Source organism: Gobio gobio (genome assembly GCF_949357685.1).
Source record: "Gobio gobio genome assembly, chromosome: 3".
NCBI classification, from domain to species: domain Eukaryota; kingdom Metazoa; phylum Chordata; class Actinopteri; order Cypriniformes; family Gobionidae; genus Gobio; species Gobio gobio.
The window spans coordinates 53,703,850-53,823,896 of NC_137099.1; the positions used below are offsets into that span (position 1 = coordinate 53,703,850).

General features: G+C 38.1%; 5 protein-coding genes across 10 annotated transcripts; 2 read left to right on the top strand and 3 right to left on the bottom strand.

Annotated features, from left to right (window-relative positions):
* Positions 1-3,523: 3,523 nt before the first annotated feature.
* etaa1a (ETAA1 activator of ATR kinase a) lies at positions 3,524-12,854 on the top strand. The gene is made up of 6 exons (XM_079812714.1): positions 3,524-3,810; positions 4,748-4,882; positions 4,958-5,031; positions 5,117-5,226; positions 10,011-11,593; positions 12,105-12,854. The coding sequence occupies exons 1-6, from the start codon at positions 3,675-3,677 to the stop codon at positions 12,224-12,226; spliced, it is 2,160 nt and encodes a 719-aa protein (XP_079668840.1). The 5' UTR covers positions 3,524-3,674; the 3' UTR covers positions 12,227-12,854.
* Positions 12,855-28,536: 15,682 nt separating this feature from the next.
* ppp3r1b (protein phosphatase 3 (formerly 2B), regulatory s1ubunit B, alpha isoform, b) lies at positions 28,537-66,413 on the bottom strand. Of its 2 annotated transcripts, XM_079812736.1 has the most exons (6): positions 66,117-66,413; positions 47,787-47,826; positions 37,553-37,729; positions 37,178-37,237; positions 33,324-33,508; positions 28,537-30,743 (listed from the first exon to the last, which is right to left on the bottom strand). In XM_079812736.1, the coding sequence occupies exons 1-6, from the start codon at positions 66,117-66,119 to the stop codon at positions 30,696-30,698; spliced, it is 513 nt and encodes a 170-aa protein (XP_079668862.1). In that variant the 5' UTR covers positions 66,120-66,413; the 3' UTR covers positions 28,537-30,695. The 2 variants fall into 2 exon arrangements, with proteins under 2 accessions (XP_079668862.1, XP_079668863.1); XM_079812737.1 differs by lacking the exons at positions 47,787-47,826; positions 66,117-66,413 and adding an exon at positions 38,039-38,144 and having other exon boundaries at positions 28,543-30,743.
* A 624-nt stretch (positions 66,414-67,037) lies between these two features.
* On the bottom strand, positions 67,038-73,898 carry cnrip1a (cannabinoid receptor interacting protein 1a). Its single transcript, XM_079812045.1, has 3 exons — positions 73,118-73,898; positions 72,617-72,761; positions 67,038-68,845 (listed from the first exon to the last, which is right to left on the bottom strand). Exons 1-3 carry the CDS (start codon positions 73,435-73,437, stop codon positions 68,681-68,683), a joined length of 630 nt encoding a protein of 209 aa, XP_079668171.1. The 5' UTR covers positions 73,438-73,898; the 3' UTR covers positions 67,038-68,680.
* A 1,744-nt stretch (positions 73,899-75,642) lies between these two features.
* On the bottom strand, positions 75,643-78,180 carry fbxo48 (F-box protein 48). 2 transcript variants are annotated; one of them, XM_079812082.1, is made up of 3 exons: positions 78,112-78,180; positions 77,479-77,792; positions 75,643-76,639 (listed from the first exon to the last, which is right to left on the bottom strand). In XM_079812082.1, exons 2-3 carry the CDS (start codon positions 77,779-77,781, stop codon positions 76,478-76,480), a joined length of 465 nt encoding a protein of 154 aa, XP_079668208.1. In that variant the 5' UTR covers positions 77,782-77,792; positions 78,112-78,180; the 3' UTR covers positions 75,643-76,477. The 2 variants fall into 2 exon arrangements, with proteins under 2 accessions (XP_079668208.1, XP_079668209.1); XM_079812083.1 differs by having other exon boundaries at positions 75,725-76,639; positions 77,996-78,180.
* Positions 78,181-78,205: 25 nt separating this feature from the next.
* On the top strand, positions 78,206-104,876 carry aplf (aprataxin and PNKP like factor). 4 transcript variants are annotated; one of them, XM_079812068.1, is made up of 11 exons: positions 78,206-78,614; positions 78,744-78,836; positions 81,001-81,072; positions 83,211-83,371; positions 87,388-87,556; positions 88,519-88,624; positions 91,750-91,934; positions 93,288-93,571; positions 94,282-94,413; positions 97,594-97,640; positions 104,188-104,876. In XM_079812068.1, the coding sequence occupies exons 2-11, from the start codon at positions 78,744-78,746 to the stop codon at positions 104,370-104,372; spliced, it is 1,434 nt and encodes a 477-aa protein (XP_079668194.1). In that variant the 5' UTR covers positions 78,206-78,614; the 3' UTR covers positions 104,373-104,876. The 4 variants fall into 4 exon arrangements, with proteins under 4 accessions (XP_079668194.1, XP_079668195.1, XP_079668196.1 ...); XM_079812069.1 differs by having other exon boundaries at positions 78,206-78,417; XM_079812070.1 differs by having other exon boundaries at positions 78,209-78,614; positions 78,720-78,836.
* Positions 104,877-120,047: the final 15,171 nt, after the last annotated feature.

A 120,047-nucleotide genomic window follows, 5' to 3' on the forward strand; every position in this document is an offset into this window, starting at 1 on the left:
ATTTTTTTATAACTCATTCGTTTACATTATATAAAGCCTTAAAGTTCTGCATAATTAAGGGCGTGGCCACTTTGAGTGACAGGTGGATAGCCATTTATCTGCTGTCTGTTAGTCATCGCATCACCTCAGCTCCGCCCACGTCCCGCCTCTTTGCCCATTTTCTGTTACCCGGGAGTAACGCGCTGCCAAGATGGCAACGGCCAGCTCGACCCTACTTTACGCTTCAAAACTGCTCTTCAGAATCCTATGGGTGAAGTCACGGACACTACGTCCATATTTTTTTACCGTCTATGTTTGAAACCCCCCTTTAGGAACCCGAGTGTAGTTATGAAAATCAGAGTTTCCTCCCATTTATACTCGCACAGCAGTGGTGTATCCGAAGATAAGGAATGATGGGTAATCAATACAATGATGTTCCCAGGAAGACTCACATTGGTTGGTGAATGTGAATAACAATAAAGCCGCCAATCAGAATGTCAAACAACAAGAAACGGTCCTCCAAAAAATCACACAGACTGAGAACAGTTTGATGGGTCAGTGTACATACAGTAACCCATCCAACCCCTGTGCGACCCTCACCCAAACCACACCAAACACAGGCCTGTGAGCGATTATGCACTTTCACACACACATTCAATCAGCTCCTCTAATCAGGATCTAACCACAAAAAGGCCAACCAGGGGTCGTTAGGTACCTTTTCTGATGACATCACCATCAGACTGCCGCGGGTAACCAGAGCTGGACCCGCACTGGCGGCGATACAGGGCCGTATATCACAGAGTTTCCCAATAACCGACTGTTCGTGGAACAGCCATTTATCAAATGAAAGGCCTAGTAGAGAGAGAGAGAGAGAGCGAGTGAATGTGTGTGTGTGTAGACCCTGATATAAACATAAGTAATCTGTTGAGGTAGCTTTAGCAGCGACAGGGCAGTCAATCAGGCCTCCGTCTACATGTCAGCCTGACAGTTTAACAGTTCACGGGAGATTTATTAGCCACGGGTCAGATCAAATAATATATCCCCAGTCTGCTCTTGTTTAGAATGACTTAGCTCTATTGATTAGACTCACCCGCGAGGCCCGGGCTGACACGGGCAGAGCTCACAGGAAACCCGGCTAAATTGCCAAACCACAACATATCATGCTTTGATAATTCAATGAGATGTTCGTCATCTATCATGCCGTGAACGGATACAGTCATTCTGGAAAGCTGGATCTTAAAGATGTATTAAAGGGATAGTTTAACAAAAAAAAAAGAAGTTTACTCTCATGACGTTTCAAACAGCTAATTTTCATAGAAAAATGTCAGTCGGGCTCCAGAAAGGACCAAAAACACTGTAATAGAACTAAAAGTGTTTACAACAATTGTACCAAAATTTCACAGTTCAAAAATGAAAATAAACATGAAAAAAAAAGAGAACGACATGAGGGTGAGTAAATGCTGACAGAAGTTTTTTTTGGGGTGAATCCTGTAAAAAAGTTAATAAAAATAAGACAAAGAAAATTAGTTAAAATAGTTAATAAATACATCAAATGAGATATAAATACATAAATTAAAATAAATAAGATTTGAAAAAGTAGCCTAAGTAAATTAATTAACAATAATAAATCTAACATACCATAGTGAGTAGAAAAAAAACGACATATTACTTAACTGAAATTAAATATTTTCCAAATAATGATATTTTAAATTGGTATAGTGTATCAGATACCAGTTTAAAATGCATGAAAATATATAGAGGCTATATTGCCTTTTAATTTTGGGGATTGCGGTCCCTCGCATGAGGATGGTCATATTTGGGATCCGTAGGATCTAAAAGATTGAAAATCCCTTTAAGGTGCAAGGCAAATCATTTTGCCTACCAGTTTGAATGGTAATTTATTTAACGTTATGAATCGTCCAACTTTCTGTTAACAAAATAGCTTTGGTATGACATCAAACGGATGTACATTTCCACTTAACCTCCGCGAGGTCGATCACGTGAGCCTTTAAATTTATGTCGAGCTCCTGCAGCTATTTCCTGTGTTACATTACCCTGAAATAACACTGAAGCTTTGCAGTGGTGCCGTCTACAAGCAAAAGCATTGCAAGAAACCAAAACATGAAACATTTAAATTCATTACTGAGTTGACACATTCGGTATTATGACATTTGGACAATGTAATCACTCAGTACACGGAAAACGGACCTGACAAGCTAAGATCACTATCAACCATTATTTGGACACAGTTAATTTCAGAAACACACACGCACACACGCACACACACACACACACACACACACACACACACACACACACACACACACACACACACACACACACACACACACACACACACACACACACATACAAACAAGTTGTGTTTCCATGATTTAAATGGACTCTCCATAGACGTAATGTTTTTTTATACTGTACACACACACACACACACACACACACACACTGTATTACCCCTAAACCTACCGATTTATTTTACATTAGCAAAAAACATAATTTAGTCTGATTTATCAGCGGTTTTCCTCACAAGGACCAAAAATGTCCCCACAAGGACAAGGATTTTGGATATTGCCATCTTTGTGGGGACATGTTGTCCCCATAATGTAGGGTTTACCTGAACCACACACATCACACACACACACACACACACACACACACACACACACACACACACACACAATGAGTTATGACTGTTGAGTACAGTCTACAGTTACTGACCTTCACTGACACAAACGGACACTGAAAGCCATGCAGTCTCTAGATTTTGTCAGTATGGTGATGAATAGCCTATACTCACAACACAAGGTCATAAAATTGAGTAGTTAAGTTGTCACTGGTGTAAAATCATATCAATAATAAATGAGTAGATCTCCCTCAAGCAACGTAAGAAGTTTTTTGTCATATTTTTGATGGCAGTGGTTTTCAGCACATTGTTAATGCAGCTTTATTGTAGTAAAACTAAGTGGAAGTGTAATAATATTTTGAAATAAGCTATAGGCTAGTTGCCATAATGTAGGCATAATATAGAAACAAGGCTTTTGCAAATTCTGCATGGGGAAGATCCCATGAATTCCTATTAAAAAGACTGGATTGCGCTCGCAAAATAAAATCGCAGAACTAGGGTAGCCTATGTGTATTATTTACAGAACCATATTATTTGAAGGAAGATTTAATTTGTATTATTATTAGCCTATTATTGGTGTTGTTGCGTCGTCATGATCATGAAAACCACTGTAAAACACTGACGTCTTGGCTCATTACCTGAATAACTAATTTTATTAGACCTTGTTTAATGTTAAGAAAACGAAATGTAGCCTACATTTTAAAACTGCATTTCACGTGAAACAGCCGCTCTGCACTCATAAGCACCATATACTAAACTATTAGTGTTTATAGATTTTTCAGCTATTTAATTATTGCATTATACAGCTATGTTGTCAATATTTGTTTTTGTTAAAGCGCAGATTGTATGCGCCGATGTTGCGTAGCAGCTACGCACATCTGATGTCCTCGAGCACATTTCCGCAATGAATCCTGGGAGGAACTGCGTCTTTGGCGGAACTTTTGAACAGTTTATACAAATCAATCCAGGCTCACGATGGCAACGAAAAGCAGAATTAAAATAACGCCAACTCGGTGAAATATTGCGCTGTAGACACACTGAATAATCCAACAGCATGGAGGGCAGAGGCAGTCAGGAACAGCGCGAGCGAGCTGAAATCTCCAAACTGACGCAGATGAAGTCGAAAGTAAACAGATTGAAACGGAGCCCGAAAGCAGCGACACTGAACCCCGGGCAGATCCGCAACACAGGTACCAAATCACCCGAAAAACTGACATTATGTTACAATAATGGCCTTTATGTCGCATCTAACTCATTCGTGGAAGCACCAGCCTTTTCTATGAATGTTATATTGTTTATTCACGTCGGAAAGGATCTGCTTAACGTTCGTCATTCCTGTTGTGTAACTTAACGTTACTTGCTACGTTTTGTAACTTAACATTTTGAATTTGTGTTGTAATTTAATAAACATTTGAATAAAATAGTAGACCAAACTTTTAAGAAAAATGCTTCTGGTCAGGCGGAGACCTCAACTTGATGATTTACATTATGTTTACATTTTATTTTTATTGACATTTTATCGAGTAACGTTAGGTCCATCACCCTTGAAAAAAGTAATCTAAGGGATTACTCTTAATTTTTCTGTAATTTAATTACAGTTACTTCTGATATAATTGCATTAAATGCTGTATATACTATATAACTATTCTATATAAAAACAATAGTGGATTTAACATCAAACTGTAATGTTAAAATGTATGTTTTTAATGTAACCTTCTCCCTTTACACACTTGGTCAGTTCAAGAATAATTTATGTAATTGTATATTGTTTATTTGATATAATTTAAAAGAGGAGGCTCATGTCTATATCCTTGTATTGTTCAACTGGTCGAGGTTGATATGGGATTTAGAAAGTAATAAGTAATCCAATGCTTTTTAGAGAGAGTAACGTTAATTAGTATAGTAATCTAGTTACACTTTTGAAGATGTACGTTAACTAGTAGCTAGTAATTAATAACTTTTTTTAGAGTAACACTGGTCTATATGATGGGGGCATGAAAAAGGTAAGTTAGCATAGTAAGAAAGTCCCACATATAAAAGCGCAGTAAAGTTTTTAGTTTCTGCATTAGGTGATTTAATATTGCATTCCATGTTTCTTTACTAAAGTTGAATGTCTGTGTTTTATAGCAGAGTTTAAAACACCTACACGTCCAGCAAGAGGCCAGTTCAGAAGACTGATAGCTGACGACTCTCCCAGCAACGATCCTGACTCCCATCAAGATATTATATGGGATACGACATCTCCGTCACCCGTTCGACATGGTAATAATAATGTCTATTGAAATTCTTCTTTAAACATGGAGTATCAAAGCATGACAGAAGTGTATTTATTTTCAGGTCGTGGACAAAGGAGAGCTACAAATGTCCGAGTGGTGGATATATCGGACATTGCCAATCGGATCGCTCCAAAGGTTTGCTGGAGGAGCATGAACTACCACAGTGCTTGTGCTTTCAGTTCAGGATGTCTCTAGTGTGTTGTCATTTCTTTGTTTATAGAATGGAAGACTAGAAGAAGCGGACTCATCTTTACAGCAGTGGATTGGAGATAGTGCCATTCCCTGCACGCCAGAAGTACGACAACCCAAAGCCAAGCACGTGTCGACAAAGTAAGCCACTGTTCTGTAGGAGATTCTCTAGGCATGTCACAATTCGGTCCGGTTCCCAAACCATTTCACTTTTCTGTTTTTTTCTAACTTCTAACTTCTCCAAAACAAGCAAATAGTCAAAGCAACACATGACAAGCAATAAACTAAATATGTGACCCATGCTGGCAAAATGATCCACATTCTCTATTAAATAAACCTTCAAAATGATGTATGATTTGTTGGAATCAGATGAAAAATTACTGAGCTTCACATGTTTGAAGTCAATAGTCAATAAAGTTAATTTTGAGAAAAATCGAGGTTCACCTAGCAACCATACCTTAAAATCTCTGTTAATACCACCACATTTTACAAACACCAAGTCAAAACCAAATATCTATAGGAAAACTATATATTCAACTTTTTTCCCATGATACCACAATTGTTTGATTAACATTAATGAACATTTATTCATTAAGACCTACTGTACCACACCGATCTTATAAAATGTTACACACAATTTTTCCCCCACAGTTAACCAAACATTCACATAAGGCATAACCAATAATGTGAATATTCGCCTAGACAGATATTTTGAAATATGTAATTCTGTGTATATCGGGATTGTGAGCTGAAGCGTCTTTTTGCGCACATGTGTCAGATCTCTGTCAGCGCGAGTAAGATCAGCATGAGTTTGAAAATCACATTTCATCAGTTCCGAATTCGCTATGAATATTCACAAAGTTGGAAAGCTGCGCTTTAAAACGATACCAAATGTGTGCTGATGAGACGCGCCAGATGTCGAGAAGTGAGTAGAAAAAAACTGCACATTTCATGGACAAATGAAAGGTACTCCTCTGAAAACGCACAAATAAAGATACTTTTAGATGTTTAATTGCTATTTTGGGATCGCTAGATGAGGGCTTAATGAACTTATTTTAACTCATTTTCATCATTAACATTTTTCACTTGTTTTGGCTGTAGTTCGTAATTATCCTGTGCGCATTCCGGCTCCTTTAGCAAGCACACATATGTTTTCAGTATCTAAAGCCGTGTTCCCAATGTACGATTTTGGCGGTCTGAGACAAATGTTGAGAATCCTGTGTTTGCCGAGCGCCGATTAATGACCTTTGCGATCCAATTTGACCTCAGATTAAATTCTGGCAGTGTCAGAAGATCTGACGCACAGTCCTGCGGTGTGACTTCTCATATGACAACCGTCAAATCAACAACCAATAGGAGCGCCAAACCTGATGACACATCCACACACATCGTCGTGAATTCCATTCAAAAAGTGAAACTTGTATATTATATTCATTCATTACGCACAGACTGATATATTTCAAATGTTTATTTCTTTTCATTTTGATGATTATAACTGACAACTAAGGAAAATCCCAAATTCAGTATCTCAGAAAATTGGAATATTGCTTAAGACCAATGCAAAGAAAGTATTTTTAGAAATCTTGGCCTGAAAAACTGAAAAGTATGAGCATGTACAGCACTCAATACTTAGTTGGGGCTCCTTTTGCCTGAATTACTGCAGCAATGCGGCGTGGCATGGAGTCGATCCGTTTGGCACTGCTCAGGTGTTATGAGAGCCCAGGTTGCTCTGATAGTGGCCTTCAGCTCTTCTACATTGTTGGGTCTGGCATATCGCATCTTCCTCTTCACAATACCCATAGATTTTCTATGTGGTTAAGGTCAGGCGAGTTTGCTGGCCAATTAAGAACAGGGATACCATGGTCCTTAAACCAGATACTGGTTGCTTTGGCACTGTGTGCAGGTGCCAAGTCCTGTTGGAAAATGAAATCTGCATCTCCATAAAGTTGGTCTGCAGCAGAAAGCATGAAGTGCTCTAAAACTTTCTGGTATACGGCTGCGTTGACCTTGGACCTCAGAAAACACAGTGGACCAACACCAGCAGATGACATGGCACCCCAAACCATCACTGACTGTGGAAACTTTACACTGGACCTCAAGCAACGTGGACTGTGTGCCTCTCCTCTCTTCCTCCAGTCTCTGGGACCCAAAGGAAATGCAAAATTTACTTTCATCAGAGAACATAACTATGGATCACCACTCAGCAGCAGTCCAGTCCTTTTTATGTCTTTAGCCCAGGCGAGACACTTCTGACGCTGTCTGTTGTTCAAGAGTGGCTTGAAACCCATGTCTTGCATACGTCTGTGTGTAGTGGTTCTTGAAGCACTGACTCCAGCTGCAGTCCACTCTTTGTGAATCTCCCCCACATTTTTGAATGGGTTTTGTTTCACAATCCTCTCCAGGGTGCGGTTATCCCTATTGCTTGTACACTTTTTTTCTACCACATCTTTTCCTTCCCTTCGCCCCTCTATTAATGTGCTTGGACACAGAGCTCTGTGAACAGCCAGCCTCTTTTGCAATGACCTTTTGTGTCTTGCCCTCCTCGTGCAAGGTGTCAATGGTCGTCTTTTGGACAACTGTCAAGTCAGCAGTTTTCCCCATGATTGTGTAGCCTACAGAAATAGACTGAGAGACCATTTAAAGGCCTTTGCAGGGGGTTTGAGTTAATTATCTGATTAGAGTGTGGCACCAGATGTCTTCAATATTGAACCTTTTCACAATATTCCAATTTTCTGAGATACTGAATTTGGGATTTTCCTTAGTTGTCAGTTATAATCATCAAAATTAAAAGAAATAAACATTTGAAATATATCAGTCTGTGTGTAATGAATGAATATAATATACAAGTTTCACTTTTTGAATGGAATTAGTGAAATAAATCAACTTTTTGATGATATTCTAATTATATGACCAGCACGTGTGTGTGTATATGTGTATATATATATATATATATTAGGGGTGTAACGATTCGTTTTAACAACGATTCGATTCGTATCACGATTTGAGGTTGTCGATACGATTCAAGGACGATTTTGGTTCATTTAGAACGATACGATCCGAAACGATTCAGTGACTTGAAATCGATTCAGTAACTTTTTAGCCAAAAATTGTGTGACTGAAATAAATATCTGGATACTGGTCAGTGCAGGTGAAGTTTCCTAGATTCCTGTTGTTTCTTGTAAGGGAATCAGGTATCAATTAATTATGGATATAAACAAACAAGTAAACAACAATTAATGGCAAATTCAAATTTTATTTGAATAAAGTGCAACCAACAGTTTAGGTTGAATTAACAGGAAGATAACCTTTTCTGCTCTCATTTTCAATATTCAATACATTTTCAATAAAAGCACAGTAAGTGCAGCCAACATTTCAACAGTAGGTTAACCTGCTACTTCTGCTTTTGTTATCCAACATAATAATATTACAATATTAATATCAAAAATAAAGTGCAACTAACTTCTCTTCAGGTTTAATTAATAGTAGGTTTACCTGCTACTTTTGCTGTTGTTTTTCAACATTAAAATAATACAAATACAATATTAATATCAAAAATAAAGTGCAACCAACATTTCTTCAGTTTGAATAAACTGGCTGAACCTGCTACTACTCTCAGTTTAATAAACAAACAATATTTAACAAAAGATAAAATGTAACCAACTACTCTTCAATGACTCTACATATTTCTTTTTCAAAAATATCAACATGATCTGACCGCAGAACACTTCTCTGTGCGTTCACTATGTCTCCAGCAGTACTAAAAACTCTCTCTGCTGGCACACTGGTGCTGGAATGCACAGGTAACATTTAGCAAGGGTTGAAAGTACAGGTAACACGTTACTAACTTAGCTCTTTCTCCTGGTGACTTGATAATTTCTCGCTGGTTGGCTTCTCCTCTGCCATACGCCATGCTGTTTTGTTTTCTTAGCGCTGCTGCTGGTGCGTGCGTTGCGATGATGTCACAGATAGGCAGACTGAATCGAGTAACGTTTAACGCCTTTATCATTAAAAGTGCTAAGAAAAAACATCCATTTAAAGTCTGACGTGCTTAAATCCAATGCGTTATTTCCTATGATCGATACAATCGATTGATTACCTTTTAAAACGATGTTAGATCGATATATGTCGTCCGGAAGGCCAACTTGCCGAGCACAGATCGATGTAGTTAGATCGTAGGAAAATAAATCGATACATCGATGTAGTAGATGAATCGTTACACCCCTAATATATATATATATATATGACATACGTTGCCCTAATAAAATTTTTTAATTCCGTCACATTTCTTAAGTGCGAAACATAAAACACACGAGCCAACTCAATGAATATGACACGTGATAGAAGATTTGATTAGACAAACCGTTTTCTTGTATGTCAGCATAAACAGACATCGCTATATCCGGGTTCTAGAGCAGCATAAACAGACATAAAAGACACAGCAGAATCGCGTTAATTTAGGAATAAGATCGCGCGGGTGTTTGAACCGAGATTGCGATCTTTTATTGATTAATCGTGCAGCTCTACTTTATATGTGTGATATATCACAGCAACTATGTATAATGTAGCTAATCTTGCTGTCAATTCAATGGAAAAATTGTTTATATATTAAATAACTATGTGGTAATGCATATCTTTTGAATTATATAGTGATTAAATACTTTATAAATTAAATGTACCTTGTTAAATTGTTTTTGTTTTTGTTTTATGTTTTATAATATTATAAAAAAAATTGTAATTGTAATAATTTTATTATAGTATTTTCTCTTTTTATTTGGAACTTGATAGACAATCCAGAAGATCTAATTATTTGTGATTTATATTGTGCTTCGCAATACTATAATGCAGCAAGGTGTGATGTATTATCATATGAATGCATTTAGTCATTGTCCATATTCACCTAAATTCTGCTGTTTTGTTTGTCGCAGGCAGAGCACTGTAGAAGATCTAATGCGGCTGGCGAAGCGCTTCGACTTCAACATGAGGCAAGATGAAGCTCAAGAACAGAGCTCGGATGCACCCGGTTCAAATAATTCTGTGAAGCAAGAGCCGCAACATGGGGACCGATTCACAACAGCTCACAACGGTTCTGCCATCAAGAGTGCTGCTCTAGAACCCAATGGCAGGAAACCCGTTGATGAAAGGGGGGATAATCAGGAGATGGACGATGATCTTGATTTCCTTTTTGATGGGCCGACTCAGCAGCTCAGCGGCCGTCTCAGTCAGGCATCGAATTTTCATACTCAGGGTATCCGTGAGAGAAATTTTGTGAAAGCCTGTGATTCACAAAAAGGTTCTTCGTTCTGTACGGCAGCAAACAGTGACAGTAAACAAGTTATCAATGCTGATGATTTTGATGACGACTGGAACAGCGACGGTTTACTTGATGACTCGCTGCTATTGGAGATGACGCAAAACCCAGATCTGTTTGCTGCACCACAGTATAGTTCAACACAAAAACAAACTCACAAGAACCAAAGTGGAATGGCAAACAAACCACAAGAAGCTAAAAATGATGTTAAATGTGGCACATTTCAAGGGCAGAAGGCGAAAAGCGAACAAACTTTTCAGCTGGACTGTCGGATAGAGGCGAAGCCTTGTGGAGGGTTGCCTAGAGTTGGAAACCACAAGGAGAATAATTGCACAAATCAGGTTAAAGCTTTGCCAGTTGCTCCAAGTTGCTTTAAAGCCAATCAGATCCAGCAATATCAGCACAAAACACAAGTACAACAGCATCAGGTTATTCAAAATTCATCTAAACTCAACATTGTTTCCTCAACGCGGCATTTCCATTCAAACGCCAAAGAGATGCTGCCGTCCACCGGCCTCAGTACTATAAAACCCCTTCATTCAAAGCCGCCCAGCACGCACCACAATCCAAACTCTGGAGGTATTCAACCAAGAGAAGAGGATGCCGTCACAGGCCAAGATGGCTTCAGTGATGTTTTAGATGAAGACTTGGACTCCTTTTTTGCGTCTGATGACATCTGGGATGACGGAGTCGAGGACGATGATCTGTTTTGTGAGGCGTGTGATAATCTTGAGGTATCTGGCAAGTCTGAAACCCCAGTCACAAACGGCCAACACAACACCACAAAAGCACCACAAGACAAACTGAATGAAGCAGCTAGTCAGCAAACTGTATTTGCTCATCCTTATCCACCCAAAAGGCCGGCCGTTAATGTTTCCATGTCCAGTGCAAACACATCAGCGTCTCTGTACGGGCAGAAAGCTCATGCTGTGAATTCTGGGCCTACTGGACTCGGCTCTAATGTGTCATGTGACGCAACGAGGCCATCTGGCCCCTCAAGTAATGGAGCGTATAAATTCAAACAGGTGAGCAGCTCCTCTGTGGTGGGACATGGGACCTGTGCTGCTGCTGCCCCCACACGGCAGGGTCACGAGAGGGGCGTGCTGGCCGTCCTCCAATCAGATGTGAGAATATCAGACAGTCATCAGTTCAAAAAGCCATACAGCGACTCGTTCAGATCTACGCCTGGCCTCACCAAGGGTACATGCTCTTTGTTTCATTGTGGTTTCTAAGTAAAATACTAGGTAGAAAAAATCTAGGTAGATGTAATCGAGAATATTTTCCACACTATTTTTCACTAAATGAGCAAAAGGGCTTATATTTAGTCTTTTTTAAATATATAATCAATAGTAATAATAAACAATATTTACTGTCACTAGGTCGCTAATTTTTACAGAATAATCATATATTAGTTGACCATTGTGACCAGCTGTTCGTGTTCGTTCACAGTGAGTTAATTATTGTTAACAAATACAACTTTTGATTTGAATAATGTATTAGTAAATGTTGAAATTAACATGAACAAATATTAATAAATGCGAGGCAGTTAATTATAAGTTCATGTTAAGTAATGTTAACCAATTACACCTATTGTAAAAGGTTACCAAAAATATTTTAATTGAATGTTTATTTAATCAAAAACCCTTAATATCTGGCTTGTCTGTTTAATTCCAAACTGAAGTGTTGCTTTAATCGGTGTGTTTTTCTGTAGATGTGTGTAAGTCTGGAGCTGGGATGTGCAGTGATGCCGAGATCGAGAGGAAGAAGCAGCAGGCTATGGAGAGGCGGAGACTCAAGATGCTGGCCAATCACAGCCTCCGAGCTCCTGTCTGATTACTATGGAGATGTACAACAAAACAGGCCTGCAGAGTTCTATGTCTATATACAGAGTTGCACTGTGTCTACATAACAACTAAAGCTGTTCCCATTGTAAGCAAGACATCTTTGCAGTTTCATGGATCTAATTTTCCTGCATCATGCCGCTGTCGGAACCATGGCTTCTGTTGCTTTAAAGGCCATTCTTACGTGTAGAACATTTAAATACCGATCTATGGTCAGATGTTTTGCCATCTAACGTTTCCGTTTGGGCATCAGAGTTCCTAGATCAACATTTTTTTGCTAAACATGTATGATGACGTTCTCAATAGATCCCCATTGGTTACTAGAAAATCAGGAGTAGCTGCCTTTCGTTCACTTCAGTCACTTTTATGCAATTTGTTTGTTTCTAAGTAAATTGTATAATAAATATTTTCCTTCAATCTTTATTTTAAATTCTTAAAGTAACTCTTGTTCAGTTTATAATGAAGAAGACATTTTAAAAATGTTGGTTGATTTTACTGTCTCTGAGTCCTTGTGTTAAAATAAGAAGCCCAGAATAATAAAGTGACTTTAAGTAAGTGATGTACAGTATTTATTGAGTTGGAACTGTCAATGTAATTAAGGCAATATTAAATAATTTACTAATATCCTGTATTTTTTATCTACTGTATATGTTTAGTTTGAGGTGTCGAGTCGCATCAAGAGCAGCAGATTGATTTGGCCACACTGACACTTCATCATAATGCATTTATTTCAGGCTCCCAGTCGAGGAACAGTCATTTTGGAAATTTGATACTGGAATTTCCTGGGGCCTATACCATGAAGCCGGTTTAGCTGGCTAGCCAGATATGTTTAAGCTTAGTTTGTGCCAATCCTGGGTTTTAGGTACCATTAAAGTGGTTTGGCTTTTAGCTGTGTTCATCTCCATAGTAACTTACGCTCCATGGCTAACCAGCTCCAGGGCAGGTTATGTTCTGGATAAGAGATCTCAAACTGAAATTGGACCAATCAGCTGTGAGCAAAGTGACACGCCTCTGATGCAATAAAGTCACTCCCCCTGTTTCTACTCCAATTTAAAGGTCACGACAGAGCAAATGGTTTTTAAAGACTAAAGCGTCTGGCTTTTAACAATGCTTATTTATAATAATAATACTTTTGAATGATTTAGATATCATTTATGTGATTATTATACCCTTAATCAATTACACATCATTTTAGTTAATCATTAAATAGGCATTTTGTTAAAATTAATATAAATAGCCTATATAAAGGTCATACAAATAAGCTTTAAAATCAATAAATAAAGCTATAAAAATGTAGCCTGACGTAGTCATACTCAATTCTAGTCAGAATATGAGTCTGATGCTGCTCCGCTGGGCTGTGATTATGGGGCGTGTTTCAACCAAACCAGGAAAGACCTCAATTGGATAGACCTACAACCAATCAGAGCAACGGAGCGACGCATAACGTTAGTCAAATGTCAACAGAACTCAACTGCACTGTGTTGCCAAGTCCACGGGATGAAGCGACCCCAATTATGTGATATACAGACCCAGGCATGCGATTTTTAGCTGCCAGCCCTCCTAAATAATACATATTTTACCCCTCAAATGACTTTTTTCCCGGAGAACCCCCCCTGGAGAGCTATTGGGCTTGTTTTTGGCTAGTTTTGAGGAACGTTAGCAATTGACCTATCGGTAAGCCCCTCCCCTCGAACGCAGATGAGCCAATGGCAGTTGAGTATCAGTTGCGCTGGGACCGGAACTCGGACGTCTTTAGGTGTCAGCGCCATAGAGATGCATTGGAAAATCCGAAGCTCTCATCGGTTTGATGGTGTTTATGCTACAAAAATGCTAAATGTCGTGCCTGAGGAACTGCAACACTGAGTTTCTGTTTGTCAAACTCTCGTTAAGTTACGATTAAAGTCCCTGCTAACATACAACTGTAATAACTACACGAAGGTCTACATTTCAATGCATCTCCATATTAAACTGGTTATATGTAAATTAATTTAATTTTAGATATGTTTAAAGGTCCCATGGCATGAAATTTTCATTTTATGAGGTATTTCAACATTAATATGAGTTCCCCTAGCCTGAATATTGTCCCCAAGTGGATAGAAATGTTGATCGGTGTAAAACCGAGTTCTGGCTGTCTTTCTCTGCCTTTGAGAAAATGACAGGCCAGACGAGCCAATGCTGAAGTCTCCTGGTTTGACGTCCAAGCAGGAGCGGTTTCCTCCCTTTCCTCCGCCCAGAGAATCTGGCACGCCCATGCAAACGCTATATTATTGTCCTCGGCTTGTGAACGAGTGAACACTGGCAGTTTCTCAGTGTTTGGATGTACAAATGAAAACAGACGTCTTTTTTCAGTTCCTTCTGATCTGTGATCAGTGATTTCTTATGTGTAGCTAATTGTTTATTATTCGTGCACACACTGCGGCTTCTCTCTCTCCAGACAGAACGGTGTTTTCGTGTTTTCTATCTTGTGAGTCAGTGTTTTTGTACGTCCTCGTCGCATCTATCTGTTCTTAAATGTGCATACAGTCGGGAGTTTCTGCTCAACATCGGCAGAGCCACATCTTTAGAGATAAACCTCATGCACGCCAAAGCTCGGCCTTCAACATCCCCGACCCCCAGTACTGCATCTGGCCCACAGCGGAGGCACCAAACGCGGCGTGAGATTAAGCAGAAGGAGGGTAAGCGTGAGGGTATCCGGCTAGGCTAGCCAGCTTTCCCCACAATAAACTGGATTACATTCGATTACTGCTGTTGTGTCTTTGTTTGCGCTGTGTAAGTTACTCAATGCGCGTCACTGGCGCTTTTCATATGATTGGAAATTATCTAGAAATAATGCTTTAATCAAACTTACTAACTTGTTCATCTCGCTGTAATGGTACATTACTACCCCTTACCAACTACTTACCAACACGATCATCATTTCTGAGAGAAATAGTAAAGGTGAATGCATATATGAACAAGTTCTCCATTTAGGATTAGAACAAACTCAACCCAAGCGCCTTTGATGACGTGGATGATTACGTTACTGTTTATCATCTGTCCATCATCGTCTAAAGCCCGCCCTGATGATTTCATTGGTCCGAACAGTTTCTGTTCGGGCATAATTACTTCTCTACTGATCAAGTCCAGACCGAACTGTAAAAATGTTGTGGGCGGGGCTAAGTTCGGCTGGCATCCAGGCTAATAAAAATTACTATGTGAGCTTAAATGTTAAATTCTCTCTATATATCAACTAAACTAACTTTTACTTGCATTGACGTAGTAAGATTTTTCTTTCTTTCATAGACAGCTCTTTTCTTCTTACTGTATACATTTGTTTAAATTCTTAATTTTTTTCTGTCATGTAATATTCTGCAGAAGAGAGAAATTAAATCTCACTGCTTCTCTCACTAAAAGTAGCTCTGTTTCACTGATCCACAGCCTGTGATTGGCCGTTCACTGCTGATGTCACAGCTAAACTCCTAAACTCAGGATCAAAGCCTGAGTTGACAGAGAAAGCCGATGATCAGCGTCATGGGACCAACAAAGCCTGAATAGATTGATTTGGTTTTGTCAACTCAAAACTAATCCTTTAACCCTGAGTTTGTTAAACTACCATCATGGTATAGGCCCCTGGCGATTTCTGGTTGCATAAACTGCTAAGACTAGTCTTACAAGTTAGTCATCCAACTTTTTTTTCTTTAAAATTGTTCGTACATTGGTCTAATTTGATGCCGAAAAGTAAGACTGATAACCCCTAACTAACTGCTAATTGGTCATAGACCCCCTGTGGTGAAAATCAAGGTTTTGATGTTGTTTATATGTCTATGTGGTGTTTAATATGCTTTAAGACAAACCATGTGCAAATTCATAAGTTAACAGCATTTTTGTGTATTTTCTATTAAAACTGCAGTGAACCAAAGACAGTCTCAAAAACACGGTTTGAAATCCCAGGTGTTTCTGACGTCACAAACTACCATGTAACCAATCAGGTCAATGTTTGGGCGGGGCTTTAGCATATCATTAACTATGATCTGACGCAGGGGAGTCTCAAGGGAAGCCAGGTTATCTCCGTATTTTTCTGTTATGAAAAATTGGATACATTTAGCAATAGCAGGGGCCTGTACCATGATGGTAGTTTAACAAACTCAGGGTTACAGGATTAGTTTCAAGTTGACAAAACCAAATCAATCTATTCAGGCTTTGTTGGTCCCATGACGCTGATCATCGGCTTTCTTTGTCAACTCAGGCTTTGATCCTGAGTTTAGGAGTTTAGCTGTGACATCAGCAGTGAACAGCCAATCACAGGCTGTGGATCAGTAAAACTGAGAATCACTTCTCGCGAGAGAAGCAGCGAGATTCATTTCTCTCTTCTGCAGAATATTACATGACTGAAAAATATTAAGAGTTTAAATAAATTTACACAGTAAGAAGAAAAGAGCTGTCTATGAAAAATGACAACTTAAATAAAAATCTTATACGTCAATGCAAGTTAAAGTTATGAAATTAGTTTAGTTGAAATATAGAGAGAATTGAACATTTAAGCTCACGTGTTAATTTTTATAGCTTTATTTATTGATTTTAAAGCTTATTTGTATGACCTTTATATAGGCTAATTTAATGATTGATTAACTAAAATGATGTGTAATTGATTAAGGGTATAATAATTACATAAATGATATCTAAAACATTCAAAAGTATTATTATTATAAATAAGCATTGTTAAAAGCCAGACGCTTTAGTCTTTAAAAACCATTTGCTCTGTCGTGACCTTTAAATTGGAGTAGAAACAGGGGGAGTGACTTTATTGCATCAGAGGCGTGTCACTTTGCTCACAGCTGATTGGTCCAATTTCAGTTTGAGATCTCTAATCCAGAACATAACCTGCCCTGGAGCTGGTTAGCCATGGAGTGTAAGTTACTATGGAGATGAACACAGCTAAAAGCCAAACCACTTTAATGGTACCTAAAACCCAGGATTGGCACAAACTAAGCTTAAAGGGTTAGTTCACCCAAAAATGAAAATTCTGTCATTAATTACTTACCTTCATGTCGTTCGACACCCGTAAGACCTCCGTTCATCTTCGGAACACAAATGAAGATATTTTAGTTGAAATCTGATGGCTCTGAAAGTCCTCCATTGGCTCAATGGCACTTTACACTCTCAAGACCCTTAAAAGGTACCAAAGACGTCGTTACAAAGTCCATCTCACTACAGTGGTTCTACAATAACTATGAATCGGCGAGAATAGTTTTTGTGCGCAAAAAAACCCTAAATAACGACTTACATAGTTATGATGATTTCAAAACACGGCCTCATGAAGCTTCGAAGCGTTATGAATCAGAGAGTCAATTCAGCGGTTTGAATCACCAAATTTCAGCAGTTTGGCGGTTTGACACGCGATCCGAATCATGATTCAACTCACTGATTCATAACGCTTCGAAGCTTCATGATGCCGTGTTTTGACATCGTCATCACTATATTAGTCTTTATTTAGGGTTTTTTTGCGCACAAAAACTATTCTCGCCGATTCATAAAGTTATTTTAGAACCACTGTAGTGAGATGGACTTTGTAACGACGTCTTTAGTACCTTTTAAGGGTCTTGAGAGTGTAAAGTGCCATTGTGTCAATGGAGGCCTTTCAGAGCCATCAGATTTCAACTAAAATATCTTCATTTGTGTTCCGAAGATGAACGGAGGTCTTACGGGTGTCCAACGACATGAGGGTAAGTAATTAATGACAGAATTTTCTTTTTTGGGTGAACTAACCCTTTAAAGGTAGGGTAGGCAATTTCAGAATGGCTAGCAATAGCAAGCTAGCTTTGAGAGCATGAGATCCCACCCTCCCTTCAGAGCGTCTCCAAAGCCACGCCTAAAACACATGAACGCACATAGAAGGGATTCACTAACAAAGCTTCACGAGAGACGCGTTAAATTACCTCATGTCTCAGAGCTCATAACATTACAATAATAACGAACGTAAACAACTTACAGACTTTTACCACTTGACTGCTGCGGATTCATTTAGCCGTAGATAGTGTTGACATAGAAATGCAGAAATCTGAGGACGTGAACAGCTCTGGGTAGAACGGGTGAAACTGCGCCTGAAAATAGTCCCCAGCACGCTCTCTGTGCAAGCAGGTTGACACGTTAGTTATGTTGATGGAAGTTAGCCTATTTTCAGGTGCTGTGTAATATCACTGCGCAGCTGCACTCATGGTACGGCTCAAAGTTCCTTGATTATTACGCTGGAATGAGAGAATAGTTCCTAGCAATATCGGCCTAGAAAATCACAACTTTTCATTTTCCGCTGGTCTTAGTACACGATGTAACTATACACATCACAACATGTAAATAGGAAAATGTTGGCGTTATTTTGTCTCTTATTGAGCAGTAGGCTAGCTGGAGCCATTTACCTCCAGTGTTTGTGCTAAGCTAGGCTAGCGGTGGGTGCGTCAGACAGAGTTATGGCACGCACGGAGATGAGAATGGCATGTATGGACTTATCTAACTCTGGTGGATACGGGGAATAAGATAAAGTCGGTGTGTTCCTTTAAGTACAAACTTGCAGGTGAACAGGTTTAAGAGTGTGTTAGGCCTCTCAGTTGGGCTGTTCCTCATCATTAGCTCTCTGACACCTGTCTGACGCCGCTGTCCTCGGACACCTGCGGCACACATGAGTGCTCCTGAAAGTCGAGTCTTGTTATCAGCCTGCCGGTGTGTAACTGTAGCTAGCACACAGAACTATGAAAAGCCCCCGCGGCCCGGGGATGCGGTTTCACCTGACCAGCCGAGCGTCCAGGCACTTACCTGGACCGTGTGTTGTCTGAACTCTGATGAGGACAGCATGAATGGAGCGTTCTGGCGAGCTTCATGTCGTACATGCAGAGATTAGTGTGTGTTTTGATATGGGGCTGACCTGAGGATTACATAGCTGAAGTCAAAGGTCTACATCTATGCTTCATTAACCACTAGTTCCCTAACAAGTACACACATTAGGTGGATGTGACTGCTGTTAAAGCTGAAAAATGTCTCCTTTTACACCAGTTCGGTGGCTTGTCACAGTGTTGAGGGATTTTGAATGACATCATCGTCATGGAAAACCTGGACATTTTACAGTTGTGATTCCCAAGCCTGAAAACGTAACAACGATTTACAACCTTTTTTTTAAAGTCTATTTTCTGACTGGACTGACTGTGATTTGTGAGTGTAATCTTTAATCAATAATACATTATTGGTAAAAGTCATGGAAATTCATTGGTCAGAACAGCTTTATATGTTTTGACTATATTTTTTGATATATTAAAATAATATTACTAATATAACTTGTTTTATGGTAAACATTACGTAAATTAATTATATTTATTCCCATTTTTTAATTTATCATATATGTTAATTATAAAATAGGATATTAGAATAAACATAAATTCCTTCAAATACGAACAAGTTTTTACAACAATCAGGCATAACATTATGACCTACTAATATTGTGTTGGTCCCCCTTTTGCTGCCAAAACAGCCCTGACCCGTCGAGGCATGGACTCCACTAGACCCCTGAAGGTGTGCTGTGGTATCTGGCACCAAGATGTTAGCAGCAGATCCTTTAAGTCCTGTAAGTTGTGAGGTGGGGCCTCCATGGATCGGACTTGTTTGTTCAGCACATCCCACAGCTGCTCGATTGGATTGAGATCTGGGGAATTTGGAGGCCAAGTCAACACCTCAAACTCGTTGTGCTCCTCAAACCATTCCTGGACAATTTTTGCTTCATGTCAGGAGCATTATCTGCTGAAAGAGCCACAGCCACCAGGGAATACCGTTTCCATGAAAGGGTGTACCTGGTCTGCAACAATTCTTAGGTAGGTGGTACGTGTTAAAGTAACATCCACCGCCGGCTTGCCTTCTACCCATAGTGCACCTGGTGCCATGTGTTCTCCAGGTAAGCGATGCACACACACCCGGCCATCCACGTGATGTAGAAGAAAACGTGATTCATTAGACCAGGCCGCCTTCTTCCATTGCTCCGTGGTCCAGTTCTGATGCTCACGTGCCACTGACGCTTTCCTAGACTGGTCTGTGGCTATGCCGCCCCATACACATCAAACTGTGATGCTCTGTGTATTCTGACACCTTTCTATCAGAACCAGCATTAACTTCTTGAGCAATTTGAGCTCCAGTAGCTCGTCTGTTTGATCGGACCACACGGGCCAGCCTTCGCTCCCCACGTGCATCAATGAGCCTTGGCCGCCCATGAGCCTGTCTCCGGTTCTCCACTGTTCCTTCCTTGGAGCACTTTTGATAGAGACTGACCACTGCAGACCGGGAACATCCCATAAGAGCTGCAGTTTTGGAGATGCTCTGACCCAGTCGTCTAGCCGTCACAATTTGGCCCTTGTCAAACTCACTCAAATCCTTACGCTTGCCCATTTTTCCTGCTTCTAACACATCAAACTCTGAGAACAAAATGTTCACTTGCTGCCTAATATATCCCACCCACTAACAGGTGCCGTGATGAAGAGAGAATCAGTGTTATTCACTTCACATAATGAAGTATGCCTGATCGGTGTAAATGGGTCATTCCTGGGATTCAGTAATATTTCAACTTGGATTTTTTAAAACTACATATAATTAATTTTCTAAATACCCCACATCATTAGGCACATATCAAACCTCCAACAAATTATATTTTCCCACTTCAGGCATTAAAGACCTTTTATTATTTTTATTTATTTTATTCTCAACCCCGTAACGGACTAAACGGAATTGGTTTAAAAAAGATTTTACACAAAACTTGCTGCAAAACAAACATTTACCTACTGCTCATGTGTTTCTCAGAACAATTAACAAATGTAACATTTATGATAATTTTCACATTTTAATGGGACTGAAGTTGTTGTGAAATTGTATCTGTGGTCTCTTTATTTTTGTTAAAAAAAAAATCTCAATTTAGATGTTTAACTAAAACCACAATTTTTATTGTGTTAGTCCTTAACATTTCAGGTGGTAATCAGCAAGAAATGCCTTAAGTTTTATTGGTCCCTATTTTTTCACCCAAAAGAATAGTTGAGAATAGTGTGACAGGGGTTGAAGACTGTATAACAAGTTTGAAGGGAGACATTGCCTTCAATTTTATCTTTTTAGTATCTCTATTGTGCCATTCTTTCTGGGTCAACATATCTGCATAGACAACAGTCTTTCTGCTGCTGATGTTGCTGCCATTTCTGACATAGGACGCTTGACAATATTTAAGTGGACACATTAACATCAAATATTCTATTTTTGATTATATTGACTATAATGACTATACATTTTTTTAATTAAAATGATTAATGAATGAAGTGAAAAACTCAACCCTGAAACAATGAGAAATATATACCTATGTGTGACGGGGTTGAGTGTGTAGTGTAGGCGAGTAGAATATACACTCACCTAAAGGATTATTAGGAACACCTGTTCAATTTCTCATTAATGCAATTATCTAATCAACCAATCACATGGCAGTTGCTTCAATGCATTTAGGGGTGTGGTCCTGGTCAAGACAATCTCCTGAACTCCAAACTGAATGTCAGAATGGGAAAGAAAGGGGATTTAAGCAATTTTGAGCGTGGCATGGTTGTTGGTGCCAGACGGGCCGGTCTGAGTATTTCACAATCTGCTCAGTTACTGGGATTTTCACGCACAACCATTTCTAGGGTTTACAAAGAATGGTGTGAAAAGGGAAAATCATCCAGTATGCGGCAGTCCTGTGGGCGAAAATGCCTTGTTGATGCTAGAGGTCAGAGGAGAATGGGCCGACTGATTCAAGCTGATAGAAGAGCAACTTTGACTGAAATAACCACTTGTTACAACCGAGGTATGCAGCAAAGCATTTGTGAAGCCACAACACACACAACCTTGAGGCGGATGGGCTACAACAGCAGAAGACCCCACCGGGTACCACTCATCTCCACTACAAATAGGAAAAAGAGGCTACAATTTGCACGAGCTCACCAAACTTGGACAGTTGAAGACTGGAAAAATGTTCCCTGGTCTGATGAGTCTCGATTTCTGTTGAGACATTCAGATGGTAGAGTCAGAATTTGGCATAAACAGAATGAGAACATGGATCCATCATGCCTTGTTACCACTGTGCAGGCTGGTGGTGGTGGTGTAATGGTGTGGGGGATGTTTTCTTGGCACACTTTAGGCCCCTTAGTGCCAATTGGGCATCGTTTAAATGCCACGGCCTACCTGAGCATTGTTTCTGACCATGTCCATCCCTTTATGACCACCATGTGCCCATCCTCTGATGGCTACTTCCAGCAGGATAATGCACCATGTCACAAAGCTCCAATCATTTCAAATTGGTTTCGTGAACATGACAATGAGTTCACTGAACTAAAATGGCCCCCACAGTCACCAGATCTCAACCCAATAGAGCATCTTTGGGATGTGGTGGAACGGGAGCTTCGTGCCCTGGATGTGCATCCCACAAATCTCCATCAACTGCAAGATGCTATCCTATCAATATGGGCCAAGATTTCTAAAGAATGCTTTCAGCACCTTGTTGAATCAATGCCACGTAGAATTAAGGCAGTTCTGAAGGTGAAAGGGGGTCAAACACAGTATTAGTATGTGTTCCTAATAATCCTTTAGGTGAGTGTATATGGCAGCAATGAAATACACTTATGGATTAAAATACAATTTTGAAATTTTCTTAATTTTATGTGATGGGGTTAAGTTGTTAAGCTTGACAGTACACTCCCTGACTATAATACACCTCAAAAATATAAATAAAAATTAGGACACTACTTTCCTTCTTCTGCAGCAAGAGACCTGAATGATGTCATTTCTGGTAAATATGGGTGGAGTCTAAATTATTATAGGCAGAGAATGGTGGGCGTGACAGGGTTGAGTTCAGACTGAGGGACATAACTTTATAGTCTGTATTTTGAATTTTTTTTAAATCAAATATCTTGCTTTTTTGTTTAATTTTTTTTTTAAGTACAACTTACAATATAGTATAGTACACATTTTGTTAAATATTTTCTAAGTACAAATTCAGTGAAGTGCCTCTGGGACATGACAAAATGCTTAGTGTACGATAGAAATAAGACATTATTTTATGATACTTTTTAAAAAAAAATGTTTTATTCATTATACCACATGTATTGTGCAAAGCTTTTAACATTTGGTGAACCACCACTTTAAAAAAAGTCTTGGGGACTGAAATATTACCGAATCCCAGGAATGACCCATATAGGCCTATATGAATATTTATGTCATATATCTTTCCAGCACAAGCATAAACATAAAGTGTGAATATAAATTAAGTCAATAAATTCAAGTCAATTATAAAGTGACATTTTTATAATGATTATGCATATGTCATACTCTCAAATATCTGATTGGCTAAATATTGCTCTTCTTGATTTGCTTGAATGCCATTGTAATGTCTGGTCTGTTAGTGAGTCAGTCTTGTGAGTCGGTTCATTTCAAAGCATCTATGAACGGTTAATAGTGAATCGGTCTGAATTTGAGTTGTTTTTAAAAAACCTCATCATAAACGTCTTTAAAAAACATGGAAATTCACTGGTCAAATGTGTGGGAACCCATAGGAACACCTGCAAATGCTGTGTAAGAGACTGCACCACTTATCCCCGTATTGCATTTTGTCTGGCCTTCCTTCGCCAGCACATGGAGACGCAGAACAGGTTTAAACTGAAGCAACAGTATCCTCACTGTCCTTTTGTCTGCTCGATAAACATGCTTATCAGCAGCCTGTGTGCAGGAATAAAGTCACCCGAGAATACACCTGAACTCCAGCTGAACCCGCTCTCCTCTCTGCTTTACTCCGATTCTCTCACTTTCATCAATTATTCTCCTTCCCAATCAGTACGGACACCGATACAAAAATATCACTCGCTGTCCCAGACGCCGAGCCTGAGAAATGCCAACCTGTAAGACTATTGTCCTACTGGGGCACAGATTCTGGAAGTGGATCAGTGTCTCCTGGTGTGGGTGTGTGTGTGTATGCATGTGTGTGGGAAATAGCAGTGTGTGTGTGTGTGTGTGTGTGTGTGTGTGTGTGTGTGTGTGTGTGTGTGTGTGTGTGTGTGTGTGTGTGTGTGTGTGTGTGTGTGTGTGTGTGTGTGTGTGTGTGTGTGTGTGTGTGTGTGTGTGTGTGTGTGTGTAATTGATAGATGTTCTAATTTGTCTGTTGTGCTTCACCTGATGCTGACTGATAGGGCTGGTCTTGAATCTCTCCAGCAGAAAGATCCAGTACGGGACTCGGTTTCTGCAAGGAAAAAAATGACGTGTTGGAAAATGTCCGTTGTAAGTTTAGCCTATGGTTTAAATAAAGTGAATATTAGAAGCAGTTCAGGGTAGGAAAAAAATAATCTCTGTGAAAAAGTATGTGTAATACTCAAAATAATTTGTGTGTATTAACGTATGTATGTGTGTGTGTGTGTGTGTGTGTTTGGGTAGTGTGTGTATGCATGTATCCACGCATGCACAGGTCCAAGGGCTCTGTTTGCAAGCACACATACACATTTGCGAACACGAACACAATGAACATGCTCCTGAAAACTACATTTTTCTCTTATTTACAGTCTCTCCCATTCACTTTCAATGACCGGTTTGACCGGGAACATTACAAGTGTCTGTGCCATTTTGTACAAAATTAAAGCATTTCAAAATAAACGTCCTGGTTAAACATTAAAGTAGACTAGTGTGATCAACAGTGCACATTTTCTTCATATGTTATTGAATATTGTGAAAATGATTCATAAATAATGCTTGTTTTCACTCAAATAGATGAGGTGCCTACTCTCAGATAAATGAGGCCTACAATTAATCGTATGCAAAAAGAAACACAAAACCAGTCCTAAATGAAAGAAAACAAGCTGACAAAAAGATTGAGTCTAATATTTGGTGACAATGTAGCATAATGTGATATTTATAATACTTTTTTTTTTGAAGGCCGGTGTGATTTTGTGCTATTTTGTACAAAATAAAATAGCAAAGCAATTTCAAAGCAAATTTCCTGCTTAAACATTAACACATATTAGTGTGACTGCACAATAGTCATTAGGGTTTTGCATATCATATTTGTGGATATTTTTTAGTCAGTAATTTATATACTACAAAATGTGGTATCAGCATGTCCATTTATGATTTATGTAAAATGTAAGCTGGTCCTCTAAAGATTTAATTATAAAATAACAATTTTCTTAAAGACTGATCCTAACTTTTAAAGTCAGAAATATAAAAGGTAGATTGGTCTAATTTGAATCAGAAAAGTAATGTCTAACTACTAATTGGCCAAAGGCAGTTAACACTAGCAAACCAGTTTAGGCTGCATTAACTTGACGTCTTTACCAGGGAAATGTGTTGTAAAGCAACAGACTACCGAGATAACCTTCTTTTCTTCCAAAAGACACAACATTTTAGTACCTTTTCGATGTGGTAAACGTTTCTTTAGGCCATATTTCTTCACATGTGTAATTTCTGCCCGCTAGCGTCTCATAACGGAATTGTGGGTTCTTTTTTGTAAACAAACTTTCCCAAAACGTTACAGGGAGTTTTTTTCTTGTAATAACCTAATGAGAACCTATACAAAACGTTCTCTAATGGTTTAAATGTTATTCTTATAACCATAGACAAGCCACAAATTGTTAGCTGGGTTTCCTCCCTTTGACTGCATCTTTGACTCAACAACCCTTTGAGTTCGTTTTTTGGTGTATTACGGACACCTAGCGGCAAACAACTAATATTACAGCTTTAAGACTTTTAAAGTCCCCATGAAATCTGACGTTTTTTCGCTTTTAGTATGAATATGTTAGCCTTAGCCTACTGTTGTATATTAGCTAGTGCTCCAAAACAATGACAAAATTCGCATTTAGAAGATATAAGCCTTCAAAACGTATCTAGGCTGAATCCGAAATCACCCCGGCATGGAAAACATATGAATGGACGTCAATAATCAGTAGCCTACTACAAACCGTCTTGTTTTTAACTTATTTAATCAATGGAAATAATTAAAATACATAAACCTTCATATGGAGGATTAAATTATGTATTAATATGTAGGCTTTATTTCGTAACTTGTATCACTGACACTGTACCACAAGCAGGTTTTACGTTTAAGTGCCAAATAACAATGACTTCTACACAATACGGGGTTTTAAAATATGAATTTTATTCACAGACATTACAAAATGAATAAAGATTACATTAACTGGGATTACTTTGTATTATTTTCTTACCACTGAATTAACAGAACATAGCTTCTCTCTTTTGGTCAGTAAACAAAAACTTCTCTGTTAACATCATGTTGTCTTCAATTATGTGTCAAATCTCTCTGAAATTACACTATTTACACTGGTATTTTTATTAATTATAACTTATTCAACAAAGATTGATAAACTAATGTTAGTCAGTCGGTAAAAACGAAATGACGCAAGTACGCGTCTTTCTGTGGAAGACAGTAGAAAGATCAGAGGCGCGCAGTAACCAAATATACAAATAAACCTGAGTATGTATTATAACAAATAAAACCTAAAATAACCTTCAGGGAATGTTATGGGAAGGTTCTCTTTAGGTTATAAAATAAAAAAAATAACATGATTAAGGACAGCACAACTGTGACATCAATCTTTCAAATTCTAAGCATGGTTGTGCTCATCTGCAAAAATGATTTAAACTAAATAAGAGAGATCATACAAAATGCATGTTATATTTGGTACGGTCCTTAATAAGATATTTCACATAGATGTTTAATCCTACAGTCACTGCTAGAGAGACACAAAAACAGCCGTGGATCATCCAGGTAATGACAGTATTAAGAATCAAGGGTGTTTTAACTTTTGAACGTGGTCGTTTTTATAAATTCAGCTATTTTTTTTTGGTCTTGTGGACTACAAGACAAAAAAAAAGAAAAAAAAGCTGAATTTATACTAACTTGATTCTTTGGCTTGATTCTTGATACTGTCATTACCTGGATGATCCACAGCTGTTTTTTTGTTTTGTGATGGTTGTTCATGAGTCTCTTGTTTGTCCTGAGCAGTTAAACTGAGCACTGTCCTTCAGAAAAATCCTCCAGGTCCTGCACACTCTTCAGTTTTCCAGCATCTTTTGCACATTTGAACCCTCTCCAGCAGTGACTGTATGATTTTGAGATCCATCTTTTCACACTGAGGACAGTTGAGGGACTCAAACACAACTATTGAAAAGGTCCAATCATTCACTGATGCTCCGGAAGGAATGGTAAATGGACTGCATTTATATAGCACTTTCAACAGACCTATGGCCATCCAAGTGCTTTACATATTGGGTAGGGTCAGCCATCCAGCACGTCGGGAGCAGCTGGGGTTAGGGGTCTTGCTCATGGACACCTCGACACTTGGTCAGGTGGAACCAGGGATTGAACAACCAACCTTCCGGTTTATAGACAACCTACATGAGCCACTGCCACCTCATGCTCCAGAAGGAAACAAAATGCATTCATTTTTGGACAGGATGAAAAGGTCTTTTATTTTGTTTAAATATCACTTTTTTCTATTTAGAACTGCCCTTCGGAAGCTACAGAAGATGTTTGCTTACTACTGTTTCCCAGAAGACAAATTAAGTACAATTTACCTTGACCTTCAAATTCAAAAAGCTTTCACCCCTGAGTGAATTAAAGGGTTAGTTCACCCGAAAATTCTGTCATTAATTACTTACCCTCATGCCGTTCGACACCCGTAAGACCTCCGTTGATCTTCGGAACACAAATGAAGACGATTTCAAAACACGGCATCATGAAGCTTCGAAGCGTTATGAATCAGTGAGTTGAATCATGATTCGGATCGCGTGTCAAACCGTCAAACTGCTGAAATTTGGCGATCCAAACTGCTGAATCGACTCGCTGATTCATAACGCTTCGAAGCTTCATGAGGCCGTGTTTTGAAATCGTCATCACCAGATAAGTCGTTATTTAGGGTTTTTTCGCGCACAAAAACTATTCTCGCCGATTCATAAAGTTATTGTAGAACCACTGTAGTGAGATGGACTTTGTAACGACGTCTTTAGTACCTTTTAAGGGTCTTGAGAGTGAACCGTGCCATTGTGCCAATGGAGGCCTTTCAGAGCCATCAGATTTCAACTAAAATATCTTCATTTCTGTTCTGAATATGAACGGAGGTCTTACGGGTGTCCAACGACATGAGGGGAAGTAATTAATGACAGAATTTTCATTTTTGGGGGAACTAACCCTTTAACATTTTTGCACATTGGTGTAAACGTTTGAGCGCAAGTGTACATTACATCCAATAGCGCACATTAAAGCAATTGAAGCAACCAGAACACAGTTGTACAAGTCTCAAATATTTTATTTCTCATTTTCATGAATGACATTTCAATGGTTCCCACAGCATATGACGCAGCATGCAGAGAAATGAAGAAAACAAAACGTTAAACCTAAAAGCCAAAGGTTTTCATTCACTTGTAGACGTTTCCTTTGTCCAAAAACCCACCACACCGAAAGTTATATAGACGGCTGTCTGACCCCCAGCTAAAGAAATACAAAACAGAACCGAAAGCAAGAAGCAGTAATAACCACACATTCTGTACAAAACAATTCAACCAAACCATAAACGGAAAAAAAACATAACTCCCTCTTTAAAAAAAAAAAAAAAAAGAGGAAAGAACAAAAAAAAAAGCTTTGCTGGGAGTGACGGACACCAATCCAGAATAACTTGCACATTTTTATTTTCAGAATAATAATATTTATGGATAAATGTAGTGAAGAAACTCGCTTTAAAATAATTTCCATATTTAAACATTTACCAAAACTTTGGCAACGTCCATATATATTTATATGTAACTGTCATTCAGATTATAATATCTCAAAAGTACGATTCATATGTAAACAAGAGAACCCCCCTCCCCCTCCAAAAAAAATCAAATCTACATGCACAATAGAAAGAAAAAAAAAAAGAAGAAGAGAGAAACCCTCCCGTATCATGCAAGCACATCACTAGACCTCACCGGTCTTCGGGAAAGACACAAGCACCGTCACCGTGCATAAGATGGCGCCGGTTTGCACGGGAGATTCACATTTAAAGCAAACCAGCGGAGCAGCCGAGTTTATTCATCCGCTTTGACAGCGTTTAGTTTGGTCTCTCCTTTTTGAACAGATCGAATCCCATCGATCAGTCTTTGAAATGATGAAGGAAAAGAGAGAAACTGTTGGTCAGTCTGGTCTGGTTTTGCCTACTTTCGACGGTTACATGCCGCGAACCAACTCGATTAAAGCTTAAAAAACCCGAACCCACAAAACACACATTCTGTCCTTCAGTCCCTAATATACAAATATGAGCTACTAAGATCTTTACAATGCTGCCTGCAGTCAAGTTGGAAAAATTAACCATACATTTCCACACACAAATGTTCAAATCAGGTGTTATTGTGGATTCAGTTTGCCACAATATGCACTGTATGTAACTACAATGTCGAGAGGTAAATCAAAATGACTCGCTTGCTGTGTTAAAATGGTAATAAATCCAGAATACACACACACACACACACACAAAAGTTGAGAAAGATGATGGCACTGTTCCATCCTACAGTAATATGTGGTGTGATCTGATCGTCCCTCCCCACCTGACCCCTGCGATAAAACACCTGTCTTGAAAAGTAAACCATACGTATATATGTGCACAACTTCAAATATATGTACTTTTTTTATCCTAGTCTACTGTATATCAGAAAGCAAGACGGTAGATGAACTCCCTGACGATATTAACACAGCACACGTTTACATACACGCACGCATTCTCGGTAGAAAATTCGGATTTGCATTTCGCGTGAGATCTGGAGCAGATATCAAACCAGAGCTCGTTAATAAACTTTTTTTTTAATCTCCTCATAACATGAAGAACATCAGATAGCGATTTCAATGTTCAGCTATTGTATGTTTCGATTGGCACTTCATGCTTGAAGCGTGTTGCACTGAAATCAAGTGTCAAGTCACATATCGCTCACATACACGTGTATTCCCTGTAGACCTAGATCGTCTTTAAAAAAGACAGGACCAAAATAAATACAAAAAATCCCCCCTTCAAAAAGAAAAATAAAGATTGTAGACACATGCATACATACACACACACACACACACACACGCGCACACTCCTCTCTTCCTTCTCCACCACAATGAATCGCTCGGTAATCGTCAGAGACGTTGTCCCTCTGACTGTCCATAAATACCCGAGATTGTGGACAGAAGAATCTCATGCTCTTTAACACTTAGGATGGCAGGCGTCACAAGGCTCAGGGAGTAGAGACGGGGAATAGAGGCATCATTCAGAGAAATACTTCCATTGAAAGAGAGAAAGCGACAGAGAGAGAGAGAGAGAGAGAGAGAGAGAGAGAGAGAGAGAGCACGTGTTAGCGGAACATCTGGAGCTGATTCTCAGAAATGGAGAAGTGAAAAAGAGGGCGTTCAGTGAAGGGCCTTTTTCATCTCTTCACACATCCACCACCATCTTTTTGTGAATGTCTAAGCCACCAACCACCTGCGGAAGAGAAGAAAAAGAGTGACGGGGAAAAATGTCAGTGCATTTCATAATCAGAGTGTTAAAAAAAAAAAGGTGTAGTAACTCAATAACAAAATAATTCATTATTCTGAATCAGCGTGTTTGAACGAATCTCTTGAATGAATGATTCAATGACAAATACATTTTTTAACGGTCACTTGTCGCCGCCTACTGGTGTAAATAATCGATACAATCGTTATTTGAAGAGCCAAGTTACTTCCAAAAAGGTGAGGTAAGGATGACAGCATTTTCATTTTTAGGTGATCTCTAAAACAGACACAGGTGAATCGTCATGTAGGAATATGATCGCCCGAGTTTTTGAATCGAGATCACAATCTTTTAACGATTAATCGCGCAGCTCTACCCTGTATGAAATAAAATACCTTTGAAACCGTTTTCCTGTAGCTCAAACAGTAGAGCTTGGCACTGGCAATGCCAAGGTCATGGGTTCCATTCCCAGGGAAAGCAAGAACTGACAAAAATGTAAAATGTGTACCTTGAATGCAATGTAAGTCGCTTTGGATAAAAGCGTCTGCCAAATTCATAAATGTAAATGTAAATGAAACAAATAATAACCAATGCAAGGCTCGACATTAAGCCTTGTCACATGCTTGTCCAAGTAAAAAAGTTACTGATGAATAATCAAATTAAATAATTTAGACTGCTAAATTACAACTGCAATAAATAATGTTATGAGATTAATGTTTTAAAGGTGCACTGTGTAAATTTTAGCGGCATCTAGCGGTGAGGTTGTGAATTGCAACCGCCCACCCCTCCCTTTCAAAGCACACAGAGAAGCTACGGTGGCCGACACGGGACAAAAATGTCATCGTCTGAGACAATAGAGAGTAGCTAGCACTCTGTAGAGAAGTTTGTCCTTTTAGGGCTACTGTAGAAACATGACTGCGCAAAATGGCGACTTCACTGTAAGGAGACCTGCGGTGTATGGAGATAGAAATGCCTCATTCTAAGGTAACAAAAACATAACGGTTCATTATGTCATTAAGGTCTTTATACACCACTGAAAACATAGTTATGTTATATTGCATTTCTGTCAATAGATCCTCACAATAGATCCCCCAGTAGCTGGCGACAAGTCACCTAATGAGTGAGTCATTGAGTCATTCATTCAACTGATTCATTCAACGTTTTGAACCATTCAGTAACAAAACATAGTGTTGCTTTGAGAATGCGTAGATCTGCTGAATTGGTGAACTAGAACAAAAACAGTCAATATTGTGTCTACAATGTAACAAGGTTATAATCGTTAACGAAAAAACAAAAACTATGTGGGATAAAACCTGAAACGGAAATTGTCGTTAACTGAAATAAAAATAAAAACAAGGCATTACAAAAAAACGATAACTAGCCAAAACTGTAATGTGTGTTTGGCAAAACTAACTAAAATAAAATAAAATTATAGATTAAATGTCCTTAGTTTTCGTCTTTGTCAATGTCTTTCATAGAGCAAATAATGTTCAGCTGCATTTCGCACACACGCACGCGTGTACAGCTGTGGTATTTGTATAGGTTTAGCTGTATATTTGTATTTTAGCTCAAAAACGGGTTGAATACATGCGGTTCATGCATGTCTTCTTTAGTCTTTTGGCTCTTTAGGTTTTTTACTGGCACACGTCACTAACATATTTTGCACTGCGGAGTGTTGAAACTGTTAACATACGTGTGCCCATATGTACATTTTATGTACTGGTTTTATTTTTGAATGAATATTTTCTAAAAATTGAATGATGTTTTTGTTGAGTTATTATTACACAATACTTTTTCTGACCTTTTTGAATCTTGCCCCTGACAAATAACCCAAATGACAAAAAAAGACTAAAACTAACACTAAAAGTAATAAAAACTAAACTAAAAATAAGCATTTTCAAAAAACTAAAAACTAAACTAGCAAACCCACTTTAAAAACGAATTAAAACTAAACTGAATTTGAAAACAAAAAGTCAAAACGGAATAAAAATAAAAACTAATGAAAAATGCTATAATAACCTTGCAATGTAAGTAACTTAATATTAACTACTTGTTTATTGAACTGTAAAATCAATGTAACATTATCAATCGTGATAATATTCTGCACAATAGCTCCCTTGGTCGTGTTGTGTTACTCTATCATACAGTATGTTATAAATACAATAAGTCAGCATGTTATATTTTTACCTCAGTATGTTTCTTTCTGTGTGCTGTTAAGCTCGTTTGTTTTGATTTCTCCATGAAAGTCTCTCACAAAGAGACAGAAATCAATCGCTCTTTACACTGAATGTAATAAAATCAAAATCATAGTTATTTTTTGTCACTGAAGTTTTAATCAGGCTCCTTTGTCAGGTCGGGCAAGTAAAATTTCACTGGCCTCTTCAAAAAAAAAAAAAACCCACTTGTCCCGGACAAGCATTAATGTTGAGCCCTGCAATGCTAAACTTAAAATGATTTTCTGTTGCAGTGAAAATGGCATTTGCAGATGAAAATGTTGGGTGTGTCAACTTTCAAAGAAATCCCTACATTAGAAACCAGACCCAAAATGAAAATGACCCATGGGAGACTCACAGCACAAAACTCCTCGAAGGATATCCTCCCGTCCCCGTCCCTGTCTGCGTTGATGATGGTTTTGTCTACGATTTGCTGCAGCTGAGTGTCCTTTAGGTTATTTCCTACCATCATCTTCAGCACCTGGAAGAGTTCTCCGTTGGATATGTAGCCGTCCTTATCCATGTCATAAATCCTGAATGCAACTGCAGAAACAAACAAAGAATCAAAAACATGACAAACAGTTATAGCGCACTTTGCTCACGTGCACTACAGACTTTTTTTGGTTGTTGTTTATTTTGGATGCTTAGAATGTCTAGTTTAACCCTGTAAAGCCTGACATAATAGTCCGAAAAATCAAATACAAAGACAGTCAAATACACACAAAATAATGTCAAAATGCCGGTCTTGACGAGTATTCACGTAAACACAGTCAGTTGTTTTAAATGAATGTAAACAGTTGAGAAAGAAAACGCATGTGTAAAAGTATAATGGATCCGTGCGTCAGCTCTTAAAGAGACAGCAGCCTAATATACCTGCTGCTAAAAATATCTATATGGCAGTTTTTCCCCATGGTATCGATGTCAAAATTGTGGCCAGTGAAAATGCTGAGTGGCTTGTAACTTTGGAAAACCACGAGCCACAGTGGCTGGTGAGCAAATAAACTTCATATCAAGCCATATATTAATTAATTTTAAAATCCCGCAAATAATTAACGCAATTTTCGTCACGCAGTTTGAGAACCTTAGAAGTCAGGAGTTTATCACACTGAGAATCTACAAGCACCTGTAACCCATTCTACACCGATTCCGCTTCTCTGTTTGTGATCAGACCATTTTAAGCTGTTAAACTCTGGGAAAGTTTTCAGTGATCGAGTATTCGAATCCATTCAAACAAGCAGTCCAAAACAGCGCAAATGTAAAGAAGGCCAGGCTGATTACATCAGCAATATCAGAGAATAGTGAATTATTCATTCCAGTGTGTGCTTTGTCATATTCAGTATTTCTGAAGAGCGCAATTTTGGTGACGTACAGTAAGTGTGTGAAGGTCTGTTATATTGATGCACAAACAACAAATCGTGCATCACTAACCGCACACATTCGCGTTGTTTCCACACACACTGAGGAAGGATAATGTTTGATTTATCATGTGCATGTTGCTGTGTTTAGTAATCGTAGGTTTATGCAGTCAAGTCAAGGCGGTTGATTTAGGAGTTTTGGCATCTCCATGTGGTCCTCTTTGATATTGCAGCTTGACTGCTTGAAAACAAGCTATTTGTTGAAGCTCTCTACACAATTTCTTTTTCATGGGAGCATTGGTGTGCATAGATTTATTATATAATAGAATTATACGGACTCCTTATTAGGGCTGCAATGCGTGCGTGAAATGCGTCGACGCGTCGGCGGCACATTATTTACGTTCTAGAATGGAACAGAAGATCTAGAATAATGGCAGCTTCTGCTCCCGGGCATAGTGAAAATGATCATTTATCATATAAAGCCAGACCGCGACATTCAAAAGTGTGGGAGTACTTTAAACAGAAGCCAAATAAAACTGTGCTTTGTTCGCTCTGTAACGCCGGTTTCACACTGAGCAGAGCAGAAGCTGTGCGCGTGGAGAGCGGGAGCTTTCATACTGCCAGTCAGTGTTGCCAAGTCCGCTTTTTTCCCACGGAATTGGGCTACTTCTACACTGTTGCCGCGGGCTGTGTCTCATGTCCGCGGGTTGAAGCAAAAAAACACACATATTTAACCCCCCGAACGCGATGTTTACCAGAGAACCTCCCCGAAACGCGATTGGGCTTGTTTTGGGCTTGTTTTGAGGAACGAATGGGTGGGTTTTGTTGTGTAAACCTGGCAACCCTGCTGCCAGTGTTCTCTCACGCAGCTGAACCGTGGCGCGTGTATTGCAACAGACGGTCACATTTTCCGGGGTTCTTCTCCGACCCCTGTACGTCTCGTGCTTTTATTTATTATGGGCTGCATATATCTCCTGTTAATGCGACCTGGTTCCCCTCTGTCCTAAACACATATGCATAATAACATGCTGTATATAGGTAGTTTGCATGATTAAAGTAACATTAAAGTTAAGATATGCCTCTAGCTTTAATCATTTAAATATGTCTTTGAAGTTTGGGCAAAAACTTCTGGCAGCTTTAGTTGTTGTTTATGCACATGTATCTTCAAAATAGACGACTAGTTATACATTAAAACTATGCTGAAAGCTCCTGTATGTGAACCTTTTGCAGATAAATACAAGTGCATTTTCGTTTACTTTTGACACAAATCAATAAGTAAATCATACTCAACTACTATAGTAAACAACTTTTCCTAATTAGGCCTACTCTGTATACATTTTATGATGAATAGTATCATTATATATTATGTTTAAAAAGCTTCTTGTGTTCATATATTTCATTATAAAATGGCATACTATGTACACTACCCTTCCTGAAATACAATTAATATTGTCATCATTCATTGATTTCATGTTAAAATAATATACAAATTCACTACCCTCTTTGAAATACAATAATCAGTAAAAAAAGAATAATAAGACTAATCTGGAAAAATAATCGTTAGATTAGTCGACTAATCGAAAAAATAATCGTTAGATTAGTCGACAGAAAAAATAATCGTTAGTTGCAGCTCTACTCCTTATATCAGTTGGTTATTTGGTGTCCTTTTGGAGTCTTCAAGGGTCCTTGAAGCTTGCAGAAAATACAGTTTTGTGAGAATCGGCCTTAAATTTTTTCTTTGTTGGATATAGCCAGTGATGACAAAATGAACGTGTTAAACAAGATAAATGACCATTTATCATGCCAGAGCACCTGCAGTACTTAACAGAACACCCGACCCGTTATCCGACCCCAACCCTAATTTAATTCTGTACCTGACACAACCCGTTTAACAAAGACCCTTGATCCCTATGTAATCACTGAAGCTGTCAATCACTGGTTGGCTTCAATGTTAAATTGTATATAAGTTGAACGCATTGTATATAGAAACCTTTGACGGTCTTCAGACTGTGAACACTAATATGCACGGGACCGCTTGACAGCTGCCTATCAGCGTGTACCGAACTGAGTCGAAATAGCCTTGGCTATTGGACGCGCAGTCCGCCCTCGCCTACTGACCTGCACCCACTTCGCAAATGACAATGTAAATATTCTTCCACCCATTACATCAAATATTAGCGGTTCACCCGCCCACACGCTCAGTTCTCTGCACATGCCTTTGTATGATATAGTGAGAATATGGAGCTCAAACTCTAGAAGGAAAAAATGGCTTGATTTTATTCCGAGGCACAAACGGAGCAAAACTATTAAATTTATTGCAGTTTCACCAAGATGAAATTCTGATATGTTGTAATGTAAATTAATAGGATCTTTATAACAGTATAGCAATAAATATAGGTTGTCACTCTATTTCTTTCAATAATATGTAGCAAGATAATATTTAAATGCTTAGTTTTATGATCTGTAGTTTTTAATTGTAGGGGGGCAAAACAATGCAATGCAATGACAGAGATTAACAAATAAACGTTCGCCAAACGCCTGGTACATGATTTTTCAGTCCAGTAAGTGTACATCTTGAATATATAGTTATTTTTATGCTTAGTTTATAAAAAGATATTTAGAGCAAAATGCACGTATACCACGACCTGAGGGTGGACATTTTTTGAATGATACTAAAAGCTTTTTACCTGCTGAAACGGTATAAACTATCAATCAGAATGCGAGTTTTTCAGCAATGTTTTGATTATGTTGATAATTTAGAGGCCTTCGAAATTTTGCGCATCAAAAATGATAAAGTAGGCTTCACAGGGTTAACTAGGAAAAGTGCTGGTGAGATTCAAAGCTGAAAGAGACTCACAGCGGAGTTTCTGCTCTTTGTCGCCCTTGACGCTGAACTGAGAGACGCCTTCAATGAACTCTGCAAGAAAAAAAAGACAGACAGATGGAAGGGTGAGGTAACTATTTACCCACTCCACCCTTTACCAGACCAAGTTATGCTGATGCACCTGAACTCCTCAAGTACACAGAGCACCTCTGTAACGAGCATGAAGCTTGTGCTTCCAAGAAAGTGCAACAACTTCAACTTGTCAGAAAACGTTTCAAATCCCGGGCCACAAAAAAAACTATTTTAGGCTTGAATGGTTAAATACAGTATATGCAAGGAACACAAGACCAATCATAGAAAAGACAGTATGCTTTGCAATTATATCACTAGCATGACCCTTTTACTAACCTTTAAAGTCCACTTCTCCATTGCCGTCTGTGTCGAATATATCGATGACTCGCTGCACCAGTGGGTTCTGCTGCAACTCGGGTAGAGACATAAACTCCTCCACGCTGAGAGAGCCCGAGTTATCCAGGTCGAGTTTCTTAAACCGCTTTCCAAGTCTTTTAATCTCATCAGCGTCAACTGAAATAGAGAGAGATGGAGAACCCAGAGTGAGAACAAGTCATTTCAATAGTTCCGACAGGAGCGCAACACAAAACACAAACTAAATTATACATCCTTTTCTCATTCTCTTAGCTTTCTCTCAGCTACAACCATCAATAATAGATCACCTTCAAAACGCCAATCTCAAACGGTCTGCACAAGTCTTAACACACACACACACACACACACACACACACACAGGGAGGCAAAACTCCACATCCAAGGCTCTCAAACACACACACTTGCATCCATCTTTGGCTCCCATCAGAAAGCCGGAAGGAACCGTACCCAGTTTCTCCTGCCTGGCAGTCATGGTCATCTCTCAGAGGACTGCCCCGTTCAACTACGGCTCAGTGTTGTGCTGCGTGCCACGGACTGCTAAATGACCTAATCTCATTCACACAGCCACGTGGTACAACACCTCCAGTAATCAGCTGTCAGGATGTTTGCTGTTAGCGCTGTGCGGTTAATCGAATTAAACGTCGGAATCACAATGTGGCCGAGAGCAGCGATTCTCAACGTTTGCCACTCTTCAGTCCCTCAGTGTCAGGGATAATATTCTCAGGCCTCACTAATACATATGCACCAAGCAACTCAGCATGTTCAACTAAACTGGAATACACTACACGACTTTTAACATCTGAGCAGATCTCAGGCACACATGCACTTGCCGACTTTGTAAATGGTTAAGAGAAAAACTGGGCAACATACACTGAACGACTGAGGGTCACACATTACCAGACACATTCCAAATCGCTCCAACAAACACACGCCTCATTGCTAGGAGACGCATGACAAATTAATAAAACATGGATGTGCTGGAGATGACCGCGGTTGTGGTTGTAGCAAAGAAAAAACGATGGCTGATGCATAGGCGATCTGATTGGTTGACGCCTGCATTGGCGCTTGAAAAGTTGAAAACTTTTCAACTTCTGTTGCGAGCAACGCCACACATCTGTCGATGCAATGGAACCCACAATTCAGTTCGGCAACGCATGACGTCACCCATTCAAAGTAAATGAGAAGCGTTGATGCCGCCACCTCGTGTGAAAGCAGCTTTAGTCTTAATTTACAAGAAAAAAAGAAGAAAAAACTGAATCCTTCATTCAAAGTTTTAGATTTCAGTATTTTATATTTGACTAATTACATTTAAACTTAAATCATTTAAATATTCCCGACAGATAGGCCTGTCACGATAACTACTTTTTGTTTTGCGATACATCATCCCAGAAATAATTGCAATAAACGATATTAGTCATTTTAAGATATTTTATGCCACTGAATATATAATCCTAATACAACAGCATAATAATGCAAGTAGACCTACACACTTTCAAATGACGACCTTTTAATTCTTTAGATCATGGAAATTAAGGGTAAAAAATATATTGTCCTAAATAAAAATTAGGTTTTTTTTAATAAATAGTAAATAAACATTTTCCCTTGTGAAACGGCATTAACACTCGTAACATTCTGCGTTGACATTTATATGTGCACTGGAACAGGGGATTGCGGCTTTGAAATCGAGTCCATTTGAGCTTATTCTTCCAAACTGTCAGTAGTTGTCAGGAAAACACTAGAACGCCTAAAATGGCGCCTTTTTTCACCTGTCGATAACCGCTCTGTGTATGAAGGAACTGCCCGAGAACCACTTTCGTCTCCGTCACAGAAAACATACAAGATGACAGCACAATCGAGTAAAATGTTGGTGACATTCATTATCATGTAAACATAATGGGCGATAAATTGCATCACAAAATTATTGAGGTCATGATCAATATATCGCACAATATATGTATATTGCGACAGGCCTCCCGACAGACAAACAAAGTCTTCTACAAAGTACAAAAGCGAATATCTGGGTCTCGGGAGGACAATAATATTCAGTATTTAAGTACATATCGTTTAAATTGAATGGGTTCCAAAAAAACAGCCATGAAAAAGAAAAGCAGCCTGAGATCCTGTCACTACTAAAGCAGATGAAAAAGAGCTCAGAGTTACTGCTGTTGCACATCCAATTATTCTCCATGGTTCAAGAGAGGTAAAGAGACGTATGTGGATTTCCACTGTGCTATTTTGAGTTTGTGGACACTTCCCAGATTACCCTAAAGCAGATGATATAACTGCTCATTCTTCATATCTATTAATATGCCATGGATTAACCCTGACACAGCTAGTGCCAATGTGTGTCAATAAACCAGGTGACTGTATTACACCATCACACATCTGTCGTGCCGCGGGACGTCAGGACAATGCCAGTGTTACAGTCCACATACTGAAAGTGCTGAATGGGGCCATTTCGGATCAGATTTGCATTACCTAAAGGTGATTTAAAGGCATTAAAAGAACAAAAATTAGAGATGCACTGATGTATTGGTCAATAATTGGTATCGGCCAGCCAATGGTCAAGGCTGATTATATCCTGTCAATCAAAAGGAGGAGTAAAAACATGTCAGACTGCCACCCATACAAAATCTCTCGTGTTGAATTTATGGCTGTTACAATAATGCATTAACAGTTTAAAACAGCGATGTTAAAGCGGACCCTATGAATACCCCGACGTACCCCGCTTTATCCCGACACCAAACATTATTTGTAGCGCCTCCCATTCAATAATCATAAAGAGCTTTGTGCTTCTGATAAGAAAAAGTCTTAGCTTTCAAATTCTGTCCATTTCATCACAAAATTCAAGCAATAAATGACGTTTTGACGCTCTTAAATGTGACGTGACAGATCACTGTAGCGCCTCAGGAGTCTTTTCTTCCACTTTAATGCAAGTTATAGCAAGAAAAACATGAGATATGTTGAAAGATATAGCACAACTTACTGAAATGTCTCATGTAATCACTTAATCAGAGTTTCAACCACGGAGAGACATCAATAAAACAGCTTGGGAACAATATGTCGCTTAACATTGTACCTCAGGAAAGTTCACAGATCATTAGCTAGCTATAAAAACACTATGAGGAGCTTATTTACTGTTGATTATATATGCACGCCTGAATAAATTTGTAATGAAGACAAGCGTTTAAAAAACAACCTTATGTTGAGCTGAGTTGTATACAAACATTTCAGTTTTTATTCGAGTAATTATTATATCTGAAAATAAATATCCGTTGAATATAAAAGCACTGTTGTTCATTTTAACCTCTAATTTTATAGTAATGTACCAAATGAGAGGGTTTCCTGTATAGTTTGCAGTATTATTTGGGAGAGATATGAGCATCGGCAGATATAATTTGGAATGACCCGGCTATCAGCAAAGAAATTTAGTATCTGCATTTCTGAGTTATTACGGGCGTCAGCAAGGGCTGTTGCATCACTGAGCCACAGCATTCAAACAATGTCGAGATGGGAAAATATTTATAGCAGTCGGGCTGAACCGCTGGTCTCTCACACTCACCCACTGTAATGGCTGATAAGGGCCTCTCAGAAAAGCCCCCTAGCAACAAGGACAGACATCTCACATCTGCACACGCTCATTAGTGCATGACGGTTCACAGAAATGCCACAGTGTCAACTTCTGCTTTATCGTTTGTGCTGCAGATTTTTGCTTTAATTAATGTTTCACTTTTAAAATGTGTTTATTGACACTAGATCGTGCTCCATTGAGCTCCAACTAGATGTTTTTACATGCAAAAACGGGGTCATATGTAAGTGTGTCTCTAAGAAACATGTCTGTGTGGGATCAGGTGAAATCCAAAATCAGGAAAATTCTGGGTTCAGTATACAGCATTTGTGACAATTACCACAGACATTCATTTTCACCTGTTCTTCCTTTTTCTTTAAGAAAAACGTGACGCACTTTCAATGGAAGTCAATTGGTAACAGTTAAAATACTCAATGTTTCAATAGTACAGCCACAGGATTTAAACAATATTATTTTAATGTGGGGAAAAAATGCATACCAACCACGTTTACGTGTATAAAGTCAAATCCAATTATACAACTTTGTCGCCACTTCAATGTAACACAATGAATCGTAAAAACAATGATGAGTTAAAATAATTAATGCTGAAAAAAACAGAATTACTTAATCCTCCAAAAATTGGCCCCATTCACTTCCATCATAACCGCACCGTAACCTTGATTTTAAGTAAATGATGGGTGTGTGGAATTTTTTTGTTGTTGCTGTCAATTATCAACTTGTTTAACCTGGAACAATATTACTTACTGAAATAAATCATTTTGAAAGTGTGGCGGTGTCCGAAATCGCCCCCTATTCCCTCAAATAGGGCACTATTTGAGAGCACAGCCATTTGTAGTGGTGTCCGAAACCATAGAGGACATTATCGAGTGCACTCATTCACTCCCACAATGCACCGCAATAACGAGTGTAGGGGTGGGAATCGCAGGGTACCTCATGAGTCATGACACGATAAGATAAATGGCTCACGATATCGATAATATCTTTATTATTATAATATCATATCAAAATGATACATATAGAGGATATATGTCTTAGAGCCCTGCATTTCTGCCTTGGGCCCGACTTTTTTACACCCCTCAATTTTCATGTCATACACTCTAAAAAAAGGTTCTATATGGCACCAAAAATGGTTCTTGGCTCGTAATCATAGGGGAATCTTTTTAAGTGCTATATAGCACCAATTTTGGTGGTTTTTCAGTGGTTTCAATTTTTCAGTGGTTCTTCATCGGTTCTTCAACTAAGGTGTTATATAGCACCGCTAACTAAGGTGCTATATAGCACCGCTACCATATACAGGACATGTTAAGATATGGTGCTATATAGCACCAAAAGTGGTTCCTCTATGATTACGACAAAGAACCATTTTTTGGTGCCATATAGAATTTTTTTTTTTTTGCGTGTACCTCAAACGTGGGCCGGGCTTCGGGCCTTTTTTAGGCTTCTCCTTCGTTTTATATTTTAGACATTCATTTAATCATGAGCGCCGTTGTGAGCAGCATCAGCCTAACATCAACTTGTCATAAATGCCTTTTTACTGTGGTGGTGGTGGTGATAGTAGGCTAAACGTTTAAACTAACATTGTGATGCTTGAAGTGTTTTATATCTATGGATTTTATTATAAGCAAGACAAGCTAAGTGTTAATATGAGAGGCTAAATTGATCAAACATGTGGTTAACTCACTGTCGGCCGCTGGTCGTCACTTTAAAAAACAAAAACTTTAATTTAACAGACAAAAAAAATGCTTCAAACATTTTTTCTAAATTAACTTAGTAGTTATATTTTGTTACGTTTCTTTATTTTGACAATACAAACAAAACTGAACTATTTTAATGGCTGCAACAATGTGTAATAGGGAGGATAAAAAAATAAAAATAAAATAAAAAACAGGGGCTCCAGTCGGACTCGGGCCGAGAATTTTGATAAGCTGTCGGACATGGGCCGGGCTAGGGCCTAGATTTGAGTCCCGTGCAGGGCTCTACTCCGTCTAACTGTGAAAACAAAATGTCCGTGAAAAGGTTAAATGCAGGTTTTCCAGAATTTGGACTTAAACGTGGCTGGGCATCTATTATTTTACTCACATTGCTGTCAGTCATCCCGTTGAAAAACTCTTTTTCTTAGGCTAGTTAACTTATGTTCCTGTTTCCCTCATTCATGTGTTGAGCGTCACCTCGAGGAGCCATGAAGTAGCGACGCTGGGAGCAGGGAAATTATTTTGAGCGATATTTGGCGTATTGATTCTCGTATCGCACGGAGAAGGACCAGAAGATGGCGACCACAGCCGAATCATCCATCCATCTTCCAAACCGCTGGTCCAATGTGGGTACAGCGTAATATCATACAGGTATAAATTCATTACTAAATTGTTTAATAAGGTTTATCATGCTAGTTTCCATGGTAGAGTTCAAGATAAATCTTTTCATTATTACTGGAGCTGCCAGTTTGCGACGTTTCACATGATTATTAAACGGAAAGCACAAACTATGCATAAGCAGCGGCCCTTCTGGCACACTCAGTGTCTGAATTCACTCACTCGTTTTCATTCACTCCCTCAAGTGGATTATATTAGTGGACTAATGTATATTAATATAGTGTATGAGGGTATAGGGGGTGATTTCATGTCGTGTGCACATCCCTCTAAACTATAAAGCCTTTTCATGATGCAACAAATCAGTGCAGTGGTAAATGTAGAGGCTGGTGACCAGAATAATCATTTCTCTTTGCCAGATGCATCTCATCTCGAAATCTGATTTGGGATGATGTCATGCGTGTCATGTTACCACAGCTGCTAATTTGAGAGGCCTTATGATGTCCTTGTGGTTGCCAAGCACTCATCTGACCAACAGGTGGCTCAGTTTCACAGCAGCTCACTCGTTATCACCCAGTTACAGTCCTGCACAGTTCATTACTGTAACCTCTTTCTGCTGCATAATCTCCTGGGAATTCGTTTCACGCCTTACCTTGACCTTTGACCTCCCGCTGCTTTAATCACTACTATGTTGAACAGTACGAGGAAGAATAAAATCACTGGATTGGCCAGGTTAGTGCCATCAAATGTTTGAAAGAGTTGTGTCCTCTTATTCACAGGACACATACATGTAGCTCATTCTCTGCTGTGTGCTGTACGTGTGCGTAAGACCCATCTTAACCCCATCGCTGTGAAGTTGCCATAGCAACTTAACCCTGTGCTTGTGCCCAGGGAACTCTGGGTAATGTAGTTATACAGAGCTGATCTTAGTGGTGCAATCTGAAAGACGCTAACCCTAACATTTAAAAAGTAAATCTCTCAAACAAATGCTGTACTGTCTTTCTTTCAGCAATTCTCTGATTGAAAAGCATTGAAAAGCAAAACGGGCCATCACCTCATGATCTTTTACTCACCCCCACCACTTCTAAAAATAAACAGACTCGTGCTTCCCGCTGCCCCGAGACAAACCTTTACCAGCTGGAGGCATTTATAGCCCACATTTCCACAGCAGAACCCTTACGCCACCCTGTCTAGTCTGGTGGCTGCACTAGCACTGGCCGTCCTCCAAACCTGGAGAGCCCCACTGATCCAGGGAAAGCCCTCTCCCTCATGTCTTGATCTTCCTGCTGATCCCAAAGCAGCAGGCACAGGTGTTTAAAGGACCACACTGACTGCTGCTTACTCTGATCACTAGGGCTGCCCTCGACTAAAGACTTTTTCTGGTTGACAAGTAGTCGTTCATGCAAGTGATTAGTCGACTAAATCGCACGTGTACATTAATAAGCCATATAAATCAAAATAATGAGCCTTTAATTGCTTATATATTGATATATATATCTAACTGTAATATTTGTTTTCCATTTGAATTGGTTCATAAAAAAAAAAAAATAGACATTTCAAGCTTTCGATAGATACATTTCTCTTGTCTGTGCGGAAAGATCACGCAGAGTTTTGGTTAGTTTTTTGACGCGCACAAGTTCACGGAGAACGAGACGGCAGAAAGTGCATCCTGTTTGTTTTCTTTATTTTACAAAAGCACAACGTTTAGTTGATAATGTCAGAGCACACACATAAAAGTAGTCAGTTTTGAATGATGTATTAGGCTACCACTTGATATAAGACCAAAAATGATGGGAGTATTTTAAGTTAAATGCAAGTGATCACTAGCCTGGCTCCGCCCTCCTACGTACTTCCGCTCAACTTTTATTTTCCTTCAGTACTCCGTCTGTGACTGCTGTACATGCTTAGGTTTTCTCCGAACCGGTCCAATCAGCGAACAGAGGGAGTGGCTGAGAACGATGACGTTGATGTTGTGCGCTAGTTTGAGTTGTAGTTCAGTAACAGCAGCGGAGAAAAGATGCGAGCAAAGCCATTCATGCACCGCTGCCGAATATCCAGAAATTAAAGCCGGAGCAAGAACAATCTTTGCTGAGTTTTATTGGTGGCCATGATGTTGTGGCCCGGGAAAAGTTTGATTTTCCAGCTTGCTCCGTTAGTGGTGAAGGAGTTGGCAGAGGCCGTCAGTCTCCCACCACCCACGTTAAAATCCCCGGCCGAATTACCTACTGTTTTAGACAAACACCAGGGTCGTGTGGTAATTTAATTGCTCTCCGAATCCACATCTCTGAGTTTTCAAGAATATATCTTATCTATATCTTTGACCAGAATATAACCTTTTTGACCCCTGCAGAGCACCATGTGGTTGCGCTTTGCTGTAATTTGGATGCATTTCTAGACTAGTATTTCTTTAAATGCTGGCAAGTGTTTACAAGAGCAATATATTTCATCCCCGTTAAAAAAATAAAAAGAAGAAAAGCGCGTAAACATTTGAATTGGGCCGTTATTTACGGCAGCGTTTATTCTTATCATACCAAGCATATGACAGCATATTTACAGCATTTACAATCATTTTACGGACCACGAGAGCAGCGCGTTCCCGATCACAAAACTCTCCCCGCCACCGTGAATAAATCACAATCCGAATGCACAAGTTTTAGGTTTTATCAATGAGGTGGCTGCACATTTATTTGTGGACTTCCATGTGAGACAGGGTTGCCAGGTTTTCACAACAAAACCCGCCCAATTGCTACTCAAAACAAGCCCAATCGCATCTCGGGGGGTAAAAGGTGTGTTTTTTTTTGGCAGGGTTCCCTGCAAAAATTCACATTCCCGGACTTGGCAACACTGATGTGAGAATCAAAAGGCAAACAGCACATGACATACGTCACGACCAAACGTTAGCGATTGGTTATGGCAGATCCAGAGTGGCTCTGAGCAGATCCAATAGTTTTATACTTCAACAGAGAACCCGCCTTCAAGGAAGTAAACGCTTGTCAATGGAGAGTGGCCAGACTCTCTGTACAAATGAAATGTACGAGAGTCTGGTAAGACCAGGCTAAGTGATCACGTCCATGTCTTTAGTTTCCACACAAACAGCGCCTGATAATTGTACACATTTATCTAGATTAACGTTAGAGCCAGCGGCCATATAAAGTTGCTACTTACAGGTTTCAAATGATTAGCCATATTTGAGGTGATGGATGATATGCGAACGTTTGGATTTCCTGCCCGACATACCGTAATTACCACAAGGACCCACCGTTAACGATTGCCTCCCATGGACTTCGCCACCAGTGGGTTTTTTTCTGTGACTAACCGACTAATCATTTTTTTGGTTGACTAGGCCTCTTCTGGTCGACTAACGATTAGTCGAATATTAAGAGGCAGCCCTAATGATCACCAACGACAAGCAATATGCAGGTGACTAATAGAGCTGCGCGATTAATCATTAAAAGATCGCAACCTCAATTCAAACACCCACTGGATCTCATTCCTAAACGTGTCTAGTAAACCTTTAACAAAATCAAATCTGTGTTGGCGCTGCTGCTCAGCCAGAGAGAGCAGTTGTCATGTATAAAAAAAACGACACAGTAGTGTCTTTTCAACCACACAGTATCATTATTTCGGTGTTGAAGATATTTAAATTATATCAAAATGTATTTGCCATTGAATCCTTCAATCAAGAGATTCGTTCAAACTGTATTTATGAGGGAGTCGTTAAATCATCCCTTCAAAGCGATTAAAAAAATTATAATTTAAAAAGTTCATTACTTTGTTTATTGGGTTAATAGGTTAGCATGCTATTTTTTAACATATTGTACATAATTTTATATATAGTACATATATTACCTAAAAGTACAAACTATTTTAAAGATATTTACTTTATGCAGTAGTGCAATATAATGCAATGTCTTGTTCTTTCTTGTATGAAGGAAACAAACCTCAATCAACCACTGCCCGAGGGCCCTGTCAAGATGGCCTCCATGTGGACTGACTTGCCTTAAAGGGATTTTAAGCCACCCTAGCATACAAAATGCATGCACGAGCTCTGGACACTTTCCAAACCTCGTCATCGCCTACATAATCTTTAGATCAATAATTACATAAATCACCATGTTCTATTTTGTTGATGCCGAACACATGTTTTTGAGTCCTGAAACAAATCCAGACATGGACAGGTGGCGTTTAAGGCATCGTTTTAGATCTAGTGCTCGACCTGCATAAACTATGACTGGATTAGCCTATTTACAAGAATAAAAAGTATGGAAAAGTACTAGAATATAGTACCCAATTTACTTACAGTGTGTGCACATCTCCAATGGATAACTCGCCTCATTTCCCTGTAGAGAGAGAACAAGAGTCTGAATCAGCATGACAATAAACATGTTAACCAAGGGGAGTTCATTTTTAAATGTCGTCGTTGATACTGATTGAGGGAATAAATTAATTTATATGATTTATATATAATGATTTTGTCTCATCAAATACCTCAAGCAAGCATAATATGTCTTTTATGAACTTTTTCATTAAAGTTCCTACGTTCTCACTACATGACACATAGCTGTCACCAGAGTCACAAGGCGAAAGGGTCCTCAGAGTCACCACTATGGCACTTAACGTGTCTTAGTTAAGTAGCTAATCAGATTTGCGGAGTGAGTTTACAGTGCTACAGACGGCTAGTGGAATTGGATTTTGCTGTGTGTATTACTGTAGATGTAAACGGTGACACCAAACAGGCGACTAACACACTGTGAAGTTGCAGGAGTATCGTTATGTGTGTGTGTGTGTGTGTACAGAATCGAACTCTCTCTTAAAATTGCGATGATTGACACTGTAGTAAACAAAGCAATGTTCTGGCGTCTTGCGCATTCGCTATTTTTGACCATGGTAATATAACAGCTGATATTCACTACCTGAGTTTTTCAGGAGTTTTTACGCGGCTATAGACAATACATTATCAAAAGTATACTGAAAGGGAAACTGCAACATCCTTTATTGATGACTTGGTTGACTTTACAGATATAAACGCCAATATCTAGATTCCTGTGACGCGTCAAAGCTGGATTTTCAGCATCATTACTCACATGATCCTTCAGAAATCATTCTAATATGCAGATTTGCTGCCCATTTCTTATTATCAACAATGTTGAAGAGAGTTAATTTTTTCAGGATATCTATGAGCATTTATTTGAAATAGTATCTTTTGTAACATTAGAAATGTCTTTACAGTGACTTTTGTTTAATTTAATGCATCCTTGCTGGATAAAAGTATTAATTATTTTAAAATCATATTATTAACTCCGTCTCTCACAGTTCAAAACGCTTACGCTATGTCCAACATCATACGTCGCCCCAGTTATGCCTTTTCCGCAAGTTAAATACGGAAGGCGGTCCGCCGGAAGCTAGATATTTTACTTTATAACGTGTTAAATATGGATATTTTTCTAACACAAACACATGGCTTCACTTCTGAAGGCCTTTATTAACCCCCTGAAGCCGTGCGGAGCACTTTTATAATGGATGGATGCACTTTTTTGGGCTTCAAATTTTGGGCTGCCATTATAATGCTTGGATTATCCAGGATTTTTAAATATAACTCTGATGTGTTCGTCTGAAAAAAAGAATGTCATATACTAGGGATGCACCGAATATTCGGCCACCGAAAATGGCCCAAAAGTGACAATGGCCCGAAAACCGAAAATGCACTTTTGGGCCATTTTCGGCCGAAAGACTTTTATCACCGAAACAACATGGCCGAAATGTTGTGATGACGCAAACAGAAACCGCGACCTGCACGTGCTTGTCTGAAGCAACATGTCTGCGGTGTGGACGTATTTAATCTGAGAAACACCCACGTCTGCTCCATGCACAAGCACTGACAGCGAGAGCTCATGTTCTCGATGAGAAGAGGACCAGACTTCACTGTGAAACCCAACAGTTCCTGAATGCAATCTTTAACAGTGGGCATGTTTTAAGCGCGGAACACACTTCAATCCGAGTTCCCACACCAACATCGATCACGAAATTCAAACGATAAATGCCGTTTTGACGCTCTTTAATGTGGCATCACTGATCACATCACAGTTCAAGCGGCGGCGCGCGCGTGTGTGTGAACGCGATCATCTGTGAGCGCGATCGATCATCTCTTCCTTAAGAATAAACATGAATGAACATTGAGGATACAACTTACTGTCACGTATCATATGTGGTGTAATCGCTCAGTCAGTGTTTCAACGGCGGAGACTAAACTAAACAATGTCATGTAACTTTAGCATCACATTTACCTCAGGCAATCATTCAGTGTCCACAGAATTTTATTCACTTGAGTAAATCAACTCTTTCACTAAATATATGCACTATATTAGCCGTTATATTCGTTATATTCTACTCAACCTGTTAATGATATCTTGATTATTTCATGTATGTTTGAATAAACCTGTCATGAAAATGACAGACACTGTCTATAAATGATTATATTTCAACAACGAATTGGATAAAAAGCTATTTTATAATTAGATTTAGAAGTTATTGCAAAAACTGCCTTATGTGAAGTTTACATGTTTGCGTACTATGTTATTTGAGTGTTGATTATTAGACCTAAAAATAAATATCAACTGAATTTAGGCTAATAGTTTGGGCTCTGTTGTCAACCTTTAATATTAATGTGCAAGTAAGGGCTCCCTATATAGTTTACAGCAATATCTTCAATAAACTTTTAGTAATAATTTAATTCATTTAAGGACAGATACTTTTTTTTTTTTTCAGTAAATCAATAAAAATAAATAAAAGCCATTTTGTAAAACTGCTGTACCGAACCGTCAGTTTTGTGCACCGCTACACCCCTATTCTACAGTTAACATATGGGCTATGGCAGTCTTTGCTTTGATACACTATTATGTTGAAGGCTTTGATACACTATTATGTTGAAGGCCTACAGAGAAAATAGTTGTATCTTTAATAGAGCCCGACCGATATATCGGCGGGCCGATATTATCGGCCGATATTAGGCTTTTTCCAAACTATCGGTATCGGCATTTATGATGGCCGATAAATGAATATTTTTTTAAAAATAAAAAAACCGGACGAAACACCTCTCAAACACATTGAGTGTTGGCGTTTCATAGTTTGTCCACCAGAGGGCGCTCTACAACGTGCCGGCTGGCAACACCACCAGCTGATCCAGCAGAGTCATGCTGAGCTTCAGCGCTCTGAGCGCTGCATTCACAACACAGATCATCCGCGAAATGCATGTAAGTTGGCAACGAGACATACATTGCTTGAATTGAATAACAGTTAAAAGAACATCCCCATCAGTTCTCTTAACTCAAATAACATGACACAATTTGTAACTGCCAAGTCCAGTTTTGCTGTTACATGTAGGGTTGCCACCTTCAGTGTGGCAAAATAAGGGACACCCATTCACGACCCCCCCCCCCCCCCCCCCCCCCCAAAAAAATTTCCCCTTAAAAAACAATTGCATAAAGGACAGATATAAAGAATACATCATGAAATGATTATTTCAACATTAACAACTTGACAGCTCAATAATAAACCATAAGAAAACATGAGATCAAGGACGTGAACTTGCAAGAGAACACATGCTATATTATTTTACATTTGGTTATTTTATTTAATTCTAAAGAACTCTTAGCTTATTTGGTGCACTTATGACGCCTCATGATGTTCCAAACCAGTATGAGTTTCTTTGTTCTGCTGTAGGCCTACACAAAAGAAGATATTTTGAAGAAAGTTTGTACCAGGCTGCTTTGGGGCACCATTGACTTCCACAGTAATCTTCCTATGTGTTCAACATAAAGAAATGTATACATGTTTGGAACAACTTGAGGGTGAATAAATTATGACAGAATTTTCATTTTTGGGTGAACTGTCCCTTTAAGAAGTCATTCTGAACCAGGTCTAATCACTCTTTTGAATTTTCTTTGAATAATTTACTTATTTTGAAATTATGACTATATTATCGTGTAATTATTTGTCCCATTTTTATCTAAATATTTTTTAAATGTCATAAACTTTATATGACAGGATTATTTATTATGTATGATATAGCCTAACTAAATGATAAATTAATAATAACATTTATTAGGCTATAATCTATTAATTAAATTAAATTAACCTGTCTAAAAATATAGACATAATAATAATTCTGTCTGCCAAGCTCTGATAATGTATTGGAATATTATATTAATATATTATCCATTAAAAAAAATGTATACACGGGTTTCCTGTTTACAAACATTACAGGGTGCGTGCGCATCCTGGAGGCAGAAAGACAGATCGCTGGTCCGCTACTGCAACAACATTGAAGCTTTCCTTATTGTTTGTATATAACTGCTGACTCAGTAAAACGTGATTTTAGTTGGATCTGTTTGTCTGTCTTTAATTTTGCAGTGTTGCTGTGATACATGTATGAATGATCATGTTAGGTAATAATTTTTTGGCAAACGCATGCTTCCCCCTAGGTATGTTAAACATCAGGCACCCAGCACTGGCTCTGTTGGTAATATTAAACACGCAGCAACTCCTTGGCATTTTGACTTACAGACACGCCGCTACTAACCTACAACACGAGAGGTTTCTTCTTTCTGCCTCTCGGGTGCGTGCGCAAGCAGTGATGACGTCGCCGAGAAATCCATGTATAGGCCTACCTTTAGAAGCACGGATGTGTCTGTCACATAGACCGGTCTGTCACCACAGTCAGACAGTCTGAGACACTGAAATGCTTCTCATAAAGTGTGCAGTTGGCCTGAGGTTCATCATGAGTTACTGGACAGACCCATTGATACCTTTTTTTCTATTCAGCTCTATATCTGGAGATCCTCTTGCGTTCTTCAAACGGTGGACGCGACGCGAGCTCGACATGTTTTCAAAAAACCGCGCAAGTTTACAGCAGGCACACTCTGGCACAGCGCATGTTCTCGAGAGTCCGCCGCTATGGCAACAAAGCCCGCAATCACGCACAAATGAGCTCCTGTACTACTTATTGTGAAATTGATTCTTTATATTTGCTATCAGTATTCTCCACACTGCAAAATCCGTATGTGTTTATTGAACTATGTGTGGACCTGTGTAAAATACGGGACAAATCGCGTCCCGTATTGGTTTGATACGGAACGCGTCATTTTGCTTGTAAATACGGGACGATTCCGTATTTTACGGGACGGGTGGCAACCCTAGTTACATGTAAGCCAAGAGAGCTGGTAATTACGCTAGGTTACAGTTGACTGACTTATTTTACCTCGGACAATGTGACTGAATAAAATGTATTTCTTTAATAGTCTGACAGTTTGACATCATGAGACGTATCATCTCTCCCCTGCCCGTTATTTTGAAAAAGTATACATATTTCTAAATTATAACTTATCATAGACGCTAACCACAAAGCTAGCTAATGCCATGGCTATCAGTGGGAGACCGCTAACATTAATGCGCCTTGAAAAACACAACAAACTTATTCTGCCTAAATAAAGTAATGATTACTGTATTTATAACTAGTATATTTGTAGTTCCAGTCTCTGCATTGTAAATCGTAAGTTAGGCTCGTGAAGAGTGAACGAAAGTGCGTGACTTCGTTCAGACGCCGCATTAACGAGTCAAATAATGGATTACACGAGTCATCATCAGTAACGTTAGTAGATTTTAGAAGGCAGGCAGCAAATGATGATTGAAAATGGTTTGTGGTAGCTTGATGGATAGAATTAAAAGTGCATGTAAAGGGATAAGCAAGTTGACATTGTAATTATAAGGTGGCTCATATTTATACTGTATATAGTTTATGTTTTGCTGTTGTTGTTATTTATCAGAACTTCTAGAACTTAACTGAATATTTTTTTTCCAGTCTTGCTAAAAGTTATATTTATAAAGCTTACCACATCTATTAATACTGGTAACTTTGATTTTTTGTTTTTGTTAGCCTATTGTGTTTTCGTCCAAACGACTTTAAGTTTCATATCTTAAGTTTGTATTTTTATACATTTTATTTATCAGAACTTTAATATATTTTATGTTCCTCTGTTCTGTTGTAACAATAAAACAAACAAGTTTATTTTTAAACTGCATTATCATATTATTTTAGAGAGGCTGAGGGATCATGAATAACTACAAATAACTGATGTATAAGGGAAATCTGTTTGTGTTTTTTTACGCGTTTCTGTTATTTTATTTTTTTATTTTTTATATATATCGGCTGATATATCGGAATATCGGATTTTTAAGTGACCAAATATTTGTATCGGTATCGGCCTTAAAAATCCTTTATCGGTCGGGCTCTAATCTTTAAGCAGTTGCACTTGTTCTGAATGCACTCTCTTGTAGTAGTCCTACAGAGAAAAAAAATGAACTAGACCAAAATGCAATTTGTTTTTATGAGAGAACATTTAATTTTAAAACCTTTCTGTAGGCCTGTACATTATTATTTAATGTACAAATGAGTGGGGTCAAGTTAAACATTTTAGTTTGAATTTTATTTTATACTGTGCATTGTTGCAATGTGCTAAATAAATGTTGGCATAATTTGTAATTGATTTATTCTTTGAAACTTTAATATTAATTTATGCAATTGCAATGCCTTGATTTTAGTAAAGTTAGTACACAGTCATAGCCATAAATGCAATGCTACTAATAACTGGCATAATTTATTTTGGTTTTTCAGTTTTCGGCCTTGGTTTCCTCTTTTTCGGTTTTCGGTTTCGGCCAAGAATTTTCACTTCGGTGCATCTATCATATACACCTAGGATGGCTTGAGGTTGAGTAAATCATGGGGTAATTTACATTTTTGGATGAACGATCCCTTTAAGTATCTGATTTAAGAATTGGTATTGATTTTCGATTGCCAACCTTATTTGAGTACTTCACTTTACAACACCTTTTTGGAAAACCTTGACTATAAAAGGTCACTTCTAATTATGCAAAGTATCAACCACAATATAAATAGTATTGCACGGTTTCTACCGACTGACACATTCTAGAGTCATACAAGCCAGAGGTCCTTTGTTACATATTAGAGTGGAAATACACTGGAGCTGGAACGACGTGTCAACATAATTGATTACGTAAATAAGTATTTGTGTGGAATTCGTTGTGCTGTTTAAGTTCCCCAATGAATGGCGGCTCTTGGGGATGCTGAAAATCAGCTGTTATTACAAAAATATCTGGCCCAATCTAAATTGTTGTGATTTTTTTTAACCCAGACCAAATATAAGGTCTCCAGCCCTAAAAAACACACAGCAATAAGCCAGGCAAGAAATCAGGCCACCCCATAACCATCCAGTTTCAGCACACAGGGACAGCCGAAACAAAATACAGGAGACAGAGAGAGAAGAGAACATGCGATGATAGAGCAGCAGGATAGAGAGAACTTAGCACAGAAAGAGAGGAAGAAAGGACAAAGAGAGAGAGAGACTGTACAGGGGACAGCAGTGCTTTTCTCCCAGGATTCTCACCAAAGAATCCTGAAAAAAATCACCAAAGAATCCTGAAAAAACGGTTTCACTACCCTTTCGTTATGTTCGTGGATGAAAACAGCCACTAAATTAAACTGCTGTAAAAATGTATCAGATAAATATTTTTTTTTACAATTTTTCTAAATGTTTTTTAATCTGGATTTTAACTCTTTAATTGCCAAATTCATAAATGATGTCAGTGATTTTGGGAGGAAAAAAAAACACAAAATTACTATTTTCAATATAAAAATTGATTGTGGACTGGATTTTTTTTTTACCTTTTAATCACAGTCTTGGACATGTCAAAGATTAGAAACAACATTGGCTTTGATGCATTGTTAGTTTTTGTGCAGCATCAGATTTTACATTTTTCTCCCTCATTTGCTGTTCGTGGCTGTTTTTGCCCCATTGACTTCCATTATAACCACATTTTTTGATTGCAACGCCATAACACCATATACTCATGCATTTTTGATTGTTGATGGTTTTCCCCGTTGGGAAGAGGTAAAATGTGTAAATTTTACAGTTGATAACCAGGAGGCACCATTACCCCTTCAGATAGGACTGTGCAAAAAAAGCTTAGTTTCTGGCTTTTCAATGGTGTTTTCTATGGACTTTTATATGGAGTATAACAGCATATTACTATGAGTGCGAGACACACACACACGCACACACACACACACACACACGCCAAACACGCGCACACACACACGCACGCACACACGCACTAATATGCTGTTATACTAGAAAAAAAATTAATCTGATGCTGCACAAAAACTAACAAAAAGATAATAAAAGTTATTTAAAACTGTAATAATATTTGACGTAACAAGTTTTACTGTACTCTCGATCAAATTAATGCAGCCTTGGTGAGCAGAAGAGACTTCTTCCAAAAAGAGCACATTCTGCTTAACATCTGTAATTTTGGGTTTCAGGGAAGAAAAATAATACGGCTCAGATTATTGGCATGAGTAAATGATACAATTTCATTTTTAAACGAACAATGAGATAGCCAGAGGGCAAGATTTCTGCAAGAGATTTCTTTGTAGGTGTGACACCCCAGACAAAAATCAAGTTGTTTCAAGTCAGCAAGTGGTGGAGCGGTGTGCCGAAGGCCTGTTATGACTTGCAGGAAGAAACCAAAGCTACCACAACCCAATATAGAGAGCGGGACAGATAAACTGGGGCATTGCTGTGCCTAGAAGGTTCTACAGCAACTTCCACAATATCTACAGCTCTCCATTAAATGTGTATCACATAGTTTCACAGCTTACAAAGTCAAGTTCCTGTGTGGCTGTGTGATACAGCCATTTCACAAGAGAGGAGAAACTTAACAAAAAATGTTACCATTTCTGTTCTAATATAAAAATTCAAGCACACGTTGGTGCTGATAAAACGTGTAGTAGAGGAGGTGTATTTTTGGAGTGCGTGTTTGCACATGTGCACTCAAAAAAATGATTTAAGCCCTTCATAGATGTGACACATTTAAATTATGTTCACTTTACTTAAACATATCTAATTTTGTCACAACTTAATTTAATTGTGTTCAATCAACCTAATATATTTAAAACTGAAGTTTACTTAATTCAGTTGTGTTAAAACTACATTAAATATTTGTGTTGACATAACTAACTGGGCAGTTCCCAGCATGCTTTGCAAGGGACTCCATTAGGAGAGTAAATTTAGCGATTAAAGTGTTATTTTATATGTTTTTCTGTAAAGGGAATGATGTTGTTAGTAATGTTAGTGTTTAATGTTCAGTTATGTTGGACATTTAGAGAGGTTTCTGTAATGTTTTTTTAATTTTGTGGTTACCGTTATGCTGAAGAGTGGCGCCAGTGATCTATGCTAATGTCAAACCTCTTTTCTTATATATTCATTATATACATTGTATATGATGATGAATTAAATTGCTTATAATTGGTTTTCCAATTATTTTTTTAAATTTAAGTTTGACAAGAAAAAAAAGTAATGTTATACATATATAAATATCAATTAAACTATTAGATAAAATTGAGTTGAACCAACTCAATTACATTTCATTGTATGAATTAGTTTTTTATGAGTTGGGGGTTACACATATTTATTGGATGGAAAACCTCCCCTCAGGTAAACTGAGTTTGTCCAATGAGTTATTTTTTTGAGTGTGCATGTTCATTTAACTTAACCGATTTTATTTATAGGGAAGCAATTCCACTGATTTAGTTCAACATTACTATTTCACATAGATTCTTCCCCATTCAGTCGTGTTGTCCCAACACAAGGAGTTTACATAGATTAGAAAAATTCCATTAATGTTAATAAAAAGCAATTTGCTTGTGTGGAACCACTGTCCATAATTAAATTAAGTAAGTTTAAAGAATCATTTTTTTGAGTGTGGCGTGGAAGAAGTAGATTAAACCCGTGTGGGACAGGTCACTTCAGTTACTGTGCGGTCAAACAGTGACTTCTCTAATTTGCTGTATTCAAATAGAGCCGTTTCAGTGCGTCTCTCCCTCTAAAATTAGTCAGTCCGCACACGTGCACTACAAACAGACAGTGCTTTGCCTCAGCTAGAGTAGGTTAGCTAAGGCTGAGTGCCCTGTGCTATTTTGACTAGTGGTAGAGCGACAGCAAATTAACTTAAAGTGGATTGAGGGTTTAGGATTACTTCATCAGGTCATATAGTCTCAAGCGTGAGCAAGTCACCAGGCAAGGAAAGACGAAACCTGGAGGAAACTTCCATACAGGGAATGACTGCTCCGCTAAAATGTCGCAGAACTTTCGATTGGGCTACATCCCACCCTTTATGAAATCACCACATTCCCAATCATTTCAAATGTCCAATCAGGAAGTTTCTTCGGTAGACGCTAGGGATGCACGATATATCGATTCAATATCGTTATCGCGATATCACGTTGCCCGATATTATATCGTAATTCTCGCGATAATTATGCGATATTTTGTTTATGACAAAATGAGACTCGTTTCACTGTATATACATTCTTTATCGGATCTATTTTTTTTAAAACCGGGTCCCTCCTACTCGCTCCAAAGCTAACCGTCACTCTCTCACTTCTCCCTCGCTCTACACACACACACACACACACTCTTGTCGGGCCGGCTCGACGCACACACCAGCGCACGACAAAACGAAGCGAAAGAAAAGAAAGGACCTAAAAGAGAGAGCGAAGGGAGCAAGTGGAGCAAAAGAAAGAACACAAAAGTAAGAAAATGAGTGTTGCTCAGGGAGAAGATGAAATCGTTAAGAACCACCACAAGCCACTTTTTATTTCTCTCCGTTTTAAATATTTCTCTCAGTTTATTTCGGCTCTGTTTGAGTGTGCCTTTCAGTCTACACGCTGATATGAGCAGATATCCGATCACTATGCACAAGTTAGGGGTGTTTAGCCACGCTTGCAATGCTGGTGTCAGAGAGTTATACTCACGGAACACTATAGTTATTCACAATCACGAAAGTTCATTATTTGAATGCGTTTTAAAGCATTACGTTACCGGTTAAACATTTCATTCGCATGCTCATGCACTGTTTTAACATGCGCTGAGCTCGCGCACTAAAAGCCTGTCAAACACGTGATTACTGGACTAAGTAGTCTTATTGCGCTAATACTGTCAAATACACACATGGTTAACATAAACACAGTCAGTTATGTCTAAAGTGAAAGTAAAATTGCGTGTGTCTGTGTATTAGATGTGTAGAGGTCTTACATTGACAGCTGCGCAGCCTCATAGTGAACATGCTTCCGCTTGTCCTTAAAGGGACAGTTCACCTCTAAAACAATGTCATTATTTACTCATCTAATGTTGTTCAAACCTGTATTAATTTCTTCTGTTGAACACAGACAGTTGATGGTAGCCATTGGCATCCATATTATTATTTCCTACAATGGGGACCAGCAACTGTTGATTTCCAACATTCTTTAAAATATATTTTATGTCCAACAGAACAGAGAACTTTATCCAGGTGTAAAACAACTTGAGCGCCAGTAATTGATGACAGAATTTTCATTTGAGTGAACTCTCTCTTTAATTTTACATTTATTCATACACTTTCATGCTGTACTGCTCTGAGCTGCCACTGTAAATCTTATATATATATATATATATATATATTATATTATATTATACTCTAGGAATGTGTACAATGTTTTTTTTAAGTAAAGTTAAGTAAGGTATTTCCAAGTCTTTTAAGTAAAATTAAAAAAGAATATTGCAATAAAAACAAAAAATTATAATAAAAATAATAATAACTCTTTCTGTTCTAACTGTATTGTTGCATCCCTACTGTAAAACCAGACATGATTATTATTTATTTATTCATGTTGTACCAGTCCAATATGACTGTCAGTTGAAAACCTTTAAACCTTGTGTTGTAAGAATTTGTTTTATTTGTTATGAATCTATTTTGATGCGTTTTCTGTAACTTTTATAATTTTACTTAGGTTTAAAAATATCGAAATTAATATCGATATCGCAATATTCATTATCGATATCGCAATATCACATTTTTGTGAATATCGTGCACCCCTATTTAGCCAACTGGCATCTGTCTTTACTTTCATGACCAAAAGGGAAACCCTTGTGATTTGTGCCTTATTTGGGAAGAAATGCTTTGAAAAGCATTTTTAAAGGGAAAGAGCAGATGAAAAGTAATGATATAAAACGAATATGCAAATCACCCCTAAACATGACGTCAACAGATACACATTTGCATCATTTACTTTTCAAAGTCAGCATGAAATTAAAATTCACCCCATGTATTTTTTTTAAATGCTAACGGTTCAATGGATCACAAAACTTATATTTCGGTTTTTGAGTCACGGATTGGATACATTTTCGGATCAGCAAGAAAAACTCACTTTAAAGCTGCAGTCTGTAAGTGTTACCTCTTTGTCGCCATCTCTGTTTGAACACTGTTATCTTCCTTACATGGGTTGGGCGTCGCCATGCTCTTTGGTTTGCACCCTCAGATTCCGGATTTTCAAATAGTTGTATTGCGGCCAAATATTGTCCTATCCCAACAAACCATACATCAATTATCAAGCTTATTTATTCAGCTTTCAGGTGATGTATAAATCTCACAAAAAAAAAATACCCTTATTTTGTGGTTTAGGGTCAAATATAACAAAGTTACAAATAAAGTACGGTCTAACTGTATTCATTTCAGGTACAGAAATGTAATAATTAAACGTAAAATAAGTTTACTGTATACATTTAATATAGATTAATCTTTGTTAAAGATATGTTTTGTTGTTAGAATCAATTCGGAGTTCTTACGCTATCTGTGTGCGCGCTTCTGGTGCGCGCGGCTGTGCGAGTACCGAATTAAATTCTCCTCAGCCTTTCCAGCACTGGAATGGTTTAAAATCTATTGAATGCGTAAACTAGCAAGACAAAACATGTGCTAATGATAACCTTTCACTCTATGGCGGTTAAACTTGCATTTAATCCGCATGCCGAACAGCGGAGCCTGGTTCGCATGGATCACGGATCAACTACGATCCGTTAGACCCCTACAAAATGCAATGCAACAAGTCATCTGTGCAGGTTTCATTTTTTTAAACAGTTGTTTTGACCTAGTAATTGACTCTCTGGAGACTTTTAGTGCACTTAAACCGGCCCTTCAAGCTCATGTTCATCTGCGGCCCCGTCCCAAATGGAACCCTAAGCCCTTGCAATCTTCCACCAAGTCCACACTTTTGTGACATAACACCGCTTTGGCTGTCGGGTAGAAGTCTGTTGCAAAAGTGCGCATACAGCCCACAAAGGGGGCACTCGCAAGCACTTGTGAAACCTAAAATGACACGCGTGATACCCTACGGTCTTGTGGACTTAACGGACACACGCACAAGGCTGCCATTGTAAGTCAACAAGACTGTAAGTGCACATGAAGTGTGCCATTTGGAACAGGGCCTGCATCTACTTTTGAGTGCAACGGCCACATCTCAACATCCAATCAACAACCAATGCATCGAAGCAAATCCCGTCGCTACTTCAGCTTCATTACGACTTTAAAATGATGAATTAATGCAACAAAATAATGATCAAGGGATTCATCCTAAAGACACAGCAACAACAAATACAAGCTACTGTTAATTTGCCATTATTTCAGAATATAAAACGCTAGCATGAAGTTAACATAAGTTAGTCAATAGGTAATTTTATACAGTTTTATGGTAGTATGGTACCACGGTAAAATCTATTCAACTCATTTTCCACCCAAATCAGCCCTGGAAATATGAAAAAGGTCTGATTTTGTCTGTTAAGGTACTACAGAAGAAATATTTGGGACAGGGGATAAAATCTAAAATGAATATAGACATGGTTTTGGTAGTGTCTGAGACTAGGCTAATTCTGGGTCTGTGAAGCTAGTCCTTGAAGAACATAATGCATCCCAAGTATGCATGCTTTTCTATTCTTTAAATTGAGTGCATTGAGTGTCTTCTTTTAGGGTCATTTGCATTGATACACAGATATGCAGACTGCCATTAGCTCATCGGCCGATTGCAGCATCTGATTAGAAGAAGTGCTCATTCCAACTAAGGTCATTTTTAAACTTTTACATTGTGTATCTTTTATTAGCTCTCATTAATTATACATACATATTCATTGTATTGGCCCTAGGGGTGTAACGATTCATCTACTACATCGATGTATCGATTTATTTTCCTACGATCGAACTACATCGATCTGTGCTCGGCAAGTTGGCCTTCCGGACGACATATATCGATCTAACATCGTTTTAAAAGGTAATCAATCGATTGTATCGATCATTGGAAATAACGCATTGGATTTAAGCACAACAGACTTTATATGGATGTTTTTTCTTAGCACTTTTAATGATAAAGGCGTTAAACGTTACTCGATTCAGTCTGCCTATCTGTGACATCATCGCAACGCACGCACCAGCGCTAAGAAAACAAAACATAGCATGGCGGATGGCAGAGGAGAAGCCAACGAGCGAGAAATTATCAAGCCACCAGGAGAAACAGCTACCTGTACTTTCAACCCTTGCTTGTTACCTGTGCATTCCTGACACCAGTGTGCCAGCAGAGCGAGTTTTTAGCACTGCTGGCGACATAGTGAACGCACAGAGAAGTGTTCTGCGGTCAGATCATGTTGATATTTTTGAAAAAGAAATCTGTAGAGTCATTGAAGAGTAGTTGGTTACATTTTATCTTTTGTTAAATATTGTTTGTTTATTAAACTGAGAGTAGTAGCAGGTTCAGCCAGTTTATTCAACCTGAAGAAATGTTGGTTGCACTTTATTTTTGATATTAATATTGTATTTGTATTATTTTAATGTTGAAAAACAACAGCAAAAGTAACAGGTACACCTACTATTAATTAAACCTGAAGAGAAGTTAGTTGCACTTTATTTTTTATATTAATATTGTAATATTAATATGTTGGATAACAAAAGCAGAAGTAGCAGGTTAACCTACTGTTGAAATGTTGGTTGCACTTACTGGGCTTTTATTGAAAAGGTATTGAATATTGAAAATGAGAGCAGAAAAGGTTAACTTCCTGTTAATTCAACCTAAACTGTTGGTTGCACTTTATTCAAATAAAATTTGAATGCATTTGCCATTAATTGTTGTTTACTTGTTTGTTTATATCCATCATTAATTTATACCTGATTCCCTTACAAGAAACAACAGGAATCTTGGAAACTTCACCTGCACTGACCAGTATCCAGATATTTATTTCAGTCACACAATTTTTGGCTAAAAAGTTACTGAATCGATTCGGATCGTATCGTTCTAAATGAACCAAAATCGTCCTTGAAACGTATCGACAACCTCAAATCGTGATACGAATCGAATCGTTGTTAAAACGAATCGTTACACCCCTAATTGGCCCCCCTGCTCATGACTGCAATTCGGAGTACATTGAGGCTCAAGTCAATGCCAACAAGACACAAACAACAGGTTCAGGGTTCCCACACCTTTGGACCAATGAATTTCCATTATTTGACCAGTCATAATCCAGTTTACTAGATAACAATTTAGAGTCAAAAAAGAAAGAGTCAAAAATGGGTTGCAGATCTGTTCTGGGAACAAAACAAAATACAATATAATCATTTATAGTTAGGATGGCAAAATAAATATCAACGTCCCATATCTTTACCTCAATGGCTGTACATCCAATCAACCCCTATTTTGGCACAAATTCATCTCTCATTTGTTAATACGGCTAATACTAATATGACTGAAAGGATATTTCCAGATTTTGCATAACTGAGGGAACCCTTTGCTAGTTTCTTCCGCTTACTGTATATTGGTAGATAAACGTATGAACAAAAACTTGATACGACTTCAATATTACAGTGAGGCCACATAAGCATGATTCACCAACAATGTTTCTAATAAACTCTATCCGACACCTAATAAATCCACTCTCAGATCATGATGTAAAAATCTGAAAACATCCCGGTCACTTCACAATTTCTATAATAACCAAATATTAGGTTTTTGAAGAAACACGATTGTAATCTAATGACAGCAGTGATTGTCTTGTTATAAGAACAACAGAAATGCACATATTAAAAGGCACAATGTGTAAGATTTTTGGATTAAAATACCCAACAACCACTAGAATGGTATATATTCAGTGCTTGAAGTGGAAAAAAATAAAGTGCCGGTACTCACAAATGGGGCGGGGCTTTGTTGGGGGTGGATTGTTTAGTCAATAATTCAAGAAGGTCCATATTTTAAAGCTCTAACTTGTACTCAGCCTTAAAACTAACATATAGTTCTTGCAATTGTTTAACTATAGCATTTGTTACAATAAGGGTTTATTTACAAAGCAAGACCATTGACGGCTCCTCATTACCATGCCAATGTTAACTTTTTTCTTTCTTTTTTTTAATCTATAGCATGTGTTATGAAAGATAGCAACACAGTTAGAAACAATAGCTACAACATGGCACAGGTGTAATACACATCTTTAGTGAAAAATCTATTCCCTTAACAACTGATTATCAATTATAAATTATACAACTAGTCAAAAATGTACCACAATAAATACAATGGAACTTGATAAGTTCTAGTAAATGTGGTCATCAGGAGTTTAAAAAGCTTGCAGGATGAGGTTTCCTCCTCTTTTCATCAGTCATTTTAGATCATGTTGGACTTTCTCTGTAGTGTTTTACTACATTCTCAATAGCAATCACATGGGACGCACATTTTATCATCAGCGTCGCATAGGAATGGCTCGTGCAAATCTGAACACTTTTGAAGCGCAAAGACCCGCCTCCTTTAGTTACTGTTGCTATGTCCGACAAGCCATGGCGCTCTCACACCACACACACACACACACACACACACACACACGTTCTCACGCAGAGAAAATACATTGCGGAGCAAAGAGGACACTGACAACACGCAGACAGACAGGACAGAGCAAGATACTTTTCATATGAAACAAAGTTTCAACTTTGAAATTGTAATTTTTTTAAGAAATGTAAACAATAAATAGCGTTTTGTGGCTCTTTAAAGTGTCGTGATCGCTGTAGCGCCTCGTGAACCGATTATCTCTTCCTTCTAGTTCATTGATAAGCACGAAAATAAACATGAATGAACACTAAAAGAAATGTTGTTTCAACCGCGGAAAGACGTCAGTACACACCGTTTTTTCAAGTTCAAGTCCACCGACGTTAATCTACGAACTTTGCTTTGTCGGACAAAACGGCAGATTCAGCGATGTGATTGGTCAGATCACCTGTCAATCAAACTTGCGGCAAAGGGTGAATTGGGCTTCAGTCACAGTCATATTGCACAGACAATTGATCCGTTAAAAAAGCGAGGTAGGTACTACAATGTAGTACCAGTGAGTACCGCCCCACTTCGAGCACTTTATATATTTTGTTTACTTTTTTTATTAGACATGTGAGCAACTCTTTGGATACATTCATAGACAGAAAACGAATCATTGTTATATAGCTCAACACAGTTAGTCTTACAGTTTAAATCTCGTTTTCTTGATGCCTAGCTCACTGCAGTGTGAACAAGTGTCTCAGCGTCGCCGCAGAGCAGCATTATAACAACTTTCAACACACTGTACAAATAATGTTTCTATATGATAAAACAGCGCTGCGTTACCCCACGTACGCATGAGTGGAAGAAGTGGACGTCTGCGGCATAATAAAAGCTCAGCGAAATCAAGACGTGCCATCAAACTACGCCTTTGTTTTGAATAAGCGACCTGTAGCGGCGAAAAATTACATATTGTGACTTTAATATCAAATGAGGTGAAAATGAAAAGGTGCAATTTCCCTAATTTTAGGACTTTTTAGAAAATTATTATACAGGGTGAGTTGAAAAGTCTGGGTGGACAGAAAAGCACAAACAGACACAGTCTAGCACATTTAAAGGGATAGTTCACCCAAGAATGATATTTGAATCAATCCATAGTATGGGGGAAAAAAACAACTGCTTGGTTGCAAACATTCTTCATAATATCTTCCTTTGTTTTCATCAGAAATTAAGGTTTGGAACAGTTTGGGGGTGAGTAAATGACAGGAATTTTATTTTAGGGTGAACTGTCCCTTTAAGAAACCCTAAAAATGAGTGAAAATCTCAATCTGTCATAATCTAAACGTTTAAAATGACTGTTTCATGAAGAAGCACATCTTTAAAATAATGCCGGGGGGGTAGAAAAGTTCCCCAAATGTAGGAAACCCCGTCTTAAAACTGATGGCCCAGCAAAGTCAATCATTTCTGGAGAATCAACCAGTCGATTCAAGTTGTCAAAGGATCTATTTTACGCGCAAAACAGCTCTCGATCAGTTTGACAGCGGTATCGATTGAGCCTCAGCCACACACACAATGTTTCTCTTTCCCAGCCGCGCCATTACATTTGATCACTGATCGGGGCAAACACAGCATTTGCACTGAATATATAAGTTATATATAAGATAGCGACGTGTTTTCCGTGTGTGTTTCTCCGTTCATAGCCTAACAGAGCCTGAACGTGGGCCACACTGACAGCCATGGCTCTGTTTTATCAACAGTGGCTTTGATCACGACACCGCGAGCGCATTTCCAGTCCGCCACGGCACCAGAAAAGCGCGTTAACGCGCGATTCATACGAAGCGCAACAGTATAGGAAGTAACCGCTATCTCGGATCTATTTGCAGCGGTTTAGCGAGAGCTGTTGGGGATCCTTACCATTCTGTCGCCGGGGTTGTCTTCGCCTTGTGCAGAATCTCGCGGAACTGAACTGTCGCTCTCGGTGACGGTTATTCTTCTGAGCGAGGAAGTCGCGATAGCGCGTCGCTCGGGTTTTCTCCTCGGTCTTTCAGTCGACGGATGACGGATTCACTGCAGTGGCTTCGGTAGGTCCGCAGCGGAGGGGGAAGAGGCAGTGGGTTGAGCTGGTGCTGGTGCTGGTGGTGGAGAGAGAAAAGAGAGGGAGGGAGAGAGCAAGACTGAACCGAGCGGAGGGGGGAGGTGCATTAGAACAGCACTTCACATCCGGGCATTTCTGCCTTATTTTCTCTCCCTGTGAATATACACGAACACATTTGCATCATTAACGCTTATCAAGTGATTTTGTATTTTAAGTCAGAAAGAGAAACCTAGTATTTGACTTTGCTGAAGAGGAGATGGATGGATAGTTATTTTATGCTGTTACTTAAAGGGACAGTACACACAAAAAAATGAAAATTCAGTCATCATTTACTCACACTCATGTTGTTCCAAACCTGCATTCATTTGTTTCTTTTGCTGAGCACAGAAGACGACATTTTGAAGAATATGGGTAGCCAAACAGTTGATGGGCCCATAGTATGACTTCCCCCAGGTTTGGAACAACATGAGGGTGAGTAAATTAAGACTGAATTCTCTTTTCTTTTCTTTTTTGTACGTGTGTACTGTCCCTTTAATACTGTTTATATTTTTTAATATAATTACAAAAAATAAAGTACAATAAAATTGTTTTTGTGAATATTATTGGTATTAGGGCTAAATATAACACATATATGCATTTTTTGCAATGTTTTACAAGTGCAATTAATACATTTCTCTCTCTTTTTAAATTGTGTTTACATGAAATGTTTTTTCATTTGTGTTTTTTTATCATTTGTTTTTGCTGTGGCACATTTTATATATATATATATATATCATGAAGGCCCTTTATTGTTGCTTTTATTATTACAAATATTGGTGTATTTGCACCTTAAAGTGTGGCAGGTGTGTGTCTATAAACATACTTATTAAAAATAACAACCTATATACTGTATTTAATCTGCACAAGCTGTCGGATGACAAAAATAGCTTCATATGATGGTCATTATAGTTACCTATAATGCCTGTCAGCTATAAGGTTACTCAATTATATTAATATGCGTAGCTAAAAACAACCAGCATGTTATTTTCAATTTATTGCATATTTGTGAGTTTTTTTCATTCCTTATATATATATATTTTTTTCTGGATCCATCAACTGTTTGTCTACCCATATTCTTCAAAATATCTTCTTTTGTGTTCAGCAGAAGAAAGAAATTCATACAGGTTTGGAACAACATTAGGGTGAGTAAATGATGACTGAATTTTCATTTTTCTGGGTGAACTATCCCTTTAAGAATGTACATTTTTAAGTCAGTCAGCCTTCAGTATTGGTTCATGCTGAAATGCTGCAGTACCTGGTTATAAAATTAAAAGTACTATAAAAGTGCTTTTGGTATCAGGGCTAAATATAACACATAAATGCATTCGTATTTTAATATGCGTTGCTAAAAACAATCAGCATGTTATTTTCAATTTATTGCATATTTGTGCGTTTTTTTCTTTCCTTATTCTTCTTTTGGTCTTTTGTCTTAAACTGAAACACATTTATTAAAACAGCACAGAACTTCAAGCAACAATATTGTTTATATTCTTACAAAAAGAAGTCAAAAGTTTGGCTCAAAGTCACACTTGACTGATTAAAATCAAGACTGATATTCAGCAACACACATAGGCAAACAAACAATAAGAATATGAGTGAAAATAGGAATAGAATTAAGTCAAAATAAAGCACTAACTTCATTTCTGATTCACATCTAACTCTCACCAGTGAACTAATGCTTCTGTGAAGAAATAGGCAACATAAATAACAGTTTAAGCAGTAAACAACAACAATAATGGGAAATAATTAATCATCCATTCACACCATAAACAGGCACGCCTGTCAGAGATATAATTGTTTTACGCTGGTTCCAAAAGACCACAATATTAACTGACTGGTCTTTACTTTTATAATTATACACACTAATATAGAGTATCATGTATAGCCTGTGTACGTTCATAGAGCACCTTTTTGAGCAAGCATTGCCTGTCTCTTTAACAGCAAATGACTGGGTTAAATACAGGCCTTCTGAGCCTTCTCATCTGAGTCTGGTGGAAAGATGGTCTCAGTGTATTTGTAACCATAATAGAGCAGATATGTGATGTGCAAATGACCAAGAGAGAGCTGAAAATCCTCATCTTTTTCAGAGTTTCACCAGCTCGGGCTTGAGACATACAGCAAATGAGGCGAAATTCAGTCCAGAGCGACAGACAACTGAAACTGGAAATCATGCATGACCAGTGGTAGAACAAAAAGGAGCATTGCTTGACTGGTGAACAGATACCCTGATGGATCGGCCTTAAATGTCCACTGAGGAGCTTGGAGTCATCCGTCCCACACACAGCGGCCCCATGATGGTTACAGGACATATTGTGCATGTTTGCTGCTGCTTCTGTGCCGTGTTTTACAGGAAGACCTCTTTGTTTATCCACATGAGGCTGCGGGTCTCGTTGGGCTTGGCCTCGTACTCGATGGAGTTGAAGCTGTTGCCGAACTGGCAGTGTTCTCTCTTGTAGTAGTTGTAGTATTTCACTTGCCACACGGTCTCAAACATGCCGGCATCTTTGAACTGGCGACGACAGGGAGATGGAAGGTTAGGAACATTTTATAGTTCAGCTCAGCTCTCTTCATGCGCTCTATAACAATGCAAAATTACACACGATGCTCTTAATATGTACATGTAGCATCCTAAATTGATTTAGCTCACAGTTTATACATTTTTTATTGCTATTATGTTAGGTGTTACAGGTTTTTCTTGCTTGTCCATGTATTTGCTTCCAAATTAATATAGATTAAATACACGGCCCGGCCAAAAGAAAAATAGTCGCTGTTTGGTTTAAACAGGCAAATGCTTAAGAGTCTATGATTGGATCATTATTGCAGGGATTTTTATGTTTCTAGCATGTTATATGTTTGGCAATTGTTCTTCTAACTCTCATTGATGGAGTGTGTAGCGTCAGACAGAGCTCCTTTAGCTTATACAGTGAATAAGCTAAAGTCCCAAAAAGTCGGAGTGTTCCTTTAAATTCACTGAAAGGCTTTGGGATGTGCTGGAGGAGACTTTACAGAGAGCTGGACTCTTGCATTGTCAATACAAGATATTGACCAAAAACTGATGCACCTCTTGATAGAAATAATATCACAACTAGGGCTGTCAAAAGATTAATCGCATCCAAAATAAAAGTTTGTTTTTACATAATATATGTGTGTGTACTCTGTTAATTATTATTTATATATAAATACACACACAAGCATGTATATATTTAAGAAAAAAATATTATTTTTTATATATAAAACAGATTATATAAATGTATATACAGTATATACATGCAAATATTTCTTAAATATATACATGAATGTTTGTGTATTTATATATAAATAATAATTAACATGTACACACACATATATTATGTGAACACAAACTTTTATTTTGGATGCGATTAATCGCGATTAATCTTTTGACAGCCCTAATCACAACATTTATTATTCCATCAAGAGGTGCATCAAATTTTTGATCCAATCATAGACTCATATGCAGTCTCCTATTTAAAATCCAAACAGCAACTTTTTTTTTTTGACCGGGCAGTGTGTAATAAAATGAAAAATATATATATATAAAATAGAATTTATTTTTAAGTTTGTTATATGTTTTGGAGATTACCATTAATGTATATTGTTAATAACAAAAATATAGGCTTTGCATCCTTAAAGGGATAGTTCACCCAAAAACGGAAATTTGATGTTTTTCTGCTTACCCCCAGGGCATCCAAGATGTAGGTGTCTTTGTTTCTTCAGTAGAACACAAATGAAGATTTTTAACTCCAACCGTTGCTGTGTGTCACTCATATAATGCTTGTCAATGGGGTCGAATTCTATTAGAGTAAAAAAAACATGGACAGACAATTTCAAATTAAACCCTGCGGCTCGTGACGACACATCGATGTCTTAAAGGGTTAGTTCACCCAAAAATGAAAATTCTGTCATTAATTACTTACCCTCATGTCATCTTCGGAACAGAAATGAAGATATTTTAGTTGAAATCTGATGGCTCTGAAAGGCCTCCATTGACACAATGGCACGGTTCACTCTCAAGACCCTTAAAAGGCACTAAAGACGTCGTTACAAAGTCCATCTCACTACAGTGGTTCTACAATAACTTTATGAATCGGAGAGTATAGTTTTTGTGCGCAAAAAAACCCTAAATAACGACTTATATAGTGATGACGATTTCAAAACACGGCCTCATGAAGCTTTGAAGCGTTATGAATCAGTGAGTCGAATCAGCGGTTTGAATCGCCAAATTTCAGCAGTTTGACTCGCGATCCGAATCATCATTCGACTCACTGATTCATAACGCTTCGAAGTTTCATGATGCTGTGTTTTGAAGTCGTCATCACTATGCAAGTCGTTATTTAGGGTTTTTTTGCGCACAAAAACTATTGACGCCGATTCATAAAGTTATTTTAGAACCACTGTAGTGAGATGGACTTTGTAACGACGTCTTTAGTGCCTTTTAAGGGTCTTGAGAGTGTAAAGTGCCATTGAGCCAATGGAGGCCTTTCTCAGCCATCAGATTTCAACTAAAATATCTTCATTTGTGTTCCGAAGATGAACGGAGGTCTTACGGGTGTCCAACGACATGAGGGGAAGTAATTAATGACAGAATTTTCATTTTTGGGTGAACTAACCCTTTAAGACACGAAACGATCGGTTTCTGAGAGAAACCGAGCGGTATTTATGCAATTATATCACCTCATATCAGACGAACGCTTCAGCTCTCCAAACTGCCATCACTTCCCGTGAGTGAGGTCAAATAGCAGCCGGGTCATAGATATATACATAGATTCCTCATTAGTGCCTACGTGGATCATGGCGTGGATCGCTCGAATGCGGAATCTATGTATACATATCTATGACCTGGCCGGAATTTTGACCTCACTGACGGGAAGTGATGGCAGTCTGCTGAGCTGAAGCGTTCGTCTGATATGAGGTGATATATTTGCATAAATACCGCTGGGTTTCTCTCAGAAACCGATCGTTTTGTGTCTTTAAGACATCGATGTGTCGTCACGAGCCGCGGGGTTTCATTTGAAGTTGTCTGTCCATGTTTTTTTTACTCTAATAGAATTCGACCCCATTGACAAGCATTATATGAGTGACACACAGCAACGGTTGGAGTTAAAAATCTTCATTTGTGTTCTACTGAAGAAACGAAGACACCTACATCTTGGATGCCTTGGGGGTAAGCAGAAAAACATCAAATTTTCGATTTTTGGGTGAACTATCCCTTTAAGCATCAACTGCAGAAAGTGTAGTGTAGAAAATAATAATCAGTGTTGTGTTGAAATGTTTTAATGAATCTTAACATTCTGATTTCAAAATTAAAGGACCTAGAATTTTAGAGACTATTGAATAAATCCACCTATTTTAAGCTAGATGTGTTTGTTTTCTGAAGAAAGTGTAAGAGGTGATTGCTTATAAAAAATCACTTTAGCTCAAACAGTAGAGCATGATGTTAGCAACGCCAAGATCGTGACTTCAATTCCCATGATATGCATGAACTCTAAAGTTTCAGCTTAAATGCAATGTAAGTCACTTTGGATAAAAACGTCTGCCAAGTGTGTAAATGTAAATGTCAGGATTGTGGATGCCAGGGTGCTGTTATGTGGTTATGGACAAAAGGTCAAAAGAGGCCATGCACTCCAATGTGATATCTTGACCCTTAAGGGAGGGGTTTTCAATCTTTTAGATCCCACGGACCCCCAAATATGATCATCCCTGTGAGGGAAAATGTATACAGCATCTGTCAAAAAACACTAAAATTAGTTTCAGTTACATTATTATACATTTTGTTCTACTCAATGTAGTAATGTATTGTTATATGTATTATTTATTTCTTGTTTATTTAATTTTAATCTACTTTTTATTCATTTATATTAATAATTTGTATTCATTTATTTTAATCTAATATAATTTATTTAATAGATGAATAACTAACTAATATATTTTTTTATTTTAGTCACATTTTTTATTTGCTTTACTCGTTTATTTTAATCTAATTATTATTATTATTATTATTATTTTTTGTACAGTTTTTTTTCTAGACTTTTCCACAGACCCCTGTCACTCTCTTGCACGATTTCTTGCCTGTTTTTTCACCTGCAAATCATAAACAACCAAATAAATGTCTTCAGTGACTGGAGGCATCATGCACGCCAGTTCAGTTGAAGTCTTAATACTTAGCTTCAAATCCCTAATCCTCTGTTTGAGCAACTTAGCATCCACCAATTCCACATGATTGCAGTAAAGGCTGATAATTCTTCTCTGCTGGTTTTGTTACCTCTATGGAGACCTGCACAGGTTGTCTGTCCCCGCTCTTGGTGTGTGGCACACCCTCAGTATCATAGGTGCCATTGTAGACGATCTGCTCATCATCTTTGGACTGCTGCTCCATCGGGAAGGTCTTTCCACCGATGCCCATTGTGCTGAAAACACATTTAAACAAGAGTCAGGCTATCTATCTAGCACACATCTGAAATTCCTTCTGTCGATAAAACATTAAAGACTAATGCACTGTCGCATGGTTCAGTTAGACGTTTCTAAATATCGTATTTCCCAAATAAAGAATCTCATTTAATGCACATACGCAGTCTATAGGCTAGGCTATTTCATTTCTTACAGGGGCGCAGGTGCATATTTCGACATCGTTACAATATTACGGCAAAACATCGATTCCTAAGAGCTAGGCTATTTATACGCAACAACATAGCCTATCAGATGCATAGCTAATACAGGCTTTACACGATGAATTCAGTCGCGTATTCACGTTAAACCGACTTACATGGCCTCCGTGCTACCCGGTTTCACGATCACCTCGATTTTGTATTTCGATCCTGTTAGCATTTTGATTGTCCTGCTCTGGCCGAACCTCGTCCCGTCCACTTTATAAAACACTGGTCCGTCGTTAGGTTGGATTTTCAATGAAATGGCGATGTTTATTATCGCTGGAACGTCGGCCATGGTCGCGAGATAACGGCGGAGGTCGATGTGTTTCCAGGGCTCCCCGTCATTAAAGGGATGGCGGATGGTCCCAGGAAGCTGTTGAGAGATGCTGTGACGTCTACACAAGCCATCACACCCATTCAGACATGCAGCATTCATCTATGTTTATGCATAAGGTAGGCCTATAATACACCAGTGCAGTGCCCATTATTCTCTCTCTCTCTCGCGCGCGCGCTGGGTAAACAAACGCAGGCAACCCTACAAACTGTTTTTATATTTTCTATATTTGTATTCTAGGAGTCATAGATATCGTAAAAAGCTTATAAAGCATTAGATTTAGATCCTAATCCCAATGTGTTAGTGTCCATCTCCGTTATTCTCGCGATTAAAACAGTCCCTGTCCAAAGTGCTGAAACTGAAGAATCATGTGCTACACTAATGCTGTGCCATTTGTGTCCTCAACATTATATTACACTAAACACACACACACACACACACACACACACACACACACACACACACACACACACACACACACACACACACACACACACACACACACACACACACACACACACACACACACACACACACACACACACACACACACACACACACACACACACACACACACACACACACACACACACACACAGGTTTTCATGTTTTATGGGGACTTTCCATAGACATGATTTTTATACTGTACAAATATGCCCTTCCCTTACACTAACCCTACCCCTAAACCTACCCATCACAACACTTTCTTCATTTTAAGATTTTCAAAAAAACCTCATTTTGTATAATTTTAAGTTGTTTTTTTTAAGCTGTTTCCCCTCATGGGGGCCAAAAAATGTCCCCACAAGGTCAAAAATTACTGGTATTACTATCTTTGTGGGGACATTTGTTCCCCATAATCTAGGAAATACCAGGTACACACACGCACACACACAAAGCTGCTTTTATGTGTTTGGTGAGCTTAAAAATATTAACATGAAATTAATATAATTAACCAAATTAACTATAATTTTTTTTTTTTTTAAATAGGCTGTTAATTATGTTTTTGGAGGAATATATGCATTGCATGCATTTTTTTGTCTCTGTAGAACAGATTTGCAATAACAACAATGATATAAAACCATATCTGTGAATTTTGAATGGATATGTCATTTTAAATGCCATTTCTGTCATTTTAAATTATATAATAAAGAGAAAGTGACATATAGACATATACAGCAATTTGAGAAATCAAGTCTTATTCTTATTTAACATTCATAATTAGTTATATATCACAAATTTCTCACTCATAAATAAACATGTTAATTTAGCTTGAGATGGCATAATGCAATTCATTAGCAGTTAAAGCCATACACCCTAAAAAAATGGTGCTATATATGGCACTAAAAGTGTTTTTTGGCTCGTAATCATAGGGGAACCACTTTTGGTGCTATATAACACCAGTGATGCCAGTAATCTGTGCCAGTTACTCTAATCTGACTACTTTTTCCAGTAACGAGTAATCTAACGCGTTACTATTTCCAAACCAGTAATCAGATTAAAGTAATTTATCCAAGTCACTGTGCGTTACTATTTTTTCATCATTTTCCTTAGTAAAAATATAGGCCTATATTTTTGCTTTCTTCTTGCGTCTCGGGGAGAGTATTTTTGTTAAGTGAAGTCAAGAAAGACGGTCTTTATTACATTTCTTATTAAAACATGTTTTTTTTTTTCAGGGAATATTTTTTAATTTCAATTTAAAATGTCAGGAGATACATTGTTGATGTTACTGTTAAAAATGCACTTCCAATAAAGTGAGTGTTATGTTGAGGCGGCAGGGGTGTTGTCGGCAGCTGCTGAATGTAACTAATAAAGTAACTTGTAATCTAACTTGGTTCCTTTTAAAATCAAGTAATTTGTGAAGTAACTAAGTTACTTTTTAAAGGAATAATCAGTAATAAGATTACTTTTTCAAAGTAACTATGGCAACACTGTATAGCACCATCTTAACATGTTCTGTATATGATAGCGGTGCTATATAGCACCTCAGCCAAAGAACCGCTGAAGAACCGCTGAAGAACCACTGAAGCACCAAGATTGGTGCTATATAGCACTTAAAAAGGTTCCCCTACACTCTAAAAAAAAGGCTCGTAATCATAGGGGAACCTTTTTTAGTGCTATATAGCACCAATTTTGGTGCTTCAGTGGTTCTTCAGCGGTTCTTCAGAGGTGCTATATAGCACCTTAGTCAAAGAACCGATGAAGAACCACTGAAGCACCAAAATTGGTGCTATATAGCACTAAAAAAGGTTCCCCTATGATTACGAGCCAAGAACCATTTTTGGTGCCATATAGAACCTTTTTTTTTTTAGAGTGTATGCTTACGAGCCAAGAACCATTTTTAGTGCCATATAGCACCATTTTTTTTAGAATTAGTCTGACGAGACTATTTAAAACATACTCATTTACTTTCAAAACCTCCATTTCAAAATAAAACAGCTTACCATTTCATAACATGACAATATTTCTATATTGTTTTAAATGGCTATGTGGTTATAAAGACATGCAGACAGATAGCAGCAGAAACAGAACTGGAGACCGGGGATGAGGAGAGAAGTATAGCATAAAGACACATGATTTTCAATAATATATTAGCTTTTATAAAATATTAGTTGCATGATTTAAGGCAGAACACTTTTGGCGGTGACTCTGAAAATCAAATAAATTAAAAAATTAAAAAAAGTGCACAGTTTTGTTCAGAAAAGCTCACAAAGCGATAAAATGATTCCATTAGATAAAACCCATACAGTCTCAAGGAAATATCAGTAATACAACTACAATAACAATATTCCATAACAAAAGCCACATTATCATGTATTCTGACCGCAACACTGATTATAAAATCAAAACTTTTTGTTGCACACTTTTGTTGATCTATAAAAAGACATGATCTCTCTCTCTCTGTCCCAGCTAGAAAACCTCATTTCCCATACAGTCTCTAGCATATTTCAGTAATACAGACAACATTTTCCATTACAAAAGCCACATTATAATGTCTTCTGACCGCCTCAGTCTATGTGTTTTTTTCCAACACTGATTAGAAATCATCCCATAAAATAATCCAGCAAGTGTTTCAGTTAAAATGCTCCGTTTTAAACGCAGCATCTGATATATTTCAGTCTGTTGGCATGATCCCGAAAGTCTCTTATCTCTCCAGTTCTGCCTCTAGTATCTCTCCCCAGGTCTCCACGTCCAGTGGGCACATGCTGTTGGGCGGGATATCGTCGGCTGAGCGGATGCTACTGTACCGGCCCTTCAGCCACCTCCTCTTTACACAGCCTTTCCTGTAGTTACGCACAAGAGTAACCTGGGACGGAAGAAAGAAGAAAGGTAAACAAACAGCAGAGGTGTAGGTTAGGGCAGGGGTTTTCAAACTGGGTCCTCCAGAAGGTTTTAACGGGTCCCCAGAAAATTTTTAGAGAAAAAAAAGACAAAGCAAAACTGGATAAAGTCTACCGAACATTCTATCTGTTTCATGATAAATGTTAAATCTCATGTTACATCTAAACATTTCTCTCCTTTCTTAACCTAAACCTACTTTCCAGAATTGTATATGTTTGCTTTGTATCTTTCTAGTGAGTTTTTCTCACTATAGTCCTTTATCTCGCTCACTGGGGTTGTAAGGCGGTATTCATAACGCAGTACGTAAGCTGCTTACATACATTTATTGTGAAAGTTGCTTATAAAAATAAGTTTTAATAGAACATTTCTTCTTCGAGTTTATAAGTATAGCCAATTTAAGTTTGGAAACAATATGTTGTATTTATAATGTCACACTTACTATTTATCTCTGTTTTTTCGTACATGTATGTAGATGGATATATAGATGGATTTTAGGACGGGGGTCCCTCATACAAGGTTCAACATATTTGGGGGGCCTTGCCATGATAAAGTTTGAAAACCCCTGGGTTAGGGTGACCAAACATCCTGTTTTCAAGTCCTGTCCAAGCCCTAATATAACAATTTTCTATCCATACAGAGGGGGCATACTTGGAAATTAATAAGGAATCTTTGAGTAAACTTCGAGTATCATTTGAGTATCTCATTGCCGGGCCGAGTGTCCTAGTTTTCGGTAATCAAAATATGGTCACCCTAGTATAGGTACACAATGAAGCAGATGTTTTCAGGCAGAACAATAACACAAACCTTCCATGAACACCCATCAAGCCTGTCCCCATTCCCCTCCCTCCGGCAAACGGCCAGCACCGTAAGACAGTGGCTCCTCCACAGGTGATCGCTGCCCTCGATGATGCCGTTCCAGTGTTTGCAGGTGAGCGAGGCCCGGCACAGACTCCGGACGTCCAGCTCACTGAAGATCCTCTCACTCATCTCTGTTGGCAGGGTCTCTGCAAAGTCCTGCTGAAAGGGATCCTGGCCACCAGGGATCATGGTCGAGTCTCTATCTGGGCTGAAGGTGGCGCTTTTGCTCCTTTTGCAGACATGCTGCATCTCTCAACGACCTAAAACAGTTTCAGTTTCCAAAAACCCAGTTATTTACATGACAAAACCGCTGACTTACAAATCAAACATTATTGGGTAAGCAATACGAAGGCTATATTGTGCGTGTAAGTGAACGGTCGCAGTATCTGTTCGTAGCGGACAGCACCAATAACGTAACGTTACATCTAGCTAGCTAACCAATGGCTAAAACAACATTACATACCATTTTAAAAACAACCACGGAACGGTCACATCTATATAACTGCATGAGGTGATATTTAAGATGATATAAAAAAAAAAATTATAATAAAAAAAGGTGTTATTTGTAAAGATTCATACCGAGAGTCGCGTCTCGCTGACAGCTGAGGATTTAAACGTCTCTGTTTGTTTACGACAGACAGACACGTCACAAGACAAACCTCGCCCAGTTCTTACTGCGCATGCGCGTTTCTTCAGCGCCAATGTGGAGTTATTTTGATTCTTCGTTGTTGTTGTAGTGCAAAAATGTGAATTATAGGTTTTTTTAATATAATTTATAAAAACTTGCGCACCTTTGTCGACAAGAGCTTTGGATAGGTGCGACGTGGTGTTTCTACAGCGCATGCTAATGGTGGTTCCCCGGAAGTGTTTATTCGCGCACGAAAAGTAATCATTATTATTCATTTCTGACTGCACTTCATAGTCAGTCAACACACACACACACACACACACACACACACACACACACACACACACACACACACACACACACACACAGAGTTTATTTTGCACGTTCACGTACACGAAGCAGCGAAAAGTTGCATACAACACTAACGAGTTCGTCTTCGCAACCTAATTAAATAGTAAGTCATTTTTAAACGAATAATGGGAGAGTTTGTAACGTTACTGTACTTTATAGCAGTTGTATGCATTTTATTTTTTATTACTTATATTTTTCGCCCTAACAGATCTCTGTCTCCTCTTCTGCACAGATGCCAGGCTTTGAGCTGGAGCAGGTGGACGATGGCAGTCCTATAGATCTTCCCAATGGAGAAACCGTCTTGGGGAGAGGACCATTTCTGGGGGTAAAGTGAGCCATTACTTCTGTGCAGATTATTTTCAATTATACGTCTTGATCATGTATGAGACAACATGCTATCTTAACCTTGCTCTGTGGTTTTTGCCATTGTGCAAATTATCAAGTTATAATTAATACACTTTAGTGCCTTTAGTGTGTGTGCTTTTACAGAAATGCTGTTTTAAAGCTCAATAAGCATAGAGCCGAGTCTATGGGAAGGCTGTATGTTTTGGCATCAAGTGCAGTGAGTTGATGTGTATTGGAATATAATATTTTGGCCTGTTGATTTTTTTCGTTGCTGTTTTACTCTCGAAACAAATGTGTTACTTTCAGTTGAATGCATGATGAAGCCATTTATTTTGGAGCAATGGCAATCAAAGCCCTGAAGATGGCACTCCAAACTCTTATATCTGAGGGTTAGAAATATAAGCTTTTGAGGTTAAAGGGTTACTTCACCCCAAAATTAAAATTAGCCCATGATTTACTCACTCTCAAGCCATCCTAGGTGTGTATGGCTTTCTTCTTTCAGTCAAACACAATCAGAGTTATATTATAAAATATCCTGGCAAGTTTTCCAATGGGAGTGAATAGAGCCTGAGATTTTGAAGCCCAAAAAAGTTATCCATACGGCTCTAATAAAGGCATTCTGAAGTGATGCATTTTTGTTAGAAAATATCCATATTTATAACTTTATATCTCATGGAGTGATCCATGAACTGCATTCTTCATTGTTTTAACAAACTTCAGAAGTCCTGACAACAGCTATAAAGCATATATTATATTTTGAAGATCTATTAATATAAAAAATTGAAATGTTTCTCTTTTATTGAATGCGTGTTAGCTGTCAATAAGCTAGTTGATTACCTTTTAGCATTTACACACATTTAAAAAAAAGTATTCTTTATTCATTAGGAAATATGACAAGACGAGACAGAAAGCTTATACGAGCCATTTCATATCATGTGGTCTTTAAATCATCCAGATCTGAGTGAAGTGTGTCATTGTGCTCTGCTACATGTACACTGTAAAAAAAAAAAATCAGGTCTCTAATTGAAAAATTTCTAGTGACTGATCACATCTAATTTTTTTAGTTGGCCAAATTGAATTTCTGTGAATTAAATTGCATCAGTTCACAGAATTTCAACTTGACCAACTGAAAAATTTAGATGTGATCAGTCACTAGAAATTTCTCAGTTAGCGACCTGAATTTTTTTTACAGTGTATGATGAATCTGTTTATGATAGTGCCGGGTGCCATTGGACATTTATGATCAGAAGTGTCATCTGATTCTCTCCATATAAGAATACATTTTGGGGTCAGAATCATTTTTAAAATGTTTGTGAAAGAAGTCACCTATGTTCACCAAGGCTGCATTTATTTGATCAAATATATAGTAAAAAAAAAAAGTACATTTTGAAATAACTGTTTTCTATTTGACTATATTTTAAAATGTAATGTATTCTCGTGATTAAAGCTGAATTTCCGGCATCATTACTCCAGTCTTCAGTGTCACATGATCCTTCAGAAATCATTCTGATAGGATGATTTGCTGCTCAAGAAACATTTATGATTATTATTAATGTTGAAAACAGTTGTGCTTCATATTTTTGTTGAAACTGTGTTTTTTTTTTAAATAATTGTTTTTGTAACATAAAATTATTTACTGTCACTTTACTGAATAAAATTTTTAATTTCTTTAAGAAAATCTTATTGACCCCAAACTTTTGAACCATAGATCACCAGATGCTTTAAGTTAAAGGGTTAGTTCACCCAAAAATGAATATTAGGGTGATTTACTCACCCTCAAGCCATCCTATGTGTATATGACATTCTTCTTTCAGGTGAATACAATCAGAGTTATATTAAAAAAGTCCTGGCTAATCCAAGCTTTATAATGGCAGTGAATGGCAGCCAACATTTGAAGCCCAAAAAGTGCATCCATCCATTATAAAACTATCATTATCCAATGCTTGGATTAACCAGGACATTTTTTAATATAACGGATTGTATTCGTCTGAAAGAAGAAAGTCATATACACCTAGGATGGCTTGAGGGTGAGTAAATCATGGGCTAATTAAAATGTTTGGGTGAACTGTCCCTTTAAAACACACTTTATTGTTTTTCAAAGAATTATATTTCTGTTTCACCATGTCTTTATTTTCCTCCACCAGGTGAACGATAAGAGGGTGTCCAGGAACCACTGTATCCTGGAGAACCAAAATGGTCAACTGCGTCTGAAGCCTGTAGGTTTTTATTAGTTGGCTGATGTGGGCAGGTGATGGTTGTTTTGTCATTTTAGACTCTTCTGCCGAACAAAAGTGCCACTCGCCTTTGATGCTAAGACATCAAAAGTTCTTGAATATGAGCTCTTGTTCTCTTGAGCAGCTCTCTCTCTTAATTACATGTCATTTTAGCCTCCTAGTCATGCTGTCATAGCAACAATGATTGCATGTGGGTCATTTTCACCTCTATTGATCTTTTGACTCTGAGCTTTTAACAAGCCCTTGTTTTCAAAATTGCATGCATCTCATGAATATTCAGATTATTTATATCTTAACTAATTGAATTCAATCATTAAACACACTCTAGGCAAGTATACAAATGTTTCTTACTGCATAAGCTCAGCTCAGTTTTGTTATTGTTGTAACTAAAACTATTAAAATTTTGGTAACACTTTATTTTATAGTTCCCTTGTTACACGTTACATGTACTTACTATAATAATAACAACAAATTATGCATAATTACATGCAACTAACCCTAAACCTAACCCTATAGTGAGTAGTTTACATAAATGTATAATTACACTGTAACAAGGGCACCTTCAAATAAAGTGTAACCCACATGAGTAATATATTTTTGCAGCATTTATCCTTTATTAATGTTAGTTATTAAAATGTTAGTTCAGTGCATTAACTAATGTTAACAGACACAACTTTTGATCTTAAAAATGCATCAGTAAATGCTGAGATTAACTTGACTAAGATTAATAAATGCTGTAGAAGTATTGCTTATTGTTAGTTCATGTTAACAAATTAAACCTTATTGAGTCACCAAAATAGTCAATTTCATTCATTGAAATAAAATACGGCTGAAATAAAAGGCTATAGTATAAATATTAGATGAACATTTTAAACATAAAAAACAAAACAAAAACAATAAAGCAGTAGAAATATAAAAAACGACAAAAGCACATAACTGAGTTACTAAAAGTATTTTATTAAAATGAAAATTTAAAACTAAAAAGCTAATTCAAAATATTAATAAATACTATAATAATAATATAAATAATGTTGAAATAACATCAGCTCAATTATGTGATTTTTTTTTTGAGAGAGATTGTTGCCAATGCTGTGTATCAGTTATTGTACTCATGTAGGAGACAAATCTATAACAACGCAAAATGGCAAAAAATTATGAATAGTATGATAAAGACTAGGGATGCACCAATTTAAATAAACAATTATTGGCCAATTCTGATATTGATATGTGTCACTTGCTCTCTTGTTTAATATTTTGTCATTAAAATAGACAGTGTTTTGATCATGTTTTCAGCCAAGTTTAAAAACGCATGCATTAAGTTATACTAGCTAGTTTATGGCTGCGTCATCAAATAATTTCAAATGAACATGGATTGGATCCATTTAACATTCAGCAGGCCAACATAAATACATAAACAGAATAAAAACATATGAAACAAAAAAATGTTTTTTTAGGTAGGTTAAAAGTTTCAGGTACAGAAATAAAGTAAACCAATGTCAAATAACTGCATATTCTTCACTGTATAAACTAGTTACATATTAATCCTTATGAAACGTACAAATGTTAATTAGTCAAGATTTGATTAAGTTTGATTAAGAATATTAGGCTTTAAGAGCTGCACGCGTCCAATATACTGTTACACAAGCGTTTTATTTCTCTGTTTACACTCTTTTAAGACATAACCGACTATGTTTACAAGGATACTCACCAAGACGGCCATTTTGATGTAATTTTGTGTGAATTAGAAGCGAAGGAGAACGCTTCACGCTGTCTTGAGACGCTGCTTTCCGGGTGCACGCTATGGATGTGTGCTTGACTTAAAACTACATGCAAAGGATACACTTAGAGCACTGGCCCGATTGGGACAGATATTTTGTGTAGTTTTTACCTAGAGAAGAATGCTGGATTATGCAACACACATTATACAGCTCCGTGCCTTCACACAGATAATTAATAAACCATCGGTTTGTTATATCTGCCTTTTTTCATGCTATAGCCGATGGTTGTAAATTGATAAATATCGATTACATTGATACATCGGGGCATCTCTAATAAAGACCTGTGCAAAAATAATTATGTGCATGCGATCAACCTGCATTTCTCTGGTTTCTGTCCTCTAGATACACCTGAACCCATGTTTTATTCAGACGAACATTGTGGCCAGCCCTCAGCCGCTGGAGAAGGACCAGTGGCACTGCCTAAAGGAGGGCGACATCTTCTCTCTCATGCCCGGGAAATACGTTTACAGAGTGCGCATCAAAGAAGAGGATCAAACCCTCAGGTGATTCAGCCTTTTACTAAAAGCCAATCATTTATTATTCAACAACAACAGAGCTAATATGATCTGACAGAACATCATGTTCACAACAACCTCTCTATTTATTTTCACTCCGTAAAAGAAAGGGTTAATATATTATTGACACAATCTACCTTTTTAATACATTCAGGACTGGCCTCATTCTGTTTGAAACACTCACGTTTATGAACTAAATGAATTCCTGATGGATAAAATGAAGAGCTACGTTGTTTTATTGTTGAATATTGTACATTTCGTCACATGGAACTGAAATTGGTTTAGATTCAATCAAGGATCCTTATGAATATTCTCTCCCTTATGAATATTCAAACACATTCATTAACTTGGTGCTATCGCTATTTGTCATCTTAAAATAGTGCCCTTTATTAAGGCCAGTCATTTATCTCATCGTTCCATATTTCCTCTGGTCATGATAATCAGCGTCTGGTTGAACGTGTTACCGATCTGTGACCCGCTGAGTTTAGATCAAAGGATACTTTTATTGTCTTTCTCTATAAAGAGCAGACAGGCACACTGGTCTTGAATGGACACCTTCAAACAGATGAATTACACCCAGATGATCAGCTGAGAACACAAATGATAAGTGCTGCTGTTGCGAATTGATTCTGAATGTGCTGATTTGCATGCATTTAAAAGTCATGCCTTTCATCTGTGAAATTAGACTATTAGGTGGCTGTCTTTTCTTATGGCGTGCTCACGCTGACGAGGGATTGTTGTTTTTGTTAGTGATGAATTGTTTTAAAGACAGGCCAGATTTTAAGCCTGATTGTCTTCTCAAAAGGGCGTAATTGTTGTGTCTTGATTTGTGCTATACATTGTTGAAGATTATTCGAGGCTTACGCCCCGGTACACATTCAGGGCTCGACATTAACGCTTGTCCGGGACAAGTGGATTTTTTTGAAGGGGAAAGTGAAAGAGAATTTTACTTGCCCGACCGGACAAGTATCCTGATAAAACGTCATTACCAAAAAATAACTAGGGAATCACCAAAATGCAAGAATGATTCCGCATTCATTAGTGTTAGTGGCGATCAATAGTGGATAATAATATATAATGTATAATGAACTGACGGTAACTATAACATTGCGCAGCCTCTCGAGGAGAAATCGAAACAAATGTGCACCGCTCACACAGAGAAACTCAGTTAACACACTGCCATAAAAATGTAGAAATGTGGAGTTTATTTATATTTATATGATACAGTTGCAACGTCACATTACCAAGAGTGCTGTTTTCCTGAATAACATCACGACTGAAAATGACACTGATTATATATGACAGTTGAATAAACAATTATTAACATTAAGTCACTTACATTTTAGATTAGATTAGATTAATTTATTTGTAAGGGGACAATGCAATTTCATAAAAACACATGAACAAACATGAGCAAAAAAAGCCAGAATTAGCCAAAAGGCTATTTTTCATCGGTGCAATATGTTTTTGTTCTATTTCAGCAGCGAAAATAGTTCCAAACAAAGATCACAGCAGACGCATGCGTGTCATGTGTCACCGCAACAGCGTGTTAGTGAATGATTCAGCGTTTGAATGAATCGGTTGAATCAAAGATTCAATGACCTGTTCATAAAGACTGCTGCTGCGTCCAAATTCGCCTACTTATACTACGTCCTAAAAGTATGTACTCTTTTTGTGAAGAAAAAGTACATACTTTTTAGTGTGTAGCAGAAAAGTAGACAAGCTTTGGGACATACTACTTCGTCATCTTTAACGGACTCTGTTACGTGAGTCCCGTCACCGTTTAAACTGCCCTGTCAATCATCGTCACAGTTCAAATCCCCCACTTTCAATTTAATTTCTTACCATATCGGAGAGAAGCGTAGTCGCACGTTGATCTGACATTCGTGGGTCTTTAATGCAGAGACTCCTCTCATGTGTTTGCAAAGTTAATGGTCAAACGTATCATTACAAAAGTTCACAATGCTGCTGCAGGTGAAATATTATGTGGTTAACATTGAAGAAATATCTTTTCGTCAGGTTAAATACTGATAATTGCTCACTCAAACCCCTTTATCTAATCCTCTCCACTTAACCGCCAGACTCGCGTAACCGTCATGTTTGTAGTTTTTTAACACTTTTTATCCGCATTTGTAGTTCTAATCGAATCCTCGTCCATCTCGCAATGGGTTGTGGGCAATATCAGCCGTTAGAGTGCGCGTCGATCCGCACTTTGAATTATGACCGGAAAAAGTAAACCATCCGGGAATCTTTGGAATACTCTTTTCAGCATACTACGATTTGGGACATACTAATTCTTTTTTCGAATACTATTTAGTACGGATAGTATGCGAATTGGGACGCAGCATGCCTCATTCCTGAACGAATCAGCCGTTTGAACGAATCGACTCAATGACTCACTCATTCAGACGTTCACCTGCCGCCACCTACTGGCGTTTTAGTTGTTGTTTAAACATTCTTTCCAACTTTTCTTATTTGTATATTCAAAAAATATTTAAAACAACCTCATAACATTATTTAATGCTGTTGTAATTTTTCAGTGTAAATTATTTAATTTGATTGGTAACAGCCAGTGTCATCTTCTAATTTAATTTATTGATCAAATTTAAGAATATAAAAGGAAAGCTGAAGCATAGCCTATATTTAATAAGATTAGGGGAAAAATGCCCTTTATAAAAGGTAAAAATATCACAAATATGCAGATTTAAATATGTCAAAGCTGATTGAACACTGGTGAGAATATTGCTTCAGAATACATTTTATTTACAACACACAAAACAATTTTTTTTCCGGACAGGCACATTTTTTTACTCCGACAAGTGAATGACAGATTTACTTGTCCGAAGGACAAGCACGTGAACAAGCTTAATGTCGAGCCCTGACATTGTACGATTTTGGGCTTTCCCAGACAAAATATTGCGATTTCTGTGGTCGTGGTTCCTAAACGGTGGTCCTACGTCATTCAGTGAGAGAGATTCAAAGACGGCTGTTGTCAAAAGATAGCCTTAAGATAGTGATAATTTTCTGTAAGTGTCAGAAATTTATCATGATCATCTCGCTGCGTCTATTGACTAGCCAATAAAAATCCAGCCTGAAATGGCGTATTGATCAACGCGACCTGGCGCTAGAATTTAAAACTCCTTACCTCAAGCTCCATTTGCAAAACTGGCATGCAAAGTTGGCCTCTTTTCCCTTGCCATGACCTCATCCATATTCTCCTCTTTATCTTCCTCCTCTTTTTTTCAGCGCACATAAAAACCACAATTGCACAGTGCGATTCATCTCGCTCTATTTGTCTACCACTAGCGGATGCTGATGACGTTTTATTCTTCTATACTAACTTGCGGCGTAGCCTACAATTCAATAGGTGTCATCATCATACAGTCAAAATGCATGTCATACCCACACTTATTAGATCCGTGTCGTATAGTGTATAAAAATTGCAGGCATTAAAGAGGACCTATTATGCTTTTTTACGTTTTCAACTTTCTTTAGTGTGTAATGTTGCTATTTGAGCATGAAAAAGGTCTGTAAAGTTACAAATCACAAAGTCTGTCCAAAGGGAGTTATTCTCTATATCAGTGTCACTGTTTCTGAACTCCCTGAAACGCCTCCATTGTAGAGTTTTCTTCCAGGAACGAACACGTCACAATATTCCTCATTTAAATAATTCCCGCCCAAGCCATATGCAAATGAAGGGGAGAGGTCTGTTTGAGTCATTAGTGTGTTGAAATTCACACGCTCAAAGTGGTTGACCAATCACAACACACTGGTCCAGCTGACCAATTCAGAGCACATTGCGATTTTTCAGAAGGAGGGGACTTAACAGAGTGTTACTGACAGACTGGGAAAAGAGGTACTGCAACATTGTTAAATATGAGAAAAAATAATGTGTTTTTTGAACGTTCAAGCATGAAAACCTATTCTAGCAGAGCCCAAAACCAAGACTTTGTAAAAGGGCACAATAGGGCCTCTTTAAGATTTTCCACTGCTGTTCCTCACAGAAACAGTCAGGCGTTTGAGGAGGAGATGGAGGTGGAGAAGTGTTTGACTGGAACGGCCGAGCTCCCTGAAGACGCTGCCACACTTGAAGCCAACAGCTGCACGCCCACGAGCTCCACACTCACAGGAGATAAAGGAGCTTCATCACACACTCTTTGCACTTTAACCGAGGTGTGTGTGTGTGTGTGTGTTTGCATACTGCATATAAACTACCATTCAAAGGTTTGAGGTGTGTCTGATTTTTGAATGCTTTTGAAAGAAGTCTCTTCTGCTCAACTAAGCTGCATTTATTGGATCAGAAATACAGTAAAAACAATAATATTGTGAAATGTTACAATTTAAAATAACCGTTTCCTATGTAATTTATTCCTGTGATATTTCGGTCTGTCACATGATCCTTCAGAAATGATGATGATTTGATGCTCAAGAAACATGTATGATTATTATCAATGTTAAAAACAGTTGTGCTGCTTCAAATTTTTGTTGAAACATTTGTTTCCGGATTCTTTAATGAATAGAAAGTTCAAAAGAACAGCATTTATTTTAAATTGCAATCTTTAGTAACATTTTAACTGTCTTTACTGTCACTTTTGATACATTTAAGTATTAAAATCTGACTGACTCCAAACTACCGTAGCTATAGATGTGGGTTTTGGAGATTTAAACATATTGACACACATGCATAATTATAGTTTATCCTGATGTTGTTTCCAGTTAACAGTTCTTTGCGAGAGGGAAATATTTTATTGCCAGGACTGGAGCAGCAGGACTCACCCTGCTGTTACGGCTGCTTTTGCTATTATTTTCCTGTCACATCATGTGCTCTCTGTTTGCTGTGTTGTTTCCCCTCAGAAATGATATAAGTGTTTAATACCAGTCTCTTCTATACATATTAATTCTTTATCTTGCATACTATACCATACTGTACTGTAGTTCTGTAATTTCTCTCTTCTATACCTCTCTTTGTTGATGCATATAAATCTATGCCCTACTCTTCTGTACTCCTAAATTCTTATCTATTCTGTACCTTACTGTTTTATATTTTTCTATATTTTCAGATGCTCTTCTATACCCTACTTGACTGTAGTCCTATAGTTTTCTCATCTAATTCTAATCTATTTTGTGTTTTCAAGGTGCCCACAAAGAGCCAACACGACGAGTCTGATCGGCCGCAGAAGAAGCGTATCTTGCCAGCCTGGATGATGACTTCAGCATCCACAAGCCCATCAACTGCCAAAGGTACTGTCTCTATATGGCATATTCACACCCAGACGGAATAAAGCCCCACATTTGTCAAGTGTCCAGTCGTCACAGTGATGTACTCAGCCAGTCGTTAAGGGATAAATTGGAAAAGGCAGAGAGAGTTAGTCACTTTCCACTTGTCAAATCAGTTATAGTGCTGTGACTCCAAAACCAGCCTGACTGGGTCCAGATTCAGCCCAGATGTCTCCCTCATCCTCAGGGCTTCTCGGATTCATCCTGCAGCTCAGACTTCATAAACACCTCATTAGCTAAAAAACCTGTCATATTCAGCACTCCACCTGGATCTCGTGGCACTGCAAAACGTTCAATGTGTCTTTTAAGGCCCTGATATACTCATGGCAAAGTCCTTTTTCGTTTTTCTTCACTTAGGGATAAAAAAAATATGTGAGCAGCGATATACTGTTCATCCAACACCACCCACACCGCTAAGAGTGACGGTTACATGAACTTTCCAGTCAATAACAACAAAAGCACGCAGCAAAATTTAGAAAAAATAAAGCATAAGTGTCTGATCATAGCAACGTGGATATGTTTGCACAAGCTCTGCAATTTGACACTCTAGAAAAGTCATGTCGCATTTATTTATGTAACACTTTATGCAATATAAATTACTTAAAATCAAGCAGCTTTACCGTATTAAACATGAAAAACAGTGTCAGTGTCTCATTTCATCCGAAGTACTTCATTTTCTTCTATTAAGCAGCTCTCCAGTGTGTTCATGTTTTCACTCGAGGATGTCTGACCTCGATCGTCTGAATTGGAGAAATGAAGCAGAAAAAATGTCCAAGTGAACGAAGGCGGAGCCTTAGAGCCACACCAACCTATTAAGCAATCTCCACGGACCAGTGGTAGTACGAAGGTACTCTGACGACTAGTACTCTGACGACCCGGGCATATTGAAACCTTGTTGTGAACCTTCGGGGAGTGTTTCGCTGATCTTCCTCTGGTAGTTGTGGCTGCTGAAACACGTCGCGCAGCTGTGACCGGACACAAAAATGGCGGCGATAAAGTACAGTTGACGTCACATGGTCCGCATGAATATTGCCAAAAGTTGTGGGACGCCTGCCTTTACATGCACATGAACTGTAATGACATCCCATTCTTAATCCGTAGGGTTTAATATGGAGTTGGCTCACCCTTTGCTGCTATAACAGCTTCCACTCTTCTGGGAAGACTTTCCACAAAGTGTGTTTATGGGCATTCTGACCATTCTTCTAGAAGCGCATTTGTGGGGTCAGGCACTGATGTTGGACGAGAAGGCCTGGCTCTCAGTCTCCGCTCTAATTCATCCCAAAGGTGTTCTATCGGGTTGAGGTCAGGACTTGACACCAAACTCGCTCATTCATGTCTTTATGGACCTTGCTTTGTGCACTGGTGTGCAGTCATGTTGGAACAGGAAGGGGCCGTCCCCAAACTGTTGGGGGCATGAAATTGTCCAAAATGTCTTGGTATGCTGAAGCATTAAGAGTTAATTTCACTGGACCTAAGGGGCCAAACCCAACCCCACACCATAATCCCCCCCTCCACCAAACTTTACACTTGGCACAATGCAGTCAGGCAAGTACGGTTCTCCTGGCACCCGCCAAACCCAGACTCGTTCATCAGATTGCCAGTGATTGGTCACTCCAGAGAACACGTCTCCTCTGCTCTAGAGTCCAGTGGCGGCGTGCTTTACCCCTCTGGATCCCACGCTTTGCATTGCACTTGGTTTATGTAAGGCTTGGATGAGCTGCTCGGCCACAGGAAATTTCACGAATGGTCTTTATTGCACAGGTGGCAACCTATTTCGGTACCACTCTTGAGTTTACTGAGCTCCTGAGAGCGACTCATTCTTTCACTAATGTTTGTAGAAGCGTCTGCATGCCTAGTGCTTGATTTTATACACCTGTGGCCATGGAAGTGATTGAAATACTGGAATTCAATGATTTAGAGGAGTGTCCCAATACTTTTGGCAATATAGTGTATCACGATAGTGAACTCACCATACCATATTATTGCGATACTCCAAACCATGGTAAAAGGTGAACAAAAAATGTACTGTTGATTTAAAATGCTAAATGTGGTATTACATAGGGGGTGGAAATTAATAAGCTTGCACTTGGTGCTGGTAACACAATGAACAGGACAATGGTGATACTAGAATAAAAATATAAATTTTTCTGAAGCTGAAAATACTGTCACTGATTAAATATATTTCAAATAATGTAGGCCACTTTTTACTGGTAACAAAAGACATTTGGCATTATCAGAACCCACAAATATTCCCCCATTATATTCAACATTATATATAGTAGTTTAATGCAGTAATACTGACACTAACACTTGTAAACTTGAATCTTCATTTTGGGTGAACTATACACAATACAGATATTTCTTTCAGTACACACAAATATGAATACGTCTTTACTGTCACGTTTGATAAATTTAATACGTCCTTTGCTGAATAAAAGTATTAATTTCTTTAAAGAAAAGAAAAATCGTACTGACCCCAAACTTTTTAACTAGTTTTTTTCCCCCACTTAATCTAAAAGCATAGCTTTGGCCGTCTGTAGGACTCCAGTTGAAAACATCTGCTATAATTGTCTGTTATGGATGCTTTAGTGTGCATGTTAAGCGTGTGAAAGGACTTGAGCTCTTGTTTGCACCTGCAACAGTAATTTTGGACTGAAGCAAGAGTTGAGCAACGGTCTTCATGCTCAGTACACACACACGCATTTGCATCAGAAACTTTCTTTCCTCTGCACACACTTACCGTGATCGATGATGGATGTTTGGAAAGACTGACTCATGAGGCATGCATTAGCTGTACTGTTCTCTCTGTCTGCAAAACATCCAAGTCACCTCTCATCTCTGACCTTCTCAGTGCCACGGCTCACATCTGGAGCCCTCTGAGGTCTTTTCACTCTCTTGTGGTCCCACAGATCGTACAGTGTGTAATCGCTGCATCAGAAGACCATGATTTGAGAAAAATAAAGTTGTACTCTTTATATTACTATCAGGTTGTTGTTTTTTTGCCTTAGATTATGATGTGACCAATGAATGTTGCATAAACATGTCCAAGCATTAACATTGTTCTTTTTTCATGTCCTTTTGGAGCTCAGCAGTGAGAGGGACTCCTACAAAACCCAAACGAGTAGCTACACCAAAGCGGGCAACTGGACCCAAAAAAGCCCGAGCTGCCCCGCTGTCATCTGAGGAAGAGGAGCGGGAGGAAGAGATGCCCAAAAGGAAAACAAAAAGACTGAAGAGTGACTCTGAAGAGGAGTCGGTGCCTCTGGTGTCTCCGGTGGGATACGTTATAGTATATTACTGTATTATCATTACATATATTAGTATAAAAAGGGTCATTGTTATTCTTAATCATTTGAAATGGCCTGCAGACTGCAAGTTTTTAATTTGTGATTACTTGGTAAAAGTGTACTGTTTATTCAATTATTATTATTAATAACAACAACAACAATAACATCACTAATAGTTTGGAATGCCCTGAATACTGCAACTTTAATATTTGATTAGTTGATTGAAGCACACTGTTTATTAAAAATAACAACAAACAATAATAATAATGATGATGTTGTTGATCAAATATGTATTAAAATAATAATTGTTGTTAATAATATGAGTAATAATAATCATTTGAAATGACTTACAGACTGAAAGTTTTTTAATTTGTGATTACTTGATGGAAGCATACTGTTTATTAAATTATAATTATTAATAAAAATAACAACAAAAATAACATCAATAATATTAATAGTTCGGAATGACCTGCATACTGCAATTTTTTGATTACTTGATGGAAGCACACTGTTTATTAAATATAACAACAAATAATAATAATGATAACATTTGTATTAAAATAATTGTTGATGATGATGATAATAATAATAATTTGAAATGACTTACAGACTGCAATTTTTTAATTTGCGAATACTTTATGGAAACACACGATTTATTAAAATTAATATCACATTTCACTACTTGCAACTTTTATAATTTGCTGTTATTGTATAAAATTGACTGTATAAAATGGACAATGTTATCATATATAGGTATACAATTATTAATTATTATATCATACATTTAATATATAATAGTATAAACTGTAAACAATATACATATTCCAAACATTACATTTCTGGATACAATAATAATATTAATTCATATAATTTAAATCTTTGCCAGATTTTATTTGTAAAATACAGAGCCACGCACAAGACATGCGAAAAAAATATGTAAAAACAATTTGTTCCCACAATTTACTAATGCGGCAGTTTAATGTAAATTGTGCGCACAATAAAATAATTTGTTCCCACTATTTAGTTCAATCAAAATGAGGGAACAAATTAGTACAACTTGGAAACGGTTTATTAATGGAGGGAACAAAATATTATATCATGTGCATGATTTAGTAAAATGATGGAATACATTATTATATAATGCACAATTATTTAAAACGAGGGAACGACTTAAAACGTGCAATTTTACTAAAACGAGACATTTTTTTGACCGCATGTCATGCGCAGGGCTCCGTAATAAAACCTGGTAGAGATGTAGATGAATTATATCACATAGCTAATACCTGAATGTTGTTGCAGTGAAATGGAAGTACTTACTGTGTGCCTGCATGTCCTGACAGGAGGATGCAGCAGCTCCCAAGAGCAGTAGAGTCAGTCCAGTCCCAGACGGAGAGAACAGCACTGGCTTGATGGAGCGTGATGATGGGGAGACGAGAGGAGCCGAGGTCAGACGAGGAGCTCAAGCTGAAGACTCAAAGACACAAGCAGAAGACCCCAGTGATTCTCAGGTCAGCCAGGGACCCTCGCAGAGGTCAAAGATCATGGGGGCCGAGAGCAAAACAAGCACCAGTAAGGTGAAAAAACAGCGACGGACGCCGTGTGCTTACGGCAGCTCCTGCTACAGGTACTTCAATAACCTCCATTGAACTTTTGCTTTTTAAACAAAGCCAGTGTTTAGACATTCGACGTCTATAATGCCATACATGATATAACTCGAAATATTCCTTGAAGATCAACACTGCACATGCTAAATAAGTTCATGTAGTTAATAATATCTCAAGATAAAATGCTAGATGAGGATTAAGACGAGCAAAAGCTCCTCTGAGATGTTTAAGATGCGTAAATCTGCGACTGAAATGGTTTGCGCGGTATTTAAAAGACATACGCATATGTTTTCCTGTCTAGTTCGCTGACGTTTATTTTTAATACCAAAAAGCTGAGAGATAAAAACACTAAATCTGTATTTTAGCCGGAGGTTGCTGTCCTCAAACGCAGGGGTGAGGCGTGACAACAATCTGTAAACCATTTGCATTTGTATGCAGTTTCGGTTTTCTTCTTTTTTTGGTTAATTTCCCCCCAAAATGTTCTTCACAAACAGTCGTGAAGAAACTGCATAGTAAACTGTTCTGTTGACAGTTTATTTGAAATATTCCTGTTGTGAAGGTTCACAGAATGATAACGGCAATCTGAAATGAAGGGAAACGTTTAATTTCCAACTAGATTAGCTGTCAGTGTAATTAAGCTGCATGAATGCTCGTGATTGAATTCATTTGTCTTATTGTGTTCTAGCATGCATTGCCGTTCACTCAGCAGTTGTGCTTTTCCTCTCTCCAGGAAAAACCCGCTCCACTTCCAGGAGTGCAGTCACCCCGGAGACAGCGACTTTGATGAGGAGGATGAGGATGAGGAAGAGGACGCTGAAGATGATGACAGGCCGGAGTGTCCGTACGGAACCCACTGCTACAGGTGACAGCAAATTGTTTTTGTTAAAGGAAAAAAGATTAAAGTAGTAGATGAATTCAAATACTTAAGGGTCATTTTAGAACCAACATTCGGTTTTAAAAAACATATAAAAAAATTGTCTAATATTTTAAAATACAATATCTCAGTTTTTAAACATATTCGAAATATGCTCACTTATGATGCAGCAAAAATATATCTGGATGCAGTGATTATTTCTCATGTTAACTATTGTATCTCCTGTTGGTCTCAATCAAGTCAAATAACATTAAAACCATTAAAATCACTTTATAATCAGGCTGTAAAAGTATTAGATAAAAAAAACATTAAGACATCACCATTGCCAAATTTTTAGGCGGTTAAATATATTAAATTTTGAAAATCTAATTGTATACTCAAATGTTAGGTTAATTTTTAAGATTCTTAATAATAACGCACCTCCACCACTGAGTACAGCTCTGCTCAGAACAGACTACCAGGACATCTAGGTCCACAAGTCGAAATGACTGTAGATTACCTAAAAGATGCTCTGCCTTTGCACAGACAGCCTTCTCATTCAAAGCTGTTAAAGAATGGAACAATCTTCCAGATAGTCTAAAATTAACCTCTGACCTGAGGGACTTCTCTCAAAATGTTAAAAAGGTATTATTAGAAAACCAACTATGTCAGCACTGATTATGTTAATGTTTAGTAAGAATTGACTGTAGCAATTTTAAAAGGTTGATTGTAAACAGTATGTACAGGGTTAGCTTAGGCTGAAGTGTAAATGTAAATGAGGTTGTAAATAGATAGTGAGTTATATATATTGATGTTTAGATGTATATATTTTATTGTTTTATCTGCCCAGGGACTGCGGATGGAAATTAGCTGTGGCTAAATCTGGTGTAAAGCATCTTTTCTTTTGTAAGATTAATGTACTTGCACATGGTCCCTGTCAAATAAATAATAAACTTAAATGAGCTTAAAAACACCAACATATAAAATGACACACCACCATACTTCCTTTAAATGCTTTTTAGTTAGAAGTTTAATAAAGTTTTTGTATCTTTTGAGATGAGTTCAGTGTACTATGAAAACTGTTCCGAACTTTTAAAACTCAAAACATTTCTTGACACTAAAATGCAAAAAGTGACTTCCATAAAATCCTGAGACATTAAAGGGATAGTTCACCCTAAAATGAAAATTCTGTCATTCACTCACCCTCAAGATGTACTAAACCTGTATGAATTTCTTCCTTCTGCTGAACACAAAAGATGATGTTTTGGTATGTTGGTAACCAAAAAATGTCTGGTCCCCAGTGACTTCCATCGTATGAAAAAAAGGGTTACTTCAGCGATTAGCATTAAGCTTTGTATCAGTAGAAACCCGGTAGCATATTCGAATGATCACGCTAAGTTAAGCTTCCATAGGCATGAACTGAAAACGTGCCAGACTGGACATGCACTGTAAACGAATGAACGACAAAGCAGCCTTGAATGAAACGGTACAATGACAAACTCACTTAAATAGGCGCATTTCGCTTTGAAACCAAATTTTCCGCGATAATCTTGTCATTCAGCTCCTCACTCTCTGATGAATGAAATCTGACTCCTGCTGCGTTTGTGTGGCGACTCTCGTTCGGCTCACACTGTATTGAGCAGACACGTTCAGTTTTTAATTGTACTGTCTGTTCTCTAACTGAACGAAATTATTTTATTACTATAAAAATTTAAACGACGGTGCGGTGGGCAAGAGATGTAACCGGTGGGCGTGGCTTTGGGAGTGGCCTTGTAGGGCAGCGAAGCAAGTGCATTCTGGGAGTTGTTGTCTTTCATCCACAAGAGACAAAAATAAATTTCCTGTCTTTTCTCAGTCTAGAAGGCACCAACTTCAAAAATAATTTCACATTTCTACTACATAATAGACCCGGTTTAAATACACATTCATCTTTCCAGCGGTGAAGTGCCCCTTTAAGTAAATGATGACACAAGTTTCATTTTTGGGTGAACTATCCCTTTAAGATGCATGTATTACACTTTTTTTCCCCAAATATACAAGTGAAGCATTATCTAAATAAATATGCACTAATTTTGTTGACATATTACAGTTCTTTCTTTTTATCACTCCATAAATCATATTTTTAGGAATAAAATGTAATATAAATCAGGCATTTTATATATAAATCCCCCCTCCCCTGTAAAAACGTTCAGAATGTAGAGCTGCACGATTGCGACCTTGATTCAAACACCCACACAATCTTAAATGACAAACGAGCCGGCTATGTCTATTAAACTGAACGGAACATTAAAATCTGCATTGGTGCTGCCGCTGATCCAGAGAAAGCAGTTGTCATGAAACGGCTTTACAAACAAGTCTTTTCAACCACATAGTATCACTATTTCTGTGTTACAGTTATTCCGATTTTCACAGAAGTACTGGGATAAAAGTTTATAGTTCCAATATAAACACTGATGTCTATGGTAATGAAAATACAGTAATCAGCTTTTTAAAGTTACTTGATGCTTTAAGTAAAGATTGTATCAGTTACATTATTTCAAAAACGATGATTCATAATGAAACGCGTTACATATTTATGAGTCATTGAATCAGCGTTTCTGAATGAATCTCTTGAGTGACTGATTCATCCAGTAATGAAACAAGTGTTTGAGTCATTGAATCAGTGACTCAAGAGATTCATTCAGAAACGCTGATCCATCAGTTAATGAAACAAGTGAAGTCTTTATGAGTGAGTCATTGAATCATTCCAACCAATTCTTAAAGAAAAGAATTCAAATTAATTAAATATTTTTTTTAAATAGACTGCAGTCTCTAGTAAATTATTTTGTTTTGTTGTCTTATCTGAATTGAAGAAAAAAAAAATCATGATTCTCAATTTATCAAGAATCCTGCAGCTCTAATGGGAATTCACTTTGAAAAACGTTCAGTGTGCATATGTACTGCTGAAGTGGAGGCTAGAAAAATACTTAAAGAAGACGCCTTCAAAGATATGCATTGTAATTGAAATCTTCTTTCATGTTATGGAAGCAAAATAGCCCAAAATATCAAAATTGGCATGAAAAAGCAGTGGATTTGCCTCTAGTGTCTTGCATCAAATGCTACAAAAAATCTGTGACATTAATAAAGCATTAAGTGTAATTCTAGCATTTTGTTTAAAGTTTGTTCTGTGTGCTTGTCTCAATATTTCAGGAAGAATCCACTTCACAAGAAAGAGTACAAACACACTAAATCACCACGTGAGTATTTTAAATGTGAATGCATGTGAACTGTCTCCAAAAGTTACGTACTTGGAGGAAGATGAAGGGTTTGTTCAGATCTCTAGCTCTTAAGTATAACAACAATAAAAGTGATGCTTACCTTAGAAGACTCCACTAATTGAGAGTAGGGTTTCTATCTGTCCTCCTATTAAACTTCAAACTGAACAATGTCGTATTTACTGACGATTGGCAATCAATTCAAATATAGAGAAATGGATTTAATGAGAAAATCCCCAGAATTCAATCATTTGTGCCAAGAGTTTTTTTTTTTTTTGGACTGCTCATGCTAAATCTCAAAATGATTGCTTTTCAAATGTGAAATAAATTGTTTTTATCTAAGAAGGAGAGGGAAAATATTAGTTGCGCTTTCTAAGTCCTAAAAAATGCCATCAGTCTTTCTTCCCTGTCTCCTCTCCTTTCCCTGTGGCTAATTTGGACTGATAGACCGATTGAGCAGCGTGAAATTCCACTGTAGGACGCGGCGTTGATGTGAGAGGTGTGAACCGTGATCATCTTCTGGCCTGTTTCCTGGAGTTTTTCCTGCATTTATGTTTTCATTAGGAATAAATTGTGTGGTGGAAACAATTCGAGTCATTTGAATAAGACACATAAATCCCTAGTCAAATATCTCAAATGACCAAGCGCTTGGTTGATATTATATAAATGATAAAAGTAACAGACACAGTGGGGAAGATTATTATTTGAACCCCTGCTTTTTTTGTAGGTTTGCCCACTTGCAAAGAAATGACAAATGAAGGGTCTGTCATTTTTACGGTAGGTTTATTTTAACGGATAGAGACAGAATATCCAGAAAAAACACATTATATAAAGGTTATAAACGTGCGTGAAATAAGTATTCAATCCAAAACATGACTTAGTACTTGGTGGAGAAACCCTTGTTGGCAAGCACAGAGGTAAGACGTTTCTCGTAGTTGGTCACCAGGTTTGCACACATCTCAGGAGGGATTTTGGTCTAAATCATTAAGGTTTCTTGGCTGTCGCTTGGCAACTCAAAGTTTCAGCTATCTTATATTTTCTATAGGATTAAGGCTTCTTCTTGAGCTCCTCCTTTGTTGCCTTGGCGGTATGTTTTGGGTCATTGTAACTATCCTCAGTGTTCTGGGAAGGAGGTTCTCGTCCAAGATTTTACAGTACATGGCCCCGTTCATCGGCCTGGACATCCTGTAGAATTCAACTAATCAGATGACTACTTCGAAACTCCTGAAGTGTTTCCAGTAAAGTGTGCCATATGCATCAGACCTTGGCAATAGAGTCGCCATTGGCTAGTACATTTTTCTGTTTACTCGCCATACTGATATACATATATACATACAGTATATACACAAACACACATACATACACTTGGTAACCATGTATCAGGGCTCCAGACTAACTTTTTTCACTAGGAGCACAGTGGCCCCCAACTGAAAATTTTAGGGGCACAACCAGAAAATGTAGGGGCGCAGACCGTAAATCAACATGCTAACTAAATCTACTAATTTCCACTGTATTACTAATAGGGATGAGTATCGTTAAGGTTTTAACGGTATTACTACTCTTACCCATACTGCTTATCGATCCGGTACTTTAATGGTATTCTTATCGGTTCTTTTTATTATACTGTATATATATTTTTTAATGAAAAAAAAAAACATAATTAAGAACATAATTAACATGGCTTTATAATCTGAAAAGTAAAATATCTATAGCAAAAGAAACAGCAATGTTTGAACAAAAATATAAAACATTTGTAAATGGACCAGTGTAAAGGCATTCGGAAGGTCTGCTAACATTAATATTTCTTAGAAAGAACAAACCTACAAAGAAATCTAATTAAGTAATGAAATGTAAAATAACACTGCATAGTTTTCACTGTATAAATTGATAGATTAATGCTTATAAAAGCTAAATTTATTAATTCAAGAGATGTGAATATTTTCTATTTGCCTTTTGTTCGATTTGAATTAATGGCTCAATGGTCAGCAGGATTATTAGACGCTGCCCCTTTAAGACCGAAAGCAGAACTAATAATATCATATTCTCCTATTTCTCCAAACTATTTACGCCCATTTAAAATATAAACTGTTAAAGTAACTACTCTCCAATCCAGTCATTTTTCGCAGCACACACACATAAGCCGCCTTGAAGTTGGAAACCGCGTCTCTTGCGCGGATTATTGTGCATTTAATAGCTCTTTATTATCAAACATCATGCAGTTTAGCAACAGTAGAGACTGCAGTTTACAACAATCACTGATCCTGACGTTAAGTTTAGGTTTTAGGGAGAAATGTCAGCTCAGCTGTGACGGGAAGGATGAGTTCGACGGAACACGGCTATAGGAATAGTTATACCTCATATCATCTTTTATAATTCTTGTAAACCGAAATCGAAAATAAAATTAGATTAATATCACAGCACATCCCTAAAGTTTAAGCAGACTAAACTTTTGTGTAGTTCTCTTGGCCATTGTCACTCATTTAGATGACTGTGGTGTCTTTCTCTCTCTCTCTCTCTCTCTCTCTCTCTCTCTCTCTCTCTCTCTCTCTCTCTCTCTCTCTCTCTCTCTCTCTCTCTCTCTCTCTCTCTCTCTCTCTCTCTCTCTCTCTCTCTCTCTCTCTTCTCTCTCTCTCTCTCTCTCTCTCTCTCTCTCTCTCTCTTCTGGATTGCGAATAGCAAAAATGCATCACGGACAAATGGTTTAATATCTCATATAGAAACTGCTGGCAAAGATAGAATTTGCCAGATATAACGTCTATCAATTATAAATAGTAAGTGTATTTTCTTAATTTCTTCAGTACAGACAGCAGGCAAATTTACTGGTCGCACATGACATTTTTAGTCGCAACATGCGACCATTTGGGCGCAGCCTGGAGCCCGGTGTATGAATGTATTTGTCATTCATAACTGAACTGAAGTTAGGACTGGTGGTGGTGCTTTAAGATATTGTTGGTCATTCAGTGTTTCTGTAAAAAAATAGATAATAGTAGGCAAACAATGCAAAGGGTTGTTGAGCTGCTGGGTTCAAGAATATTAATCACATTGATAATTCACTCGAACTGATTCAAAATGAATACCGTTATTTTGACAGGAAAATGCAACAAAGTATATTGTTTACATGCAGCGCGTCGTTTCTGCGTGGTATGTAAGACTCTCTGTCTCTGCGTGTGTGTGAGACACACAGCTAGCGCTCTCAGCAATGCGACGGCGAGTCTCTACTTCACACTAGAGTTTACAGTACGTCAAATACTAGTATGTGCTCGCATCCATTGAGTCGAATTGAAACGGTACAGATCGCTTGATAAAGAGCGAAACTTTCAAGCGCTTAGTCAGAGTGTTCAGCGAGTGAAAATATATATTTGCTGAACTTATACTTAGCCTCTAACACTGGAGAGTAAAATCTAAGAATTTATTAAAGGTCCCCTTCTTCGTGATTCCATTGTTCAAACTTTAGTTAGTGTGTAATGTTGCTGTTAGAGCATAAATAATACCTGTAAAATTATAAAGCTCAAAGTTCAATGCCAAGCGAGATATTTTATTTAACAGAAGTTCCCTTTCAAAGCCTACAGCGAACGGCTGGCTTGGACTACATCCTGGTACTTCCTTCTTTAATTACGTCAGTAGAACAGACCAACCTCCGCCCACAAAGAATACGCGAAAAAGGGGGCGCGGTCTTGTTGCTGTCCCACGTGGAGAAGCGGACGGTCGCGTGGAGAAAAGGAACTGTTGCGTTGAGTGTGTTTTATCGCCATGTCATCGAGACGCTGTTATTTTCATCCAGGAGTCAAATCACCTTTGTTTGGCTTTCCCAGGGACGCTGTAGAGATTATTGAACGCATACATCTCTCCGTTAAGAGGCGTGACCTTTCCAACGTGTGCTAAGCTGCTGTCAAATTACAACACAGGAACCGCTTTCACGTGCGCTAAGCTGTGGTCGAATCACAGCACAGGAACCGCTTGCACAATCAGAACTCGTTACGTATTTCTGAAGGAGGGACTTCATAGCACAAGGAAGTCACCAGCCGTTTTTAGGACAGTGAAAACAGCAGTATACAGATAAGTAAATTGTGTGAAAAATACTGTGTTTTTTTTACACGCGAAACATGAACACATGTTATATTGCACACTGTAAACACAATCAAAGCTTCAAAAAAACACGAAGAACGGGAACTTTAATGATAGATTCTATTTAGTCGCCCGGAGTGAAGATTTACTCGCATATGCGAGTGATTTACTCGCATTGTAGAGGGTTGGGTCCGTGGGCGTGATGTCTGAGGCTGAGACTACAGGCTTGTTTGAGATGAGCGAAATCTGCGCAGAACCGATCACCGGTGATCAGCGCGAGATGCATGCCGGTTAGAAAAGTGTCCGAGGGCGGTCCGCCTTGCTCTGATGTCATGCCGACGTATGTCAAAAAACTCTCGCGAGCGAAAGGCGGATGTGTCGGATTCTGCAGTCGAGCGCAGCTGCTCTCCACCGACTGCGCGGAGCAAAAGCATGATGGGAAACGACTTGCTGACGACACAGCTTAATGCTATTGGTTTAAACAACCGTGATGTATGGTTATTTTTTTATTTTAAAACTCTGATATCATGTTTTTATGTGTGAATATTCCCAAACTCTCTAACAAAGGCGATCTCTCTGTGGGTTATGTGATTGTTGTCATATTTATAACAAAATATATATATAAAAACATGTATGTAGGCCTAATTAAAGTAAAAATTATTGATAAACACGTCTTTCTAATGGAAATAAATAACAACTTTGTCTTGTTCCTAATATTTATTTTCATATAAAAGTAACAGAACGTAAATTACATCCAGTTTATCAGCAACAAAGCGAACGAGTGTGAATCCCGCGATATCCGCCTTTGATCTCGCAGGTGTCTGATCCACTACGAGAAGAGAGAACTGTCCGGCTTGCCTGCACTTTTTTCACTCCTCCCCTCACTGCAGCCGCCTAGTCTCGGCTGAATATCAGGCGAGGCGAGGCGCATCTCAAACAAGCCTTACGTCTTTATTGACATGAGATTTTGATCAAATGACACAACAAAAAAAACTGAGCGCCCACATTGCTACAGTAAACTTTATAACATGCAAGTTGATGAAAACGAAAAGTGATGCACTTACTCTCTCAGATGTGGCCATTCTAATGAAATTTTCAGAAGTTTGCTGGTCAAAAACCTAATTTGATCTTGATTTTGGGCAAATGTTCATAATATAATGACAGATGTCTGACCATGACAAAAGACAAGTTTCTGATCATATATAAAACGACGACGGGGTGTATAATTAATTAATACAACGTTTTTCCATTTCCTGAAAAGTAGCGTTTTTATACGAGGTTTCCGCCTGATAGCGACAATATAGGATCATGTGACACTGGAGACTGGAGTAATGAGGCTGAAAATTCAGCTGCGACATCACAGGAATAAATTACATTTGAAAATATATTCAAATAGAAAACTTTGTACTAATATAATAAAATATTACTGTTTTATTGTACTTTTGATCAAATAAATGCAGACTTCTTTTAAAAGCAGAACACATCTTTCTGTCCTATATAGGATATGTATTTAATCATTTAAGTTAAACAATTAAAATAGTGTTGAAATGGTTGAAATAATGTAAAGTCAATCAACTCTATCACATAATCAACCACAAAACAGTATGTTTGTCCCAGTAAAATCCCTGTTATATAATGTAAGTGGAGTCCTGTTGAAGGCTCTCTGACATCTTAATCTTCATCTGAAGGGTTTTGGGCTTTTCTGTGTCTGTAATTTAGTTTAAAATGGCTAGGTGGTCACATCAGTCATCACTCAGGTTTAGCCGTCTCATCTCTGTATGTTTTATCGCACTTTCATAGACCGCTGTGTGCAGTTTCTCTTCTCTGAGATGCGATCGCTTTACTCATATTGTTTATTCTTCAGCTCAGAATGTCATTGTTCCACTCATGCATATTTAGCACCCGCAAATCCCTGCGTCTCACTGAAGCCAAATTCTGAACTATTGTCCACGGGGACTGAATGAGCGTAGCGTTTGGTGAGTAACCCGAGGCTCCGCTGAACATTTAACATAATTAAACCGATCTTAAACTAATTGAGAACATGCTGTGTGAACCCTGAGGAAGAACAGAACGTACATATGGACAACAGCATAAATACTAGGAGAAACATCTACCTAGTATTTATGCTGTTGTTTCATTATTAGCCGTCACTGATAAGTGATTGGCATTAAACGCTTCATGAAGTCACGCAGACGGTTTGCTTATTTTTCCTCCAGAAAACGTCGTAGTGCTTTTCTGGACGCCTCACAAAAACCAGTTTCAGAACCCCAGATGCCCGCACATTATCGTTCTCTGAAAGTACTTCAAAAATGAAGCGTGCAACCGCGCAGCTGTGCAAGATGTTTCTTCTTAAGCCCTGTTTACACTGTCTTGGGTGATCACAATGGGTCAGTGCGAAATACAGGTGTAAACGCCTCCAAAATGTGTAATTCAAACCACATTTCATGTTGTTCTGCTTCCCCAGCCAAGACCACTGCTGATGAAGAGGATGAAGATCACTACGAAAACAGTTTCATTAATGACGAGAGTGAGGAGGAAGAGGTGGATGAAGACTCGGATTACCTGCCCGAATCGGACGACAGTGGAAAAGGAGAGGACTTTAAACGGCTGCAGAAAGAGGCAAAAGCGTTCCTCAGGAAGAAGAAGTGACTCGTTTGGGGTAGATTACACGAACACCGCTTCTTCACACTGATCTCACAAAGACTATGAAACATCTGACACTGGGTTTGACAGAATCTCCCTGTCCATGGAGGCATTTTATTCAGTTTTAGATTACCTTCATTACCTTTTTTCACATTATAAAGAATCATTTTAATGAGCTTTTTTATGAGCTGCAATCTGTTTTTTGTTTTTTCAGAGCCAACTTTTTTTGTTTGTTTTTTGTTTTTACTTTCTTTTATGTCTTATCCTGTCTGTGAGTGTTTATATGAAGGCTGCTACTTTGTAAGTCTCTTTTTGTTGATTGTATGAATTCAGTTAATTATAGTTATGTGAGCTTTTATTTTTACCGACTGGCTGTTTATTTCTACTGCCGTGTCTTTTATTGAATGAGTAAAACAGTTCAGTAACACAATTTTTAAAATGCTTTTTAATTGCTACAATTATACAAATATATGAGGAAAATAAGTATTTGAACACCCTGCTATTTTGCAAGTTCTCTCACTTAGAAATCATGGAGGGGTCTGAAATTGTCATCGTAGGTGCATGTCCACTGTGAGAGACATAATCTAAAAAAAATCCAGAAATCACAATGTATAATTTTTTAACTATTTATTTGTATGATACAGCTGCAAATAAGTATTTGAACACCTGTCTATCAGCTAGAATTCTGACCCTCAAAGACCTGTTAGCCTGCCTTTAAAATGTCCACCTACACTCCATTTATTATCCTAAATTAGATGCACCTGTTTGAGGTCGTTAGCTGCATAAAGACACCTGTCCACCCCATACAATCAGTAAGAATCCAGCTACTAACATGGCCAAGACCAAAGAGCTGTCCAAAGACACTAGAGACAAAATTGTACACCTCCACAAGGCTGGAAAGGGCTACGGGGAAATTGCCAAGCAGCTTGGTGAAAAAAGGTCCACTGTTGGAGCGATCATTAGAAAATGGAAGAAGCTAAACATGACTGTCAATCTCCCTCGGACTGGGGCTCCATGCAAGATCTCACCTCGTGGGGTCTCAATGATCCTAAGAAAGGTGAGAAATCAGCCCAGAACTACACGGGAGGAGCTGGTCAATGACCTGAAAAGAGCTGGGACCACCGTTTTCAAGGTTACTGTTGGTAATACACTAAGACGTCATGGTTTGAAATCATGCATGGCACGGAAGGTTCCCCTGCTTAAACCAGCACATGTCCAGGCCCGTCTTAAGTTTGCCAATGACCATTTGGATGATCCAGAGGACCGCATGAATTCGCTCCAAGGATCGGTAACGAACCGCGGTGAAGGCCGCACGCGTTCAGTGTCTCAGCTGGAAGAATGGATTTGATTATAATATTCTTTATCCGACTCCATTTATCATAGTTGTCGCATTTAGAAGAGAATCCCAACCGGTTGTTTGGTCATCTATATTTGATAGTTAATCATACATTTGATCGTTCCGTTTTAACCCTTTGTTACAATTATACCGTTCCACATTGGAGATTGAATTACAGATTAATTCAGAAAGGATCAAAATGTAACAATTTATTAACAATCAAGTAAATGTAAAATGTCAATTACATCATAGACATAAATCTCTTCTAAAAGGAAACACAAATTCTAGTTATGGTTACACTCTAAATAGTTTCAAATAGATGTAAACATAAACCATTAATTATGCTCTGTAGGCCTCTGCCTAGAATGTTACCTGTGAGATAGAGAGAGAGAGAGAGAAGGAGAGAGAGAGAGCTAAAGAATAGCTCTCTCCAGAGAAAGCAGAGAATCAAAAGAGGGCGAGCTACAGATGAAATCCTCTTTTATCCTCTTCCCTGATGTCACTTGTAAAACTGACCAATCAGACCAAACCGTGAGACATTTGAAAGTAACCAATCAGACAAAACTTCCCCCATTGAATCAAAGGTGCGAAACCTTTTGGCCAGCCGGCCAGTCATTCTTTTGTTCTTAGAAACTCCAACTGGCCCCTCTGATGGCGTTAAGGGGGAAGGGGTTGAGTCAATTTCAATATCTTGATCACGACGATGGCTACAAACAGCAAAGCAGATGATTTTGTTCTATTTCAAATATCTTTGATTATTTTCCACCTTACAATCCAGAGGAGTCATGGGAGAAAGTCATGTGGTCAGATGAGACCAAAATATAACTTTTTGGTCATAAATCCACTAAACGTGTTTGGAGGAAGAAGAATGATGAGTACCATCCCAAGAACACCATCCCTACTGTGAAGCATGGGGGTGGTAGCATCATGCTTTGGGGCTGTTTTTCTGCACATGGGACAGGGCGACTGCACTGTATTAAGGAGAGGATGACCGGGGCCATGTATTGCGAGATTTTGGGGAACAACCTCCTTCCCTCAGTTAGAGCATTGAAGATGGGTCGAGGCTGGGTCTTCCAACATGACAATGACCCGAAGCACACAGCCAGGATAACCAAGGAGTGGCTCTGTAAGAAGCATATCAAGGTTCTGGCGTGGCCTAGCCAGTCTCCAGACCTAAACCCAATAGACAATCTTTGGAGGGAGCTCAAACTCTGTGTTTCTCAGCGACAGGCCAGAAACCTGACTGATCTAGAGAAGATCTGTGTGGAGGAGTGGGCCAAAATCCCTCCTGCAGTGCAAACCTGCTGAAAAACTACAGGAAACGTTTGACCTCTGTAATTGCAAACAAAGGCTACTGAACCAAATATTAACATTGATTTTCTCAGGTGTTCAAATACTTATACTTATAATATTTGCAGCTGTATCATACAAATAAATAGTTAAAAAATCATACATTGTGATTTCTGGATTTTTTTTTAGATTATGTCTTTCACAGTGGACATGCACCTACGATGACAATTTCAGCCCCCTCCATGATTTCTAAGTGGGAGAACTTGCAAAATAGCAGGGTGTTCAAGTACTTATTTTCCTCACTGTATATATATATTTAGTGCTGTCAATCGATACAAAGAAAACTAATCACAATTCTTTCTGTGATTTAATCGCTAATAAAACAGAGTTTTTAATATTTTTATATTGTAATAATTTCACAGTTACTCTCCAAATTAACGTAGAAACGACTTCAAGACAGAATATTTTAAATATCTGTTATAATGGCAATGTCTTTTTATGAATGAAGGCCAGTATCACTGATACTGATACTGAGGTCTCTATGAAATGGTCGGCCGGAAGTTTTCTTGATAAAGTTTGATGAATATTTTTCTTACACAAACGCATCGATTTGTTTCAGAAGGCCTTTATTAACACCCCGGAGCCGCGTGGAGCAGTTATTTGATGAGCAGATGCACTTTTTATGGACTTCAAAAGCAGAGCAACTCTAAATCCAATTCTAAAGCTTGGATTAGCCTGGGCTTTTGTCATATAACTCCGATTTTATTCGTCTGAAAGAAGAATGTCATATACACCTAGGATGACTTTGAAATGGGACCCTAACACCATGTCTACACCGAACGCGACCGTTGACGCGTCATATCGCAACGCTCCGCAACAGCTAGAAGTTATCTATACTGGACGCGACAAAGCGATTGCTGCAAAGCATTTGTTATTCATGTCAGTACGTCATAAATAGAACGAGGCATCAGTTTACTGTCGGGGATGTGTCGCGTCGTGCCACATCCAGTGTAGACAACATGACTGATTATAATGGGTTAAATTGTCTTGCAGTTGTGTTTCTATTTTTAGGTCCTCTCCCAAATGGCACCCTAAACACTCGCGGTCTTCCTGCGAGTCCACACTTTCGTAACACAACGCCACTTTGACTGTCAAGAAGTCGTCTGCTGTGGAGCTTGTGTGGGCTCAGCAAAAGTGCACATCGAGGGCGCATTTTTACCGCAAAGCACCCTTCTGTTCGCGAGCACCTAAAATGACAGATGGGACATCCTACGTTCTCATGGACTTAATGCACGCGGCAGCCTTTGAAGTGTGCCAACTGGGACAGGGCCTTAGTTGAAAATGGTGTTTTGTAAATGACCCCTTAGGGAGGAACTCCATGCATCATACAAAGAGCACTCTTTTAAGAGCACAGGATAAGACTGCTATTTATAGTTTTTGGTATTGAATAAGCATTGTCTTGTCTGATGCAGCTTTAAAATTTTGCCAAAAGAAAGTACCTAATACCCCTTTTCCACCAGCACGAACCAGGTGCAAGTTCAGAGCCAGTACTAGTGCCGGTTCGACTGACGAGCCTTCTAAGAACCGGTTCACCTTTCCATGGGCTAGAGAGCCACCACAGAGCCAGGTCACTGTATACGTCTCATCTTTCTCAGCAGCGCTAGCAAGGCAGTGGAAAACACAAACACACCAGACTTGTTCGAGATGCATCAGACCGATCAGACCATGATATCAAAACACAGCAAGAGCGATTCAAAATCATAAGGAGTCGTATGCTCTCGCTGTACTTTGATGTCTGCACAATGCACATGCGTCTCGAACAAGCCTTCCATCAACAGCGTTACTATTGATGCACATGGCTGTGCGATCCTACATCGGCATCAAAACTCTGCGAATACAACGCATTTGTGCCGCTCGCCATCATTTGTATAGACTGAGATTACAATCGAGCAGCTATTAGATCGCTTACCTGCTATTTCAAAAATGGTTTTGGGTGTTGAAAGACAAAGAACCGATTTGAAACTAGGCTCTGGCTCCGAACCAGCACTGCCTTGGTGGAAAAGGGGTATCAGAAGGCAGCCTACCTTTTAGAACAACATTCACATCAGAATGACGCGTTTGATACCTTTAAAATGCTGTCTAGATAGGCAGCTCAAATGGTTTTTGAACACAGCCTCTGAAAGCAGAGACATCACCGTGAATTACTTCTGTATTTAATTTCTAATTCTAGCCAAAACCCTATGGGCTGCAATTTTCAAAAAGTTAGTTTCTGTGACTGAGCAACTACAAATGACTAAATGGAGTTGAGAACAAACAAGTCTTAACCCTTGTACACTCTTCATTTGGGAATTACACTCAGGGTCTTTGGGGTCGCCACAGACCCCAGGCAACAAAATGTCATTTGGTAACAAAACAATTGTTTTGTTTTGTTTTTTAGAACAAATGTAATTTTACTCTGTTTATTAATGTTTTTACTCAACATCTGTGCAGTTTTTGGAGTATTTATAGAAAGTTTTAAATTTATATAAATAAATTAAATATATTTTTTAATGGATTTTCACACAAAAAAGTGTAAAATTCACTTTATAAAAGACCCACATTTCTAACTCTCACTCGTGGGGATAACATTGATAATTTGACATGGTTTAGTGTAAGATTTTTGCCCATCTTTTGGAAAATACAGTTTTAAAATAAAATTAAAAAGAGCTCTACAATGTGACTGAAAGACATCTTTTCACAAGTATTTTTCCGTTGGCTTCATATCTAAATGTTATGAAATCACAATTATAACAATTAAAATTAATTAATTTTGTCAAGTTTAGCATTTTTTTTGTACTGAAAATTGTTTTTTTTTTCAATGATGTTACATTATGATTAGAATCAAACCTGAACGAGAGAAAAGTTGGAGTCTTTGGAGTTTATCATTTATTTCAAACATCTGATTTTCTTATAAATCTACAAATGTATTCTCTACTTTAGTTACTAACTGTAACAGAACAAAAAAATACAGAAATTAACAGTTGTATTACATATTGAGTAAAAAATACACAACATGAACATCAAAATGCAATGAACTGAACAGCAATAACAAGCAATAACAAATGTATTCCTGTGTGTGTGTGTGTGTGTGTGTGTGTGTGTGTGAGAGAGCATGATCATTTTGCATTGTTGGAAGTGTGCCACTTCATTTCTGTGCCACTTCATTTCTGTATGCGTGTTCTGTGTTGTTTCTGTTTTTGAGGATGAATTTTGTCCATTTTCTAAGCGGGGTTGAGTGTGACTTTTTTTGTCACACGAACATAAAAACAGATATCAATCCAATTTTTTTTTTCATTTGTAGATCTAGAGAGTGTTTACAACCGTACAAAGTCTCATGCCATTTGGACGAAGGGAAAATATTTTTTAATTTAAGCAAACGCCTTTGGGGTCAGAAAAGACCCCGAAGACCGGAGAAGGGTTTCAACAGGAATTTCTTTTCCAGGTCACTCTGATTTTAAGTGTCCAAAACCGTTCGCATATAAACTAGCATCTGAGCATCCGGAAGAGGAACTGTTGATCTAAGTAGATTACGAGTGCTTAGTCAAGCTTTAAACATCACACAAAGCATTAGAATCTGTGGGGATTTGGAATATTTTGAATATAAGTTCATTGTCGCAATTGGCTGTTGATGGGAAGCATTTTTTCTATTATTTCAGATAAAGAAACACCACTGAGATTGAAGCTCGTGATTGATTTGGAAGGACTGCGGGCCACATGGGAGAGTTGACTCATGATTGATTGGCACATGTGAAATTACTTGACAATTATGAAGAGTCTCCAACTGTGAGGTCGCAACTTGGAGTGTATCACAAAACCTAGTGCTTGGATCAGGGCTTATTTCCTGATTAAAACCAGCTTTTCTGAAAAATTTCAACAACAGCAGAACAGAATGGACATATACGTGTGTATGTGCGCACACACACCGATCAGGCATAACATTATGACCTAATAATAATAATATCCTAATATTGTGTTGGTCCCCCTTTTGCTGCCAAAACAGCCCTGACCCGTCGAGGCATGGACTCCACTAGACCCCTGGAGGTGTGCTGTCGTATCTGCCACCAAGAGGTTAGCAGCAGATCCTTTAAGTCCTATAAGTTGCGAGGTGGGACCTCCATGGATTGGACTTGTTTGTTCAGCACATCCCACAGATGCTCGATTGGATTGGGATCTGGGGAATTTGGAGGCCAAGTCAACACCTCAAACTCGTTGTTCTGCTCCTTAAACAATTTGTGCTTTGTGTCAGGAGCATTATCTGCTGAAAGAGCCACAGCCAGCAGGGAATACCGTTTCCATGAAAGGGTGCTCATGGTCTGCAACAATGCTTAGGTAGGTGGTACGTGTCAAAGTAACATCCACATGGATGGCAGGACCCAAGGTTTCCCAGCAGAACATTGCCCAAAGCATCACTGCCTCCACCGGCTTGCCTTCTTCCCATAGTGCACCTGGTGCCATGTGTTCCCCAGGTAAGCCACGCACACACACCCGGCCATCATGATGTAAGAGAAAACGTGATTTATTAGACCAGGCCACCTTCTTCCATTGCTCCGTGGTCCAGTTCTGTTGGTGCTTTCGGTGGCAAAGGACTGGGCCGTCTGACCAATCAGAGTGAGATAAGAGAGACCAGATCCTTTATCAGATCCTTTTCATATGCTGTGAGAAAAGAGGTTGTGCTGCAATGTATATTAAAGTGTTTTTGACCTTGGATGCATGTAAACCTATTGTTAGAGAAAATAGTCTAAGGTAGTCAACCTTAGCTGAACTAAGTCTTTAACCTTGACGCTCTGCATTGCTTCGTCAGCTGCTGCGCTCTGTGGAAGTTTCAACATCAGGCACTTAGTCCATCAAAGGAGGATCTGAAGAACCTCCGTCTGGGTTGAATTGAGACTCTTACTCAGGGCGATCTTCCTGACAATCGGTGCCAGATGCTCTCGCAACTGTCTGCACAGCCACGATGCGTGTTCCCTTTACTCGGTGGAGGAGAGAATGTTGTTTCTCTCTCTGCTGTCTGTCTGAAGTTATTAAAAACTCAGGGAGGTTTTGCTGTTGCGCTTGCTTATGAAATGAGCCAGACTTTTAGTTGTTCTGGAAACAATTTCTCCGTTCCAACACTGCTGCAAATATAAAGTTTGTTCCAAAAAAGTAGGTAGCATAATTATACTGCCATCTAAAATTGCTTACTTTGGCCAAATTCTAGCACTGCATGTTTCCTCCGCAGAGAAGCTAATCCCATAATGCAACAAACCCTGGAAAAAAATCCATCCAAGACGGCAAACGAAGAGAAATTAAATTGTATTTCATTCAGTATGAAAGTTGACTAATTGTGTGCTGCTTATTTCTATGCTTTATGAGTAGCATATCATTTTCCTAGCAACAAGCGAACACTAAGAAACTATGATTTCTTTTGAATCATGTGTGAGCTCCCTTGCTCACTGGGATTTGGAGCAGAGCCATTCATACAACACAAGCAGAACAATTTTCAGTGTAAATTGAATTTGTTCTGTATTAACATTTTAGTGCTATTAAAAACATTGGTAACACTTTTACAACGAGATTTAGGAAGTCATCGTTAATTCATTAGATATCAGCAATACTTGTAGCATGTATTAATCTATACATTTTTAATATTTCAAGCTGTTTGAATGAAAGGGGTCATGACATGGATTTTTTCCACACGTCGGAAATGAAATGGCCATTACCATAACTGAACTTCAGCTCTGGAGGCTTCCTCAGCGATGGTTTTTTTTTTTTTTTTTTTTTTTTTTTTTTTTTTTTTTATTATAGAACCATTAAACAACAATACAAAAACAGGCACCAAATACAAACATTCCAAAGATAAAGGAAAATAAAATAAAAAAAAAGAAAATAATAATAATAACAAAGACATTCACAAGACGCCAAATACAGATTCAAAGTATGTGACAATAGCAGTACCTTTTACATTTTTCACAACTTTAAGAGACTTCATTAACAGAATAAATTCGTTGTAGAAAACCTTGCATAAAGGGGAAGATTTAGATAATCTACATTTATGAATAAAGAATTTGCCGTTTAGGATAATGAAATTGACAAAATTGTCAATATTTTTATCTTCGTGTTCATAATAACAAATAATATCTTTCACATTCAATGTTATTATTACCCCAGTTTTGGTAGAAAAAATGTAAAAACAGTCTTTCCAAAATTTCTGTACATTTTGACACTCAAAAAACATATGGCTTAAAGATTCTTCAAAACTATTACAAAAAGAGCATTCTTTTCCCATATCCATAAACTTAGATAGTAAAATATTAGTTGGATATATTTTATGTAAGATCTTTAAATGAATTTCTCTTACTTTATTTGAAATACAAAATTTGTATGGTAACAGCCATGTCTTTTTCCAATTAACTTCCTTTAGAACAGAATTCCAATAAATTTTCCCTCTTGGAATGACTTTCCTTTTTTCATAAAAAACTTGTCTAATATCCTTGTTAGTGCATTTTTTATCCAATATATTTTTACCCTTTATAAGGAAATCATAGTCTTTATTATCAACTTTATAATAGGACAGATGGCTGCTCATCAAATGAATAAGTCCAGAAGGGATAGCTTTGATTTTCCTCAGCGATGGTACACACTGTGAAGACAGTAACGATGACGTCGATTTTACCATATCTGAGCGTCAGTCCGGACTTTAGAAGAACTAGTTATTCAACCCGAACCTCCAACGCGAGGACGACTTGAGCAGGACGTTTCTCAGTGATACGCTACTCATTTTAAAGTACATTATGAGATGTTTCAACTGTAATTCCTCACCATCAGCATTAACAAGTGTGTGTCCATTAACAAACCCATCTGTATATTTCTGATTTATTGCAGCGCACATGCGGGAACTGTATCAATAACGGCACATACGTTAGCCCAGGACTAATGTGAATGACTGATCATGACTGAAATCTTGCGCCCTCCTTTATCTTTACTCAAGTAGTAAGAACGACAGACAATCTACATTAATAGACACAGTTTTAGGCAATACTGCAGCACAAAGAGTAGTATATCAGTGAGTTAGCTGGAAAATTACACAATATAAATCACATAAGTACGTAATTTGAACACCCGATAGAAAATATATACATCATTAATTATTCATACTTACAGGTTGTGATTCTGAGAAGCAAGCTGGTCCAAATAAACCAGGACTGACCCGTCTTTCACGAGCAAGCGTTTTGCGAAATCCGCATTGAACTCCGAGATTTGAGAAGCTGTCGTCAGTAAAATGGCGTTTGAAGGCTGGTCAAGTTGTTTGGCGGACAACGTACAACATAGGCAGGCATTACGCAATAGTCTTTTCTAGTTTTCTAGTGTGAGATTTGAATTACAAAAGACTCGTATAGGCGGTTCAGAGTCGACTCTTTCTTTTGGGAGACGATAACTATTTATCGTGCACTTTGCAGGATGTTTTAATGATGCAAAGACCTCTTATAAGTCAAAAGATCAATGAAAATGTATATCTGTCTGTCTGTCTGTCTATCTATCATCTGTCTGTCTATCTATCTGTCTATCTGTCTATCTATCATCTGTCTGTCTGTCTATCTATCATCTGTTTGTCTATCTATCTATCTATCTATCTATCATCTGTCTGTCTGTCTATCTATCATCTGTCTGTCTGTCTATCTATCTATCGATCATCGTTAGTCTGTCTGTCTATCTATCATCTGTCTATCTATCTATCATCGTCAGTCTGTCTATCTATCTGTGTCTATCTATCATCTGTCTGTCTATCTATCTATCTATCTATCTATCTATCTATCTATCTATCTATCTATCTATCTATCTATCTATCTATCTATCTATCTATCTATCTATCTATCTATCTATCTATCTATCTATCTATCTATCTATCTATCTATCTATCTATCTATCTATCTATCTATCTATCGTCTGTCTGTCTGTCTGTCTGTCTATTTATCATCGTCTGTCTGTCTTATCTATCATCCATCTATCTGTCTGTCTGTCTATCTATCTATCAACGTCAGTCTGTCTGTCTATCATATGGATCTTTTTTTTTGTAATATGTCTTAATTCGTTTTTTTTCAAGAGTGAAAGAAGTCAAAGAGTTTTTTATGCACCATTGTTTTGGTTTCCTAATCAGTCTCACGGTTCTCCTCACGCAGTCTCAATTGATGCTGTTGGTGGCCGGACTGTGCGGAATCAGAGAATCACGGCTCAGATTAAATTCAACCAGTCCTGCATTTCACCCGGACACTATACAGGATTTAAAGCTGATCTCTAAGAGATGTGAAATAACAACATGCTACCAACACCGGCTCATTCCTGACCTCCCATCTGTCGGTGTGCAGTCACAGTTACAAAGCCTTTTTTTTGGTAGATGTCAGTTCTTTTAACTTTCAATGAGATGAATAATATCTCATGTTTTTTTGTACTTAACCTTAATCCCTTCAGACCCTCCAGAAGAGAAAAGAGGCACTAAATCGACCATGTGTCTACCCTTAAGACCAAAGATAAACACCGGTCAGAACCTTTTGTTTTCACGTTATGTTCCACATGTTTACTTTTGCATTGTGTGGTGAGATGGAAAACTGTTTTGAGTTACAATCACATTCATTTAGTAGTCCAAAAACTGCAGGCATGTAAAATGTTTAACAAAAATATTTTGATCAAATGTGGGTTGCAAACAGCAGGAAGAAAATTATGCGAAATGCTAATAATACAATAATAAATTCATAGCTGAGTAGATTTTTAAGTTTTAAAAGGAAAGAAAAATGCAGTTTGTGTTCATTTTAATACATTTTTAAGTGTTTACTTTTGTACAATAAACTATTTTGGTCTTGTGTTTGGTTGCACATTGGGTCTAATGTATAATCAGTGTCCTAAAGTGTCCAAAGCCAGTTGAGAACTGCTGATTTATTTAATTGTGGTTTTAAATGGCTAACAAAACAAAAAAAAACTGACCATTGCTTCTCTGGTCCAAGGTTTATCTTGGAGCACTGGATGATGTTTTTACTCAAAGGTTGAGTCACAACGTTTGAAACTTGAACCTGGAACATCCTGAAACCCCATTCAAACCATAAAAATATATTAACCATATAATCTGAAGCTCTAAACTTAATGGCAGTCAAGCAGTTTGTGTATGTACAGTAGTATTTTAGCTTTTAAAATAGAAAGTTCAAAAGAACAGCATTTATTTGAAATATAATTTTTTTATAGCATTATACACTGATCAGGCACAACATTATATTCCTAATATTGTGTTGGTCCTCCTTTTCTTGCCAAAACAGCCCTTACCAGTCGAGGCATGGACTCCACTAGACCCCTGAAGGTGTGCTGTGGTATCTGGCACCAAGATGTTAGCAGCAGATCCTTTAAGTCCAGTAAGTTGTGAGGTGGTTGGTCTGCGGCTATGCCGCCCCATACACATCAAACTGAGATGCTCTGTGTATTCTGACACCTTTCTATCAGAACCAGCATTAACTTCTTGAGCAATTTGAGCTTGAGTAGCTCGTCTGTTTGATGGGACCACACGGGCCAGCCTTCACTCCACACGTGCATCAATGAGCCTTGGCCGCCCATGAGCCTGTCGCCGGTTCTCCACTGTTCCTTCCTTGGGTCACTTTTGATAGAGACTGACCACTGCAGACCGGGAACATCCCACAAGAGCTGCAGTTTTGGAGATGCTCTGACCCAGTCGTCTAGCCGTCACAATTTGGCCCTTGTCAAACTCACTCAAATCCTTACGCTTGCCCACTTTTCCTGCTTCTAACACATCAACTCTGAGGACAAAATGTTCATTTGCTGCCTAATATATCCCACCCACTAACAGGAGCCGTGATGAAGAGATAATCAGTGTTATTCACTTCACCTGTCATAATGTTATGCCTGATCGGTGCAAATGTCTTTGTCACTTTTGATTAATTTAACACATCCTTTCTTACCGACCCCAAACTTCTGCACGGCATTATATGTTTGTTCATAAATCAGTGTCTTTTACTGGTTTTGATGGTCCCAGCTCCCCTGAAACGCTGCCGGTTTATAAATCAGCATCAGTCTCCAGGAGAAGGGAGGTAGAGACTTTGTGGTTCGGTCTGTTTCTAGCATTTAGCGCTTTAAGAGATTTAGGAGGTTATCTTTTTGTGCCGAGAATCCTGCCTCTATTCCAGCATCAAGAGCGGGAGTTGCCAAACCATTAGGGGAAAACGTGTCTGGTATCCTCATAAGCTCAGTAAAGTGATAAAGCACTCTGTCAGTGCTCGACTCGTTTTAAAGTGGATGTTGTAGGCCTACGCATGTTGATGCATAGTTTTTTGTTGTGCATCATAATCTGTTGTGAGATTTCGCAGTTCTGCCACACTGACCCTTGTTCACTAAACTGAGAGTTTTTCTCCATTTCTGTCACTTGATGGAGTTCGGGTTCCTTGCCACTATTGCCTCTGGCTTGCTTAGTTGGGACATTTGATATTCAACAATATTATTGATCTGCTGTTCTAACACTGCTGTATGAGAACTGCTATATAGATATAGACCTCACACCAACACACTTAAAAACTGTTGTTTAAATGTTAAGATTGTCTGATTCAGGCTTGTTTTGTATTTGTAATGGTGTCTTGTTATATCTTGTCTTTCTGTGATCATTTAAAAGAAGAAAAAATAACTGCTATATGAAATTAACAAACTATTGATGATCTCTACAAAAGAATTGAATCAACACTGAACTGAATGACGCTATTGTCTGCTTTCCAGCTGAAATGAATTCGGTTTGTTTGCAGCATTGAGTCATTGTTATTACTGTAAAGCTGCTTTGAAACAATCTGTATTGTATAAAGCGCTAGCCTATATAAATAAATGTGACTTGACGACACACAAGCGGAACAAATCCGGATCTAACGCATTCGTAATTCCATTATTGCGTGAATTGTTGCATTGAATTGTGTGCGGCAATTATGTAAGAATCACTTTGAAGACGATTTACTCTGAAAATTTGTTCTCCTCATGTTTCATGAATGAGACACAATGTCTTTTTTCCCAAAACGGTAAGCTGTCTTCATAGGCAGCTGCCTTCTTAGCCAGCATCCTAAATTAAATTTAACCTCACAATATGCAAATAATGCGAATCATGATATATTCAACTCCATTGATTTAAAAAAAGTTTGGTATTACTCACGCCATGTCGAATTTGATCAAACACACGTACAGCTCCAAGATGTCTGACAAAGAGCAGTTCATCTGGAAAGCATATCTGCTGTAAACAAACATCTGATAAACATCTTTAAAAAGTCAGTTTTATAGTCATTATAAATATCTTAAAGACGTTTTCTAAATGTCTATTTAACATCCAATAGGAATTGACCTATCGGTAAGCCCCGCCCCCCTTAGTTACTGTTACTAACTCGGACAAACAAACGGAGTTGCTATATCTTACAATGACAGCGGTCAGTGTGAAAACCTTATCCCGAGATGTTTTTGGACACAGAATGTAGCGTATACCCCGTCCGAATGATGGCCAAACTTTACTGATGGTTTATCAAGTTTATTATGTCATTTTTCTCTCCAAAAAAATAATCGTAAGAGCTGAACAAACAAAGCATAAGAAGTGCGCACTAACGTCTCATTCACAAACTATCTCTCTCCGTTGCATTACCATTAACATACACAGCAAACTACACAAAAACACTCAGCAAAAAAACATATACACAGACCGTATGCCTTTTCGAGGGTACAGTTAATAACTGGTAAACTTTGTATCTGCAAAACAACTCCGATAAACTGCGAGTGCGAGCTCTTCCTTTCACTATAATTCCCATCAAAATAGGAGTCCTCCTTAGTAGGACAGATAATGTAGACTTTAAACATATCTAAAATTAAATTAATTTACATAAAACCAGTTTAATATGGAGAGGCACTGAAACGTAGACCTTCGTGTTTTTGACCTACAGTGTTACATGACGTGAGAACAGTTAACGTTAGTTATTACAGTTGTATGTTAGCAGGGACTTTAATCGTAACTTAACGAGAGTTTGACAAACAGAAACTCCTCTCAGGATCCCTGGAATCAGTGTTACAGTACCTCAGGCACGACATTTTAGCATTTTTGTAGCATAAACACCATCAAACCGATGAGGGCTTCGGATTTTCCAATGCATCTCTATGGCGCTGACACCTAAAGACGTCCGAGTTCCGGTCCCAGCGCAACTGATACTCAAGGGCTCAATTATTGGACTCGTGTCAAAAGTTATAAGACTTATTGACAGTTTTATGGACGTCACCATCTTTGATATCACTTTGGTCACTGTCACTATGGTTACTGCTAACAGTACAGGCTTGACTCCCGTTGCACGAATACAGTTACTGTTAAGTTGCTGTGTGAACGGGACATTTCGAGACTCACACCTGTAAGTAAATGCGGTTGTCAATCCCAAAAATTGACAGTGTGAACGTAGCCTATAAAATACATTTTACAGATGAAAACACACAACGTCTCCAAGATGAACGCGTGCTATCAGGGAAATTACCGTAATTGACCAGTCACAAAGACCCGCCCCCTTTAGTTACCGTTGTTATGCACGTAGTGAAAAACACATCGCAGAGCAAAGAGGATACTGACAAACGCACTGACAGACAGGACAGAGCAGGTTACTTTTAATATGAAACAAAGTCTCAACTCTAAAATGTTGTCATTTTTTAAAGAAATGTTTTGTGGCTCTTTAATGTGTGGTGACAGGTCGCTGTAGTGCCTCAGTTAAAGCTGCTTGTGATGTGAACCGATCATCTCTTCCTTCTAGTTAATTTATAGTATCAAATAAACATGAATGGACTTCAGAAGGAATGCTGTTTCAACCGCGGAAAGACGTCAGTACACACCGTGTTTCAAGTGCAAGTCCACCAACGTTAATCTACGAACTCTCTTGACTGCTTTGTCGGACAAAAATGGCGGATTCGGCGAATGGCGGATTATGATTGGTCAGATCGCCTGTCAATCAAACTCCCGGCGAAAGGTGAATTACGAGTTATAAAGACAG

Bases quoted from the DNA above. Each gene is read 5' to 3' on its own strand.
- etaa1a (XM_079812714.1), top strand. From the start codon at position 3,675: ATGGAGGGCAGAGGCAGTCAGGAACAGCGCGAGCGAGCTGAAATCTCC. The intron at 3,811-4,747 runs GTACCAAATCAC...TGTGTTTTATAG, and splicing joins CGGGCAGATCCGCAACACAG to CAGAGTTTAAAACACCTACA. The intron at 4,883-4,957 runs GTAATAATAATG...ATTTATTTTCAG, and splicing joins TCCGTCACCCGTTCGACATG to GTCGTGGACAAAGGAGAGCT.
- ppp3r1b (XM_079812736.1), bottom strand. The intron at 37,238-37,552 runs GTTAGTAAAAGG...TTTTTCTTGCAG, and splicing joins TGGAGAAGTGGACTTTAAAG to AGTTCATTGAAGGCGTCTCT. The intron at 30,744-33,323 runs GTGAGTCTCCCA...TCTCTTCCGCAG, and splicing joins CCTTCGAGGAGTTTTGTGCT to GTGGTTGGTGGCTTAGACAT.
- cnrip1a (XM_079812045.1), bottom strand. From the start codon at position 73,437: ATGAATGCTGCATGTCTGAATGGGTGTGATGGCTTGTGTAGACGTCAC. The intron at 72,762-73,117 runs GTAAGTCGGTTT...ATGTGTTTTCAG, and splicing joins CCGGGTAGCACGGAGGCCAT to CACAATGGGCATCGGTGGAA. The intron at 68,846-72,616 runs GTAACAAAACCA...TGTCGTCGCCAG, and splicing joins CTGTGCAGGTCTCCATAGAG to TTCAAAGATGCCGGCATGTT.
- fbxo48 (XM_079812082.1), bottom strand. From the start codon at position 77,781: ATGCAGCATGTCTGCAAAAGGAGCAAAAGCGCCACCTTCAGCCCAGAT. The intron at 76,640-77,478 runs GTTTGTGTTATT...CTTCCGTCCCAG, and splicing joins TTGATGGGTGTTCATGGAAG to GTTACTCTTGTGCGTAACTA.
- aplf (XM_079812068.1), top strand. From the start codon at position 78,744: ATGCCAGGCTTTGAGCTGGAGCAGGTGGACGATGGCAGTCCTATAGAT. The intron at 83,372-87,387 runs GTGATTCAGCCT...TGTTCCTCACAG, and splicing joins GAAGAGGATCAAACCCTCAG to AAACAGTCAGGCGTTTGAGG. The intron at 87,557-88,518 runs GTGTGTGTGTGT...TGTGTTTTCAAG, and splicing joins CTCTTTGCACTTTAACCGAG to GTGCCCACAAAGAGCCAACA.